Here is a 144,179-nt window from a genome sequence, read left to right as displayed (position 1 = left end):
GGAGGAATTCTATTCGGAGCTCCCACCAGATGCTTGAGCTACTATATCCAAGGTTAAACCACCCAACGGATGAAGCTGCTTCCATGATCTCACTCCCTCAGTCACTACCTGGAGCTCAGGACCAAGGATGGATTGAAGATTTAACTTGCTAATCAAGAGCTTTGCCTTTCTGCTCATCTCCTTCCACAATGATAATGCTGATGCTGCACCAATCTGTCTGTCCATCTGACACTCCATTTTATCATCATAAAATGAAGTGTGATCTTTATCTGATCAGTTAAAATACAAAAAACACTGCTGAAATCCCATCACGTGTGGTGAGAAGACGATTCTGGCTCTCTCAGGCCTATCTACCACTTTCTGTGATATCTCTTTCAATAGTTTATCTAACATTCAGGGGTTAGACGGAGTGACAAAACAATGAAACTCTTCCTTTTTCCGGAGACACTACAGTCTGGCTGGCTTCACGCTCTGTTCGATTTCAGTTTCAGCTCTGTGCCAGCACTGTGAAAGTTCTGGCACACAGAGATTTTACGTGGTCCAGCTAACACCTCCACCCTTATCCTCTCTCTCGCTCCCTCTCCTTCTCTCTCTCTCTCATTCACCATCTTCCATTCACTCCATCTCCATCTCAGTCAAATCTGTTCTGTCTCTTTTTATCTTTTCCCTTTAATCCCGCTCTTTCTCTGTTTTAGTCATCTGTCACTTTTAATTTCATTTCCCTTCATTGTTGATCACATTCTTCGCTGCACTCTGTTCTTCAAGCTTAATTTCACTGCATTTGTGTTTTTTGTCTGCATTGCCTTTAATAGCATTCATACATTTCAAACTTCTAGACCTGAGAGCTGACTAGTGTACTAGTGTACACACAGTCTGCAACTGAGCCAATCCTCTGCAGCGTGGGTGTTAGGTGTCGTGCTTTTGTGCACCTTGATAGAACTTGTTAAGATTGGGAAGCATACGTTTCAATCTGCACGTGGGCAAGAGTAATCAAACTTGCAACCTCGACTAGATGCACTCAGAAGGGACTGACCGCTATCATATGAAAGATCATGTAAGCAGGTACAAAGCACATATTCCAAAATAACACTTTACCAAATATATACTATATATAATGTATAGAGTGAGGCTGTACAGTGATGCACTTGGTGGTTAGCACTTTCGCCCAGCAGCTAGAAGATCCCTGGTTCGTGTCCCGGCCTAGGCCTGAGATCTTTCTGCATGAAGTTTGCATGTAGGAGGAAGCCTGAGTACCCAGAGAAAACCCACATATGCACAACGAGAACATGCAAACTTCAGCCCAGGACCAAAACTGCGGTTGTTCCAGCTGCAAGGCAAAAGTGCTAACCACCAAGCCATTGTGCAGGCCGTCCAAAAGCATGCTGAGTTTAATTGGTGACTCTAGATTGTCTGTAGGTATGAGTGTGTGTGTGTTTGTTTGTCTCTATATGTAGCCAGCTGGGATAGGCTCAGCAGCCCCCCTCCCCCAGCCCCCCGCAACTCTAATGAGGGCTAAGCAGTGTATAGATAATGGATGGATATATAGAATGTCAGCATATTACTTTGAGAAAACACAGCTGTCTTCTCAAGGACGAGGCTGAAAAGCAGGACTAATTGTAAAAAAGTAATGACATTTGCACTGTTAATCTTTGCATCTGTGTGTGTGTGTAGAGGGCTCTTCATAACCTCTCATTGCAGAAGCACATCTACCTCCGCAGCATGTCCAGCCAACAAACACACACACACAGACACACACACAGACAAACACACACACACGCACACACTAACCCTGTAATCTCCTGTACTGTACATCAACTTTTCTTCTCTCTCTCCTGCCCTCATCCCTCACTCCCTCCACCCTCCACCGCCACTTTCTCTCTCTCTCCCTCACTCTCTCTCTCTTAACTCCCCCGCAAACAGTACCTGCTGTTTTGGGCCAGACAGCAAGAAAATAACCGAGGCGAGGCAAAGAATAAGTTAGAGAAATAGAAAGCTCAAGCGTATACAATATGCACAGCTCATATGAGAATTCCCAGTATGTTTTCAATTTGCCGAAGAATAGTCATTATCCTCAATCTGCCGTTTTTTATCTAATCTGCTGATTTACTCATTAACTCCGAGAGAGACAGAGGTGGTATGAAGAGGATGAGAGAGAGAAAGAGTGTGGGAGAGAGAGGACATAAGGGTGAGTGTGGAGAGCTGCACATATTAACAAGAGGGCCGATGAGACTAACAGGTTTGAAAACCAAATAATGCACTAAATACAAGTAAAGATTCACACATCCATTACAATATTAAAAACAATACTGATAGTAATCTGATTTTAAAATCTGACAAAACGACTTCTGAAAGGACACTCTCCAATCAATCAAATGCAATCCATTATAAAGACTCTACAACAGACACCGCAGATGTAAAAGGTTTGGAGCATTGTTGCAGGAGGGCATCAATGAAAAAACAGAAATATGAAGGACCAGCACTTAATTCACAAATGTGTCTGCGTCTGTGGTTTTATACTACATTAACGTCTATCATCAACACTATAACACAATGATGCAAGCAATTCTTCATTCTGGGACAGGTTTTACTGTATGTGTTCATCTAAACAGCTATTGTGTGGTGTTTCTGTGGCAAACTGTGAGTGTTTAATCGATCATTGTAAGTCATTTTGGATTGAAAATGGACTGCATTTAACTTACATTTATCCAAAACATTTTACGATTTGTTTCTCATTCACCCGTTTGCACACACAATTGACAGATACGTGAATTATTGTTCACATAAGTCACAGCATTAAAAGCATTAAAACAACAAATCAACCAACTGAAACCACCATATAGGTCATTTTCCTTTGATAAAAGAGGTGCAGGAGATCATCTGAACACTAGCTATTAAAAACATGAAAACAAAACAAAACAAAACCTGTTTGAGGAAAATATCATGATTGTGGTTAAAACTGCTTGTGTAAGGTCAATTATGTTTGTGGTCATGGACACAATAATAAGTGTTTTGCTTTGATCGTAATGAAATACTTGTGCAAACAATCAGTGGGTTTGTATTTTATAAAAGGATAATGATGGTCAGTGCTGTCTAAAAACGATTAGCTACTAGCTGAATGTTTTGTACTGTTTTGTACTATGCTGTTCTTTTCCAAAAAAATCAGGAAAGATAATAATCTAGATAGAATTACAGTTCAGACCAGGGGAGTCAAACATGTGGCCCGCAGGCCAAAACCGGCCCATCAGAGGGTCCAATCCGGGCGATGGGACGACTTTGTAAAATGTAAAAATTACAGAGAAGATATTAGCTGCAAACTTGAAATTTGTAAAACTGTATAATTAAAATAATTTCTAGATCATAACAAGTTGTTTTGATCATAAAGTAAACTACTACATTGCTCATTGTTGTGTCTCATTTTTGTAATATTCTGTCTTGTTTTTGGTCTTTTTGTCAGATTTTTGTCTCATTTTTTCATGTTGTTTGTCACTTTTGTCGTTTTGTGTTTTCTTTTTGTCACATTTGTGTTTTGTCTTGTTTTTGTCATTTTGTTTTTGCTTTATTTGTTTTGTAAATCGTTTACATTGCTTTGTGTGTTTTAGGTCTCATTTGTGTCGTTTGTCCATTTTTTTGTCGCTTCGTAACTTAATCTCATCTTTTGTCTCTTTTTTGTCTTATTTTTTGTCATACGCCTTGTTTTTTGTCATTTGGTATCTCGTTTTTGAAATATTTTGTTTTTGTTGTTTTTTTGTCTTTTTGTCTCACTGTTGTCGTTTTTGGTCATAAAGTAAAGTACTATATTGTCCAGTTCTAGATACCTGTGACTGAATGTTTTGTTCCGTTGTAGTAGAAATCATACGATGAGGCAAAATGTTGTTGAAATTGAACTTATTTTCTTAAGAAATTTACATCTGACTGCCTTTATATAAGCCCGATAGTGATCCATTAGAAAATACTTGGACCAACCACGACACTGATGCGTAGGCTTGATAGATCCCATCAGGTCAACTACTAATTTTAATTTAAATTCAGGCAAAAAGAAAGACAGAGGTGGACGATGATACGTGGTCTCGGGATAAACCTGTCTAGTGAAGAACAAATAGCAGAAGTTGGCTTAATATCAAAAAGGAGTTGTACAACATCCTTTAGCGTTTACTCAACACCCTATAATATATGCACTTTTACATCTGCAGTCATGACTCTGCAAAGATGAAGAAACTATTTTTGTAGTTTTTGGTACTCCACTTTTTGTCTTTTTTAACTGCCTGAACTCCAGGAAGTTTCTATGTGTTTTTAGTCAGTATGGAGAAGTTTTTCAATAAAAACTGCTGTACCTCTATGGAGATAGCACAATCAGGGCCAAAAGTAAAAGAAAAAATACATCTTTTGTGCAGGATGACACATTTATAAAGCGTAAATCATGAAGAAAGAAAAGCTGAAGTTGAAATCCCTTGATTATTTACTTTAGAAAAGGGGGGGGGGGGGGTGTTAATGAACAAGTCCCCATAGATGTCACCAATACTGGAAAAAACATGGCAATAGACATAATGGAATATTTTACTTATTACATTTTTAATTTGCATATACCTTTCTCCTATCTGCTCTGAGGAAACACCCTGCAGTTCAGTTGAAAAGTCCCAGAATTTTGTTACATGTCTGTTGGTACAAACTGAATCAGTCATGGCTTGTTAGCTTGTTTTTTACAGAATTTCATGCAAATGGTGTATTTTTGGTGAATTTCAAAAAAAGAGATGTAGAATAAAGTGATTTTGATAAAATATCATGAGCTTAGGTTTGGTTTCCGATGTCACGGCACATCACAGATGGGTAGTTCAAGGACTGTCAGAGAGTTGAAAATCTTACAGTTCTTTCTGTATTTATTCCTTCTAGCTCTAGTGAATAGTATATTTTAAATGATTTGTTTAAAGATAAGGTGGCTGCTGGTGGTTTTTAGATCATTCATAAAGGTAAAAACAAACGGGGCAGACTACATGATTGTAGCTTGTGGTATTTACCAGTATTACAATCTCCGATAGTCAAAAGGGCAAAAACGTGAAAAGTCTAACAACTAACAAAAGCTGCAAAACACACAGCTAAGAAAATTTTACAGGTGCAATTGTAAATAAACCTTCAAACAACTTCTTCACCAAGCAGGAAACTGTGTACTTTTGCGGACATGTTTGTGTGACTTACGGAAGAAATATAACACATCACAATGACCACAAGAGCTTCTGTGTAAATGTTTGTGTGTCTTTGAGGGGAAAGCGAGACACTGTCTACATTTTCAATACCATCTTGACCAAATAACAAGCGAGAGAGAAAGCGTGTTTGTGCTGCTAGATGGAGAACATGTAACACCTAACAAAGACCACAAGAGCTTGTGTGTCCATGTTTGTGTGTCTTTGAGGGCAAGACAGTTTCTACAACAGCGCTTGGCAACAGATCGGTGGTGCCTGGCTGTCTGTTATCCGTTTTATAGGAGCACACACGCGATTAAATAAACAAAACACAAGCATATTTGGATAATAAAGACATTTAGTGATCGTGACAGTCAAGACCACACATAAACAATGAATGACTCACGCTGGATTATTAATGTATCTGTCATCTGTCTTTTTTACAAAGTTAAATTTAAGAGTGTTTCCATGGTTTGACGGGGAAACAAGAACAGGAAAGTGTTTAGGTTAATCTGCAAAAGGAAGAAAATGAAAATATCGAATTGATGATATTTATTTAAAAAAGGGGGAGGGGACACAGTTTCTTCTTTTTCATAAACTCCCAGTCACAAACTAACGAAATGAAACTAATGAGTGAGGTGGAAAAAGCGACCGGCTACTGATGCTGAAGAGAGAGAGTGAGGAGGAGGAGAAGGAGGAAGAGGAAGGTCCAGGTGACAGATGAGGGACAGATGTGAAGGGAGCGTCGCACAAAAGGATGAAGTCAAATAAAGACACAGATAAAAAGCTGGAGGGAGAGACGGAAAAAGAGGTCTGGGATAGCTGTACTCCTGTCGGCTCATGCCCCTGTTGCTAGGTTACCATCTATAGACGAATGGGTTAAAGTATCTCAAGAGCAACAGTGACATAGTTAGCTGGTCTCCATCGGAGAACACACACACACACACACACACACACACACACACACACACACACACACACACACACACACACACACACACACACACACACACACACACACACACACACACACACACACACACACACACACACAAAAATAGAGCACGTCTGAAAACTACATGCACTGCTAGTTGGGTTTAGTTTGTGCCAATGAAGATGTGCATGCAAACAAACTCTCACCACCAGGATAAACACAGCACAGACTGAAAGCCCAAACTTGGAGTGTATTGTTGTCAAGTCTGGAAACACACACGTTCAGAATTTTTTCACTGCCAGAGATGCTTGTGAGTTAAACAGACCATAAAGCCACAGAAAAAACACTATAACTCAGCATAAACAGGCCATAAAAAGGATATTATCGCAATCTTGACAACATTTCCACCGAACAAACCCTGCAGCAACATTTCGCTTCAGAGATTTTGTTTGTGATGCCTCTATTGTGTGATTAATTTTGACTAGAAACAGATCCACTACAGATGCCAGGGCAAAGGGAGAGAGCAGCACCTTCGCAAAACCATGTTAATAAAAAGCACTCTAAACTGTAACATCCCTGTAGCAGTAATCTGTGAAATCTGAACAACCAACACACTCGATGACCTTCTGTCCTAGAAATTATATCACAGCTTTCTGTTTGGAACCAAACTCGTCATACAATTGGAGCCCTTTTCAAAGAACACTTTCAAAAACCACAACAGCAGCACAGCAGCTTCTCTCCCCCAGCAGTTAGTAATCCAGGTGGGCCATCACACCTACACACCATGACTCACGTTTTAGACATTTAGCTCATCTCATCATCAGCACCAATTTGTCCTGACTGCAATGGATCGAGTTCAATTCGTAGATCACCTACGCTGCAGACGACCAGTAATGGGCGGTGCAAAGGTCCGGTGACAGTGATCATGTAGGAGACAAGTGTTGGGATACTGAATAATTAAAGGAAGACTGAGCAAGAGTGCCATTTGATTTGTGTGGTGAGAGTACAGTGGGTGGAACAGAGTTAGAGACGTGCTTATGGCTTTTGGAGCTTTTAGTTTTGCTATACTATTGGTGTGCAAAATCATATTGAATGTATGAAAAGTATCAGAAAAATAATCTTCTTGATTAGTTTCTAAGTGATTTTGCAGCATCAGTCCAAGACAACCACTGATCCATGAACTTTTCCTTAAAGACTTGACATGAAGAAGAAGCTCATCTGTTCTAAGTCAGGGCACCATAATAACGATCAACAACGACTAAAACTTTTCCTAGTGTTTACATGGCAGGTTAAATGATAGATGTGGTAGAAGACAAAAGCAAATTTGCACACGATGATGTTTGCTAAAACTACTGTACGTAGTCTACAGACAGGTTGGAGGCAAATATGATATTTACCATGTTTGCTGTTTTAGTGTAGCAAGTTAGCATGCTAAAACATGCTATTCAGCACAATATCCCCAGGAGGCTGAGGCTGTAAAGTTATGTACAAATAAATAAACTGGACCAGATGGTGAGGAAAAAGTGACCAGATTACTAAATGAGTATCATGTATGTGTGTATAAATCCAGCAGTTGATACGTCTTACTCAAAACTACAACCTCATGATGATTACTAATGTCAACAGTATTCATTCTCTGAGGACCATAAACGCCATGATGATCCATTTAATCGTTACTTTGATTTTTCAGTCTGGATCAAAGCGCTGCCACCATAATATACTGATTGACATCCCTATACCACGATCTTATCAGTAGGATGCCTAAAATCTGCAGCACAAATCTACTTCCATTAATCGCTGAGCAATTAATTGAAATGTTATCAAAAGTGCAATATGGTCAAGTGCAATATCCAAATTGCCAGAGCTCCATTGTTTTTTTAAATAAATATAAAATATGTCACAACAAACCATTTTGAATCACTTATTGCGGTGCTACAAAGATCTCCTGGTCTAAAGATCAGAGTCTCTAGATGTAAGGGAACATTCTTGTTGGCAGAAGTGACAGCAAAAATCACATCATCATTTTTATTTTATTTTTTGTCAGTAGAAAACAAATGCAAAAATCACAATTCCTACTGAAACTGCTGCTTATACTGCAAATGCAATATCAGTCATTTAGTCCTGCTTCCATGTGCATGCTTTGCTGCATGCATAATTAATTTATCAGATTTACATGTACTTGAAGCTGTTCAGAATTTACCTTCCATCATCAACCAGGCACAGAGTGACAGATATCATTCAGTTGAACATGAATCATCATTATCACTGACTAAATGACATTATCTACACGGAGGACCACACTGAGCCAAACAATTTCCGCTGAGGCTACTTTATGAGAGCATTAATTATATTCAGACTGACTTTATTTGACAAGTGCAATAAAAAGAAATTTGTCTTGGTGACACTGGAGCATTGATCCATCCGCTCATATTGAAATATTACTGAATTGGCATTTACATGATTAGCCATGTAATGCATTAGTCCTGCTACCAAGGACACAACCACCAAAGTCAAAACCTTGAATATTCTGCTCTCAGAAGCTTTAATGAAGCCTGGTCACCTGCTTGAGTGGATGGTAGAGAAGAAATCTATCAGCTGCAGGCAGCATGAACAATTTCTCCTCTGTGCTTTAGGGAAGCAACAATTGACAGAAGTAAGTAAAAGGGATGGTACTTATAGGGTCCGACACAGATTTACAATGAACTAGTATCTATCAGTGTGCTACAACTGTGAAACATGTCAACAAAACACTGGTTTAATGAACTGAGACTTTGTAATGTCATGATCTTTGGAATGCTGAACCATTGTTAGCTAAAACAGGAAACTATTCTTTCAGATTCTTGAAATCCAAGAACCTAAATGACTAAAAGGGCGATTTGTGAGTTCCCTGTAAAATAGCACATATGACTACTACTTGGTTTGTTTTATGTAAACTATGCCATGCCACGTTTGCCTTTAGTGCTTAGAAAAGACAGTGATTATTTGCACAAGCATACAGAATCCAAAAAATGGCCCTTTAGTGATAATGACAAACACCAGTAGCGATTGGCTGAGTTTGTAACGGCCAGAGATTCAACTACAACAAACAAATATTCATATTATTTGCCAGAGCTTGTAGTGAACTTAAAGAAGTCAAAAAAAACCAAAGATATTAAGTTTACTGTGTAAGAGGATAACAAAGAAGAGCATCAAATCCTCGCAATCAGAAAAAGGTTGGCATTTAGATTGAAAAATGACCAAAACGCATTTTCAGAACACTGACCTTTTTCAGCTCATCAATTATTTAATTAATCATTTCGCCTGCAGACGGAGCTCACAGAAAGGGCACCTTGACTTTCTGGATACTTTCTTTTCCAAGTTCATTAGATTTAATAAAGACCTGTGACTTAGTTGTAATAATAATTTCCTGTCAAAGTGATTATTCACATTTTGTCTAATTTGTTAATCTGTGGGGGGAAAAAAGGATGTGAATTTAAATCCTGGTAGATGCTGTCCAATCATTTTTTGTTTCTGCATGTGTGTGGAGAGTGTCAAACGAGCCTGACCCACATTGGCCGTCTGATCCGTCCCGATATGTCTCAAAGGTGTCACCACAGCAACGGGTGTACAATTGCCACAAATGTCAGCAGCAAGGACATGCCAGCCCTGAAGGAGATTGTCAATCACTCAGTAACTGAAAGTGAGTACAAACAAACACACTGAGACTCTTTGGATGTGTGAAAGTAGTTCAAAGCAAAAGGAGCTGGTCCTCAGTGACAAGTAAAATTAGACACTGTCTCTCTCACACACAGACACAGACACACACACACACTGACACACCTGTGGAGTAACAAACACACACAAAAACGCATCAGATCGCCACCACTGATGGGCAGACAAAAATTAACTCCTGTTTTAAGCTCAGCTGCTTGACTTTCTCCTCCACTTATTCTCTACAAGTCCACATACATTACACACCCACAGACCGATGCACAGTCTCTCACATTAGACACACTCTCTAGCATGTTCACACACTGACAGATACGCTCTCACACTCATGACAGCTCTTTAACACGCTTCATATTAAGCTGAGAAGAGGAAGCAGTAATGCGAGGAAACATGCTGAGTGTCACTGTGAAACGATTGGTTGAAACCAAACACCCAATAACTATGAAAATCTATGAATATTTGCATTTACATCTATACAGATGCTTTAATCTGAATCTTCCAATGAGCGCAGTAGTCAAGCTAAATTCAATATTCATTTCGACAAACCACTGACATCTCCTTCACTTGTAATAAACAGAATGAGACTTTCTACCCAAAACATATGATTCATACAATGTTGCTGTGTGCCGTGAGAATACAGCGTTTAGGATGCAAGTTTGTTGTGTCTGAACAGCAACAGGGTAATGATGGAGAAATCAATACACTACAATGCTGCAATATTTTTGGCCCTATCAATAAGCAGACCCAGGCTCACTATCAGAGCTATACACACAGTAGCACAGCACAAAAAAGACCACAGAATGGTGTTGTGTAACACAAACTCTTGAAAACGCTGCAAATAAAGTCCTTGAAAAGCTGTTTGGATGAGGTCAGCGCTTCACTGACGATAATCAGGATCCCAACTTGAAGAACTCTCTCAATGTGCTGGCTACACTACGTCTGTGAGGGTTTGCTGGGTACAATTACTGCCTTTTTTTTTTAACTTATCTAAGTTCAAAAGATATTTTTTACTAACTGGCACTTGTCCATTTTGCTATGTTAAATACAGATGGGTGACGAATTAAAGCAAAAACCAACATAAAGTGTCTTAGTAAGGTGTTTGGGCCACAAGAACAACCTCAGTGCACCTCAGCAGTGATTCTCCAAGTCTCTGGGACTTTGCTGGAAGGATGAACACCATTCTTCCACAATACGAGGTGTCATCCTGGAAGAGACCACCACCATCGGGACAGAAATGTTTCATGAATCAGAACAGCTCTGTTTTGATTTGCAGTGACCGTACCCTCTAGGGGGACAAATGGACCCACCAACAACTGCCCCCAACAACATAACAGAGCCACCAGATCCCCTCATTGCACAGGTCAAAGTTTCAGGTTTATCCTTTAGCTCCTTGTATATTTAAAGTCTTCACTGTCTCCTGACAGTAGTGTGTTTGTAAAGGTGCAGAAGTCTCTAAAACGGCGTCTCCAGTCAAACTCCCACAATGTCAACAGTTCAAGAAGCTCCGCAAAACACGTCTGTCGATTCTAAAGCGCATTTTGTGTAGAAATGGGTGATTTGTGTAGAAGTTGCAGATTTCACAGGATGATCTCACTGAGCTGTGATTAATCTGCATTATACTGGAGGGAGATGATTATAAGTGTCTTTCCAGAAGAGCAACAGCAGCAGCAGAAACAGGAGCAACGTAGGAAGTGAGGTGATGTTCATGTTTTTCAGTCAAGGTGAACTATAATAACCAAATCTATTTCATAAATTGTAATTCTCTTACAGCAGATTTGATAATTAAAGAGTATTTCTGCTTTCTGAAAACTCCACTTCACTCTGTGATCAAGTCTTTCTGTTATCTTAGTAAATACCTGTCTTCCTCTGTCACTTTTTTTAATCCTTTTTTTGATGATTTCCAATGTTCTCTCCCTTCACACCTACACACTCAGCTCTCCCTCCTCCTCCTCCATCCCTCTCTACTCCCCCATCCATCCATCTATCCATCCATCCATCCCATTTGGTGGTACTCTCAGTGGAACACTTTAGCTATTTATAAAAGCATCAAAGCCCACAGCTTCCAGCACACAGCCACTTGAGAGAAAGAGGGGGAGAGAGAAAGAGAGAGAGAGAGAGAGAGAGAGAGAGAGAGAGAGGTGGAGGAAGAAGGGGGGAGCTGGAGAAATGGTCGAAGGAGGAGAGAAAGAGAACTAATTGACACAAGGGGCGAGAGAAACAGAACAACAGAAGGGTAATGAGAGGAAATTATGGGCAGAGATAAGGAAAAGCAAGCAGGAGATAAAGTGGGAAGAACCAAAAACGTGAACAAGAAGAGGTCAGAGGGTAAGGATGACTGTGTTATAGTAGAAAGGGGGGTGGAAACAAAGAGCATAGAGGGGTGGCAAAAAAAAAAAAACAGTGTCAGGTGTATTAAACCACTTTGCTCCAGATCTCAATATCAACTCTAGGTGCAACTATTTATGTGTTTTATGTGTTCATGCATGAAAAACACATTTTGTTTTTCCTGCATGTGTTTTGCTTGTGTGTGTGCATGCATGTGTGTGTGTGTGTGTGTGTGTGTTTGTGTGTAGGAGGCAGGTTTTGGATCGCGGGCCCTCCCACCCACACAGGTTGGAGTTGCAGAAGCACCTGGGCTGCATTCGGCACCGCCAACAGACACCAGTGTTTGCAAATATTCACTAAGTCATTTGAACCCGAACCGACTCATGAAAAGGCAGAAAAACGTGTTATGTGTGTCCAGAGGAACTGTGGGCACGGTGCCCAACAGCAGCTTGATGGTTGCTGGTGAAAGCCAGATGCACCCGGTTAAACCCGAACACAAAAGACGGCATCAGTCAAAGGGAGGCTTGAATAGAGCTCTTGAATGGTGCTTTTTATAAATATATAGATTTTTTTTCCCTTTTGAAGAGTGCTAATAGCTGCAGCAAACAACACCTTCATGGGCTTGTTTTAGGTGCTATCTACACTCCGTGCCTACACAATTTCATCCTTCCTCATCTCGCTCGCCTCTTTTCTACCTCTTCTTCCCTGTCCATTACCTTCTCTGCAAGAGTGCAATTTCCAGCATACCTTTTTCACTCATTTTCAACCATCTGCCTCGCTATAATTTATTCTGCTTTATAGAATACATTTAGCTGCTGAAACAGTTAGTGTTGTGCGGTTCTCTTGATCTCATTGCAATTAATGGGAATTAATTAATGGTATCATCGGCCTAAGCACAGCATGTTAGGATACAAATCTATCCAGCACACTTAAAGATGAATACATTCAGGTGGTTGAAAAGAAATGTGAATATATTACGGAGAACTTAGTGTGCACTTTGTCTATTTCTGCCCTAATTTATTCTTTTCCCCCTCTCTTTTTGTTTCATATTACATCATGTTACATTTTAAGATCACAGAAAAAGCAACACTTTTTCCCCCCTATCACTCTCAAAGGACATGTATTGTATACTTCGGTTTTGCCTGCATTTGATATGAGCTACTTTCAACTTTCAAGGAAATCAGATGCAATCCTTCTCCCTCCCACACCCTTCCCACTCACTTTCTCCCCCTTTTGTCTCTCCATCTTTCCTCTATGAATTCCACCCCCACTTATTCTTTGTCCTTCTTTGCTTCTGCCTCCACCCCCTTTCTCATCTCTCATCTTGCATCCTTCTTTTCCATCCTTTTAATACATCGGCAGTTTTTCTCCATCTATTTCTCTCTCCCTCTTCCCCTATTTATGATGTTTCTCGCTACTTCCTGCCACTCAGTGTCCCCTCCATCCCTCTCGAGCTCTCTAAAGGGATAATTTGTCCATTAAGTCTGAGGAGACGGTGGAGGACACTCGACAGCCTGTTACAAACCGAAACCCAACTCGTTATTAACACACTCATTTCGGAACACGTGTATAAACACACACGCACAGCCAATCACGTGGAAGCATTAGAGCACACACAGTTTTGTACAAGCAGCCATTAAGGAAATAAGTGCTCACCAGCTCATTAAATGGAACATGGAGCACGTGCATGCACACAAACTCCCAACACAAAGAAGTATAAAATACGCCCAAAACTCACGCACATACACAGAGATGCTTCTTAGATTCACCACATTACATAATACAAAGTGCTACCACCCTTTGAGTCCAACTCTCTTTCTAGTGTATGGAAAATGAAACAACAGAATCTCACTGAGGCATTACAGTTTACTGTTTACAGCGACGACAACACTGAGGCGTCAGCTGCTCAAAACCAGAAATACTTTATACTGACTTGTGCAAAACCCTGCAAGGCTCACGACTGCATTTGTGGTAACAAACATCCAAACTATCATTCAAACAGCTGGGTTTCTTTAAATCTTTATGAAGAGTTTGCTGTCATTTCTGATAGCAATGTAAAACACAGAGGACACCAAGGACGATGCATTTTTTTAAAAACTCACCTAAAACAAATCTTGATTTTAGTGAATTTTAGTGTGTAACACTCAGATGTTTCTGTCTCATACGTAGTCAGCTTTTGTTAGTTTCTAGGGTTCATAAATTCACATACATAGCTGCCAATGTTAGTTGACTGACAGAAAATTTATCATATAATCACGACAGCATGATCGTAAACGGGAAACATTTGGAGTTTAATCTGTTGTAGAACAAAACAATGTTGTTGATTTAGGTTCTGGGAAACAGGGATAATTATTTCTAACTGGTTAATGAAAAAATTAATTACAAACAGAAAGACTCATCTATGGTGAAAAAATCATTGGTTGCAGCCTCAATGCATGCCGAGTGTAGCCTAGCCGGGCTAGACCCAGGTCTGAAGACGCAAGGGTCAAGGAACTCTCGACAGGGAGGGAGGTGGGCTAAAAGGTTGTCTTTCAAATCACTCTGCAGCAATTGGGTAGGTATATAACCAATCAGCGTAACGAATAGGCTGACGTAGTAACTAGAGCGCCGGAAATCAGAGGATACGGGAGTTCGGTGAATACGTCTTTCATCTCAATGAAACACTTTAGTGCCGTCCTTTGTTTGTCTTCCAAGTTGAATTTTAGCTTCAAATCTTTAAGAGCTGTGGCCAAAGCTGAGTCGAAAGATAACTGTTTATTGTGCGCAGCCATCTTCTTATGGTTGTTTCTGTCAGAATCATCGCGCCTCTGTCGTCACTTAGTTACGCCCGCCTTCTGACTCTACACTTCATGGTGATTCGTCGGCCAGTTTTAGGAGCATCCAACCTCGAGGCTTACCGAGGGTAACTAGACCGACCCTGGCAGAGAATTAAATTCGTTGCCGTGGGTTGTCTAGCGCGGCTAGGCTATGCTGAGTGTACATGAGAACTGATTTTATGTTGCAGCAGTTCAAGAGGTTTAAATATTTCACCTTCTGAACCCCGACATCCATGTTTGAAAAGCATCTCGTCGCCAAAATGAAACCATTTATCACAACCCTGAAACTGTAAAAGCAGAAAAAAAACATCACATTTGCAAACTTCCAACAGTCCTTGAGAAAAGAATCTGCTGAGAAACTAATCAAATCTAAGCCTAAAATTGTGATACTACATCAAAATGACTTTATTCTACGTGTCTCATTAAAAAAAGCAAAAACAAACAGTTTGCTTTAACCAAAATCTGTTTAAAAAAAATGTCTGTTTCTCGGTGCAGCTGCGGTGCCATTAGTGACTCAGCTGTGACCAACCTTCACATGACAAAAAGCCAGATACTTAATGACAGGAGACAAATATAGAAACAGGTAAGCAGTAAATTATCTATAGCATGTAGAGTCCCATTTTTTTTTTTTTTTCAGTACTGGTAACACTTGTGAGTGGAAAAACGTTGCACATGGTGATTCTTGTTTTTTGTTTTCAAAATTTATTAAAATAAATAATAAAGTAGTTTTTAATTTTTTAAAAATGTTTTATGGTTATACAACTTTGTGCTGCACAGAGGAGACATTTCTGAGTTCTCTCTAATTCTAATCATTACTATTCAGTCACCAATTAACCTCAGCATGTTTTTGGACTGTAGGAGGAAGTCGGAGTACCCGGAGAAAACCCACACATGCACAGGCAGAACATGCAAACTCCATGCAGAAAGATCCCAGAAGGCCAGGACACGAACCGGGGATCTTCTAGGTGCAAGCTGAAAGTGTTAACCACCATGCCCCTGTGCAACCCACTAGCCATAGTTTGAAAAACTGAAAAAAGAGCTCCAGACGTACAGAAGATTTTTGCTTCTGTAAAAACTTAACGGAAGAAAAAAGAAAACACCCAGACACTGTTTCAGATTCAGAAGGTTAAACTGCTAACTGTACAGCAGACTCTCATAACGGCAGTTTTGGAAGTTGTGTTAAAGAAAGTTCAAATATTTCCAAAATCCAACAATACAACTCAGGCAAAGGTTGAGCGACTAAAAAAACCAAAAACAAAAAAACAAAAAAAATTACATTCAAGCTTTCTTTGGCAAGAAAGAAAAGTTATGTTCATCACATGGACTGACTGTCAGTAGACCTAAACAGCATCTGATACTGTTTGAAAAAAAAAAAACTCTCCACCACATCCTTCTTGACTACGCTGCTCTCTGACACTGATCGCAAGCTGCTGTTGAGTGGGTTCTTCATTTAAAACCCTGCTTGCCTTCTCTGTGTTTCTGATAGTCTGCATGTAATTTGTAGAAAGAATTTAAAGTTTAAAGTAAAGCAAGGTAGACTGCTACAACTGTGGATACAGACAGTAAAACTCCTTAATCAGAAACTATTTAGTTTTCAGTGGAGAGCATTGCAACTCACAGCTAAATGTAACTGACTAAAATATCTTATTGGTGTTGCAGAGGCAGATCTCACTTCCTTATTTCAGGCGTGACAAGGCAGAATGAAGACAAAGGGGCTAAAACGTCAGAGTGCCACAAACTGCTGCTGAACATTTCACTGAACCTTTGTAGCTCGTCAAGGTTCGTCCTGCATTCTGTTACATCCGCGCTGCTCATCATTTAGAGGCAGTAACGATATGATCGTTATGACCTCGGTTGCATCATAAAAGCTCAGATACAAAACTTTCGGGCTTCAGATGCTAAAATAATCTTCCGCTTCTGAATCACCAACACTTGCAACCAAAAGTGAAGTGGTCAAAGGTCAGAGCTTCAAAACTGATACTACAAACATTAGGTAAGAAAGAAGTGATGGAGAAAGTAACGAGTGGGGGAAAAAATGACAGAGATCAGTCAAATATGGCAAGAGAGGAAGAATGTTATCAGGCTGTTTGCATACCATCAGTACATATTCGCCATTTAGGACAGTGATGCCACAAATTTATACACAGGCTGCCAGATTTTACAGATGATTCATCTTTGAAAGACATGTGGGTCATAAACGCTCTCTCTCTTGACTTCTGGTTGGTCTTTACTAAGAAAAATGCTTCATAATAAATACATCAAATCATTCAGTAAAGTAAAGGCAAACACCTCTAGTGTGACTGACAGAGGGACCTTGCAATGGAATTCCCTTTCTCCCTGAGCTACTGGGAAGTGATACTCTCCTCCAGACGGACAAATAGGTTGGAGATCAACACAGGACATACACACAAACAACCACAGACACACCTGATGAAAAAAAACTGTTGCTAAGTCACTCTTACACATATTCACACTCTTTTAGAAGGATCTGAAATGTTATCAGTGAAATACTGTCTGTTTTTCCCCCCATCCATCCACTAATCCTCAGATATAAGAATGGGTGCTTCCAACACAAACCCACTCCACACCGCTTCCTCTCCAGAGAGGATCCCACTATGCAACGGATGCCTCCTGTCCTTAAGGACACTATTGACCCATTATATATATACACACAAGCTAATTACCAGTCAAACTCCTGCTGTGTTGAAAAGCACCTCTTCCATCCCACAGCATATAGAGGGTTACATCCGAATGTTTCACTGTTGCTAGGAAACATGAAAATCCTTGAGCATCCAGTTGGCTGTTAATACAGTGGAAAAAAAAACACACAAAAAAACATAGACTTCAAGCAAATTGAAAAAAAAATACAAATACAAATGCCAAAAGCACCTCCACATTTTTGTCATGTTTTCTGTTTATGTCGTTTCCTGTGGCAGGAGCTGCAGAGCGGATGCTGAATCTGTCTCTACTGTACAGTGTGGAGACGATGGACAAAATACTGACATGAAGAAAAGGCTGCGTATTTTTGCATTTATTCAAAAACACACACTGTGTTGCTTAGCACAGACACACATGAGCAAAATCTAATGCTGTAGGGATAGACTGATTATCGGCCTGGCTGATTATCACAGACAATATTGGGGATTTTTTGATTGTCTGTATTTTAATTGGCCAATTATCGATCAGTTAGGTCTGATGCAGCCTCCTCTCTCTGTCAGTCATCATGCTGTGGTCTCAGAAATATCTCTCAAGCAGCAAAAACTGAACAAGCAGTTGCCACAAAACCACAAAATTAGCTCTTTTCACAGTGGCTAAGGTTATGGTAACAGCTAAGTTCGAAGGCAGCCACAGATTAACTTGAAACAGAGTCTGGAAAACAATAATTAATTCATTAGTGTTTACGATTTGGACCTTAGTGGGCGATAAAAATGATAAAACAGTGATAGATTAAGAAAACAATAAAGATCGGCAGATAGAGCTGCTGATAAATCTCAGCTGATCGCACATAAACAGAGGAGATAACTTAATCACACCTATTTCCATTTTACATATTCACTTATAGTTAGCTTATTAAAATAGAAGCCTAGTTAAGAATGACGGGTTCTCTACTATCACATGTTGATAAATCACTACAGTAAATAAAGGCGCATAAATATCGGTTATCAGCCTTTATTGAGCACCAATAATCTGTATCGGTATCGGCCCCAGTGAACCCATATCTGTCGATCCCTACTGTAGGATTATGCCATTCCCTTTATATGAGAAAGTTTTACATTTTGTTTGGGAGAGCAGTTCTTGTGAGTCTGTGACAACCACAAAATCATATGCACTACCATTTAAAAGTTTGGGGCCACTTAAAAATGTCCATATTTTTGAGAGGAAAGTAGTTTTTTCAATGACGATAACTTTAAATGAATCAGAAATACATTCTACATGCTGCTAATGTGGTAAATGACAGATTTTTAATGGAATATCTACATAGGGGTACAGAGGCCGATTTCCAGCAACCATCACTCCTATATTCTAATGCTACATTGTGTGCTGACACAATACATGTTTGCTCATTTATCAGTGTACAAATTAGACCTTTTTAACTATAGACATTTCATTTTTCCTAGTAATTAAATCACAAGTGTCAATATTAAAAGAAATGATGGCTGAATTTCATTTAGTTGCTCTAGTGTGAGGATCGTGGCTCACTGTCACTTTGACACTCAAAGAGAATAGAAACACTGCTAATGTTGTCAGTAACAAGTTTGCATTTCCCACGATGACAAGTGAGAATACGCCCATTAGTTTCATTTCATACGTCTGAAGACAGAAAAGCCTTTTTGATGATTCAGCTGGGAGTGTTTCAGAGTCTGTAGGTATAATAAATTGGATATTTATGTCCTTCCTAAGTCTTGGTCACCTTCCTGCTGTCCATAAGTGTACCTACACCTACAGGATGCTTCACTCTATGAATTAATCACAAAAGTCCTGCCTCCACTTACAGATTCCCAGCCTCACTTGCAATATATACTTTTTGCCAAATATACTTTTTATCCCACTCATTTCTGACGAAGGCTGAAACAGTTGACTAGATGTTTCTATTCATACCTTGTAAGGCAGCTGGATTCTCATGAGATTCGCAAGATCACGATCATGAGAGTCCATCTTTTCAGGCTTCGAGCTACACGCTTGTGACCGAGCCATTGTTGGTCGGATCGACCCATGAGGAACTACTGGCAGCTGCAGGCGTGTTTCAGGTTGGAGGTAGTCCGTAGTAGACAGCGATAGACAGATGATTCATCTAATCACCTGCCAAGGATTTTTTGAAAGTGCCTACCCTTTTCCAAACACTTTCTTAGGACGACTTCTCAGATGGTTCTGTGTAACAAACCATCTGGCACGTCTGGTAGACTATGTACATAGGAAAAGCTAAATCCACAGCTGTATTTACCAATCAGCTTCCTCTGTCTTTAACAAACAGACACAAAATCCTTGAGTGTTTAACAATAACCCATCCAATATATGGTATTATGTCAAAACTGCTATTGTCCATTTATTTTATTCGTCAGAAAGAATTTACTCATAGGGAAGAGAAGAAAAAAGAAGACAGGAAGTCGGGCAAAAACAACTGACATTTGATCGTTGCCCACTAGTGTGTATATGTATATGCATATGTGGTTGACCTACCTTGACACTGGAATCCCTGCTTGCCAAAACCCCTGTGGAGAGAATACACACATAGAGAACGAGTGAAAAACTGACATACATCCACAGTCGTCCATCCAAAAGAGCAAACTTTAAACTCATGCACACACACTCACTGAGGTGTGCAAGCAGGGATGTCATTCAATTACTACAGTAAAGTGCATGAGGCTAACTCCAGCTAACCCACACCTAGTCGCATCCTGGCATTCTAACATATTGTTTGGTTGTGAAGGCCTGCAGCTGCCCCGGGGCAGAATGGTCAACCACACCTACTCAGTGGTATATGGGGAATGTTGGGATGCCTGCAGGTGCACACACACACATGCATGAGCACACACTCAGCCCAGCTCATTTTCATATTGTGCCTACAAATAGATAATCTCTCCGGGTGTGGAACCTCTCAGCGCTCATATTGTTCTTTTTCATTATGCTTAGCTTATTGACCCAGATAGACAGATAGACAGATAGATAGATAGATAGATAGATAGATAGATAGATAGATAGATAGATAGATAGATAGATAGATAGATAGATAGACAGATAGATAGATAGATAGATAGATAGATAGATAGATAGATAGATAGATAGATAAGTCAAACAATTACACTGGGTGCACAATGTTCCTCTTTTTGGGGTATTTACACCGTCCCATTACAGTCTCATGAACACAATCTTTTAGGTCAAATCATTTAGCCATTCACAAATTAAAAAGCTTGTCGCAGGACTTAAATAACGGCCGTTTTGGGAATAGTGCACAGTGCAGATAATAATAAAATGGGACAAATTAGGCCAAACCAGAGCCCGAAATTCATTTAATAATGCGAGCATGTCACTGTCTAGTAAAACCCCTGTTGGGCCGCAGGGGTGACATGTCTGCACAGGTAAGAGGAAGACAACAAAGGGAGGAGGAGGAGAAGGACAAGGAGCTGGAGGAGGCGGAAAAAAGGGCTAAAGTGTCAGCATTTGAAACACTTTATGTTACCACTCAGGTTGAGCTCTGCTGGCTGCCGTTCATCGCTTCGCTTTTGGAGAACATGCTGCATTTCCTCTCAGCCTCTCAGTTTCCTCTGCCTACTTAATACCATCAAACAATGGTCTGCTGCCATTCCTTCCTCTGGTGCTGCCCACATATTTCTGAGTCTTCCCTTCTGCCCTACCTGACACATCTAGTATCAACAAGTACCAGAATAAGGAAATCGATGTGCATATTTGAGGAAACTGTGCAACCCTCTTACTTTATTTATTCCGGCTGTATGATGTAATTCTATCAAACACTGGAGTCCACTGCCATTTTGCGCCTTAATTTCCTCCATCTATCTGGACAACTTCTACTCTGTTTTTCTGCTTTGCATTTCTCATCTTTGAACTGGTGCACGCACTTCTAACTAAACTGCTCGATTATTGTATGAAACAATCTATAATCTATATTTTTCATTCATGCATTCTTTAACCCTGCAGCAGCTCTAATCCATGCAGTGACCTGTCTGAGGGGGGATACAGTGGAAACTGTCCATCCAGCTGCTCACCAGATGAAGTCGGTGCAGTGGCTGCAGAAGGTGGGCTGCTTGAAGAAGCGCGCGATGAATTTGTGGTCCTTCACCTCGTGCACGTTCTTCTGCCGGAGAGCCCCCTGGCGCGCGAAGCCTCGCATGGGCTCGCGGGGTCCGTCCTCGCCGTCGCTGTTGGCCGCCGCCGAATCTGCCATGATTCCCGGTGTGTGTGTGCAGCAGCCCGGTCCGCCAGGTGAAGCTCACCTGTTGTCGGTGTCAGGAGATGAGGGGAGGAAAAGGAGAAAGAGAAAGAAAAAAAATGCGCGTCTCTGGAGCAGCTGGAGCGTCTTTCTGTTTCCCGGGCAGAGGAGTTTAAAACGCAGTTTAGTTTCTGCTACTTTGTTTTCTGATGTTTGCTCTCTTGTCCTTCTGTTGAGTTGACGGAGCAACGCTGCTTTGCTTCACTCCGCTTCCTCGTTTTTTCTTCTGATAGCCCAACTGCAGCTGAGAGAGAGAAAAGAGGGAGGGAGAGAGAGAAGGGTGTGAGAGAGAGAGAGAGAGAGAGAGAGAGAGAGAGAGAGAGAGAGAGAGAGAGAGAGAGAGAGAGAGAAGGGTGTGAGAGAGCGCTTTCACTTCGACATGACATTTCTGATTTCGTGTTATATCAGGCAGCTCGTTGATCTCTCACACTTAATAGATAGTGCAATTTAAGGAGTTCTTCAAAGGTCATGCAAATCTAAAATTCCAATTTATAAATAAATATTTATAAATAAGAAAAACAAAAAATCATACAGCATTTTTCTAGTTCACATAATCTAAATCTAAAAATTTTTGCCAATTTCTGGTTAAATGAACTCAATGTATGAGAGAGCTTTAACTTACTTATCTATAAATAAATAAATATGAGGCCAATTTTTAAATAAATAAATACGTATTTATTTATAAATAATACACCAATGTTTATTTGAAGATAAATAAATATTAACTATACATATTTGTTTATAAACAAGCAAACAATTATTTGTCTACAAATATTTATTCATAAATCAATAAAAAATCATACAGGGTGTTATTAGGAGAATTCAAGTTTTTTGGTCTTAAGTGCTTTCAAAAGAAAAAGTGCAATTTAAGGAGTTCATCAAAGGTCATGCAAATGTAAAATGCTCATCTGAAGATGCACTCATTGCCTTCTGACTTTAGTCAAAGTCTTGATTATTTCTGGCTAAATGAACTCAATGTGGGAGAGAGCTTTAACTTCCTTTTCCTTGTCATTTACGATTTCCTACATGTTATATTAGGGCAATGGCAGCTCATTGCTCTGGGACACTTTCAATCCAAAAAAAAAGCAATTCAATAATAATACTAATAATGACAATAATATATTTTACTTGTCATGCACTTTTCATTAAGGCAAAATCTAAAAGTGCTACATTGAAGATATTAAAAAATATGTAAAAATTTAAGAGGTTAATCATATATATATAATGTAGAAATATTTATAAAACAAATATATACATTTCTTCATCTAGAACGGGGGTGACTGCCATGTGATTTCTGTCTTATTGTACAATATGGATGAAGTCCTTCACAATATAAAAGCCTATAGAAAAAAAGCAAACAACTAACTTTATAGTGTGATTGTAAATTTCCAACACTGTAAAACATCATAAAGCATTTTTCTGGTTTACATAATGTGAATCAAAATCAAATAGGATTTATTTTCAAGTTGTTCAACTTGTTGGTAAACAGTAACACATAGCTGAAAATGTGTCGCTAGTAAGACTATCTAAATCTAAAAGTTTTGCTATTTTTTGCCTAAATTAACTTTAAAAATTAGGTCTTATGACTTAAACTTCAGCCGGCTATTTTCGGCCTGAATACGGGCCCGTGAAGCTCAAACTGACAGCATGTAAAAGGAAAGTGTGTTTGTCTATAATCACTGTCTATGTGACTGGTTGATTCAGCTTAATATACTGTACTCAACATACTGAGTTTGTTTTCTCAAGTTCAGTTAATTGAACTCAGCTGGTTTTACACTTTTGCAACTCATAAGAGCATTTTCAATCCATTAATCATCCAAAATGCAGTAAATTCACATTTTTAAAGCAGCCTTAGTAATTTTACTTTTCCAAGCTGATATATAGTGTACATTATATTGATAGTGACCTAAGTTTGCCAGAAAATCAAGTGGAAAAACTGCTCAGTGATTAAGTAACACGACAGTTTTTTGGGCTACCTGAAATGTAAAATACCTGACTGACAACATGAATGTGTAGATTCTCAGTATTCCAGGTCATGGTAATCCTAAGTGCTTCAGTGGAAGGCAACTGAACTTAATTTTTGGTTTTTGAAGGCATTTCACCTCGCATCCAAGGACTGAGCAGACCGAGGTGAAATATCTTCAAACACCGAAAAAGAAGTTCAGTTGCCTTCAACTTAGGCACTCCAGAATATCTGACAGGCAAATCAACAGAATTCACCATGTCTCCTAAGGAATGGCAGGCCTTTCTTAAATCAACAAGGACATCCTGATATGTACACTGACACAGGTTTCTGTTATCACTGTTTTAATGTACAGATTTCTGAATGTCAGTGTTGCATAAGATAAACCTAAAACATTTAACTTATCCTCTAATGCTCTGCACCCCAAATTTGTCAGAGCCAGAAACTGTGGAAACAGAAAGAATCACTGGATATTCAACTTTCCACTGGTCCTTGAACTTATCATATCTGATATGCAGTTCTGTGAGTAAAATTAGTGGAATCTCTGCTTAAAATCACAGTATTTCATCAAAACCTACATGTTTAATTGAAAAATCACCAAAATAAAACAATACACAACATTCTGTGGTCCACAATGCAACCTTGAGGCCATTAGCAACACACCTGCGACCAACAGTCAGGAGAGAAAAATGAAGTGAGCTTTTGGCTGAAATTGAATCTGTGTTTAAACCGAGCAGAGATGGAATGACAAATGAGACTTAAATGAAAGTAAAACATACCAGAACAATAAAATAAATACAGCATGGCTCAAAAATGGTGAACTGAGAAGCAAATTGTTGGAAGATACATTTAGCATGGTGAAACATCACAACAATTTTTGTTTCCACAGAGGTGCATGACTTTGTTATTGCAGTGAAGATGAGCCCAGAGTGAGTAGCAATGTGACGCCAGCAACAACAACAACAACACCCAGAAATTACTTGCAGTTCAACATAGGACATTTACAATCCAGTAATCCAGTATTACCAAGCAGTGCTTCTCAGGGTAATAACATTGACCACAATGCTGTATGTAAACAATACGTGGAAATCTTCGACTACAGATAAATTCAAATTACATTATCTAGTGGTATAGGGCTGCACAGTGGCTAGGTGCTTAGCACTTTTACCTTGCAGCTAGAGTATTCCTGGTTTGCGTCCCGGCCTTCCAAGGCCAAGGAGTTTGCATGTTTTCCCAGTGCATGTGTGGATTTTCTCCATGTACTTCCTCCCACAGTCCAAAAACATTCTGAAGCTAATTGATAATTCTAAATTGTCCATAGGTGTGAATGCAAATGTGATTGTTTGTCTCTTTATGTACCCCTGTGACAGACTGGTGACCTGCCCATGTCCCCTGCCTTTGCCCTAAGTCAGTTGGGATAGGCTCCAGCCCCTCCACGATACTACAGAGGATTAAGCGGTAGATGAACGGACAGATTATCTAGTGGTATATACTGTATATCAGCTTTGACTTCAAAGAAAACTGCACTTTTGTTTTTAACATTGGCTGTCAAGCGCAAGTTGTCAATCAGATGGTGACAAATCCTTCAGATTATTACAGTATGAACATTCCCTTGTCACAGACTGGTATACAACTTTTACACAGACATCATGTTTGAAAAAACACATTTGAAATGTGTTGTGTCAGCCTGCTTCTCTATCAGTTGTTAGAAACATTCATCGTGCTCCATTTTAACATCAAGTTTTTTATGGAGCAAGTTATGTAAGCCCAGTATGTGGAGCAGCAGAGGAAAAAACTAATATCGTACATATATTATATACAGCCAACAGTAAGCACAAGGAATGATCCTCACTATTTGAAACTGAAGTGTTCGTTTCCAAAAAGAGACATCAACATTTGGGGAGGGAAAAGAAAAAAAACACACACAGCCTCTCTTCTCTTAGAATCTGAGTGCTGGCATTGAAAACGAGCACAGTTGTTGAGTTGTGACTCATTTAAGACTTTTGCTTTCAAAGGGATTTCGAAGGATCATCATCTGTGATTGTTGGATGCATTTCATGTCACAAAGTTTTCCAAGATACATTTAAGGTATTTTTGGAATGAAACCCATCAATTATGACTTCCGGAGTCATTTGAGTGCTGAATGTGGAGCTTTAAAAAGTAAGCACGAAATGCAAAGCACCTGCTCCTCTCGATATAGTAAATGTAGAGGGATGAATATATGATGCAGGAACAGGTGTGGAGCAGGATATCAACACTGACAACAGGCAAGCATGGTCAATTGCAACTTATTCTTCATTTACATAAAGCATATACACTTACCGGCCACTTTATTAGGTGCACCTGTTTAGCTGCTTGTGAACACAAATAGCAAATCAGTCAATCACATGGCTGCAACTCAATGCATTTAGGCATGTAGACGTGATCAAAACAACTTGCTGATGTTCAAACCGAGCATTAGAACGGCGAAGACAGGGGATTTAAGTGACTTTGAACGTGGCATGGTTGTTGGAGATAGATGGGCTGGTTTGACCATTTCATAAACTGCTGATCTACTGGGATTTTCACGCACAACCAGAGAAAATGTTCAGTGAGCGGCAGTTGTGTGGACCAAAATGCCTTGTTGATGTGAGAGCTCAGAGGAGAATGGGCAGACTGGTTGGAGATAGTAGAAAGGCAACAGAAAGTCAAATAACCACTGGTTACAACTTAGGAATGCAGAATACCATCTCTGAACAACACATCCAACCTTGAAGATGGACTACAGCAGCAGAAGACCACACCGGGTCACACAGATTCACCAAAGTTGGACAATAGAAGACTTGAAAAACATTGCCCGGTCTGATGAGTCTCCATTTCAGCTGCGATATTCAGATGGTCAGAATTTGGCATAAACAACATGAAAGCATAAATCCATCCTGCCTTGTATCAACGGATAAGGCTACTGGTGATGTAATGGTGTGGGGGATATTTTCTTGGCACTCTTTGGGCCCCTTAGTACCAATTGAGCATCGTTTCAGCACCACAGCCTACCTGAGTGTTGTTGTTGATCATCTCTATCTGTCAGGATTCTGTCTCTGTTACTGCCTTTTTGTTCCTTTTCCTGTTTTTTCCTCCTGTGCTGTCTGGTCTCCCTGTCTCCCTCTATCTGCTGCTCCCTGCCTACTCTGCACCTGGCCTCTGATTGTTGTCACCTGATGCAATCAAGCTCAGACTCATTTCACCTGGGGGGTATTCCACGAAGCTGGCTTAGGTCTAAGCCTGGCTTATTTCGGTCAGCTTCGCTAACTTTAGTGAGAGTTTTGTTCCACCAACAAGGCTTAGGGCTAGTCTGGCTTGGTAACCATGGTAACTCAGCCAGAGCGACAAGCCTGGTCCGGGGCAGGCTAACAGTCAAGCTTACTTTAGCCCATGTCAGAGAAGGTTCTGACGAGCTTCAGAAAGACGCCTGTGAACCGCATGTTACACATTAAATTCATCTCGATCTGTAATCAATGATGTTCTTGTTCGGTGACATACATTGAGACCTTTTTTTAAATAACGCCGGCATAACCGTGAATCAAACTATATCATATTACACTACACATTTTGTCACAGTGTGCAACTGTGGCTCAGTGGTTAGAGCGTAGTTGAGTAGATTAATTGTGGTTTTACTTTTCATTGCGCCATGGGTTCGAATCCACCAGCGGTAAATACTTGGAAATATCTGATTTTCTTTCTTCTTTCACCCTCAAAGTGCAGTCAACACGTAACAGGAATAGGCACAGATTGTCTTAAAATAAGCAGGACACAACAGCCACAGTTTTCCATAAAGAATACCTTCCTTTTACCAGCGGTCCAATCTGATCATGATGATAATCCAAAGGTGATGCCAAATGATGAGATAACTATTTTGTGTACAAGCTCATTTGTGTCTTCTCCCTTATTTAAATGTAGGCCACAGTAGCACTATCATCTCTAATAAAAATGACATCTCCTCTATAGGCCTACATGTTTTTTTTCTGTTTTTTTATTCAAAGTTTGAGTGTTTGATGAAACATCTCCACATAAAGTTGCCCCTTTTTTCCAAAGTATTCCGACTTTGGTTTTAGGTGTTACCTATGTTGCTGCTTTATTCATCTATGGTGGATATATATTTGTCAAATCAAGAACATGAATTAGGCCTACCAGAGTAAAAAGTGAAAACCACCATCACATTATACAAAACCAGGCTATGTTGTAGCCTCTTTCTCTCATATATATATATATATATATATATATATATATATATATATATATATATATATATGCATATATATGCATATATATATGTTTATACACACATAAACGATGTCTTCAGTGGGTTTTGAAATGCTTTATTTCATCAAGATTGATCTCCTCTGGGCCACAGTAGTGTGACAAACTTCAGGGTGAGGAAAAAAAAGTCATCAACCACTGCAGTTGTGGGTTATCCCTAATCAGTGTCAAAAACTTGCCCTCTGAAAATTAAATTTTCCGACGTGTACGTGTGTACCCTCAGACTAAGTGCTTCATTAAAAAGAAAATAAACACTTATGCATTTAAACGGTCGGCCATGCTTTGCCAGGCAGCGTCTCGAGCTTTATTTATTGCAACCGCGTTGCCTTTTCTTGTGATAATCTCCCTGTAGTCCTTGTACAACTCCGTGAGAAGAGAAAGTCTCCGCTCTGTTTTTAGACATAATATCATCATTTCGACGATCTACACGTCGAGGCTTTGTATCTCCCCCGGAAGCGCGCTCAGCCGCAGCTTGGATCAGCCTGGCTTGAATAAGCGTCTCTGAAAAACAGCTGAGCCTCGTTTGTGGAACTACTTGCAGCTGAGATTAAAGTTGCTGCTTATTCAAGCCACGCTTACCAGCGTAAGCCCAGCCTGTTTTAGCCAGCTTCGTGGAATACCCCCCTGGTCCTCCCCTCTGTATTTAAGCCCTGCCGTTTCTCTCAGTTGTTGCTGGCACGTTGTCCTGGATTCACTCAGTTTCAGACTCCTTTCCCTCCTTTCCTCTGGATTACACCTGCTTATTGGACTAGTAGTTGTTTTGATTAAATAAACCTTTTTACCACAATGCCCGACTGTCTATCAACTATGTCTGCACCTGGGTTCACCATACCCCACAACCATGACACTATCCCTTTATGACCACAGTGAACCACCTTCTGATGGCTACTTCCAGCAGGATAATGCACCATGCTGCAAGCCCAAATCATCTCAAACTGGTTTCTTGAACATGACAATGAGTTCACTGTACTCCAACAGCATTCACAGTCACCAGATCTCAATCCAGTAGAGCACTTATTGGGATATCGTAGAATGGTAGATTGGCATGGATGTGCAGCCAGTAAATCTGCAGCAGCTGCATGATGCCATCATGTCAGTATGGCCCAAAATCTCTGAGGAATGTTTCCTTGTTGAAAGTATGCCACAAAGAATTAAGGCAGTTCTGAAGACAAAAGAGGGTCCAGCCTTTTACAAGCAGGTGTACCTAATGAAGTGGACAGTGAGTGTAACTGGAAGCAATACATATTCATTAACAACTCATAGCATCTCCCATCAATTTTAAAGTTCCAGACTCATTTCAGAACAATGACCAGCTATACTCAAAACTGGTCCATGCAGTCCACACACATGCTCACACATAGTCAGCTGGCAGTGTATGACCTAGATGAGATTGATTTAGCTGCTGGGCATACAACAGTATTTGCAGTTCAGTCTGGTCTCGTCAATATATAACTTACTGTAGATTTACAAACCAGCTCAAATCTTCATTATTTTCCAACCTTTCTCTTTTCTCTTACCTCACTTAACCTCTGATGTGAGAAGTACCCGTATCTTTACGCAACTGTCTCGACGGCTGGCAGACTGTAAAATGATAAGGGCAGCTTAATTTGCAATGGTGACAGGCATCAAGAGACTCTGGTAGTGACAGAAGTATATAACCCATGAGTACCTGAGTTAGAATACACGTATGTATAGACTGTGACTCATCGTTTCACGTATTATATCTCCGTCAATGTCATCAAACCACAGGATCTGATGTAACTTTTCCCTGGGTGCTTTTGAAATATTGAAGAGCTTCTCTACAGACCAGCCAGCTTGAAAGATGAAAGCCGGTTTTGTAATCAGTGCAATGACAACTAAATCACTGTAAATCCATTCATCTATTACACTCATCTTTTATTGTGGGCAGTCTAAGGCACACCTGTGCACTAATCATGGTGTCTAATCAGCATCTTGATATGGCACACCTGTGAGGTGGGATGGATTATCTCAGCAAAGGAGAAGTGCTCACTATCACATATTTAGACAGATTTGTGAACAATATTTGAGAGAAATGGTGATATTGTGTATGTGGGAAAAGTTTTAGATCTTTGAGTTCATCTCATAAAAAATGGGAGCAAAAACAAAAGTGTTGCATTTGTATTTTGGTGAGTGTATCTATACATCACTTAGTCCTCATTAGGGTCGTGTGGGTGGGCAGGAGTCTATCCCAGCTGACTTAGGGTGAAGGTTCACTTGGACAGGTCACCAGTCAATCAAAGGGCTACATGTATATAGAGATAAACAAGCACAGTCACATTCACACCTACAGACAATTTAGAATAGACCCTGTGCACGTCAAAATGCTAACTTCTGGGTTCTGACCGGGAGGGCTTACAGGTCCTTCCGGAGGCTATTTCGCAGCATGGATAACATGGAATCAAAAAAGAAAAACACTGTTTTCTCGGCAAAACAAAAAATCAGATTTCGGCGTGTTCAAGGTCGATATGAGAGGTACTGTAGTGTACCATTATGTTCGACTTCTGGTGTTTATAACGGTTCTATAAGCCGTCACCGTTTTCCAAAAGACCGGCATTTGCGGGCTCAGTGGATTGCCAAAATTAGACGAAAAAAAAAGTTTCACACTGAGCTGAGGATCGGGAATATTAGTGCATAGTCACTGATCAAACAGCAAATATCTGATGAACTAGAACAACAATCCGTGAACTCTTCAATCATTTGTTATTCCATTTTGACACCTAATCAAATATAGAGGAAATCCAAGCATTTGTCATTTTGTTCAAACAAAACTACAACTATAAAATGTCTTGCTGAACTCGACTAACCCTTTAAGCTGCAGTCAATTCCAGCCATTTTCAGTACAAAAAAACGCTAACATTCTATTTGTAAATAAAAATATGACGAGAAATACAGGGAATATTGGACGCACATCGCGAGGTGCATTTCCTGGAAAACGACCTATTCGCGGAGTATATACCGATTTCAAGACATGTTTTGGACAAAATATGTTACTGGCTTGTTTAGTCTGGATGTCCAAGGTTGGATTATGGCCGTTCTTTGTGGAATATTTTCATCCATGTGTAATAATGAACCCGGAAATGTGAGTCGCGCTATGTACGTTGAAGCCGTGTATAGAGAACGGAGATATTCGTTGTTTGTCAGACAAATGTGTTTATATTACCTGCTGTGGTAATCACATCTGAAAGTAGTTTATACCGGCGGATTCATGAGAATCTAAGCTTTCCATCGTCGTATAGTGTTTGTATAATCGCGTTTGCAGTTTCAGACTTTTAGCAAATTGCTTATGCAGATCTCAAAGTGTACCGCAGATGGGACACTGAAGCGCAACTGAAGCGCAACGGGCTAAGTACCAAAGACTAAAGTGTAAAGTGGATTCTAGTAGCTAACTAAGCAAAAAATAGTAATGTATAAATACTAGAAAATAAAATGATAAGGTACATGTTTGGCAAGTCCTACAGTTAAGCTAGCGCTAGTTATGTAGGATGCGATGCCACTTACCTTCAAAGTTACTGGGATATATAAAATTTGAATCCCTTGTCCCGTTTGCTTTGAGGAGCTGACGAAAAATCATCAACGAGATGATAAACATCATCAACAGAACTTTTAGGCAAGTTGCCTAGGCATCTGGAAAAGTAAAGTGTACTGCTGGCTTCTTCCATTTTGACAGCGCTGTAAGCAGGACCGGAAGCAACTGTAGCACCCGGAGTTTTTCAACCGGAACTAGCACATGCTATCATGCACAGGGTGCATTATCAATTAACCTCAGTATGTTTATGGAGTGTGGGAGGAAGCCAGAGTACCCAGAGAAAACCAACACATGCAAACTCCATGCAGAAAGATCCCGGGAAGGCGGGGACGCAAACTGGTGGTCTTCTCGCTGCAAGGCAACAGTGCTAACCACCACCACTGTGCAGCCCTCTACTGCAAATCAATCTTTTTTTTTTCTTTTGAAAGATCTTCTGGAATTGTCATATTGCCATTTTAATGATTAACGATTTGCCAAATTGAGCCAAACTGTTGTGATTGAATTGCTATTCAAATTACCAAAATTACACCAACTCACTCTTTAAAATAAATGCTTTATCTGGTTTTCTGACAACAGTATGCAGCAATGGTAGCAACTCTGTAGCTTAATTCCATAACTGTCAAATGAATTTGCAGCAAGCTTTTGAAATTTTGCAAAGAAATTATAATACAGTAAAATGTGAATTAGGCTGCTTTGCAATGAATACACCAGGTTGCATACTGTATTCAGAAGGTGGCAACGCTGGGTATGCTCTGCATGACCGCAATAAACACAGAAGAAAAAGTTGGAAATAACACAAAATAGACAAGCCTTGAACCACCTGGTTCAATCAGGAGGTTGTGATCACAGAGGGATTTCAAAAATATAAAATGCATAACGGGTAAAACAGTGATGCAAGAGATGAATAACGGTAAAAAATGCTAATTGTGTAACTGGATTTATTTATTTTATAACTCAGTGACTCTGAATGCACCTTATTTCTAACGTGACATCAGCACATTACAGCTGTTGGACTTCAAACTCCTTGCATGAGCAATTTAGATCTAACTAAGGTTATATAGGAATTATTTAGTCTTGGTCAAATCAAAGTGACATTAAAGCTACTGATTAAATGTTCTCTGTAATAAATACCAGTCACCTAATATTTTTTTGTAATCTGTGTTCTATTTGCTGCAATACCAGTAGTGTAAAACAGGCTTGGCAGCAAATCAGGACCAATTTATGCATGTTCTGTATCACCAGTTGAATGCATATATGTTCCCATAGCAACATAGGGTATACACTTTGCGCTGAGGTAACTGGATGGCTGCATTCAGTGGTATTAGTACAGCACAGCTCAACAGGTTTGCTGGTAAAAACAGATTTCCTCAGCTGAGAATCTTTGTAACTCAGAGGCTCATCAGGAAACAAACTGCTTAAAGGGAGACGCAACTTAGAGCCGATTTAAATCGAAAAGCTAAACATAACTTCCTCCAGTTGTGCGCCATCAGTTACCATGGTGATTAAGAGAGAGCCACCTGCATGACACTGAAAACTCGAACTTTATGCTCAACATACCTCACTAAACCACTAATCTTGCTTCGTAGTACAGCCTCTTAGCATTTACTAGAGAAACATGGAGAAAACTCCACAGGAATTGTTCTCATTCGGGAAAGTCATGCCAGCTGGTGCTGTCTTAGTTTAAGGTGAAAATGAAAGAATTTACTCAATATATCTGCTTCCATCTCCCATAAAATACATTAACCTTTTTTTAATGAAAAAGAAAACATCCTAAATGAGCTTTTTTCAGTTTTTACATTTCTGTAATATTCACATAAAGTATGTTTTGGGAACACAGCTTGTGCTTTGTGCTAAATTCTAATGTCACTATGTGAAAACACTCACAGCATGGCTACAAGAATGAATCTTCTAAAACATTTTCTTCTTATTAGACCCAACCTGCTGCCACTGAACTTTAACAATCATATGTTTACATAATCTAAAATGCTAAGTGTCAGAGGTCCTCTGAGCATTCCTTACTCACCATTTTGCAGCTTCTTCTGGTAATATTACAGGGAGCAGTAAACCACAGAAGTGGCAGAGATAAAAGCCTCATAGCTGAAGTTGGCTAACACAGGTGTAATTGATTACATTCATGATGGAAAGGCTAAAAGGAAGCCTTCGTTAACTTTTTGTTATGATAATTTCTCAAACTGGTCTAATTTCTCCACTGTTTTCAGCCTTTGGGATATTTTGCTGCTTTCCTACTGTCACTTTCCATCTTTGCATTTCAGTTTTAAAAAAACTAACAGTTTGTAGCAGCAGCAGAAACTCTGCTGTAGCCTATGCAGGCCCAAGGCTGAGTGGGCTAACTCACTGGTTTCCAAAGTAAAGGTCATGAGACAATAACAGAAAGAGTGAGAAATGATTTCAGGAAATCAATAAATCAATTGTTACAGCCCCAGGTGTCCTTGGATCTTCCTTCCTTGTGGCGATCCCCTCCTGACCCAGTTTGATGTATGTATGGCTGATTCCTGTGCATTACATCCCGCCAGTCACTCTGGGTGACTGACCTGGAGCTCCAGCCTCTTTCCCCATGACTGATGGGACTGTTGTCCAGTCCCATGCTCCAGTCGAGCTGCAGCAATTACTACACCTGGGTTGGTGAGTACACACGACCTGTCAGTATGTGATTTAATGTTAGCAGCTTGCTTATGTCCTTGTGTATTCTGAATGATTTCCTGTGTTTTTCTGACAGCTCATGTACAGTTGTCTTCATGTCCCTTCATGCCACTTAGGGGACAAGTGGCTATGCTACAAGGGTCAAATGTGTTTTGGTTAGAAAAGTCCGACACCACCTGGGGGAATTTCACCCCCATGAAATCTGGTTAAAGAGAGCGGACCACCGCACTTAACAGACAAAAAGGTCACACCGTCACAAATCGAGGTGGCGAACCCGAGCGAAGACCACACTACCGAGGCAGGAATGGTTGAATGAGTGTTTATTGAGGGAAGGTGGGGAGTCGTGGAGGAGTGGAGAGCCAGGAGAGGGTCCAGGAGGGAGTGGTGATGAGGAGTGCGGGGACAGAGCGGTGGGGCCGGGAATCGGCGGTCAGCTGGGGGTCCAGGCGGAGCAGAGTGCGGCGGTCAGGAGGAGGTGAACGCTCGAGGCAGCTGGAGAACAGAAGAGTGGGAGGTCAGCAGAGGGGAGCCAGGCGCAGAGGGTCCAGGGAACGAGGCGGCAGGCAGGCAGAAGGATCCAGGGGTCCAGGAAGGGGAGCCGAGAGGGGAATCCGGAGGGGAGCACAAGGGGGAAGGCAGGACGGGAGGAGATCCGGGCAGCTGGGTCATTCTGGATGAAGACAGAACAAGAAAACGTCAGAAACATGAACTGGTTATTTAACAAGTTAAAGCGGCGAGAGGGAAACTGACTGCGTAGTCGAGTTTACGATCTGGCAGAGTCTGGGAGGATGAGCTGGTCTTTTATTGTCTGGAGGTGTAATCAGTGGATGAGCCACAGCTGCCCGGATTCTGGGGAGGGAGCAAATTACCAAGTGGAGGCAGCCATGAGGCTGCACTCCACCTGGTGCAGAGCTGGAGAGAGAGGGGAAGGAGAGAGAGGAAGGAAAGAGGGGGAGAAGGCAGGGAAAGAGGGAGAAAGATAGGAAAAGGGGATTTGGATGCCAGGTGGGACAGGGGTGAGGAGGAGGCCCTGACACACACAGGTAAGAACAACACCTGAGACAGACGTAATTCAATGTATACAAAAATAGAATTTATTAATCCTGAAAAAAAAACACACACAACCTCTAAATTAAAATCCTTTAGTGGCAATGCCAATAAGTCATTTAATAGTAAGTGGCACAATATCCCATGATCCTCCAAGGTTAAGTTAAGTTAGCTACTCAAAACAAATACAGACATTAGGTACAGAGCTGAGGGCTTACCGGGCAGAGATGACTAACTGACGGGGAAGGGGCAGGATCCTGATACTACACACAGGGGCGCCAAAAAGGGGGGAAAAAGGGGAAGGATTCTAGGGGCCCATCATTAACAGGGGCCCAGAAAGGCCCCTGATAAATTTTGTAATACTGACAGAATGAATATGGCACTATCTTAATTTATAATCACAAATAAATATTATTTACAATGCGCTGGTACACTAAGTTTATTTGTTTTGGAAACATTTCTCAAGGGCCCCCCCTCCCTTTTTATGTAAAATGGTTCAGTCCTACTGAATCAACTGAACTGCTGCCTGCTGCGGTTAGTGTTGCCAACTTAGTGACCAGTGCTACCAACTAAGCGACTTTCTCGCTAAATCTAGCGACTTTTAAAAGCTCCTAGCGACTTTTTTTTTGTCAAAAGCGACTAGCAACAAATCTAGCGACTTTTTCTGCCGTTTTGGAGACTCTGATAGGAAAACAGCTCATTCTGCAGTTACTGTTTTCAACAAGCAGCAGGTGCTGCTGTGAGCTTCTCCTCCTCCCAGAGCACAGGCTGTCAGTCCAGTAACCCGCAGCAGTCCCAATGAGAGGAGGGGGAGACCCACATCACTCCGCAGCCAGACGGCAGATGAATTGCGCATGCGCAGTCCCTACAGATCCCATCCAGACTTACGTAGCCATGTAAAGGAAAATGTTTCTTCACTGTCATGCTAAAATAAACCACAGCATTTAGCTTCTAGTGAAAAAACATATTTGGGGTGTTTTATACTCACTTTTTGGTCTCTCCTACAACGTTGATTACAATTACATGCAAACTGGGAAATATGCAAAGTAGGCGATGACGTCATTTAGCGACTTCTAGGACAGCCAATAGGGACTTTCCTTACCGAGGAGTTGGCAACAGTGTTAGCGACTTTCTCGCTAAATCTAGCGACTTTTCAGTTAGCCGCCGTTAGCATGAGGATGCTGTTAGCCATATGCTTACAGCTGCAGCAGCGTACAGGCGGATGGGAAAACGTATTTTACTAAATTGACCGAAGCTGAAAACTCGATGATAGAAACATTATACACCCATGGAAAGCTTAGATTCTCATGAATCCGCCAATATAAACCACTTTCAGATGTGATAACCACAGCGGGTAATATAAACACATTTGTCCAACAAACAACAAATAATGTAAACAGCACAACTCACCTTTGAAGGCTCAAAACTAGTCACAGATGAAAATATTCCACTAAAAACTGCCATAATCCAACCTTGGACATCCAGACAAAACAAGCCAGTAAATTATTTTGTCCAAAACATGTCTTGAAATCAGTAAACAATCCATAGTTTTTGTGAATGTGCACCTCGCGCTGCACGTCCCATATTGAGTGAATGGAAACAAAATGGCTTCAAATCCCCAGTTGTCGCCACTCTCATTATATAGGCACTCTAAGACCCACATCACTCCGCGGCCAGACGGCAGATGAATCGCGCATGCGCAAAGTCACTACAGATCCCATCCAGACTTACGGAGCCATATAAACGAAAATGTTTCTTCACTGTCATGCTAAAATAAACCACAGCATTTAGCCTCTAGTACAAAAACATATTTTGGGTGTTTTATATTCACTTTTTGGTCTCTTCCACAACGTTATTCCTCTCTCCTACAACATTGATTACAATTACATGCAAACTGGGAAATATGCAAAGTAGGCGATGACGTCATTTAGCGACTTCTAGCGACTTTTAGGACAGCCAAAAGCGACTTTCCTTACTGAGGAGTTGGCAACAGTGGCTGCGATGCTTCAGTCAGACTGAGTAGGGTGACGACAGTATACCTCAGAAGTCAGGTAGTCAGAAACGAAAAGAAAAAAAGATAAGGCAGGAGAGAGAGGCCAAGGGCCGGCAATATGTTACCCAGTTTTTCAAGAAACAAGGTGGGTTTGGTTCATGTGGTGGAAAGTTGTTGTTTCTACTCTATCTTAACTTTGTGTTTTTTAAGCTAGCTCACTTTTCTCCCCATATTAGCTCATATTTTTGAAGAAAACTGAAATTTTATATTTCACTGTTCACATTTAGCAAGCTGCCCATATTTAATCAGCACCCCCCCCCCACCCCCCCCCCCCCCCCCCCCGTGTCAAAATGATGCATGTTTGAACAGACACGTCAAGTGCTGGCAGCTGGTGTCTATGAGGCCTGTGAGCCCCCTACCCCTGAACAAGCCCCAGTACCTACAACTGAGGAAGGAGGTGAGCAACTGCAGCCGCCAGAAGAAAAGGTGAAGATTCCATGATGAGACCTCTGAAGAAGAGAGGTCTCAGGAGAGTGCAGAAACTGTGTTTCGGAACACTGTGTTTTTTATTGCTATGGACAGTATCATAAGTGACTTGGAAACTAGGTTCAGACCACAGCAAATAATGTAAATTAATTTTCTGCTGTTCTGAAAGTTGGGCAGATTAGTGAGGACAAAATCTTTTATTTTATTATTGTGCTTGTTGTATGATTCTATAGATGGTGATGAGAAATCATAAAAGGCTTTTTGTATTTTATTTATTTATTTTATTTTTTATTTTATCTGTTTCTTCACAGTTGATAATTACAATTTATTTAATGGAAGAGGTTATTTTATGTTTAAGTTTTGTATTATTCAGGTGTGTAATTTAATTTGGGGGAAATTTTATGCTGAAGAATGAGAATCAATCTTGCAGTAAATAAATGAAACATTGTATTCAGAGTATTCAGAGTGTTCAATGCTTCCCCTACCAAGTAACTGTCAAACTGTCCTTTTCACAAATATGGGAAATAATAGTCAAAAATATCATTAAAATGCACAGTTTTATGTAAACAGCACAAAATATTTTCGCCAGCCTTATGTCCGGCGCTACAGGGGCCCAGTAAAATTTCTTTTCATGGGGCCCAAACTCCCTGGTGGCTCCCCTGACTACACACCACATGTGGAAAAAAATCAAACAAACCAATGACAAACACAAAGTGCACTACTGTACAGGAAGTGAAGGGACCACCACCACCAGGGATCAGTCAACCCCTCGTCACACTGGCCCAACAGCTCCTGTCCAGAGAAGATGCAAACAGTTAGTCACAGCAGAGGAGCCAAAAATACATAAATACATCTAAAACTGTTCCGACACCACACTATGCTGGACCCAGGAGGTCGTCACTAGGGCTAATTGTGTCTCTTACCCTATCAATTCAGTAAAGGAAAAACAAAATCCACAAAATCAAAAACAGATAATTGAATAACTAAACCCAAGATTACAAGAAATAAGTGAAAACAATAAATGGTCCCAAGATCTGTAAACAATAAAACCGAATAACAACAACACAAAAAAGAATTATTAACTAAATATTAAGTTGGTTAAAGGGGAACAGTCTGCCTGGTGCAGCTTCCAATCCTAAACTCCAAATGTCCCAGGCAGCAGGCACGCACAAAAGGATTGGGTTTTAAAAAACAGTATCAATAAAAACAATTGCATGTGAGCAGAGAGCTTGCTGAGGTGAACCCACAGACAGAACAGTAGCGCAGCGGCCTGCTTCAGAGGTGGAGCCACCTGTCAGTGACGGCGCAGCTTCCAGGGCTCCAGACTGCGACTAAATCGTCAGTGTGAGTAAATTTTTCATCTACTCATGCATGTGTGACCAGTAAATTTGCCAATTCGTTTTTTAAAAATTACAATTGAGTATTTGTTTGTTTGTTTTCAAACTCTCCCAGATATAACTTATGACAGTAATCAAGGTGCAATAGGATGATTGCTCCCAGCCCAGCTGCGTTCAATGACAGGGGAGCAATTGAAAACTACACCACCTGATCCAATACGCTTAACAGCATAAGTGGAGACGGACTGTCCTCTTGGTCAGCAGTAACAACTAGCTAATTATTTAGCTTATACTCCTGAGAAAAAGCAAAAACATTAGCATGAACATGCAACCCTGTTACTGTAATTACAGTAGGGTTAGCAAACAACAAATAAAACATGGAATAAAAATAGTACCATTGATGTGTAACTGAGCCAATCAGACCTTTGATAGTTTATTATCTATTGTTGATGAATATGTAGCAGACAGTTGGAGGAGAGAAGGTTTTTGTTGTTTGTTTTTTTAAAATATTGAAGCCCAAATGTCCTCCAATTCTGGAATGACCCATACAGTGTCAAACCTACCAAACTGTACACAGATCCATTGTGGCCTTCTGCTTTTGTTGCTTTCACTCAGCAAAGTTTTACAATATTATAGTAAGTTGTTGCACCACAGCCTCCATGTTTTTTACATCTGATTCCCCATGATATCACATGAGGTGGTGCTCTGCTCCCTGATTACTCAGTCTGGCAGCTTCACAATACATTGTAATGCCATTAATTTCATATCCTATAGTTTGTGTTTTTAGGAGATTGGAGAGAAGATTATCTGTGAAGTTTCTCTTTATGCATGTGATGCAACCCAATATCACAATCAGGCAGGATTTTTAAACTCCTGTCGTGTGAGCCTGACTTTTGGTATGCCAAGGCGTTTTTGCATTTGATTCCAGTTTCATATGGAGTTTAGTCATTTTCTTTTTTGTCTTTTGCAGCTCATTTAGCAAGTTGGAACACTCTCGTCCCTCTTTTGATGATATTTCTTTCATTCATTTTTGCATCACACACAGGACCTGTTTTTTGTTCCTTCTTTCCTTCTTGCTTTTGTGTTTGTTAATTTCCGTGTCGGTTCCCTTTACTCTCGCAGAGGTAGAACATAACATGAATTAATGAATACAGATTGTGACTAGTCTGACTCATCGGATGTAGACGGCGGATATAAGCCTTCAATTGGCAGCACATTTCACACGACTTTCTACCCCCTTCTGCTACCTACATCTTAGCATTTTCAAAATATCCTTCAATACAGGCAACCCTGTCTGCATAAAATTCAATTCTCAATTATATTTTGAAGTGACATCACTTTGTTTTGAATTAAACTGAATTTGTCACTTATGATGTGATAGGAAAGGCAGCCAGTTTCAAAGAGCCACAAAATCAATGTTAGGAGGTGGAAGTGGAGGCTGGAGGCATTAACCAGAGATTGGACACCCACAATACAAAGATTTGCATCCCATTCTGTGCAAAGACCACCAGCCCCAGATTTAAGCTTTGTTTTCTGTCATTGTTTACTTTTTGTTATCATTTGCTTTCTGGTTATATTTAGGCACCAAAACTATGTAGTTAGGTTCAGGGAAATTTTGGGAGACACTTTCAAACATTAGACGCTTGCTGGAGGTTAGTCACCAACAATTCTCGGTTAAGGTTGAGAAGATATTATTGTTTGGGTTAAAATACGACCCTTTACCATCATTGGTTGACTGAAAAGGAGCAACAGTAAAGCGGTGAAATTAAGTGACAAAGATACGTTGATTTGAAATGTTTTTTTGATAGCTTACAAACAAACGTATTCGAAATGAAAATATGTTCATTACAAAAAGTAAATGCGTTGTAACTTACTGAATTAGCCGTTTATGTGCAAATGTTCCACTAAAGCAGTACCCTGTAACTACTTTGCAGGGACATCATTGCTGCATCCTGGGCTTAGCTCCACGTAATACAACTGGGACTGGTGTAGACCCTAAGACCCGAGCTTTAGTTAGGCTTGCATTTTAGATTTTTTCTAGATATTTGGGAGTAACCAATTAATACAATAGCCAGAGAATATCTAAAATCATATTGTTATAAATATTATATTTTATTCTATTTATATAGTTATAATAATAATAATAATATATTATTATTATTATTATTATTATTATGAACAATGTGGTCTTTATAAAAAAGATGTCCACATACACTACCATTCAAAAGTTTGGGGGTCACTTAGAAATGTCAAATTTTTTTCAATGAAGATAACAATAATCATAAATACAGTCTAGACATTGTTAATGTGGTAAATGACTATTCTAGCTGGAAACGGCTGATTTTTAATTTAATATCTACTTAGGGGTACAGAGGAACATTTCCAGCAACCATCACTCCTGTGTTCTAATGCTACATTGTGTTAGCTAATGGTGTTGAAAGGCTCATTGATGATTAGAAAATACTTGTGCATTTAAGTTAGCATGCGAATAAAAGTGTGAGTTTTTATGGAAAACATGAAGTTGCCTGGCTGACCCCGAACTTTTGAATGGTAGTGTATGTGGACGCCAGGTCTTAGAAGGTTGAACAAATAGAAACAAGCCAGAGTGTTTTCTCAGACTCTTCTGCAGAACACAATGGTCTGGCTGTAATCAAGTATTGTAACTAAATGTGGATATAACTTTGCACATGGCAGCAACAGTTTGAATTTGTATGCTTCGATCACCTCCAGAGAGAAAGAGGTTTGTTAGTCTCTGGCACCATTGTATATTTTGGGGGTCAGGGGTTGAATCAACAAACCAAAATGTCTGTGCAACAACTTTAGACCTGTTTTCTGGAGGGAGAGCAGCTGATGAGTAAATTGGTGGATTTTCATTTCATAAAAACTTGAATCTGATCATGAAAAATGAATGCAGAGCAATGTAGGTGTGTCTTTCTACCTCATGTGATCTACAACCGGATGCTTTTACATGCTCTGTTTTTTTAAAAAAAGGCCCTTGTCTTTCTCTAATGCATCTAGCATCTCTAAAGATTTTCTTCATTTCTTTATTTCTGCATCTGTATTTTCTGTCAGTGCAGCCGTCTTCTACCTCTCTCTTCTGTCTGTGAGCATCTTTCCTCTCCAATTCCATGGTCCTTTTTTCACATCTTCTTCCACAAAGGGAGGGAGTTGTTATATAAACCTGTTGTTTCCTTCATCATGTACTGACTACAGCTCAGAACACACTCTGACGCACCGTTTCCCCAAATGCATACACTCACATGTTGCTTACGCTGCATCACTGTATTGAGTTTTTGATGGCTTGTCGGGCGTCAATTCTTTGAATTTTCTTTTCTTTGTGTACTGCAAACAATATCGCGCTTTCATCTCTGTATTATCTGTTATTATCACATCCACACACACACACACACACACACACACACTGATACACACGGTCAGCCATTAGCACAAGTGCAACACTTTACAACCCTTACATGCACATAAATACATTTTGTCTACTTACTCCCACACGATTTGTGGCCTGCTGTATTAGCCTCCCTGCACACACACACACACACACACACACACACACACACACACACACACACACACACACACTGTGTTTTCCTATCATTGTGGGGACATACCATTGACTCCCATTCATATCTCACCCCTAACCCTTACCCTAACCCTAACCCAGACCAAAACAATGCCTAACACTAAAGAAACGTTTTTGTACTTTTACTTTTTTCAGTAACAACAACATGGCCAAGAAAACACTGTTTCCCCCCGTGGGGACCTTATTTTTGATCCCCACCGTGACACGAGTCCCCACCGAGATAGCGTGGAGTCAGGTCAAAGTCCCCACCAAGTCCCTACCAGTATAGATAAACATGTACACACACACACACAAACACACACACACACACACACACACACACACACACACACACACACACACACACACACACACACACACACACACACACACACACAAACACAGGTATGTTGAGCCAAAGTTAAGCTATGTGTCAAACCTACACTTACAGGCACAATTACCTCACTTATATAGCTTTTATATGTATTTGTCGACTTATCAAGCTCTTCTTTTCCTTTCCATCTCACTCTTTCGCTCCAGCTCTAATCTCTTCTCTTTTTTAGCACCCCTCACACTCTTTCTCATTTTAAGGTTTGTTAAATAAAGCTCGAACATCATTGATCTGGAACCACAGCGAGCTCATTCTTCTGCTTTTTCACTGCATTTGCATATGTGCACTTCTCTCTCTGGCTGTCTTTGGCTGCGTGTTTGTGATGGATTGAATGTGTTCATTGTGTGTAGCCGTGCTTATGTTTGCAGTTGTCGACGTGTTTGCATGTGTGTGTGTGTGGCTGTTTGACACCTCCACCAGCACAGGCAGCTCAGGGGTGGATGGTGTGCATTCCAGTAAACAGTGATCTGAGCAAATATGTAGAAGTTTGCCTATAACAGTGTGTACTTACTGTAAGATAATGGTTATATAAGAAACTCGCAGAAATGATCATATTTATGCAAATGTACGTTTTGGAGACGGAATTATAAACTTGAGGTGAACCACATATTGTGCAATGAATATTTTCAGTCTGCTGATTTGAATTTAGAAATCGAACCTCTTATTTGAATACCGCATGCCACACTGCCCCAGGTCATGGCAAGGGAAGGGTTCATATTCTCAGAAAATATCTTGATAAATCTGATTGTTATGCTATGTCTGTGCCATCAACACATTTGGCTCTACAGACTTGAAATAAAATCCATCTCATTATTATCTGTGGTTCTGTACAAGTATACCAATTTAGATTAATTGGCATGGGTGACAGCTGCTTTACTAATGAGGCCAAGGACACTGCCAGAAATCTTGTTTACTGCCTCTGAGCAGCACAAACAGGTCAGTTGTGGATCTGTGCACGAGACTAAAATCTCTGTGTTTTTGTCAAACAACATACAGCATGAGGGCAGGTCTGTCACACATTAATACACAGGCCTGCACGCTCCAAACCCCAAACAGAGTTCCAGGGAAAAAGCTCAACAGTAAACACAGGACTTGTATTTTTCCAGTTTAGCTGCTTCAACCTGCAGAGTGTCACATTTCTCCTAATTACAGTCTAACACAATTATTCTTTGACAGAACGTGCTAAAGTTGGATTGCTTCATTAAAATTTGCCAAAAAACTTTTCAGATGATTTCACAGTTTTGGAGTTTGTCAGAAAACAACTGCTAGGAATTATAGTTAGGTTTTCTTCTTGTTGAACCCATTATAAGACCTTTTCTTACACTTTTTCTATCTTTGTGAGGGTAAACCCCATTTGCCAGAGCATGTTGTTAGAAATCACGCTACTTGGCATTTTAATGGTGCTCACAGGACAAATGCACTGTCAAATTTGCCAGCAGAAAACCTTCACATTGTCTCAGTGACTTTGTTGGTCTTTTAGGAACTTTGGGAATTACTGTTATACATTGCAATGTCTTAATACTGATGGCATTACAAGATAAAAAAGGAAGTATTGCAACTTTCTGCAATGAAGCCAACATCTGTCAATCCATATTCTTCTGCTTATCCGGGGGGTTGTCGTGGAGTCAGCAGACGTAGCAGGCTGTTCCAGAGGCTGTTCCCAGCAATGCTTTCCAGCTCTTCCTGGGGGATCCCAAGGCATTTCCTGACCAGACAAGATACATAATCCCTCCAGCATGTTTTGGGTCTACCCCGGGTTCTCCTCCGAGGCGGACGTGTTCAGAAAACCTCAAAAGGAAGTTAGAAGCAGCGGTTCTATTCCGAGATCCCTCCGGATGCCAAGTTTCTCAGCCTATGTCCAAGGCTGAGCCCAGCTACTCTACAGAGGTAGCTCAATCAGCGTCTTGTACCCACAATCTCATTCTTTCAGTCACTGCCCAGAGCTCATGACCATAGGTGAGGGTTAGAACGGAGATGAACTGGTAAATCGAGACTATGACGGTTCAGTACAACGCCGGCATTACTGCTGCCACCGCACCAATCCGCCTGTCCGTCTCTCTCCATTTTTCCATCACTTGTGAACAAGATCCCAAGATACTTGAACTCCTTCGCTCTTTCAGAAGTGCTAAAAACTGCTGCTCGAATGGTCACTAGAAGCTGGCCCCAAAACAGTCAATTACCATTGACCCTTATGTTAAAATGCTCAACTTTACAGCAGAAATACACACTTCTACTATGTGGTACTAAAAATAATTTTTGTTTCTTTGGCTAATTTCTTCTTTCATTACATCTATATAGGAAGTGAAATGTTATCTAACTCACTCATTTCAGTTGCATTAAGGCTCAAAGTTGTGCATAATAAGTCACAGGTGGGTGATTTCATGTTAAAGTCAATGGCCAACAGACATTTACATTTCAGCTCCACTTGTGCTCCACAAAAAAAATGCAAAACCAGAAATGTATAAACACGTGAGAAAGATGCACATGCAGGCATTTAAATCCTCTTCTCTCTGTAAAGAACCATAACAGAACAGAATATGTAATGCAGCTGTGGATTTGACAAGTGCTACATGTAAAATAAAATCCACTGTTTGTTGCTGTGTGTGCACCTCACGGTCTCAGCACACCTGAGTTGGCAAGCGTGTTAAAGCCAGAAGCACGCAAGACGGTGTTTTGCCAGAGGACATCTCGCATTTATTGTTGTATTTTCTGCTGCACGTTTTCCCTTTTTCTCCCACATTGAACAGCCAATTCCCCTCACGCTGCAGCTTCTTGTTTCTGCTCACTCCCACTGCTGGCCTGGGGAGGGTGTAAACAACATTTCTGTTCGGATGCACAGGTTTCATGCTGCTTTCTTTTCACCTTTTGGAGAGGCGCTTAACTGGAAGAAAATATCAAGTTGCACCAAACTGCCCTCAGCAACATTCAGTCTACCTGTTGGAGGCTTCAAAACGGGGAATTCTTCTATTTATTTAAGGGAATGACCTGACCTTATCACAAAAGGTGATACGAAGGAGTTTATACAGATCTCTCAGATATGCTAATTGTAACTGTTGATCTGAGAAATCCCACAGGTTTCACATTATGAGTTTGAAAGACAGATATGACACACAGCTAGTAACACATTAGCTGATTATTTTTGCATGTTCTTTGGAAGTGGATATGGTAGTAACCAAATTTTTCTAGATCCCTGAATCCTAGAACATCAAATGAGTGATGAGGACTGACGAAAAAAAAATGTTACACTGCTTACAGTATTGCTATTTATATCAAAAGACTGAATCTCATGGGAGACACAGAGGATGAGAAAGAGGTATAGATGGAGGAAAGTAGAGAGAGGGAGAAAATAGTGAGATACTTTCTATCTCTAGCCTGATGGTGATCTCCATCTCTCATCTAGCAAAACACTCCCACACAGCACCTTATTATGACCCTGCTTCACTCTGCCCGTCTCTCATTTACTGTATGTCTCTCCAGTTTCTTTTTCCTCTCTTCAAGGCAGAAAAAATACCCCAAAATTACAAAATGGTGCACTCTAGTGGTTATATCCAGTACGGAGTAATCTTGCGTCCACTAAATATTCTGCTTTCCAACTTTTTTGCAACCACCAGAGACCATTTGTTTCCTCTTGCCATGGTTTCACACTCCAGTGTTCAACTACTAGTTCTGCCGTACTTTATCTTTTGCCATGCCTTGTGCACGTTATTCTAGAATCTACATTTCACCATGTATTTATCCACATAATAATTGCCAAGAAAACACATAGGTAAAAATAAAAGTCTTTTGATGCGGTTGCCAGTAGAGGGGGACAAAGCTACATATTTGTTATCATGTGGATCTGTGAACAGTGCTCACTGACCTTAAGCAAAAGACTAATACCATCCATCCATTCTCTATACATCGCTTGATCCTCATTCGGGCTGCATGGGACTGGAGCCTATCCCAGCTGACTTGGGGTGAAGGCAGGGGATAGCCTGGACAGGTCGCCAGTCCATCGCAGGGCTACATATACAGACAAACAATCACACTCACATTCACACCTGTGGGCAATTTAGAATCAGCAATTAACCTCAGAATATTTTTGGACTGTGGGAGAAAGCTGGAGTACCCAGAGAAAACCCACGCATGCACAGGGAGAACATGCAAACTCCATGCAGAAAGATCCCAGGAAAGCCGAGACACAATCTTCTCACTGCAAGGTGAAAGTGCTAACCAAGATGTCACCGTGCAGCCAAAGATTAATACCACACTGCAAAAATACTAAGTTACAAGAAGAAGTTCTGCATTTAAAATTTTATTTAAGTAAAAGTATGCAAGTCTATTGAGTAAAATGCACTTTAAGTACTAAAGTGAATGTTTTCAGAGAAGGAAAATGTCACAAGAGATTAGATTGTCATTCATGCATTCATGTAAATGCAGGATTTTAATGTTGAAATGAAGCTCATTCTGAACTATTTTGTATAAGACTTCAAAGAATGATTATTATTTTAATTATACACTAATCTGCTGATTATTTTCTCCATAAATCAATTGGTTGTAAAATTTCTGAAAACTGAGAAATGCTGTACCTAAAGCTCAAAGTCACAGCTTCACTATATTTTCACTATGCCCACCAGTGCAAACAGCAAAACCGGATACAAATAAAAAAAAACAAAACATTGAAATTGTGAAAATAGTTCAAATTAAAACAGCAAATCTTCACATTTCTTAAGCTGGATCCAGCAAATTTATTTAAATGAGAAATCTGCTAAATGATTAATTGCCAGTTATTTTCACCCACTCTAAATAATATACGAATCGCATCAGCTGCACTTTCTAGATAGATAAAGGCTTTATCGTCATTGTGCAAAATACAACAAAACTTGTATGGAAACTCTTGGCAACCAGCAGCAGTGCAATACAAAATATAAATAAAAAATAAAATAATTTACATGCTGCCTAGTTTAATGAATAACAAAACCTTGGCACAAAAACAAGGAGCTGATTGAGGACTTTGGGAGAAACCAGCAGAGGAATTACTCTCCACTGAGGATTAACAGATCACATGTGGAGAGAGTGTACAGCTTCAAGTACCTGGGAGTGAATATGTGAGGATGTCATGGTCAAAACACTAGAGATGTCATATTCGCAAATGAGTCAGTCATTTGAACTGCTTTTTTAAGTGAACGATGAGAACCGGTTCACAGTTGTGAGCTGTCTGTATATGCAAATTGCCCATGCTTTCTTCACGTGTCACCTGTGTGTCCCATGAATCTGAGTTGTCCACGCTGCCTTCACGTGGACGCAGCTATAAGTTCTATAAGTTCAAATAACTTAAAGCAGGAGGAGTGTGAGTGCTGCCTGAGTCTGACTGGACACTGGAGCAGAGACCCATTAACTGTTTTATCAGGGAAGAGGAGATACTAGAAACGGGAAAAAAAACCACCCATAAAATCAAAAGTAAGAGTCAATGGTAACGTAGCAGCATTTGGATGCACTTTCCTGGGAATGGCGCGCAAGGTAGGTTTACCTCGGTTTAATACTGAAGATTAAGACTTGTTACAGCTTAATTCCATATGTAATTTTTTATAGTTTTGATGTCGTCAGTATTAATCTACGATGTATAAAATAATTTAAAAAAATTTGAATGAGAAGGTGTGTCCAAACTTTTGACTGGAAGTGTATATATAAAAACAACTTTAAAAAAACAATGTAAACCACCCAAGAATATTTTAACATTACAGAAAAACAATAAAAATGATAAATTAGAATAAAATTTATATACATTTGATAAAAATATCAATAAAACTCAATAGAGTATTGGTGGGATGTGTAGGTTTGAACAATATGGATCAGAAGATCCATATCATATCTTATAATTGCTACCAGTGATTGTTTCCTTAATAAAAATGAGTTACCCCTGGTTGACTTATGACATGCGAGCCAGTCTTTTGAGCAGCTCTTTTAAAAGAAATGGCTTCTCAAGGTCCGGCGGCTCCCTTCAAGGATGATAAATCACATCTCTGCAAAACTCATAAACAGTTGGATGAAGGAGAATTGGCAGGGTCTTATCATTTAGACAGCTAAGGAAATTTTGAGTCTCTGAAGTTCCTCAGGACGTCCTCCGATGGAGTGGTGGAGAACGCTTTGACTGGGAACAGCACTGATTGGACGGGGGAGATCCTGCAGAGGGCGCTGAGATCAGCAGAACACACCATGGGTACAACACTTCCTGGCCTGGAGGAGTGTGGTCTGGGCAAGCAGAATTATGGAAGACCAACACCACTCCAGCAATGGACTATTTGAGTGGCTACACTCTGGTCAGCACCTGTGGAACATCAAGGTGAACACAGAGAGACTCAGGAAGAGCTTCTTTCCCCATGCAGCCAGGGCTATGAACTTTGACCTCAGCTCAAATCTAAAATATAGCACCTCATCTGTTCTGCAGTACAGTGGACTAATGTAAATATGTAAATAACATGTAGGCACACACCCATGCACCCGCACTCTGATGATTAATAAGCGTAACATATGCACACACACACACACACACACACACGCGCACACGCACACGCACACGCACACACACACACACACACACACACACACACACACACACACACACACACACTATGTTTTTCTATCGCCCCACTTTTCAGTTTTTTATTTGTTAAAAAAGTATAAAATATCCAATAAATTTCATTCCACTTCACCATTGTGTCCCAATTGTTGTTGATTCTTGACAAAAAATTTAAATTTTATATCTTTATGTTTGAAGCCTGAAATGTGGCGAAAGGTTGAAAAGTTCAAGGGGGCCGAATACTTTCGCAAGGCACTGTAGCTCTGAAGAAAAAGACTCAAACAAAGCACAACTACCTCTAAGTAGTAAATGTATTTATTTACAATCCACCACTGCTGGCAGCAAAACTATGAGCAGAGTTGACTTAAGCAGACTTGAGGTTGAAGTGCCATATTGTTCTAATGTAAATAATATCTTGAACACAAAAATATGGTCTTATGGAAATGATGAAGTGGCAGATCTTTGTGTGCTAAGGTCACGGCCACAGTTGTATGCAATATAACAGTGATTAATGGCTACTAAGAATAAGTTCACTGTGATCAGGATTTCCTTTAAGGAGTGCCATTTCTCTCCTGACAGTGTGTGTCTTTTGCTTTTTATTGGAGGGTTTGGCTATATGTTAAGTTGCATTAAGTCTATAGTAAATACTGCAGTCATTAGTTCAAATCACTTCTTATTATTCATCAATGCTGGACTAATGCCGCTGGCAGAAGCTGCAGGCAACACTCCCATTATGCACGTGTACTTTAAGGGAACTCCCAAACTCTTGTTAATCATGTTCCTTGGGATTTGCTTTTACTCTCTTTTTCTAAAGTTGTTTGTCTGCTTCCATAATGAGGTTGTAGAGCAGGTACATTAACTAACAAGTCACAAAAAGAGACCACTAAGAATGCTAACGATTTTTACAGTCACATTATCAAAGAAAGGATTATCGCATGATCAACTGAACATGAAGTTATTATAACATAAAGAAATAATGTTGTATCATATTGTATTGACACTCAATTGCCCAGGGAAAAAGTGTAATAAGCGGGAAGACAGAGAAAAATATCTGAGCAAATAAAGCCGAGGTCCTCAGTATTGCTGGATGTTGATCGTATTATGAACACTGAATGAAGGAAAGGACAAATGAGGAGCTCTGATAACAGATATTGCAGTTTGGTTTTTCAGTCAATCTATATAAACTATTTCCATGTAAATACTGCTCCTTCATTTGCTTGTCATTCACTGGTCTGTTTCAGTGGCAACCTGCACTGTGTAGAACTGCTCACAACATCCATTCACTAAACTAGGAGTAAACTATGAGTTTATAGAGTTTATGTTTGGATTAAACTCATGAAACTAATATGGGCTGTCTCTGACAGAACAGCTGCATTTGGAGGATGATTTTCTTGCAGCTTGCACACCTTTGCACTGCCAAACATATTGTCACAATGTCTGGGCAGTAAGTTTGTTAACTAGCCTTAGCTAGTTAACAAACAATACCAGTCAAAGGTTTGAACACACCTAAAATATGTAGTAAAATAAGCGAAATAAGTCAAAACATGTTTTGTATTTCGGATTCTTCCAAATAGCCACACTTTGCTTTGATTGCTGCTTTGCACACTCTTGGCATTGTCTGGATGAGCTTCATGAGGTAGAACCTGAAATGGTTTTCCAACAGTCTAGAAGGAGTTCCAGAGATGCTGAACAGTTGTTGGTCCTTTGGCCTTCACTCTGTAGTCCATCTCATCCCAAACCATCTCTATTGGATTTAGATCAGGTGAATGTGGAGGCCAGGTCTTTTGACCTAAGCAGCACTCTATCACTCTCCTTCTTGGTCAGATGGTCCTTCCACAGCCTGGAGGTGTGTTTGGGGTCATTGTCCTGTTGAAAAACAAATGATGGTCCAACTAAACGCAAACTGGATGGGATGGTATGTTCCTGCAGGATGCTGTGGTAGCCATGCTGGTTAAGTGTACCTTCAGTTTTGAATAAATCAATAAAACAGTGTCACCAGCAAAGCACCCTGACACCATCACATCTCCCGTGCTTCATGGTGGGAACCATGCATGTAGAGACCATGCATTCACTTTTATTGACCTGCACAAAGACATGCAGGTGGAACCAAAGATCTTAAATTTGGACTCATCAGAGCAAAGCACAGATTCCCACTGGTCTAGTGTCCATTCCTTGTGTTTCTTGGCCCATAGAAATCTTTTCTGCTTGTTGCTTTTCCTTAGTAGTGGTTTTTCAGCAGTCATTTGACCATGAAGGCCTGATTCGCGCAGTCTCAGTACTGCAGAGGGTGTTGAGATCAGCAGAGCATACCGTCAGTACTCGACCAGCCAAACGACTGACAGTGTAGTTTAGAAAAAACACTGGAAACAGGATAACAAAGCTCTAATCCTTGAACAGGAACTCCTAAAGTCTCCATTGGCTGCCTGTCAACATTATGACACAAGACTTCAGGAAGTAAAAAATTACTTCTTGTAAAATACCATCATGTTGTTTTTACTGTCGGGTTTTTGTAAACAGACGTGATATCAGTGGTAATTAAGAGCCAGATTCACACCGTGTTTTTGTCTGATAGGATCAGACAATATTAGATGGGGGAATTCTAGCATTATAAGTCAATCAATCAAAAAATTCTTGCAGTGACTGACAGTAAACATGAGATACACATACCAGTCGTTGCATGTCGTTGGTCATTAGCTGGGAGCCAACTTCTTCTAACAAGAATGTAAACACACACTGGCGATATGTTACATCTTGTGTTTGGAAAGACAAAAGAAAAACGGCTAAGGACCCATGTACACATAAAAATGATAGTAAGGGTTGTCTATTTTTTCACTTTGCCATATTGTGAAAGGAAGATGACTGTGATCCTCTTGGAAACAACTGCAATGACAAAGTTAAAAAACTTGGACAAGCTAATCTTGGCAGGGATAAAATGATTCGTTGTCATTTCTGATAGCTATGTTAGGACCCACATTAGATTATTTTGTGTGAACCCAGTTTAAAAGGTGCTGATAGGCTGATTTTCTTATCCTCTGATGCAGCCTGGATGGCTGCATAAAGACACGAGTGGAAGCAGTCTTAAGATTTTCCATTCAAGGACACAAATAAGTGCAATTCCCAAAAAATGTTGAACTTTTCTTCAAATGTAGAATGCTAGTTTTGTCCTTAGCTGCACACAATATCATCAAAATTCTTGCTTCCAACTTTTATTTTTGTTTTTCCTTCATGATAAATGACTTAACATGGCTTCCACCTTTGAACTACAGCATCAGGCCTCTGTCACAGCAGTTTTTTTGACACCTATTTTGTTCAAAATATCAACACTGGCTCCATTCTATTTAACTGAAAACTTACAACAGTGTGACGACAACATGCACAAGACTTTGCACGAAGCAGCGAAATGGAATTCATGCTTGATTCATCTTACATGTGATTTTCAGCTGTGATTTGTGCGTGACAGTGCCTCAAACTCACGGCAGCATTGTCTAGTGGAAAAGGCTGACTAAATAAGGCTTTTTGTTATCAGTGTTTTTGTTTTTATTGTTGCCCCTCCCCACCATCATGTCTATGCACTGAGTAATCCTAGAGACTCTTTGGCATTAACCAGATAAGACACTCCATCCTACGTGAGCACACCGTTAATGAGCCGTAGCTGTTCTGTCACCACACTCCCTTTGTGTTTTCAAAAGACCAGTTAGTGAATTAATGACTGCAAAAATCAATACTAGAACACAAGCGAAACTACCAAACAGCATTCTTTAGAGATGTGTAAGTGTACTTCGTGTACTTACTGTAAATGGTTTTCCGACATCTTCTCATGAAATGCTAAATTATTGCAGAGAAGTGCCATTTCCCTCTTTTTTTGGTTTTGGATACCCAAATAAACAGTATACTTATGAGCAAACATGGGCAGACGATATCTGACCAATAACGAGCATTGTTTTAGGAACAGTTACTGCTTATTCCCTTTTTAGTTAAATGACCAGCGACATGACGTTGATGTCACTTTCATTTCATCATTTAATTTCTTTGAAAGTGAAAGGTATAATTCCAGGAGCAGCAGATGTACTTTTCTGTGTAGACAGAGTTTCCAGAACATGAGATCATGTAGGCCAACATGGTCAAATGTTAACTGGCTGTAAGTTTGATTGTTAAAATAGATCCACCCCTTAGTTTAATGATGATGCTTGAAGAAATAAGTCACTAAAGTAAAAAAAAAAAATCCTGTGATTCAGGTGTGAAGATCAAAGTAGAGACTTTCATACTGACACAACCTCTTGGGTTATTCGGTGAACATTACCGAGTGTGAGATGCTGCCAGTTTCGACAGAAGGTCACATGACTTCAGCAATGTGGAAAAGGGACGACCACAGAGTTGTGGTGCGTTGGCGTGTCTCTGAGTGTTTAGTTTGTGGGCGTATTTGTGTTTGTATTTGTGTGTGCGTGGGTGTGTGTATGCATCAAAGGGCATGACTGAGACTGTTTAGTGGAAATATTAGAATTACAATCAGTGCTGTGTATGATAAGCATGCAACTGTGTGTGTGTATGTATTCCAGTAAACAGTTTGTTTTTATGGTACCGAGAAGAGGCGGAGACAAGAGTTTGATGGTGCCATTGTCACTCATAAAGCTGTATTATTATATCACATCAATAGAAAGCAAAAGCAACTTTGGTGATAGTGATAATACAATCAGGGCAGGAGTCCATGGATATAACTGGTGAAACTGATTAGATAACTGCAACAGAGGAGATTTACTGGAAACAGGAATCCAGGTTTTGAGTCTTATTTTAATTTCAATTACATTTTTGTTTTTAATAGAACATATGAAATTTGGTCTTTCATATTGTTGCCATGCCGCTAACTCTATCCAGGTTTCTGGTTATTATCAATGTAGAGTTGTATCTTAATTCTGCAACATCTCAGCCATTTGTCTCTCTACCTAATTGGGAACCTGGATAAGATGATTATTCCAGCTCCCATGCTTGATGTAGCATATCTGGGTTTCTCACAAACCTGGATAAAGGCTTGTCCGGGAATTTGAAACCAGGATATGTGCTTACTTGCACAATACATAACCAGGATCCTGAAAATACCACATCATGACAAGTATACTACTGTTTATGTGAACACACACTGTTGTACTCATAGTGCAGTGACAGCAGGTCTTTCTGTTAATGATGATGTGTTCAGGAGTCAGGATCCAATGCAACACACTGTTGATTTAAGGAAGTAGTAGTAGTCACAATACAAGCAGACGAGGCAGGATACAATAAGATATACTTTAATGATTACTCACTGGGGAAATTTACATGTTACGACAGCTGGATACAGATGGGGCATGGACGAAGCCAAACAAGAATTACAAAAGTACAATAAGGCTAGAATGAAATGATAACAAAGGTATAATGCAGACAATGTACAAGGAATAATGAATTTTCATATGGACCATTGGTGTTATAGGTTACTGATAAAATAGAATGAGGGAAATAGAAATTACATTGGCAACACACACCTATAGTAGAGGAAACGGTAGCTGTGGTGTAGTACTAGTGCTGCACTAATACTCCAAATAGAATTCCAGGAGTTTAAAACACAGGAAAATGCAGCTGAATCCATTTGAGGCATACGTCTGTACCTATATACAGCATAAAATGTCATCTCATTTAAACTCGACTGCCACTGCTCCTACTACTCGTGGAAGTCCTGTTCTCGAAGCTCATCAAGCAGCTTGTGGAACTCAGACTGGATCCCCTCCACTGTGTTAACATGCCCATCCTTCAACTTAAATTGTAGTTTGGGGGAAGAACAGGAAGCCAAATCTATGGGGTCAGATGGGCTGAGAGCAATGATTGTGCTGCTATTGCCATGACACTAGTGTGTAATCATCACTCTGTGAGCATTGTCAAGATAGAGTATCCAACTACATCGCAAACTCAGTTTCTAGCTGTTTCCAACGAATGTTCTCCATCAGACACCTCAGGATGATACAGCAAAGTTGGTGGAGTTGGAGAATAACCTTGGTTGCTGCCTGACTGTAGATCTACCTCTAGTCACCAAAGATGATCCCCAACATTGAAAATAAATGCTTACCAGTATTTTAAAAACAGCAGTCAAAAATGCATTTGCCTTCGCTGAGATGTTTCTTAAGAGCGGCAGCTTCAAGAAAACATTTTCAAGGAAGTTAAAATTCAGCCTTGTTAACTTTGCCCAGACATGTTAAAACCAGTCTGAACTGTTGATGTTACATAGTGACAATGCATTTTAAAACAAATCTGCTCAGTATTTCCCTTTGACTCGTGTTTGTTTATTAGTGTGTGAATCCACACCGGTTTGCAAGTTCATGAGGCATAATCAATAAAGCTGCAGCAACAAATGAATATGGCAATATCACAGTCCTGAAAGTTTCCTTTAATAAGGCATGAAGAAGCTTGTCCCTGGTGTTCTGTGCATGTGTTTAGAAAAAGGCTAGAAAAAATGATTTAAAAAAAGAGTTTTGTTTTCCTAACAAATTACAAGCCATCAAAATACAACTCGACAGCTAAAAGTTAGTGAAACACATTTTTTTTATAAAAACGTATTTCCAATAGTCCTTGAAGTAAGCATGTAGAAAAAAAGGCCAATCATTCTTCAGTCTTCTTCAGCGTCACCTATTGCTATGTCAGAATAGTCTGACAGTAAAGGCGAGTACTTTCAGTTTCATATTCCTAGAAACAGCCCATTGACTACTGCAGAGAGAGGACACGTGTAGACTCTATGCATATACATATATATATATATATATATATATATACATATACACATATATAGTGTGTGTATGTATATATAAATGTATACATATATATGTAATTATATAATTTTATATATATATATATATATATATATATACATATATACACACACACACAGAAAACGTGTGTGTGTGTGTGTGTGTGTGTGTGTGTGTGTGTGTACACACTTCGCAACACTTTGTGTGTACATGCAGTGCAGCTGTTTTGATATGCATGTATGACAATCTGTCTTTAAATTGTCGACTGCTTGCATGCCTGATTACAAGTCAGGCTGTGGACGTTAACGACATGCTCTCAACCCTCCTCTTTCATTACTACAGCCTCTTCTTTTCTTTAGCCTGTTTTCCCAGAAACTAGGAGTACGACAGGAAGCTACAAATCACCAGGATTACTTATCTCAACAGAATGAAGAAGTTTACGCGATGAATTGATGAGATGTTTAATTTTCAGTTTCATTATGATGCCTCAATCCTATTTAACATGTCAGCCTTGTTACAGCAGCTGCATGAAAACCTCAAAGCTTTGTATTTCATTAAATAGTTGGATATTCTATCAAATACATTTTCAGATTTTGAGGTTCTGATATTTTAGCAACAAAGAGCACTCCCTGTTTTTTTAATGCTCATGTGGCAGCTAATGCCTCAAACCATCTGGATCTGACTTTATCTTAACAAACATCTGGAGCCTGTAGATGAACAACAAAGTGTTCAGTGGCAGTGTTGTGCACAAGACCATTCACTGACAGACAACTATGGAGGTTTTTGCACATTATCCTCTACCAAACTTGTGTTGTGATTGATATATTCCAGTGACATTTGAACCCTGTTTATAGAAGCAGAACAGGAGGCTAAATTCTAAACAAACTCAGCCGCACTGACACTTATCAGAGGTGAGGCAAGACAAAAACATAATTTACGTCTTCTCCAGATGTTTCCTGGACCTCCTGTAGGATATACATTGTGCATAGGATCTATAGTATTATAAATCAGATGTCAAGTCCATGATTCATTGTTTGCCAAAGAACAACCAGACATGACTAACTCACAGCAGAATGTGGGTGCGATAACAACATTTTGTCTTTCACATGACAGATAACTTAAGGACACTGAAATAACAAATATGACAAAAATGAGGCAATGCATTGTAGTTTTGCAATGTCTGAAAGCTTCCTTCCACATTGAGGGAACACCAGATCCACAAAACATGGTCATGAAAAAAAAATAACTGTATGCTTTACATACCCTTTGCGGATCTGCATGATAGTTTATTGTCACAATAGTTAAGCAGTAGAGTGTGATTGTTTGTCTATATATGTGGCCCTGAGACAGACTGGCGACCTGTCCAGGGTGTCCCCTGCCTTCGCCCGAGTCAGCTGGGATAGACTCCAGCACCCCCCTCGACCCTAGTGAGGATAAAGCGGTATATAGAGAATGGATGGATGGATGGATAGTTAAGCAGTGGAGAAGAATTAGCAGAAAATTAACAGAGAGTTTATCCTCATGAGTTGTCATTGCTTGAATAGTAGATTAATAGTCTAGTGGGGAACTTGAACAACAAGTGTGGAGTGTTCAGAGACTGGGAGCTTTTGGCATCTGACAAGCTGAGTTAATTAGTAGATGTATAATTTAAGCCGCTCTTTTTAGGTCGTATTTCATCTTCTCACCAGAACAAGTAGCAACAGGATGCCACTAATGCAGGCCTTGGTGTGCATGTGTTTGTGTTTTCTTAATAAAATGACGCTTTTCCCATGAACTCTCAGTTATCAGGACAGCACTGGTCAGATCCAGGGAAATTCAGAAACATTGAGGCACATCAATGACATTATAATCCAAAGGTTACACTTTCTGTCATTTATCCAAAGTACAAAGACCTCTGACCAGTTCAGAGTGAAACCAAGAGTCAAAGCAGATTTCTTATCTCTAGTGTGTTACAGACAGTACGACTGCAACGGACAAAATGTGATCGGTCTTGAGTTGTACTTTATGATCACACATCTCATCATTTAGAACACGCAGTCATGCATAGACATGCTGTATATGCAAACAAATGTGCTGATCTTTGCATGTCACTTCTTGTTTCTTCTTATTCTGTGTTTTAGTTGATGGTACAAAGTACATTTACTTGAGTATTACGCTTTAATGCACTTTTGAGGTGCTTGTATTTCACTTTTTTTTTATCCTGCTATATTTTAGAGGCAAACATTGCACTTTTTACTCCACTACATTTATTGAACAACCTCACCAACCCAGATACAGACTCTGGTTGTCACCTACATAACCTCACGGCAAACAGAAAGAAACTCAGGAAGAAGTTCTTCATTCATGCTGTCAGGACTGTGAACGCTGACCTCAGAACTAAGCACTCACACATATGCTCTTATACATAAAAATACATGACTGTAACTCTTGGGTAGTTTCATTTATTTTTATTCCTCATTATGACTATTTTTTTCTCCAGTTTTCAGGAATGTTTTATCACATCTACTTGTTGTTTCTTTGTAGAATCGTCACTTTGAACTTTAAAATCTTGAATCACTTGTGGGAAATAAAAAACTCTAAATAAATCTCCGACGCTCAAAAAAAATTCCAACATTGCCCCAAAGCAAAGCAAACATTTGAGAAATATCTAGAAGAATAAGTAAATGTTTGTGTATCAGAATTAGTTTTTGCTTCTTCCTTCTTCCATGAATTTTCCCACCACTTCCCTGATTTATTTTGAACTGAATGGAGGATGACTACTGTCTGCTTGTGTGGGACTAAAATACCAAAGTGTATTCATCCAGTGTAAAGTTACTGAAACTAGATCCACTTCAGTCAACTGTGGAAATAAATCTGTCGCGACAACAACAAAGGCATCAAGCTGCACGCACACTGATCAGTAGCTCATAATGTTAAATAGAAATACATATCAGCCACAGATATTTTTTCTTATAGGTTTATGAGTGCTTGTTACACTTTATTTCTATTTTTAGGTCTGCCTTCCTTATTTTACTGAAGTTAATTATTGGTTACTCCACCAAGAATGCAGAGGAATTATGTAATGATGGCATCTGTCTGTCTGTCTGTCTGTCTGTCTGTCTGTCTTTCAGCAACATTATTCAAAAAACAGACCAACAGATTTAGATGAAATTTTCAGGGAAGGTCAGAAATGACACAAGGACCAAATGATGACATTTTGGCAGTGATGTGGCTTGTAGTCTGGATCCACTGTATCCATTGCTCGATAGCAGCACGACGTCACTGTAACTGTGACAACAAGTGAACACTATGTCAGCTGCCTGCTGATGATCACATGATTGCAATCCTATTAAAAATCCACCACTGCGGGCTTATCGGGACTTATCCATCAGGAATGATACTTGGAACAGTTGATTAAATTGTGGGGATGTTTCAAAGTCCCTTCAATTCCCGCCGCCCGCTACATATTTAGGTCACACTATTCGGTATCCATACATAATGTACACATGCTAACACACGTCCGTGCTCAGCATAACGTCATTTTGTTTGTGGGTACATCTATATTACATGGTCACATTCTATGTTGCCGTGATTTCTATCATCAATAACTTATAAACAAATGGACATTTCTACAAAAAAAATGCTGCATTTCTGACGATGCTATATGGTAGCATGGAGTACTGCACTCTCTGATTGCTTTTCTAGTTTTAAATGCAGGAACTTTGCTTGGAGACATTTACAATGAGGTATTGAACTTTTACAGAAATAAAGACCTAAAAAAATCTGCCAATACTTTAGGAGATAAAAGATCAAATTTCCCATTTAATGGTGCTAAGTGAGACTCAGCTTTAATTGTTCCCTGACTCTCACATGAGAGTTCAGCTTTAAAAATCCCAGAAAGGCCCAGTGAGGGTATTTTCCCCTGTGAGATGCAGATGCCAGTTGACTGAATTAAAACAATCACAGTAAAATAATGTTTAGTTTGGCCTCTCAACAGGCTTGCAGTTTTCCACTTTGTTCCACTTGTCACTATGTACTTCTCTTTGCCAGTCGCATGGACTGTTTAGATTCAGAAATCTCCAAAAGGACCAAAAGTTGAACTTTGCCAGCAGCTGAAAGCACTTTTCTGAAATGGTGCTGGCACCACATTATCAAGTAGTCATAAAAACCTTAATCATCGGCTGTGTATTTCCAGAGGATCTTTCTTCAGAATTTCAATATAACGAAGAGGAAGCTCCCATCAAACTTTAACCAGCACAGCTGTCAGGCTGGTTTTCTTAGAGTCACTTTGGTTTATCAAGAAAACCTGTTGTTTCACTTGCTGTGACAGTATTCCTGTAAATCTGTTCTGTTTTTTTTTTTTTTTAAATTGCTGAATCACCTATGCATTTTAAGAGAATGGCCATGCCTGGAACTCCGGTGTCATGGTTTTTAAGGGCTCAAGTGGATTAATAGTCAGAGACTCTCATGACGTGGTTGGCTTGAACATGAGTCCTTGAGCAGAACAATGAATCTATTCTAGAACAATTTCTTTATATTTATGCCACTGAGGTTTTTTTTTTTTTAAACATGCATGTGGAACAAAGTAGAATTGTTCTGAGTACATAGAAAACAAAAACTTTTCAGTTGTTGAAAAAAGATGAATGAGCAGGGTAATCAAACGGAAGATCAATATACCTGAAGTTATCCATAAAACTTCTGTCTTATTATGAATACAAGTTTGTTATTATGCAGTACAGATGAATATGTTCTCGAAACAGTGGTGACTGAATTGGTGTAGTAACTCAACATCAATATCTAGAGGGCACAGAAATTTTACTTTTTCTTCCTTATCTTTTCACATCTGCCAGCTTTTTAAAATCTACTGTTGGGATTCAAACCGAAGATTTCCTGTTTACTACAAAGGCACTTTAGCCAACTAAGTCATAGTGCTTATATGTGTGCTGATTCAGTTTGAAGTCATCAGACACACACTGGTACTTTTTTTGTTTCATTGTTGAGAGTGTGCCTGCTATATCTTTTTGGGGGGTTTTCACTGTCTGTAGTAATAAGCACAAACTCAGACTGTCAATATGTCTAGCGAGATTGTGGGTCAACAACTACACACCATAGTACAGCTTTGTGAGTGCTGAGTGGTGGGGAAAGGCCAGACAATCCCTTGTGATGGATGACATGGTCGGTTTGGTGGATCTGTGCTGTTACCGTTAGGGCGAGGCCGCCTCTGCAGACTGTCAGTCTGGAGATTAGGTGTAGCTGTCTTAAACGAATCCAGATGAGTGCAATTTGTTGTCTTGATTGTAGCCCATTTTGTTGTCGAGCACTTGTTGTTATGGAATTGTTACTTTGTTTCTGTTGCGGTTGAATTTATGTAACGTTTGCTACCGATGGTAGTAAGTGAAACTAATTTCTAAGGAGCCTGGAAAAGTACTCAGTGGAGTTAAAAAAAAAAAAAAAAGGCTAAAGCCAAAATAATGAAATTCACAGATTTAGCAGAATAATGGTTTCAAAGTTGACACTTAATATGCATTTTTTTGGCCTCTTGACATAAACTTGGATTTAACATTTAACATTCTGGAATGTTTCCCAGGAACATCTGGGATTTTTGAAACACAATTTTTACTTTCACATTTAGCTTGACTTCACATAATCTAGACTGCACAGCAGATCTGCAGAATTTATCTGCATCTGTCAAATGTCCCAGTGAGTTTCTAGGGAAAAAAAACAACAACTCCTTACTATAAACAGCAAGGATTCAATGAAATGCAGCTTCTCATTTCTCTGCAACTGCACTTCCACTTTCATCCCAAACCATTTTTGTTATGAGAGATGAATACAGGAACTACTGGATCATAATTACTTGTCTTGGAATTTCAGCCAGGTGCTGCCCAAGGCCTGTCAGTTCTTGTCTGCTCTCAAAACAACAATTCTGTACATTAAAATTTAGAGAGAGAAAAAAAGCACAGGTCAAGGTTACAACACCCTGAGTGTGAGTTCTATATTAAGGTTTAGATCTGCTCACCAAAGGAGCTGGAAAAAACAAAATGGATAATTATTAACTTTTTATGGCAGTTTTCAGTGTCCAACAAAGTGCATAATACAGAAGATTTACCTTACAGTAACACAAATCTTTTTCCTCATTGTTTGCACAGTAATATCCAGACTTGATAATTTTCCTGAATTACTCAATTTCCTTGTGGAGAATACATTACGCACCATCTTCAACAAACTTCCCTGCTTTTGTTTATATTACATCATCATCGTTTTTAAAAAATCACATTAATGTGCTGCGAGTTCACTGTCTTTAGTTTCTTTTTTCTGCTGAATTTACTTGAAGCTACCTTTCCTTCTTGTAAACGTTCAAAGGTGAAGCAAAATGAAACTGTGAGGCTCAGATGAACACCCAACAATAAAGATTTTATGTCCCTTTTAGGATTATGTGCTTTATGGCTTACCACACCAGGGCACACAAGGACACACTGGTAGAACACAAAGGTTTCACAGCAGGTTTTATTGTCTCTGTGTGTACTTTGTAATGTTGACAATGCCAGCAGGAGCCATTCATCTCTTATCAAACAAACAGAATATCAGTGATCCTTATGACTGAAAGGTGAATTCAAATGGTATGTTTCAGATTTACTGTTCCTTTCTCTCACCGTTCCCTCTTTCCACTCATCTTCCCTCATGTCTTCCTTTTTACCAGAACACACTGGAAGAGTTGATCAGTGTGAGTCACTTGGTTTGTTTGCCATTAGCAGCAGCAGGCGGAGTATGAACACTAGATTAGTTTACAGCACACACACAGAACAAACAGCGAGGAGAGCTTCACGTGAGGTTTGCTGAATTTGACCGTGCACTGGATAGGAATCACTTTAAAGAATTTCCCTTGGGAATAATAAATAAAGTATTATCTTGCTTTATCTTATCTCACTTATCTCGCTGAGATAACATACATAAAAGTGAAGCTACAGCAAAGCTGAAAGTGTTAACGAGAACAAGTGAAAAATAACAATAATACAAGCTGAAGTACATTTTCAGCTCATGCTCATATTGAAAGTACAATCTGCTATGTGGCAATGACAGGTACTGTGAGATGAGTTCGCCTTCCTGGAACCTTTGCTATGGCTTTGCAATGACTAGATTAGGAAATATGGAGCATGTAAAAAGTTTTTACTCCCTTTGAAAGTTTTCCCCTGTTATTACTTTTTAGTATTGAATCATGGTCAATTGAATTTGGCGTTTTTGGAAAGAAATTTCAAAATAAGAGCCTTTAATGTTGAAGCAGCATGTTTTTGGATTGTGTGATGAAGCTGGATCACCTGGAGAAAACCCACACATGCACAGGGAGAACATTCAAACTCCATGCACAAAGATCCCGGGAAGACGGGGATGCAAATCTGGGATCTTCTAACTGCAAGGCAAAAGTGCTAACCACCAATCCAATGTGCAGCCCTGAAGTGAAGACTGATTTTTACTAAGTAATGTCACTTAAATAAAACTTTGAAAAGTAAATAAGTGATTGCATGAACATCAAATTCAGCGCAGGTGTAGCCGATCGATGGTAGAAGTCCCACAGTCAGTAACATGGAGATCATCTGAGAGAGACAGACATTGAATATGTCTGAGTGATTGGAGTACAAAGACACCTGAGGTCCACCTGAGTCATTATTCCTGGGCAGAAACCTAAAACAATTCTTTGTAAAGGTTATTGGAAAGCATAATTGTGGTGAGTAAGTCTTGAAGGACAGGTAAATCTACAATTGAGAAATGGAAGAAATAAGGTTCATGAGTACATCCGCTAAAAGAAGGAAGTTTTTAACCTTCCTGTTATGTTTGTTTATCAGGAACAGCAGTAATGGTCCTGGGTCAGTTTGGATTAAATTATCCAGAAGTGTCAGAAAACAAAAAAGCATCTCATTGTTTTGTCTGTGTAGGTTCTCATTCATCCAGGTCATGGTTATCCAAAGTTGTTTAAATTAATCCACTGGACTTTAAGTAAGTTCCTTGAAGATGCTTCACTTCTCATCCAAAAGGCTTCTTCAGTTCTGGTGGTGGTTGGTGTTGCCTCAGCTTTTAAACCTCTGTGAGGTGTGTCCAGGCTATTATTCCAACGACCAATACCATGACTCGTCTGACTACTCAACGATGATATCGGTGGGGGTCGTTGAAATGCACAGATGTCACTGAGCCCTCGTGTTCTATTCAATTCAATTCAATTCAATTTTATTTATATAGCGTCAATTACAGTCAAATCGTCTCAAGACGCTTTACAGAACCCATATGCCTGACCCCCAGAGCAAGCCCAAAGGCGACAGTGGCAAGGAAAAACACCCTTTTAACAGGGAAGAAACCTCGAGCAGAACCCGGCTCTAAATAGGGGGGACCCATCTGCCTGCTGGCCGGGCGGGTTGAGAAGGACAGAAGAGGGCAAGGGGGAGGGATGGGAGAAGAGGGAGGGGTGAGAAAGCAAGGAAAACACAACACACATTTGGATACATGCATGACAGGATATGTGACACAGACAAAGTATAAGCTAACATTGAAAACTGACTCATAGTTTACTCTTATGATGTACGGCTCTGACATTAAACATACTCCTTATATAGCTAGCAGTAAAATTCAAACAGTATGTAAGTTAGCATAACAGTATATTGAAGGCGATGCAGAGTTGACTCGTGGAAAAAGGGAATTGGAAGCAGAGGGCTGGTGGAAGGTCAGTAGCAGCATCCCACAGTGGACATGGTGGAGACTGGACCAGCTGGTGGAACATCGACCGCAGATCTGAAGCATCCAGCTCTGGGACCAGGGACACTCGGAGAAATAGCACAGGGGGAAACAGAGTGAATGTACTGCAATAACGGTATACATATTAAATGTAAAGGTAGATAGAGAAGGGCTCAGTGCGTCAAGAGAAGTCCCCCAGCAGCCTAGGCCTATAGCAGCATGACTAGGGGCAGAACGAAGGGACGTCCAAGAGGGGGTCAGCTGTACAATGAAGACACAAGCCGAACCTCTGTGGGTCACCCAGTCAGCCCCAACTATAAGATTTGTCAAAAAGGAACGCTTTAAGCCTGGTCTTAAAAATAGAGAGGGTGTCTGCCTCCCGAACCCAAACTGGGAGCAGGTTCCACAGGAGAGGCGCCTGATAACTGAAGGCTCTGCCTCCCATTCTACTTTTAGAAATTCTAGGAACAACAAGTAAGCCTGCAGTTTGAGAGCGAAGAGTTCTACTAGGATAATAAGGTACTATCAGATCTTTAAGATATGATGGAGATTGGTTATTAAGAGCTTTATATGTCAGAAGAAGGATTTTAAATTCTATTCTGGATTTAACAGGAAGCCAGTGAAGAGAAGCAAGTATAGGGGAAATATGATCTCTTTTGCTAACTCCTGTCAGTACTCTCGCAGCAGCGTTTTGGATCAACTGTAGATGTTTGAGAGAGCTATTTGGACAACCCGATAATAAGGAATTGCAAGGGAATTGAATTCTAATGGTGGTCATTAGCATGAGTCTGGTGAGTAGTTCTTTTGTTTATGTTTGAAAGGACCTGATTGTAAATCGGCGAAAGATGATGTCGCAGACCACCCCCCTGTTCAGAGATATCTTCCCTACTTTGACATGAATGGCTTCTTTCACTCCTCTCTCAAACCATCTGTCCTCCCTGTCCAAAATCTGAACATCTCATTGTTTATATCTCATTGTTAACTCCATTACTAACCATTTCTATTTTTAGTGCAGTGGTGTTCTCTATCTCACAGATCATGGTTCAATGGGCATACCCACGTGGACAAAATTGTTGGTACCCCTCAGTTAAAGAAGGAAAAACCCACAATTCTCACTGAAATCACTTGAAACTCACAAAAGTAACAATAAATAAAAATTTATTGAAAATTAAATAATCAAAAACAGCCATTACTTTTGAATTGTTGATTAACATAATTATTTAAAAAAAAAAAAACTAATGAAACAGGCCTGGACAAAAATGATGGTACCTCTATAAAAGATTGAAAACTATTTGACCAGAGTGACATGATTAACTCAGGTGTGTCATTTAATTGACATCACAGGTGTTTCCAAACTCATAATCAGTCAGTCTGCCTATTTAAAGGGACACAAGTAGTCACCCTGCTGTTTGGTGAAAAGGTGTGTACCACACTGAACATGGACAACAGAAAGCGAAGGAGAGAATTGTCCCAGGACATCCGAAAAAAAAAATTATAGACAAACATCTTAAAGGTAAAGGCTATAAGACCATCTCTAAACAGCTTGAAGTTCCTGTGACAACAGTGGCTCATATTATTCAGAAGTTCAAGACCCACGGGACAGTAGCCAACCTCCCTGGACGTGGCCGCAAGAGGAAAATTGATGACAAATTGAAGAGACGGATCGTTGGAATTGTATCCAAAGAGCCCAGAGCAACCTCCAAAGAAATTAAAGGTGAACTCCAAGGCCAAGGTACATCAGTGTCAGATCGCACCATCCGTCGTTGTTTGAGCCAAAGTGGACTTCATGGGAGACGACCAAGGAGGACACCACTGCTGAAAAAAACTCATAAAAAAGCCAGACTGGAATTTGCAAAAATGCATGTTGACAAGCCACAAAGCTTCTGGGAGAATGTCCTTTGGACAGATGAGACCAAACTGGAGCTTTTTGGTAAGGCACATCAACTCTATGTTCATAGACTCAAAAACCAAGTATACGAAGAAAAGAACACTGTCCCTACGGTGAAACATGGAGGAGGCTCAGTAATGTTTTGGGGCTGCTTTGCTGCATCTGGCACAGGGTGTCTTGAAAGTGTGCAAGGTACGATGAAATCTGAAGACTATCAAGGCATTCTGGAGAGAAATGTGCCGCCTAGTGTCAGAAAGCTTGGTCTCAGTCGCAGGTCATGGGTCTTCCAACAGGACAACGATCCAAAACACACAGCCAAAAACACCCAAGAATGGCTGAGAGAAAAGCGTTGGACTATTCTAAAGTGGCCTTCTATGAGCCCAGATCTGAATCCCATTGAACATATGTGGAAGGAGCTGAAACATGCCATTTGGAGAAGACACCCATCAAACCTGAGACAACTGGAGCTGTTTGCTCATGAGGAGTGGGCCAAAATACCTGTTGACAGCTGCAGAACGCTCATTGACAAATACAGAAATCGTTTAATTGCAGTGATTGCCTCAAAAGGTTGTGCAACAAAATATTAAGTTATGGGTACCATCATTTTTGTCCAGCCCTGTTTCATTAGTTTGTTTTTTTAAATAATTATGTTAATCAACAATTCAAAAGTGATGGCTGATTTTGATTATTTAATTTTCAATAAATTTTTATTTATTGTTACTTTTGTGAGTTTCAAGTGATTTCAGTGAGAATTGTGGGTTTTTCCTTCTTTAACTGAGGGGTACCAACAATTTTGTCCACGTGTGTAATTCATTCAGTTTCATAAAAATGTATATTCAGATTTTTTATACAGTATGTAAATTGGAATGACATACATATAAAATGCAATCATTTTACAGAACATTTCAAATTTATTTTACATTTTGAATTTTTTCTTCTTATGGACTGATGTTGATAAATTAACTCATTTTGTTTAGGGTCAAATTGACCTGTTGACTTAAAATCAAGACAAATGAGTCATGAGGATTTCACTCCAGACACATTGTGACATGGTATATAGCCCTGCCTGTCTCTGCATCCCCCAGATTGGCTACTGATTCCTCCTTTGATTTACCGACCCCAGTCAGGATGAGGACCCTCAATGCATTTTATCTGGCACCTTCAACTTCTCCCCCAAAACACACCTTCCTTCTAGATGGTCCATTTCAAGTCATTTTCTGTACTGAGTTGAGCATGGCCACCTCAAAAGCTGACTTGATGTCTTGTCACACCAGTCACTGCCATCCTCGTGGGCACTGGCACTGTCTTTACAATGTTTTCTGCAGACACCTTTGCCTGACGTATTTCTGGGGGAGAAAACCATAGCATTTTACTATTTTTTGATGTGACTGTCTTGCTTGGAGGAATACGAATTGTAGTTTCCCCATCTGGTTCATCATCAGAACCATCAGACTCAGAGTTGACCTCAAGATAGCAGTGGCGGTCCGTGATCAAAATTACCGAGGAAGCCAGTGTGAACAACAAATTAGATTCGGTGTTTTAACTGTTATTTTCATGTGAACAAATCAGCCTACTGTTACAGTACCTTTATTCTACCGACTTCTCATTCATTTCAGTGAAAAAAAAGAGGTTAAGTGCTCCAGGGGTTGTTCAGGGAGCCGGTAGACCGGTCAAATAGGAGACATGGCCAGCAGAAAAGCCGGTTAAGCTTGGCACTTCCCGTTAGCCACTCGTTTCTGGCATAGTTAGCTTCACAAAAAGAGCGAGCTTTTCCATTAGCTCTACACTTAGTTAGATTGAGCTTTGGAGTTGGCCTACCGTCCCTTTTGACTTGTAGTTGAACTTCAAAAGGAAGTTTTGTGAAGTCATTTTTTACAAGAAACTCAAGGTCCCTGTCACCACCTATTCTCTGGCTAGCTTGACGGCTATACTTGCTGTGTGGGCTTGCTGGCGCCGGATGGGACAGCTGCATTAGTGTGGGTATTGTTCATCACAGTTTGTGATTGGTTGGAAGCCAGATTTGATCTGGCCTCCCTTATGTTTTTTTTAATGATGCATCGACCATTAAGCGATGAGCCTTGCTTCAATCTGATTGGCTAATACGGGCTGTTTTTTTCTCTAAGGGAGGCAAGGCGAAGCTGGCCTCTGAACAGACAGACAGCGCAGAGGGCATCAGAGACGTAGTGTAATGCACAAAAAGAGCTTGACAAGAGGGGCGCTGTTTTGCTCCTCACAAAGCAGAAATGCCTGATGTAGTGTTTTGACAACAAGGAATGACAAAAATATAAAACATAAAATACATAGTGGTGAAGATTATTTATATTTTTTCTTTCTTGCATATTTTTTGGGGAAGCCAGGCTTCCCTTGGCCTCCGTGAAAAACCGCCACTGCAAGATAGTCCCCGACGCAGCGGTTATGGGTTTGAGTCCAGCTTATGGCAATTTACTGCATGTCATTCCCCATTCTTCTACCTATGCTTCAGTCAAATGGAAAAAAAATCCTCTCTGATGATACCAACATTGAACTTTTTAGCAATCAGGCTAAACACTATGTTTAATGAACACAATGCACATCATTCCTAACTGTGATGTATGGCCGTGGCATCATTGTGATGTGGGGATGCTTCTAAGCAGCAGGCCCTGGAAGGCTTGTAGAGGTAGAGGGTAAAATGAATGCTGTAGAACAACCTGATGCAGTCTGCAGGAGTTCTGTGCCTTTTTCAAGCAAACATACAGCCAAAGTTGCACAGAAATGGTTTAAAGACAACAAGGTAAATGTTCTCGAATGCCTGAGTCGGAGCCCAGACCTCAATCAAATGATGAGTTCATAGCTGGACCTGAAAAGGGCTGTGCACTCACAATCCTGTTCCAGCATGACAGAGCTAGAGCAGTTTAACAAAGAAGAACTGGGTGAATGTTGTAAAACAAAACAAAAGCAATAGCAGCAAAACTGCATGGAAAAATCACATGCAAATATAGTTATGCAAGATAGGAGGCTGAAAGTGGACAAATATTTAATGCTGATAGCACAATCGGGAAAAATAGCCATCGTATCACAGTCTCAGACAGTATTAAACATAGCAGAGAAAGAACAGTTGTACAACATGAATGTTAAATAACAATGCACAGCAACACAACTGAAAATGTGGAAATGATTACTGCAGTCAAAGAACAAGAAAAAGACAAAGATAATTCTAAACCTTTGAGGTATGTTGCACACAAAGAAGTGCAGATTTTTCTTTGTAGATGGGTGGAATGAGGCTGGAAGCAACAATGAGCCACAGGAATACAAAAGTTTCATTTTTCCTGACACAAAGCCACAGAGACGACACACCCACAAAGATGCACGGAGTCTGTTAATGATCTCCTGTCTGCTGTTCAAACCAATGACACCTGAAACTATGTGAAAAAACTACCTGACCTTTTGATTGCTGTAAACTGTTGGTATGCAGGACAAGTCGATGCACTGAAAGTTCAATAGTTACTAATATCTCTCCAGATCTCAAGTGAAAATCTCCGGAGTGCATGTGCTGCGACTTGTTTAGGTTCATCTGCTGATGTCCTTGGATGTGCATGCGAAAAGACAGACTCCAACAAAACTACTATTCTACTGCATATGGCTCTTGCACAACTCGAGGGAGTAAAATAGGTTTTCCCTACGCTGCATTTTTCATCCAGCTGCTATCTGTCATTGAAGCCTGCAAACTCTCCTGCAGGAGTAAAGAGAAAAACAACACGCTTTAGCAATTAGATTTAAATCCAACACAACTTTCAGGAAATGAAATTGATCCCAGAATTTACTTGGAAATAAACCATGCAATGAATGCCTCTTCTGTCTGCATTCCTACATGCAAATGCATTCACAACAGTCTACAAGGATCTGTGATTAGACCCACAGACACTCTGACAAGTCAGCTGTGTCTCAATCTCTTGCTTCTTTCACTGTTTCGCTGAAATGAAACTTATGGAACATGCACGCACACAAACAAACATTGCGTGCACATTAAGCTACATGCAAGTCACATGTTTGCATGGGTACACTGTTTCAAAACAGTGTTGCAAAAAGAAAGAGAAGTCTGTGATTTACATCTGCAGCACATACGGGAAATTTAAGACAGACACACAAGCAGAGCCTGCTGAGGCTTGCATCCATCGCTACAATCAGAGTGTGTTTCTGATTATGCTTGATTCTTTAGCCAATTATTATCTTAACTACACAGAGGAGAGCCAAAAGAGCAGCCAAGCAGCGCTCCTCCACTCCCTGCACTCTGTCTTTCTGTTTCTTTATTTGGGTCAGTCTGCAGGGATCCTACTGCATGCTCTATTTTTGCATTGCAATCATTACGCTTATGAACCCAGTAACAATAAAAATAGATTTGATCCTGCTTCTTAGCATCATCAGTTATCATCCACAAAACACACAACTTATAAGCAAAGTATTTATTTACCCAGGGAAGCGTTAGAAACTTTGCAGCGACACTGTTTCACGCTGACAACCGAAAAAACAAAGCAGATGCTGTTGGTGATGCCTTGAATTGTGGAAATTGAAATATGTATGCATGTTACTCGTGCTTTTTGCTGTTTTCTGCTGTGGAGCAAACACAGATGAGTGATACACGATGCAGCTAAAGCCCGTGAGTTTAATTTAAGCCTACAGAGTGGATTTAATTAGAGCCATTAGATATGCATAATGGAACTACTATGCTAGTTTGAGTTCTAGTTGACGAAGAGTAGTGCTGTTAAACTGAAACTTACCATGACATAAAGACAACATGACCTCACACAGCTTTTTTATAGTAAGAATCTCCACTGCTGCCTGTCTTTGTCTTTATATACAATCCCTGCTGACCCCGAGTCTTTCCTTAACTTTCGGTTTAGGCTCTTCTGCAGCCTGACTCTATTACCATTTTGGGTTTGAAACATGAGACTCTGCAGCCACAGTTGCCAGCAGCAGTCTTTCATTCTCTATCTTGTAAAACTGGGACTACAGTAGGAAGAAAGAAAAAACACACACTTCTCCAATTGTGTAAGCCAGAATGATGCCACAAATATGAGTTTGTTTTAGGGCAAGACGATGTTTTCATGTGTGGAGGCAAAAAGCTGAATCAAAAACTGCAGAAGGGGAGCTTTTATGCAGAACTTTGTGCTTCTTTATGCCACTTTGTCATAACATAAGCTTGTAAAGTTTGAATGTGCAAACATATACTGTACAGATGAGCTCATGGTACACTTTGCGATGTCATTTTACAGTCTATTGTACAGCCGCATGGCGGATCAGTGAATCAAATCACTGATGATGTCATGCACAAACATCTGCCAAAATGCGGTACAGCTGCATTGCAAGCAGCTGCATATACCCAACATCCAAATACTGCAGCGAGAAGAAGTCTGGAAAGAGTCCTACTCAGTCCTTGATTCGATTAAATTCAGTCAGATTCCTCAGAAGTGGGTTTCGCTTCACAAGCCAACTCAGTTTCACATCACATGGAAAGAAAGTACCACGCATGCCCTTTGAATAAAGTTAAAGTGGAATTTAGTTAGAAAAAAACAATCCAACATTTCTTATTTTGTTTGTCTCCTGTCATTTGGATGATATAATTAGAAATCATCAAAATAGCCCAGACTTCATGACTGCAGACTGATAGGACTCACTGTGAAACAGTTGGCAGTTGGTGGAAACTAAGTGGCCTCAGAGTCTGACTGGGTAATGTTGTTGCTGATAAGTCGTGCAAAACAGCAACCACAGCTATGAACGACACTATGACATGCAATCTGAATGCCATTAATGCTACATATTGTCAAATTGATATTATTAATATTTTTACAAAGTAGGGATCACGATTTTTAAAAAAGCCTCAGTGTGGCTTCAAAGAAATCGAGTTCTGAAAGTTCTAAGTTCCAAAATAGCGAAATGACTGTTAGTATGTCTCAATATGAGTATTTCTTAGATGAAGAGATGAATCACCCTTAAATGTGAAAGCCGTGTCATGCCTTTTCTGCAGAAGCGCCTATTATTGACAACAAGGAAGAAGTGCAGCAGGAGAACTGGTGTGATTCGCAACTGATTTTCTCACTACTGCTTTTTGGAAAATACACATTTATATTTAACCAATAAGAACCCATGGTGACACCAGTGTAACAAGCACTTTGAGTGCCCCCGTCTCTTCCTTGTAAAGCTTTATGTCTGACCTTAACTCATTAAGTCCTGTAAGGAAAAATGGGTCTGGGTTCTTAAGGGATAATTTAATAATAACAACTGAAAGATCCTCTACAGGACTTGATTAGAAATGCGTGTTTTGCCACCACAGAGTTTTGACATGATGAAAAAGAAGATCATTATCCTAACAATTATCATTATGTAGGGGGGGACACACACACTCTAATCAGAAGTTTCATCTTTGCAAAATCTAATGTTAAAATTTCATATCTGATGTAAACTGCTAAGTGCAGGGTTACATCAAGTACATCGTGTTTTTGCATTCATGTGTCATAATATATTCAATAAATCTACTGAACAGTCTCCACCATACGAAAGAAGTTCGGGAAGTTAAACCAAGCAGAGCATTCAATAAATGCTATCATTACTCGAATCCTGTCACCTGTCTTTCTGTAAACGCAGTCATGTGGGTTTGCGGTTTTCTTTAACTGCGCTCAGTTTCACTTTCATTTCATGGAAACGGCTCGCTCCACCTTCTGAAACGACTGTGCATATAAATGAAGCCAGAGAGGTGTTTATCTCCTCACACACTGACGATCTGACAGCTGGAAGTCACAGCCAGCGGGTTTAGAAGAACCAGGTTACCCCCGGGCTTTCTCATGCTCCTCTACCCCGGCAGACTGCGTCGCTCCTCGGATTAGCTGCTGCAGGAGAGCCACTGGTAGTCTTCGCTGCGTTTTGCACAGTGGGATTTACAAACAAACGCCGCCGTTGTTAGAACAAAACGGTGAGATTCTTTTCAAACCTGACTCCTACTTTACTGCTGGACTGTTCTTCAATCGTGGATGTTTATTTTATCATTATTATTTCTGATGCTAAGCTGTAATCCGAGCTCACGTTTCGCAGAGCTTTAGCACACTGTAAAAAAAGTCTGCTTTGTAATGATATTCTGTCTGTTTTGTTAAATAACAGATGATAACTAGTAAACCAACAGTAATTGTTTACATGTTGACTCAAAAAAGGACAAAACTGTTGTCATCTCCACAATAAAACAAAAATTAATTAGTGCTTTTACAATGCTCGACCATAAAACTACATTTTAAAAGAAATGCATTTAAATCAGCTAACAGTATCATTACAAATATTTGCAAGTATTTTCAAGTGGTTTGAAATAAACTTAAATGATGATGATGAAAACTTAAATGATGATGATCATAATGATGATGATAATAACAATAATAATAATAATAATTTATAATAACATAAATTTAACCTCATCTCCACATCATTAACATTTTTTTTAACAATATATGAACCTAAAATTACAATTTCACTGTTGATTTGGTAAAAAGTATTAGTATTTCACATGTAATTGTCAATATTTTACATTTTTAACATTTTCTGGCATCTTTGTTGCTAGATTTTCACCTTTTTTTCTTACATATTTATTTTTCTTAAAGATTTTTTTTTTTTTAAATTTCTCGTTTTTTTTTACAGTGTAGCCGGTTTAAAAAGCAAATAGGTTTTCATTCTTTCACTGCTTTGGCCACTGTCCAGGTGTGAAATGGTTCACTTTTATCAGGCTGTGCACTCTAAACAGTCTTGTGATGTTAAACATATTTTAAAATTAGAACTATAACTACAATTTTAATTTTATCCATCTAAATGCCTTGAACACGTGATTAGGATTGTCTGGGGCTTATGATTTTAAAAAAATAAAATAAAAAAATGGCAGGAGAGTCATCTCTTGTTAATCATTACCCTTTCCTGGAATTCGGTGTGACTTTGATCAGGTTGTAGCTCAGGTTTTGTATCAGTCATAGCAAACCAGAAAGAAGAAAAAAGATGAATCACACACAGGGCAGGCCTGCTGCTTTGTGTAACTTCTATTATTTAATTGATTCATTCATTCATTTACGTAGATAGTTTAGTATTTCAAAGTATTTTCAATTTCCATCAATAATCTGTTTTGGATTTTCAAAATGTTTGATTTCAACCTGATGTTTGAGTCCTGAAGGAGGAGCTTTTGAAAGGAAAATGCCGCTAAAACCACTGTAAACTTTTGGATGTGTGTGCGGCTAGACAGTGTACAGTAATCTGTCTGTGGCTGACATCACCTAAACCGCAGATTCCAGTCATATCAGACAACTTAGTGGAAACTGTAATACATTTCTAAACTATACTCAGAATCCACACAGACACACAGTCAGGGAAGTTTCTTTTTGGAGCAACAGGTCTTACATGGTCCGAGACTTTTAAGGTTGTAAATAGTTACACTTGCTGCCACAGTTTTTGTTCTGGAATATGCTTGTTTAAGTGGTTGTAAAAGCAGCACTGGTTTCAATATAATAACCCATTCTTCTTCTTCTGTGTCTCTCAGGATGTCAGTGTGGTGGTCAGAGATGGGAGAGGGTTTGGGGCCTCTCTCCCCTGTAGGATGGTAGCCGACAGCACAGTGGAAGGCCATGACAAGACGCACTCTTCAAGCTCATCATCCTCGTCCTCGTCCTCATCCTCATCATCATCCTTCTCCTCATCCTCATCCTTGTCTTCATCATCCTCTCTGTCCTCCTCGTCATCGCTTCGTCCAGAGTCGGAGCAGCTTCGGGGTCAAGCCGGTCCGAGCCCGAACCCGAACCCGAGAACGGTCCCGTCCGTGTATCTGACTCACTTCCGGACTTTCTCCAGCAAGGAGGACTGTAAGATCATCACCGACACAGCGACGAAGCTCGAGCGCTGCGGCTTCTACTGGGGTCCTCTGGGAGTGGAGGACGCCCACCGCATGCTGAAGGACGCTCCTCTGGGAAGCTTCCTCATCCGCGACAGCCGACAGAAGGACGTCTTCTTCACGCTGTCCTACCACGCCAAGAGCGGGCCGGTCAGCGTGCGCATCGAGTACAAGCGGCAAAAGTTCTCACTGGCGGGCAACGAGCGCTCCTTCCCGACGCTCTTTGCCCTCTTGGAGCATTACAGCAACTCTCCCAAGAAGAGCCTGAGCGTCCCGTACAGGAAATGGGAGCCGACGCTGCAGGAGATGTGCAGGAGGCGCATCATGGAGCTGTGTGGAGGAGCGGACCAGGTTTCAGAGCTGCCACTCACACACGTGGTCCGAGGTTTCCTGATGGAATTCCCTTACAAACTGTGACCATCTTGCCTTATAAAATCCTGACAGTATTGATTTTAATGACAGGAAGGCAGCTTTTACCAAGTAACTGTGAACTGGAGGGGTTGGTAAAGCCTGTCCATCATGTTTGGGAGTCTGCGTCACCGTGGTTACAGATAAAATCAACCTTTGAGCTGAAACAGTTTCTGATGAGACATTGTCACCACAGTTATACACCAGCAGTCTCCAGCTGGACAGGGTTGTTGGATGATATAACAACATACATTACCTCAAGAGACTCAACCCCCACTTGCACATGGACAAAAGAAATCTTGAGGAAATATAAGAAGTTGGCTGCATTAAGAGTGAACTACAGACACAATAGAGCTTTTACAGAAATAAAAGAACTGACCGGGTCAACTGAGACGGTTCCTCTGGAAACTGTTGGGCCCGTAGGATGGACTTTTAGATACATGGAATCGTGGTGGAGAGTACGGCTCAAACCACCACAGACCAGGGAGATTTATTTTTGTAGCAAAACTGAAATACTCTAATATTGTGGAATGTTTACATCAAACATGAATGTCTGTCCGCACTGAAGGCTCTAACATGTCATGAGCTGTGAAGTCTGATATCTAATTGTACTGTATTTAGAGGTATCTCACCTCTAGTTCAACTGTCTCTGCCAGGCAGACAATATGTGATATCTGATTCAGTTTGTCATGACTGACAAACTGTATTTTTTATTTTTTGACTATTCTATTTTAATAAAAATGTGTTTAAACTTACTTTCTTGCCTCTTGATATTTATTTGATTGGTTCTTGAGTGTGGTATTTCTGTTCCTCGTGCTTTATGAGCTGTAGGAGTGTTTTTTATGCAGTGGGTGGAGCGACTGGGAAGGACAAAAACACACCCTCATACTTTGTCTGCGCCCCGTCACAATAGGACAGACAGACTGACAGGAAGCGTGGAAGGCAGTGTACAGTATCGTCGCCACAGTGATTCATCTCTGTAGGGCAAAGTGACAAGTGGGTGAGGTTACTTTGGTAGTAAATGGATTGCTACTCACAGACTTACCAGAAACAGGGGCCAATGCAGATTAAAATTTCCTCAAGAGGAAGTGGGAAATTTTTTGGGTTAGTGGTTAGACATGCTACATCAAGGTCAGAGTTGGAGATCTAGTTCACAAGTTCTTACTGATGAACTTATTTTACATCGCGCATAGATAAAATGTATGTAAATAAGTGGAATGGATTTAAAAATCGGTATCTAGTGCAGAGAATATTCAATCAATAACATTAAAACTTAAGTTATCTTTAGGTATCCTTTAATATGGCATTTTGTCTGAACTAAATAAACTTAGTGCCATCAGCTCTCATGTGCAGCTGTACTGAGAGTAAACTGAAATAAATACATTAAACAAATAATAATTTTGTACCAGCAATCCTCTCTTTTCTCACTTACATTAGTATTTTGCCATGATCTATTTTTATATTCTTTATCACTCCCATTTCTAACAAACTGTTATGTGTTACTACGTCGGTCCATTTTGTGTTTAAAAAAGAGCAACACGATCCTTTTCTGTGAGCGTGCAAGAAAACTGTGGTTATCAATGGAAGCTTGTAATCACTCTCGTGATAGTTCTTATCTCTGACTGGGGTTTTAGGTTTTGTTGAGCTGGCTTACACTAAGAAAGCCCGGCTTTCTAAAACTCGCATTCTCGTTCAGCCCTCAGGAGAGTAAACCTAATCTGAATGATTTGTTGTGCACAGTCATTCATTGTTACTGTCACAATGGACCAGAGCCCAGCTGAAAACTCCTCCTCAGCCTATTCATGTCTTTATTAGAAACAAAAGTCTGACTACTATGAAACACAGTAAGGAGAGAGAATTATTTTGCATTTTTTTCACAGAATCTCAGCATTCATCGGTACTAAAGGTTATGGCAGACACTCAAGAATTTTCCATCACGTTTGAACTTTGGCTGAAGGATTCACAAAGCAGTGCCACTTCTTACAAAAGACAGAAGGTTCTCGAGTATATGGTGTAACCTTTCAGACTAAACTGAACACTGACTCTGTGTAGGATGTGTAAGTTGTTTGGTTTAGCTTGTTTAAAGCAGAGAATCCAGGTTTAGTCCTGTAGGTGCCAAACAACAATGACGAGGCTTCCCAGCCTCTTTACAAGAATAGCACCAGCGTGACTGTTATTTTTGCTGTTCTTGTTACTCCAGTCATTCGGCCTTGTGCCAGGTTAACCGTCACTCTCTGGTCTTCCTGCTTTTTAGTGCACACAGTGTGTGTGAACACGCTTTGTTAATGCAATATTATACAAACAGGAAGAAAATGAAGTGTCCTGTAATAATGCCACCAAACATACTTTACTTTTGACATTTGTGGTTATAACCATCTTGGATGAAGACAAAGAAAAATTTCTTTGCAACCTGTCAAAATCCAGTTTTTCTTTTCATGTTGTAGGAGGTGTGCCATGAAGCTATAATGTACTGATGATGGTTAAGCAGCAAAGACAACAATGTACATGATCCCACCCCAAAACAACATCAAATTCCATCCTTTGCTAATTGTTTTGAGGCCTCTGCTATGAATCAGATTCAACACACCCAGGATATCTTTTCATTATCTATCTTCATCAAACCAAACAAACACAGTTCGGCAAAGCAGTCACATGAGCATGTTCACATCCAAGGGGCTTAGCTGGAAACAGATGATCAACTGATCAAGGTTAGAGCTGCTTTTTTCTGACAAAAATCTAAAATTCTTCAACCAACATGAGCAGTTGTGCGAATGCATAATAATTAATGGATATATCATGATGCAGGTTTCTTATTCAAGTTTCTAGGTCCAATTCAGTATGTACACTACCAGTCAGAAGTCTGGACACACCTTCTCATTTAATGGTTTTTCTTCATTTTCATGACTATTTACATTGTAGATTCTCACTAAAGGCATCAAAACTATGAATGAACACATATGGAATTATGCAGTAAACAAAAAAGTGTGTAATAAGTCAAAACATGTTCTATATTTTATTTTGTTGTTGGACGCAGCATTCCCACACTCACCATCTTGGTCAAATAGTCCTTATACAGCCTGGAAGTGTGTTTGGGGTCATTGTTCTGTTGAAAAAATAAATGATGGTTCAACTAAATGCGGATGGGATGGAATGTCGCTGCAGGATGCTGTGGTAGCCATGCTGGTTCAGTGTTCCTTCAATTTTGAAGAAATCCCTGACAGTGTCACCAGCAAAGCACCCCCACCATCACACCTCCTCCTCCATGCTTCATGGTGGGAACCATGCATATAGAGACCATCCGTTCACTTTTTCTGACCTGTACAAAGACACGGCGGGTGAAACCAAAGATTTCAAATTTGGACTCATCAGACCAAAGCACAGATTTCCACTGGTCTAATGTCCATTCCTGGTGTTTCTTGGCCCAAATAAATCTCTTCTGCTTGTTGATTTTCCTTAGTAGTGGTTTCTCAGCAGCTATTTGACCAGAAAGGCCTGATTGGTTAGTCTGCTCTGAACAGTTGAGGTAGAGATGCGTCTGCTACTTAAACTCTGTGTGGCATTTATCTGGGCTCTGATCTGAGGTGCTGCTAATTTGCCATTTCTGAGGCTGGTGACTCGGATGAACTTCTCCTCATAAGCAGAGGGGACTCTTGGTCTTCCTTTCCTGGGGTGGTCCTCATGTGAGTTAGTTTTGATGGAGCAATTGATGGTTTTTGTGACTGCACTTGCACACATTCAATGCTTTTGCAATTTTCCGGACTGACTGACCTTCAGTTCTTAAAGTAATGATGGACTGTCATTTTTCTTTACTTAGCTGATTGGTTCTTGCTATAATATGGATTTTAACAGTTGTCAAACAGGGCTGTCAACTGTATCAGCCTGACTTCTGCACAACACAACTGATGGTTTCAACTCCATTAAGAAGGCAAGAAATTCCACTAATTAACCTTGCAAAGGCACACCTGTAAAATTAAAACCATTTCAGGTTCTACCTCATAAAGCTCATCCAGAGAAGGCCAAGAGTGTGCAAAGCAGTAATCAAAGCAAAGTGTGGCTATTTTGAAGAATCTAAAATATAGAACATGTTTTGACTTATTACACACTTTTTTTTGTTGACTTCATAATTCCATATGTGTTCATTCATAGTTTTAATGCCTTCAGTGAGAATCTACAATGTAAATAGTCATGAAAGTAAAGAAAAAACATGAAATGAGAAGGTGTGTCCAAACTTTTGACTGGTAGTGTACATCATGCGTCAGGAGATTGTATAATGAAATTACAGATGAAGTCCCTTGACACTGTTCACAAAAAGACTAATTATGTCAAGAATAAAAAAAATCAAGTAACAAAAATAAAACATCGCGGTGAAAAGTGGAGGGTGAATCAAGTAATCTCACATTAGGTCTCATTCCACAGACACAAAAGACGACTTTAGCTTTATTCTTTTAGATGCAGTCTTGATGGGTGCCCAGATAGCTCAGCTGCCTGAGCGGGCAAGTCATAAACAGATCCCTGATAGTCCCGGATGCTGCAGTCATGGGTTTGAATCCAGCCCACTGCCATTTACTGCATGTCGTCCCCCCACTGACCTACCTATGTTCCCTGTCTCTCCATCCATCCATCCTCTATACACCGCTTTATCCTCACTAGGGTTGTGGGGGGTGCTGGAGCCTATTTCAGCTGACTCGGGCGAAGGCAGGGGACACCCTGGACAGATCGCCAGTCTGTCTCAGGGCTCCGTCTCTCCATTGTCCTATATAATATAAGGTAAAAAAAAAATAACTTAAAAAAATGCAGCCATGGTAGTTTCAGGAGCAAGAAAAGAGCAAGTACAGTAAAAAAGAAACTAAAGTTAAACCGATAAGTAGATTTACTTATCTTATAAGGGCAGTACATAGAAAATAAGGCATCAGTGTTTCAGTCCGATTTTGAGCTTCCAGGAATGTTGGTGCCATTTTTCAAGAGAACTGATTATTTGGCGTTACCTGGAACACAACTCGTTCCAGGGCAGGTGTTCGACATATGTTAACAAGGTGTTTTCTTGCTAAGATGTGAACCACAACTGAAGTCATGAAAATCCAGAGTTTTAATTGTAAGTTACCCAAATCCTGGCAGACAAAGCATACTGAGCGGCTGAGGATGTGCATCATGATCATCTCCCTTACTTTCTTTAGTCTCTGCTGCTTTATACTTTGGTTTTTGTATGAATTGAGTAAAATAGATGCTTTATTTAGTGAGCTTTAAGGGGCAGGCAATTCCTTGATGCAGACATTTATATTGATAAAACAAGACAGTACTAAAAAGTACAGCATGTGTGACAAAATCCGAATGTGTGGGAACTGTAATCAAGATGGAGACAGACAAGAAAGCATCATCAATTTGGTGTAATTTTGCAGTTTCGTGACATTTGTGAGATGCATGTGTCAATTTTCACATGATGCAGAGCACATTTCATTTTTCTAATCTGACGCTGTAACCTGAAGCCGCCTCCGATTCCTTCCTCATATATAACCAAAACCTCCAACGCTGAAAACCAAACCTTACCATCAGGCTTTGTGATCTTCTGGGGATTTTTTTGAAACTCTCTTGGGTCTAGACAATGAAGACACACACACACAAACAAACACACAACGATGAGTCATACTGAGTATAATACTCACAGTTTGATTCAGGTAAAGCCTGACAAGTTTGAGGATATAATTATCTCAGCATGAGGAAGAAGCCGAGCAGGGGTGGAACATACAGAGTCACACAGTGGAACATGAGTCAGTGATATACACTGTGACTTAATTCATCTCAACATTATCAGTCTTCGACATTAAGAGAAGATATTTAAACACAAAGTGTGTCTATGCGGGTGTTCTTGTGGGTCTGAGGGAGGCTGATGAGTGAATCATACGTAGCAGTTTCATTCATACCCTCTCGGTTTTCAGGACATTCCCGAGTATTTTGAGAAGCGAAAGGTGAAGTGAGGTGTTCTGCGACTGCGTACTTATCAGCTGATTTCTGTGGAATCCTCCACTTGGACTTTTCTGTCCTTTATTGACAGACGCAGACACCCTTCTACAGAAATAAATTGAAAACTGACACCTGAATACAAAAAAAGGTTGCTCACAATGAGGCTGACGACAAAGTCAGAAACCGAAATAGGCATGTGCTTTTCGACATTCAATGTTTTCAGCGTCTTGACCTTGGTTTGATTTTATTCAGTGGCTCCAGATGTAAGAGATGCTAACGGCATTATAAGAACAGACCACTTCTGTAAAATTAGCTCAGAGTTTATCTTGGACAAGAAGACCAAAACTAAGATCTCACAGATAAAGAAACAGTTCCCTGAATACTGTTTAGTCATTTATTTCCTTTGTTTCTTTTTAAATCCTGTGTGTGAGCTATCTCAGATAGCTCAGCATGATGACGACAGGTTTCTGGAAACCACGCAGAAACAGCGGATAAGAAAAGTGAGTTTTGGCACCGACTTGCCAAAAGGAGGGTCAGTGTGGATGCAGTAGCGACTGAATCACGTCTTCATGTCTTCCCAACTTCCACTGTGAGATGATCAGTACATCAGTTCATTTCTCAGAAGACTAAGGCAGCATCTAGAGAAATACAATCACTGTATTTGCTTCCTGAGAAGAGTTAAACTGTTTCCTTTGCTTAGGAAGAATCAAGATTGTGAGGGCAATGCTCAAGAAGTACATATCTGAGTGGAAGTTACAATCAGAGGTGATCATATTCTCTAAATTCTAAGAAAGGGTGCTTCACTGCTTCCTCAAGTCGGATTCTCTGAGCACCGTGGTCATCTTTTCCCAAGCACTCCTTATTTCTGCTTCACAGCTTTCCTTGACCTCTTGACTTTTTCCCACTGAAAGAACAGAGGAATGTTTAGAGGAAGACACAGGATGTGATTTACAAAAAGCCTGACTTTGTCCGTTAACCAGTACATGGAAGATTAGTAATTGACCTCAGAGTAAAAAACTGGTGCATTTAAAATCACTTAAAGATACATCTTTGACATATGAACCTTTGACTGGAAAACATGTCTATTTTAACACATAAATGTATTCCCATAAATGAATAAGTAAAAAAATGAATTATTTCAATTTGTTTTTCTATACAGCCTACAGTTAGTTCGTGACTGTAACCATTAAGACTCAAAAGAAAAGCTTTGTGAAAACTGATTCTATGTTAGGGTGACAATATTTGCCTACCAGCACCTCTAAAGTTCACTAATTGACGTGTAAAATCGTGTTTGGTTAACCTGTGCAAAAAAGCTGGGGCTCATGGTGACGTTCCTGGAGCCTGTGCTGGGTGCCTGGAGATGACAAAACCTACACCTATGATCCAGTTATTTCTCCTTGTCTTTGTGTTAAGCTAAGCCAATTTGCTGGCAGCTGGTATAAACTTTGGTACTGAGATCTCTGAATATGCTTTAATTGTGCATCCATTCATCCATCCATTTTCTTCTGCTGGTCTGGGGTCTTGTTAGGGTCATTCCAACGATAACTCTTCCCAGTAATGCTTTCTGCATGCACCTGAAGAATCCCAAAGTGTTCCCAGGTCAGCTGAGATAGACAAATCCTAGAAATGATCTTCACCCTGTTGGGTGTAAAAAACCTCCGATAAGGATCCAGGAGGCATCTGAACCACCTCAGCTGAATCTTGTCAAACTGAAGCAGCAGGGACTCTACTCTCTCTGGATGTCTTCCTTCCTGCTCATCTCTAGTGCTGAACCAGCCACCGTACTGAGGGAACCAACTTTGGCAACTTGTATCCGACACCTTATTCTTTCAGTCATTATTTGGAGGTCATGTCAATAGGACATACACTCACTGGCCACTTTATTAGGTACTTCTTTACAGGAATAGCTACTCAGCCAATCACATGGCTGCAACTCAATGCATGTAAGCATGTAGACGTGGTCAAGACATTAAAAGCTAGCATCAGAATGGGGATGAAAGGGGATTTAAGTGACTCTGAATGTGGCATGGTTTTTGGTGCCAGACCGGCTGGTCTGAGTATTTCATAAACTGCTGATCTACTGGGATTTTCATGCACCATCTCTAGGGTTTACAGAGAATGGTGTGAAAAAGAGAAAATGTTCAGTGAGGGGCAGTTGTGTGGATGAAAATGTTGATGTGAGAGGTCAGAATGGGCAGATTGATTGGAGATGATAGGCAACAATAACTCAAATAACCACTCATTACAACCAAGGAATGCAGAATACCATCTCTGAACAACACACCCAACCTTCAAGAAGATGGGCTACAGCAGCAGAAGACCACACCAGGTCACACAGGCTCACCAAAACTGGACAATAGAAGTTTGGACAAACATTCCCTGGTCGGATGAGTCTCGATTTCAGCTGTGATATTCAGATGATCAGAATTTGGCAAAAACAACAAGAAAGCACGGATCCATCCTGCTTTGTATGAACGGCTCAGGTTGCTGGTGGTGTAATGGTGTGGGAAATGTTTTCTTGGCACTCTTTGAGCCCCTTAGTACCAACTGAGAAGGTTTAAACACCTCAGCCTACCTGAATATTGTTGCAAACCATCTCCCTCCCTTCATGACCACAGTGTACCCATCATCTGTTGGTTACTTCCAGCAGGATAATGCACCATGTCACAAAGCTCAGATCTTCTCAAACTGGTTTCTTGAACATGGCAATGAGTTCACTGTACTCCAATGGCCTCCACAGTCACCAGAACTCAATCCAATAACCTGACCTACAGGAGAACGGGAGATTGGCATCATAAACATGCAGTTGATAAATCTGCCGCAACTGTGTGATGCCATCATGTCAGTATTGACCAAAACCTCTGACGAACATTTCCAGCACATTGTTGAATGTATGGCACGACGAACTGAGGAAGTTCTGAAGACAAAGGAGGTCCAACCTTTTACTAGCAAGGTGTTCCTAATAAAGTGGTCAGTGAGCGCAGATCGACTGAAATTGAAAATTCAGCTCCCTCTTCACTTTTTGTGTTCCGTCTTCACAACCAACTTTAACAAGACTGTGAGATAGTAAATCGTTCACTCCTAACCCAGAAGGAGCAATCCACTGGTTTCAGGCCTGGGGCTTGGAGATGCTGACTCACATCCTGGACAGTATACACTCACAATCCATGTGAATGGAAGTTCAGGGTCTGAGGAAACCAGCAGAAACACTCTGAGGATCCCACAGACTGGATGCCCTTTTCACCCCATCTCTGGAAAAAGGGCTGTCATAATTGTGCTGAATATTATACAGATTTCTAAAGTACAGGAAAGTCCCAGACATGCCAAAATGTGAAATTTATTCTGTTCTTGAAAGTAATCTCAATTGCAATATCAAGTATTGGTGACAAAACAAGCAATTATACAGATGTCAGTTGTTAATGTCTGATCAGCCAGCTCATGTGGAACATCATCTAGTTTTAAGAAACTCATCGCAGATTATAAAACTCAACACCAACGCTGGCAAACACATTTGCAAGAAGAAATCTTCAAATCTGTCTGACATCTGAACTTCGATAATGCCGTGACTGTGGTTTAGTACATAGAAAACACACACACAGTATCGCTGCAGTACCAGGAACCAATTCACGTTTACGCACACACCAGTTGACTTCCCTGAAGAGAGGAACCGCGATAAGTGACACGTATAGACCGCAAGCAGGCTGGGGGCTCCTACAACCGCTGCAGGAGCAAAACACAGAGGCAGAAATGTTAAAGGCAACGTCATAATCCTCAAACAGGATCTTTAACACATACATGCATGCGAGTCAGATAAAGGTTTTTTTTTTTTTTTGCTGGTTTCAAACACACGTTAACGTGGTTGTAGAATTGTGGAGAAGAAAGTAGCTCAGTTTCCCTTCACAGAAATAGCAGACACATCTTGATGATGTGGCTTGTTTCATCACCGATCGATTTTATAGCCACCTAAAACTTCAAGACAATACAGTTTAAAAGAGATTCTAAAGAAATTACAGAAATTAGATCAAACTAAACCAACATCGGCCTTGCTAATCCACATTCATGGCTGTGAAACACATGTCAGACCTTAGTGGAAACCTTCACACTTACTTTTGCAGTCTACAAGGGTGTTAGAGTTCCTAGGATTGTCAGTTCTTTTAATACACTTGGTGGTTTTTCTGTGCAAACTGAGGAGAATTTCCTCCACTGTTACTATCAGACAGTGATTCTCTGAAGAAAGGAAAAAAAGCCAACATTTGCAACAGACACACGGAGCACAGTCCCTTCACACCGTACCTGCAAAGACAATAAGAAGGTCCATGCTGTGAGGCCACTGTTGTTAAGTAGAATAATTTATTGCAGTTCTTTATTTATTTATTCCTCTGTTTCAGTTCATTAACAATAATTACAGGTTTAAAAGCTCAAAGCATTTACAGAGCATACAAACATATTACATACACACACACTACAATCAGAGACTAAATAATGGAAGCTTGTCGTGGCACGTTTTCACGGAGATCGCCGGCGTTTGCAGGGAACTCTAGAAAATGTGCCGAGCCTCTTCAGCATGTCAGTGATCATCACTATCATTCTGTTGCTATTTACAGTAGCAAGATGGAAATATTAAGAGACGGATTCAAAAGAAAAAGGAGTATTGCTCTGAGTTTCTCATTTATAAACTTGTTGAGGACTATACAGAGTTAAAAATAAGAATGATTGAGCATTAAGACTTCAGCTGTGTGATGATTGGCACAGAAAGAAGAAGAAAGAAGTGTAAGCAGGAAAGCAAAGGCAGGAGATAAGCAGGAAAGAAAGACTTTAAAAGGAAGCCGAGATAGCAAAATGGGAAACCGGGTGTGTTTTGTTCCAAAAACATACAAATCACGACATGAACTAAGGATAAAATAAGCCACTCCCATTCAAATGGATCAAACACTGCTGTTAGGAGAGATAAGTCATCCATTACATTCATCTCTCCCCTCATTGTTAGCTCTTAAGTTTATTGCAGTAGTAAAGCTTCATTCATCTGATTAAAGGAGGAGGAGAAGGAGAGGTTTGCCCCTCGACACTGACCTCGGAGCAGCAGCTGGTTTTGGAAAAACTGAAAGAAATCTAAATGTTTCCATCTTTTTTTTGAGTTATTTGAGTAGTTCCAGGTTGTAAACACAGCCGGGGGATGACAAAACAATCAAAGCACTACAGCATTAATTAACCTTCGAATTTGTTTTCTTGGGAAACCTTTATTTTTAAAAGTTTTTTTCGGCATCTAGTTGATCATATTATAGAAAATATGCTTAGTGGGGTGTTACATTTAACCGAGCCATTATGTCAGCGTCTCAGGGGCACCCAGCAGATACATTCAACCCAAGTGTTGCTCTGGTGATGCGTAGACCTGAAGATGTAATTTCAAATGGTTTCTTATAAATCTTAACATCTAACATTATGAACATACTGCAGAATTCTTTGAATTTAACTCACACAGAATTCATTTTTACCGATTTCTTCTAAATATATCAAACGATACTTAGATTCTTAGTTAGCAACCTGTGTAGCTACAGACTGAAAGAACAAATGAATGAATCACTGCATCAATCGACCACTACTATCCATTATGTGTAAGTACTACGTCACACATTCAGCAGCATTCGTTCCATTAATAGCTTTCACATCCTTTCTTTTGTTAGTCATGCTGCCGATGGTTGATTCGTTCTGTGAATGAGAACAAATTGCTGCTATCTAATCAATGCAGGCCGTAAACTCTGCACTCAGAAGGAAAAAGTGCTGGCAGATGAATAAAGAAGAAAAGCCACCTGACTGAAGTCAAAGTTGTTGTAGTTTCTGTTGCATATTTTAAAAAAATGCTTTGTCACAAACCACTCAAGCACCTCGTTGCTTCAGCTTCCCTCAACCGGCAAAAAGCCGTCATGTTCTATCCCAAGATCAGAATGTTTGCTAGAAGCTTTAAAAAAAAAAAAAAAAAGATGAGGCGGGAGCTATGACGTCGTGTTACCATCAAACTAATGTTTACAGTTTGAGACCTTCTCCCTCAATACCAATCCAGTGGATTCTTTTATGAACTTTCCGATAAGTAAACGGGAAACAATTAGATGATTACTTCATATGTGGAACAATAAGAGAACTAAAGCAAGTGAAGAAAGAAACACACACACACACCTGCCCAACAGAAGCTGAAAGTGGCAGAAACTGATCTGACATGCAGTGGCTGACAAGGCAAGTGCAACTGACTGTGTGTGCTGTATGTAGACCATGAGTGTTGTTTAGCATAGTAGTGATCACCACTGCTTAACAGTAGTAGTAGTTCTGCTGTGTGAACATAAGACACAAAAATAGTTCTTTGAAAAGTATTTGAACAGCTCACAGCAGTGGCGTGTTGGTGTGTGTGTGTTTGAGCTGATACACAATCGATTAGAACGAGTAAAAAACGTTGCTGGTTGCGTGCCTCGACACACACGGGCTTAAAAACGCGACCCGACACACTTGAATGCACAGAAAGCCAAATGTGCTTTGAGCTCGGCTTGAGTTCGACCAGTGCCTGTTTCCTCCTCTCTTCTCTCAGAGTCTTTCTTCATGTGCAAACACAAATGCTGAGATGCCTCCGAAAGCCTCTTAGACTACTCACATAACACACTACGTGGAAATATTCTGCAGCCAGGCTGGATAGTTTATCTATCACACTTTACTGTCCTCTGTGTGTGAGGGAGACAAGTGCATGAATCTGAATGTGTGCGTGTTTCTTAATCCAGCTCCGGTGAGTCTGGTGTTTCATTCTCTAGCTCTGCTTCTTCTGACTTCTCTACAGACTCTGCAGCTGTCGTGTCGTCTGTTTCTTGTGGCACGTTTCCATCGGCCTCTTGAGGCACGACTTCGTCTTCTGCTCCCTCTGGAGCCTCATCAGTAGGTGTGATCAACTCGGTCGTCTCGGTGGTTTCTTCTTTTACGGTTGCGTCCGTTTCCGTCTCATCCATGGGCGAGCCGTCCTCGTCTCTCAGCTCCTCTTCTTCTACTCTGCCATCTTCTTCCTCCTGCTCCTCTGCGATGGAGGCGTCCGGTCTCTGGAGGGAGCTGCTCGAAAGGATGTGTCCGGTGCAGGGGTGCAGGTGAGGTGAGTCGGCTGGAGGCAGCAGGGTCAGCGACTCCACACTCAGGGCGTCAGCGTTGCTGTCGGTGAGGAGGGAGATGGTGGGCTGGGAGGCTGGGGTGAGGCTCGGGGCCAGGGCCGGAGCTGGGACTGGAGTTGAGGGAGCAGAAGACACTAATGGTACTTCTCCAGCACCTCCTTCACCTTCTCCGCCCGAAGACGAGGGTGGGGTGTGCTCCAGAAACGTACTATCATCTGGGGAAAGGTAGAGGAGAGAGTGAGGCAGCTGGACCCTGAAGTTATATGCTTTTTTTTTTTTTTTCTGTTTTCTGCAACAAAGATTAGGAAAAATAATTTTCTATGTCTCAGAGAGAAGCTCTGAAGAGGTGGACAGTCAAACTTCTAATTAAATATAAAGTGACAGATCATCATATGCAACTAAAGTGGGAATGAAATGAAACAAATAAGTAAAATCTCCAAACCAAGCAGAACATTTAAAGGAGAATTCTGGTTTATTTCATCCTGATGTATTTCCTATTAAAGTGGCTAATGTGGCTCTAAGTGTCAGGCTATTTATTTTAATTTGCTCTCAGCCAGTAAATACTGTTCACAAGCAGTCTTGTTTCACTTTTCATTCCCCTGAATCTCACCAGCAGAAGTGAAGAATGCAAAACTAACATTATCCACAGAACCACAATATCCACATTAATGGGAAATATCTCAGGTTGAAATAAACTGGAATTCTCTCCTAACTTCAGAAGATCTTTTACCCAGAACACAACTTTCAATACTGAATGATACACAGCCAATGGGAACCCAGAACCTGTGAAGATTTGTGTCAAACAAGAGAACTTAATGTGGTTTCAACAGAGACGTGCCGCCAATACATGTGAGGAAACAGGAATATGGACAGCAAAGTATCACAGCACGTGTGTTCACAGAGTGCCTCTATTTGTTTTCATTTTTTAGAGTGTACAGAGGTAGGAAGCTGATCCCTTCTGATAAGCTTGAGCCTGTTTTATAAGTCTGTCAATAGAGCACAAAGGACACAGAAAGACAAAGGTACAGGGTGGAAACAGCACACGGGAATGTGATAAAAGAATAAACAGATCTAATACAGTGACAGTGTAACTATGGACTAATCTGTAAACTACTAACGCAAGCCTTCTTACACTGTAAGAGTATGAGGGCACAGTTTTTGAAAAGAAAAAGAAAAGAAGCTATTTTATAGATTGAGGGAAAGACAAAATGTGAACTAACGTAAAATCCTCCAGACCTTTCTTACTAGTGGGGCACAAGATTTTGGGTTTATTTACAAAAAAAATTCTCTTGAACGTGAAAATGCAGAATACAGATTTCTGTAAAGAGCTTTTTTGAAGCCATTCAAGTGGATGTATGTTTTCAACTGGAGCATCTGAGCATATATGGAACATACTCATGAGCTTTCTTAGCAAAGTTGTAACAAACTGCACAAAATTCAATCACATAACTATATAATTAAATAAATGAAATGGTAAAATTCCAAAAAACATAGGCCACTCTCATCACTCCCAGTGCTCAGCTATTCTGTTCAGCTTCACTTTCTCTTTCGGCTCTGTTGACCTTTGACCAATTGCACTCATTTTTTCTTGCCGAAAACTCCAGCGCCAACCTCTCCCCAGCATGTTTGTCTTGGTAACTTTTCTTTTTTCTTCTATTTTATAGTTGCTCTCTAAGTATGAAGTGAGCCACTGTAGTCTTTGTTGCATGGCGTCATACTTGAGACGGCATCTTTCATACAGAACACCTGGAAAGTGGTCCAACTTGGAAAGTATTTTAGGATATACAGGAATTAGCAGCTAATTACAAAGTAAATTCTGTTGTTCCTGCTTAGAAAGCTCACTTTCATGAAAATGAATTTCGTTTCATTTTAAGGAAAGCTCTCACACTGCTTGGTGCACCACCCTCAAGTATCTGCAGCAGGAATCTACTGAAGCCCAGTGTAGCCCTGTAACGAGTTCAGCAGGTCGTCTGAGGAGAACAGTGTGTTTATTTACATTCTCATATGGACGACGTATATACGTAGGGCACTGTGACAGAGAGGTTCACACTCTGTGTGCGTCATAGTAGTACAACGCTGTGAACTGCTGTGGTTTTCGTGGTTTGTGTATTTACAGTGTACATATATGTACCACAGATATACGAAATGCGAAAAGGAGGTGTGTGTTCTTTATAGTGCGGATATATTTTGTGAGAGCTCACTGACAGTTTGCCGAATGTTACTCCGTTATAAATTATTTTCACCTTGTCAGCAGGATTTACTCTCCTAAAATGTATGATTAACAGAAAAGCTCCAGTTCTCTATAGTATTAGTACAGGATGTGCTTCTTTACATGTGTGTACATTTGTACAGTAACTATGACATACTGTTCACGTGTGTGCGTGCACGTGTTCTACCTGTAGGGCTCTGCGCTGATATGGTGCTTGCGGTGACAGAGTCACACCTTCCTGTGCTCCCACTCCCACTGGAGGGAGGCGAGGGGGAGGAGAGGGGTGAGGGACTGTGCTGTGGCACGCAGTGAGCCACCGCAAAGCCTGAGGACGGTGCAACAAAGACACACACACACACACACACACACACACACACACACACACACACACACACACACACACACACACACACACACACACACACACACACACACACACACACACACACACACACACACACACACACACACACACACACACACACACACACACACACACACACACACACACAGGATGTGTTACAGCTGGAGCATACTGTTAAACATGACGGTTCCTAACAAAGTTTTGGGGTTCTCTTTCTGTTTTATGAAGGAGTAAAGATGATCCATGCAGCTAACGCACATCAAAAATGAGCTTTTCTTGTCTTTTTATTTCTATAACTTCAAAATGGAAACAAATTAAACAATGTAACAGCTGAGATGGTGCTTAGCAAGCGCCCTGTTGTGGATGTTCCTGCTTGCCCATAGAAGGCTTCCTATGCCAACTAAAGAAGAGCTCGATTTTAGCGTCATCTGCACAGCACGTAGCGTTCACTGTGATCAGATTTAATTTAAGCAAGAAAGGTTTTCCTATGTGTTTTGGAGGTGACTTTGGCTTGTCCAGATACTACCTTGCATATGTAATTTTTGTGATAACATTACACCGAAGGTCTTTTCTCTAAACTGTGCATCACTCCTTTTCTACCAAATCATGTCTTGACTTCTAAAGTTTCCTCAAGCTGTCATTTCCTAGTAACATTTTGAATGATGGAAACTGCACTTAAATATGCACTTGGATAACTTTTATTATAGACTTGACTCTGTAGCTTCATTGTCAGATTCAGCCGGTTGCTTTGATGACTCCGTGGTTGGCGAGTGTCACTACTAAGTTTGAAAAGTGAAAGACTCTGCTGATCTCTGTAGGAGTCACTGGCTGACATTCTTGACTTGCTTTACAGCTACTAATGAGTTACTTGAGGCTGAACAAGTTTGAAGGATATGAGTATATTTCAATATATTTCAGTGTCTGTCTGCTGCAAGGGGTGTATTTATGTCAGACAGAAGAAAAAAAGTTTCATTAGCCCAAAGATAATCAAACAGTCGCAAACAACTGTACACACAAACCAATAGATTTTGAGCATGGCAGTGCTTTAAATTTACTCAGAAACTTATGGAGGCACAGTACCATAAATCAAGGTAAAGAACATGTTAGGAAAAGAGAGCACAGCAGACAAGAACTACAAAAAATGATATTGTGCATGAATTCAGAAAACTAAAACAAAGGAAGAGAGGTTTTCAGCAGTATTCTGAGGAGTTGTGTTTCTACATAAAACTAAGCTGTCTGCTTGTGGAAACAAGGCAGATCTCCTGTTCCACTAAAGATCAAATCACTCGACCATTTCCACTGCTCAGATGGTATCAGCAGCTGGCTTCAAGGTCAGTACAACTCAGTACAAAATACTTCCCTAAGATTAAAAAAAAATGCCTGAATACAATCACTTGATGTTCTTCATTATGTAAAGATGCAGTGTGTGGAAAGCAGGGCGTTGAGTTTACTACCACTGTATCGTTGTGTCTGTACGAGCATACATTATTTCTGCAGTAGTGTGCAGGCGGCAGCAGTATGTATGTCTGTATATTACCTGGTACTTTATCAACGGAGGCAAACACTGATCTGTTTGCCGTCGGGTCATTGGGCGCCCGTCGTGACTGCTCGTAGAATCTGAAGGGCAGCCCGCTAGGTGAAGCGTTTGCCGTCTGACCAAAACCCAACACTTCTGTAGCACTGGGCTGCACAGGCAGGTCCAACAGAGCTGAATACAGAGGAAGTGGAATAAGAGGAGGATGTAGCATCAGTCTGCTTCATGGTACAGTAAAGGACTGAATTCTGGGAGACTTCGTTTCTCACTGATTAGCTTAAGTAAGAAATGTTTCTGGTTGTGTGACTTGATGTGAAACTGTTCTGTGACCTCAGTGGATATTCTGGCAGGGTTCACATCCCCCCAGCCATTACGGCATTGGAAAGGTTTCAAATTTGTGTTATTAGCTTTATGTGTAATTTTAAAGAATAAGACCATCAGGAGGGAAAGTACAGCTGAGCCATGGGTAAATCCACTACTTTTTGTGTAAACGCAGACACAGCTACTTCGACTAGTACACGATGAATACATAAATAGTTTTGATTAAGGCCTTTTAAAAGTACCTAAAAAAAAACAAACATAAAATGGTAAAGATTATCAAGATTAAATCTAACTTTCAGATCCTCAACAGTCATTTTGGTGAAACAATCTGAACAGTGGTTTCGGGCCACCATTTCTGTGAATTGTTATGGTTGATAGACATACAAGAAAAAAAAAAACAGAAATAAGAGCCAAAGAGGAGGAAGTCACTTTTTAAATTTAAAAGAAAGACGGCATGCAATTCAAGGAAATGACTGCTACTCTGATGTTCTTAATGAAGATTAGTTTTCACTTCTGTTGGAAAATAGTTTCACTTGTACTAAACTTAGTTCATGTAAATGCACTTTGATTTAGCTTTTTTATTGTGACTTTTCTGAATCAAAGTTGACTAAAACTGACTTTTATCCTTTTGTTGAGGATGTTGAAGCCGACAAGTAAAATTTGTTTCATGTGACTGATGATTTTACTTTTCATTGTTATACTTTCAACATACTGTACTTCTGCTTTCAGGTGCTTTGAGTTTCATTTTATACTTTCAGTCGAACATTTTGTGTGTTTTCTTGTAAACCAGTACTGAACGCTTTGAAAGTAGCTTCTGACACACTTTGAGCCTCTGAGTGAAAAAAGCCACTCTGCGGTTTTATGTAGAAACGAAAGGGTCATTGCCAGATGGGGCTTGAAAAGCTTTTTGCTTACTCACCTGCAATCCTCTGCATCTTCATGCGTCGCGCCTGGATGCGACCTTTGGCCAGCCTCTGCTTGGCGATGATGCAGCGGATGTGGTCAGCGAAGATGAAGTTGGCCTGCAGGATGGGCAGAGGCTTGGCGTGGGGGTTGGAGCTGGGTTTATGGATAACGATGTTCAACGCTCTGCTGTCGTCCTCGACACCAGACACCTGCATGTCCTGGTGGAAGACGGAGACAGGAAAGAGAACAAAGAGTTTAAAATGGGAAAGGAAAAGAACAGAAGAAATAAAATGGATAGAATTTGGGGGTAAAGTGGAATGAAAGATACTAAAGGGGCTCAAGTAAGATTAGAAACAGATATGGAACATAAAATTTACATTCATAAAGCAGCAACAGGAAGAAAATGTCTTTATGCAGACTCAGACAGACAGGAAACGGTGTAATAAACCTTTCAGAACATCAAGATGACAATAACATACATATACATTATCTGCATTTTCAGAAAAGCTTAGACTAAAAAACTTAAATGCAACATCACAACTTTTTCTAGGCTCATGCTGACTTTGAAAAATACATAGTAAACAGTACAAAGGATGACTAAGCATTCTTCAAAAGTTTGGATGGGCTTAGAAATGTCCTTATTTTTTTTTAAAAAAAACAAACCCAGTTCTTTCAATGAAGATAACATTAAATTAATCAGAAACACAGTCTAGACATTGTTAATGTGGTAAATGACTGTTCCAGCTGCTGATTTTTAATGGAATATCTCCATAGGGGTACAGAGGAACATTTCCAGCAACCATCACTCCTGTGTTCTAATGCTACATTGTGTTAGCTAATGGTGTTTAGAGGATAATTGATGATTAGAAAACCCTTGTGCAGTTATGTTAGCGCATGAATAAAAGTGTGAATGAGGTCAACTTTAGGTCAACTTTAATTCATTTAAAGAAACAGCAACTAATATGGAGCAATTTTAATGAATGTAGAGCAACTTTAAATCATTTTAGAGCAACCTTAACTAATATAGAGTAACTTCAACTAATACAGAGGAATCTTAACTATTATAGAGCAACTTTAATCTAGAGTAACTTTAATTCATGTACACTAATGTTCAAAAGTTTGGGGTCACTTAGAAATGTCCTTATTTCTGAAAGAAAAGCAGTTTTTTTTCAATGAAGATAACATTAAATTAATCAGAAATACAGTCTAGACATTGTTAATGTGGTAAATGACTATTCTAGCTGGGAATGGCTGAATTTTAATGGAATATCTCCACAGAAGTACAGAGGAACATTTCCAGCAACCTGTGTTCTAATGCTACATTGTGTTAGCTAACCATCTTGACAGGCTAATTGATGATTAGAAAACCCTAGTGCAATTATGTTAGCATAATTAAATTGTCAGGGTGACCCCAAACTTTTCAATGGCAGTGTTTTGTCTGTGTCTCTACGGGTGTTTGGAAAGTCTCACGTCTCCAGTGAAAATGACATGACATACTCAGGAAACAATAAATTAACATCTGATGGGCAAAGGGAGGACAGTTTGCTGGTAGTGTAAAGTGGGAGTGGGGAAACGTAATATGACAGAGAAGTTGGACAGGATTAAAAAAGCAGAAGACAGCAGTGGTGTAAGATGCAAACAAATGATCAGCTGAGTGAGTCATGGCAGAGATGGCATACGTTTGTAAGAGAAACCGAGAATTAAGCAAATATACAAGGAGAGAACAAAAGTAAGAAAAAAAAAGGCAACACCAAACATTTCATTGTTTTTTTTAACACAAAGACACACATGGGTAAGAAAGAACCGCGTTTCTCTTACTTGCAGGAGGCCAGCAAATTTGACTACGCCCCATCCAAGACGTTTGGTTTCTGGTTCGACCAGACTCATTTGGTACACGTCTACAGCCAGGAATCTCTGGGCTTGGCCGCCATCTTTACTGACTACCATACAGGCTATCAGATCACTGTTATCTGAAAAAAAAGACAAACATAATACAGTATTGCTATGACATTTTTAGACATTTCAATGTACATTTCAAATACTACAAAGATAACAGGCAGCTTAATCAGTAATGAAAGCTATTTGTTAGTGTAGTTACAACTCCACAATTTCATTTAGCAGACGCTTTTATCCAAAGCGACGTACATCTGAGAGCAGATACAACACAAGCAATGATCTCGTCGGGAGAAAACAACCTGGATAAGAGCCATAAAGCAAGTTCAATTATGATAACAGGACCGATGTGTCTACAGGCAGTGCAGGAGGTAATAGGATTTTTTTTTTTTGCAGTCTGGGTTGAGCTGGGTTTGTAGTATTTTCTAAAAGACCAAAAGAGACTCTACAGATCAAACAGTTTGGTAACTCATTCCATCACCGGGGAATCACAGGGGAGAAGAGTCTAGCTATCGACCGGCCCTGTTGTGGTGGTTGTATAAGGAACCTTTTGTTGGCTGAGGGTAGAGAGCGGCAGAGAGTGTAGACCTGAATGAGAGAGTTCAGGTGGAGGGAGCTGTTTTCATTGTAGTTTTGAATGCAAGTGTCAGAATTTTGAATTTTATGCGGGCATCAGCTGGAAGCCAGTAAAGCGATCTGAACAGCTAGTAGGTTTAGAGCGTCTGGAATTGTTTGCATTATAAAAATAATGTGGCAGAATAGAGTCATTTGTATATTAATTAAGGTTACAATGAAGACATTCGCTAAGGCTGAAATTATGATGGGATTTTTTTTTTTTTTTTTTTAAGTGTCTCACTAAAAGAAGAAAATGCCACATTTCAGCTAACACTGGCTACAATGACTTAACATGTAACTGTTACACAACTACACAAATTACACAACGGCAGACAAAGTTAATGATGAAAATTTCACTGGACCACACTTGAATACTAATCATCGTTCGATCATCCTCTTCCCATCATTGTGAAGCAGAATTCACCAAGCACTGGATTTTTCACCCACTAATAGGGAACGTGAGCTGGGTTTGGACCGGCCAGAGACAGGTTAGTTTTACCCTACTGATGTGCTGTTGCAATAGTAACAAGAAAAGCCCTCAGAGAGCGCAGTACTTTGGCAAGGCTGCTCAGTCGTATCATTTCCTACGGCTGAAATCTTGAAAAAAAGTCGTGTCAGAAATCGGCAACATAGAATTTGACCATTTAATATAGATGCACGCACAAACAAAATGACCTTGCGCTGAGCACAAGCGTGTGTTATGCATGTGTACGTTATGTATGGATATCGAATCGCGTGACCTGAATATGTAGCGGGGAGCGGGAATTGATGGGACTCGGAACACCCCCACAATTTAGTCAGTTGTTCTTGTATCATTTCCAATGGATAAGTCCCGATAAGTCTGCAACGGTTGATTTTAAGTAAGATCGCAATCATACGATCGTCAGCAGGCAGCGGACATAGCATTCACTTGCAGTCATTGTTACAGTGATGCTGTGTCGCTATCTCACAATGATAAAGACATCTTTAACAAATCCGTGGATCAGGATTATTAGCCACATCACTGCCACAAAATCTAATGACTTGGTCCTTGTGTCATTTCTGCCCTTCCCTGAAAATGTCCTTCAAGTCTGTTAGTCCGTTAGTCAGACAGAGACAGACAGACAGATGCCAGTCTTCAAGTAACTCCATGGAGGCTCCACCTTGGCACCTTGGCAGAGTAATAAATAGTTGTTGCAATAGGCCCCATAAAATGAGGACACTGCCTTTAACACTTTACTTCTGTTTTGTGGAACATGAAATCTGACTAGAGTGTGTCATCTTCTTTAGAAAAATCCTGGTGCAAATTATAAATGGCAAATATGTCATTGAAAAAAGTTGCTTCCTGAAAGCAGTAAAATGCTATGTCTGAAATCATGAAGGCATTAGTTCTAAAATGTTCTTCATTGATTTCAGTCATGTGTTACCACTGAGGTGCATGTGACTTTATTTTAGGAGTAGATGTTAACTTCGTGTCCACACTGATGTATAACACACACTTTGGCAGACAGTCAGTCAGACTGCTACTAGCACTTAAAAGGCCAGACAAGGTGCTTTGCTCCCACATGTCTAGGAGGAGCGTGAACAAATGATAAGCCCACATCTCAGCTTCTTCACTTCAGTTTACCACAAAGCCTACAGCAAAAGTTAACACGAAATGTGGAACCGATGACAGCCTTATTTGACATCACTAGTTTTGGTTTAAGTATCACCCACTCTGCTTTAAAATGTAATGTACAACACTATAGACTAATGTACAACCCCGACGGATTTCTCACACCCGTCCCTTCCTCTTTATAATATTCACATTTTTGGTTCCTTGATTTTTGTTCTAAAGTATTTCGACCCACCCGCTTTAAAAATGTTGTATGACTAAAGCAATACAAATGAAACTGGGGTTTCATTACTTCATGAAGCCCCTACAACTGCTCACAATGTCGTTGTTGCACTATTTTTACACACTATTTTTGGTGTTTTCCTAAAGGGTAGACAGCCGTTGATGCAGCTTCACACATGTGGTCTATTAAAAGATCAATGGGGGTTGCCAGTCACTCAAATGTACCTACTGAAAGTAAAAGCAGCAAAAAAAAAAAAAAAAAAAAGTACCGACAGCTGATGAGGTAGTCCCTGATTTTTTATGGTATCAAAGGGACATCAACAGCCAAATGGTCAGAAAAATTAGGGGAAGTTATATCGACTGAATATCCAGATGAGACGGGGGGAAAAAAACCCTCCCACCCCCAACATCTACTCAACTCTACAGAACGTGGTCAGAGTGCCTGGTCAAAAAGTATTTGAAAATGTGGGACACTCAATACACAAACAGGTGACTCTATCCAGTAGCTTTTTCAGGATTATTGAAACTGTGATGGTTTCAACCACTCAATCTGTTTTGACGGTACTTGTAAGCAGACATCTTGCAAGGAAACAGACTTCTATGAAAGACTTTCAGTATTCGTGAGGTGCAGTATATTTCTATATATTACTAAGGTGAATTTTTAGATCCCGGCTTCCTCTCAGAAGAAGGATTCTGCCTAGACATGTGCTTATTTTATTTTGTTTTTCTGACTTGGTTGACAAACTAAATAAAAGTAGACGCTCTCTGGTCTTCCAACAGCAAAGCTGTTGAGTACAAAAAGCACCAGACAGCAGTGTAGTGTATGAATTACCACCTTGCCTGAATGTGTTCAACGCTCCCTGTTCTTCGAGAATTGTGTTGAGCTATGAAGTGTCCCCAGGCTGCAAAAACACGACTGAGGTTGACAATGAAGCGACTGTAACCGCTGGCGTGGAAAAAACAAAAACAAAAAAAAACACGTGGCTCCAGTTTTATGGTTTAAAGTCATGCCACTGATTGCTTGAGCACTTTACCCACAAGTGATAACTACTCACACTTGGGTGTGTTAATCCAGAGTATGCAACATAGAAAATATGTGCTGCTGGACTATACAAAATGAACATTTAAACGATGTCAGCAAAATCCTGTACAATGCACCTGTTACTAGAGGATGTGGTGAAAGGGAGGCAGTGGCAGCCTGATGGTCAGAAAAAAAAAGGTGTTTGTGGGTGGAAGATTGCAAATACAAATCCCCCAACACATGAGGAAAAACCCTCCCTTCCCCCTGCAATTACTCTGTAAAAGTGTGTTCTTAGTCAACCCTATCGGTTTAAAGTAAAACCAACAAAGGAAAGTCTTTTTAACCACACTTGGGGAGAATTAAATGTAGGTAAGATGATCATAATTACTAAACAGACTGGTGATCTCATGATCTTTTAAAGTGACACAAAACTACTGGAAGTTGAGTCACACATGATGCGATAGCTTTTAAAGGCTATCTTTAAGTAAATCTGACACACACTCTTTTTGACTGGCATTTGGAATGATAATAGTCACAGTTTTGACCACTGAAATAAACTTGAAACTAAAGTTTCAGGGAGATGTTTGCTTTCAGTAGGCATGTTTCGATCTATTTATTGAGCCGTTTTTTTTTTTTTTAGGATACACACTCCTCTCCAAAAGAGGTAATTTCAAATTAAGAACGTAACAGCAACTCAACTCTAACATCTCCTGAAAGCACTACAGTAACTCGGTGTGCATTGCTGAGTCACTAGTTTGTTCCATTTACCAGGCCACAGGGTTACATCATTCAGCAAACAGGTTTCCAAAAAGTGCAGAATCTGCAGCTGACTCAATACAGATAACATAACGTTTAAAGGCCACAACTACCTAAATTTGCCAGGATGGTACACCCACCAATACCAAGTAAACAACCCAGTGGAATCTACCACAAACTCGTTTCTTAGTGTACAATTCTAAGAAGTAGACTTAATGGTATACTGTGGCCATTTTTAAAACCTGATTCCACAAAGATGATTAGGTGCAGCACACAACAAACCTTCTGCAATATCAATAAAATGTTATCTTACAATAATTATATTATTTCTGAGTCAAAAAAATTGGGCATTTGATATTATATAATGAAAACAAATGCTAGATAATATTGAAAGTACAGGTCCCAAAGTATAGCCTCAATACGGCAGAAGTGAATGCATCCACTATTAGCTGGTTTCCACTGCTTTATTTCTTAAGATTTTCAATGTCTGCTTTAATTTTTCATGACAGATTGGACCCTCCTGGGCAGTGTTATCACCAGATTTGCACAAATCTGTGGAGATGCTCTGCCATTCTTCACAGATGATTCTTAGTGGTGGGGTTTTGTTTCCCTATCTTTCACTTACACTGGATTTACATCACGGCAGTCGTAGCTTTCACTTTTTTCATCTTTTAAAACTCTTGAGTGTTGCAGAGTGTATTCATTATTATGAGACTAGGACTTGAAAATATTTGGGCATTCATACTTTACACTGTTATTCATAAATACAGTCCCATATCAGCACACTCCTACCGCCGTGATTCACTCTCTGGATCATGCATTTATTGTGGTCGTCTTCTTCAGCTCTGTGCCAAACATGCTCGTCCACTTTTGTGAAATTTACTTTGGTTTCATCTGATGAAAGACTATTCATCAAGCTTCTTGTCATGTTCTCTGGAAAAGCATAATCTTGTTGTTTTGTGCTTTTTGTTCAGCAATGTTAGGGGTACATAATTAATCATTCGGCAAAGGTTGATTTCGGGTCACTGAAACTTCAGTTTCCACAGAAAGTCTTTGTGCCATGTCAGATGGATTTTTCTTCTTTTCAGTGCATGATTGTGCAAATGCTGAATTGAGCCTGGTGTCATTTTTGCGAGGGTGGCCACTGCGTCTACTGTAACCGGTAGTATGTTTTTTTATATCTCATAACCACTGCTACCACTCTGTTGCAGCTTATATTTAGTAGACTACTGAAGCTCTTGTACCCTCTCCTAATGTTTTAAAGTCTCTCAGTCTGGTTTCTTTTCTTGCTCAGTCAAGTCCTTATTATGTGGCACAACGTTGCAGCAGACCCAGCCTAGGCAAGACTTAAGAAAGATGGTGTTCACAGGTTCTTTATTAAACTTGTCCATGAATTTGCCTTAAGTGGAAATTACATCTTTACTCTCTTTTGTCGCATGAAAATGTGAAGTAGGGCAAAAGAAAAAACACATCTGAGTTACACTCAAAACATGTCAAATACTTATACATATACGCACTCATCCAGAGTTGAAAGGGGCTGGATGTACAATGGTCAGGTCATCAAAGTCACATACATAACAGTGTTTCCCCTGGGTTGAAATGGCTGTGAGGTGGTGGGGTCACTTTCAGCTGAAAGTTGTTGACCGGGGGGTGGGGGGTGGAATTATATGTACTATAAATGCTTCAGATCTGCGATCGATGTTCCACCAGCTGGTCCAGTCTCCACCGTGTCCACTGTGGGATGCTGCTGCTGACCTTCCTCCAGCCCTTTGCTTCCAGCTCCCCTTTTCCACCAGTCACCTCTGCATCGCCTTCACTATACTGTTATGCTAACTTACATACTGTTTGAATTTTACTGCTAGCTATATATGGAGTGTTTAATGTCAGAGCTGTACATCATAAGAGTAAACTATGAGTCAGTTTTCAATGTTAGCTTATACTTTGTCTGTGTCACATATCCTGTCATGCATGTATCCAAATGTGTGTTGTGTTTTCCTTGCTTTCCCACCCCTCCCGGTCCTCCCAACCCTCCCCCTTGCCCTCCTCTGTCCCTCTCAACCCGACCGGCCAGCAGGCAGATGGGTCCCCCCTATATAGAGCCGGGTTCTGCTCGAGGTTTCTTCCCTGTTAAAAGGGTGTTTTTCTTTGCCACTGTCGCCTTTGGGCTTGCTCTGGGGGTCAGGCATATGGGTTCTGTAAAGCGTCTTGAGACAATTTGACTGTAATTGACGCTACATAAATAAAATTGAATTGAATCGGGCCGTCTCCGCCGCAGCCGCGCACCCCCCCGCGGACGGTCTCGTCGGTCCGGCGGGTTTTGCACTGCACATTTTTTTTTTTTTTTTTTGCCGTGGACCAGTGAGGCGGCAATGTTGGCAGTATTTTAATGAGGTGGTGGCCTATACCGACGAGACGGGCCGCCTCGCTGGTTCTATGGGAGGGGAAACACTGCATAAGCAGCCATTTGCAGTTACAATTGCACCTACAGGCAGTTTAGAGTCATTCATTCATCTAACTTGCATGTCTTTGGACTTATGATTTAAAAAAAAGTGCTACCTAAACTAACTACATAACGGAGATCTATACAATGAAAAATGTTGCTCTCCACTGTCAGTATTATTAAAGATATGCTGAAATAGGTGAAAAGTAGAGTCACTCCAAAAAGAATAGAAACCTACAAAGTTCAGATTCTATAGAAAAGAATCTTAGTCATCAGCACGGCTGAGTCACACAACAACAAAGAGGAACTGAAGTAATGTTGTTATGACAGCAATGTATGTCTGTTTTTTGTCTGTTCCATGTAAATGGTGTCTAAAAATTTGCTAGTACTATTTTGTGCGAACTGGACAACAACCACTTCCTGGTGACCAATCAAAGAGAAGCCAGGGTATTTAAGATATTTATGCTGCTGCTCTTCGCTATTTGGCCTAAAATAATTAGATTGTTTTTTGTTTTTTAGAGTGTTTTCATAGTTGAAAACCAGGGTATCAGCACTGGAATGCACTAAATTGTGTTTCAGATAAACTGGAAACTACGTGCAAAAGATGCTGTTTATTAATGATAAAAGGCCTTTGCCCTGGCAGAGAAACAGAGTTGTTATTTGACCTTTTCCTGACACTGACGAGGATTTCAGAATTTTTCCACTTCCAGGAGCAAGAAGAGATGCTAGAAAACAGCTGCTGATGGGTCGGACAACAGCAAATCTGTTTCTGTTCTTTTTAGAGTGAAACTACTTTTCATGTATTCTGCACATCTTTAAATGCATTGGCAATTGTTGTGGTTGTCTTGGTTACCTCCTTTCTCTCCCAGATGTCTCTCAAAGCAACAGTTTTGACCTTAAATATATGTTCCACACTATGTTTAGTTCTCTGGCATACAGTAAAGCTAAACGTTACATCAGACCTCTGCTCCACAGATAATGTTTGCTAATGGGATAGGTTCAAGTACTACTGGATTTGTTATGACACAGAGACAAAAAATGAAGCCAGACTTATCCTACCTTTGAGAAACACTAATTACCTCTTAAACACACACACTTCAAAATCTGTACTTATTTCCAGCAACCGCTCGTACAAAGCAAACTTGCAGGGGATGAATATTGTGATAATATGAAACTCAACGTTTTCATTGTTTGATAACTAGTTAAGGTATTCAACAAGCTAATTTATCTTACTTTTACTTAACTGGCTTGCCACAGCCACACAACACTAAGAGCTATTGTTCTGAATCCTGTGAGCATCATTATTGGTTCCCGTAAATATGACACGAGATTATGTTTCAGCAGAGAGCAAACAACAGATTAATTGTAAACTCCACTGCCTCCAAGATCCAGCCTTTTGTATTCCGCCCCCCTCCTCGACTCTGTCTGGGAGTTCAGAACACAGCGGCAAGAATTCACATGACTCGAAAGCATGCCACAGTGTGGGCAAATCTCTCAAAAGTGGGTGTTGTAAACTCAGCTCCTGCCAGAACTGTCTGCAATATATGTGCTAACACACGTGCAACAGTTTCAAATGAGGATTTTCCCTTTCAAAGCCACAGTTTCAGAACTTTTGTCCCCAACATATGTGCAGCCATTTACAAAGGCTGAAACCAGGACAATGAGTTAATGCACTGGGAATGACAGTGACGTGTATTTGAAACTGAGAATTTGTTGGGCAAACGCTATAAAAACAATGCTTCAGTTGTGAAGTAGAAACTGAAATAAATCCTGTAATATGATTACTTTATACTTCTGTTGGGCATATCAAAACATTATGCAAACCTTCACAACTTGGTCTCAATCTTGCAAAACCCTTTTTATCAGATTAAAGCTTTTAAACACCTTTTTTGAAATCACTTTTAAAAACATTCATCCCATATTGTTGCACCATAGCTGTAGCAAACTGAGTAATGGTGAGCTGTGAGGTAGTGACAGTAAGACATTTACATGAGAACTGTCAAAAACTGCAGCACAACACATGAAGGAACCACAAACACAGGCATGCACATTAGTATGAATGTGCAGAGTTTGTATGCAGAGTGTGTGACAGTGTCATTACTCTTATTCACATCGCTTCGCAATTGAACTTGTGATACCCTCCATAGCAGAGCTAACCACGTGGAAGTTTCCATAACACACACCTGTACACAGTAAGAGCAGGTTGTTCAGAGTATCTCAGTGTGTGGGAAGCAGTCTGCACAGAGGCTTGTGAGTGTCCCTGTGCTCATCTCTGCGCTGTTGTGGTTGTCAATGTTTGCATGTGAATGTATCAGTGTATCGCTAACACAGCACTCTAAAACCTGAGCCCCAGATCTACTACTGTTTTTTCACAGAAAAGAGTGAGAAAGAAAGCAGGTGAGAGAATCACTCGTGTTTGTCAGATATCTATGCTATAATTGCTGACAGATCAAGGTTTTAGGAGTGGTTGTTATTGTTCTCTCCTGGTCTTGCAGTTCGGGAGGCAAGTATGTAATTTTCTTTCAGTGACCTTCCTAGGTTTAACTTTAACAGCAATAATCAGACTTATTGTTGTCTTTTAGGTTGCGTTTACCCACCTTGACATTTAAATTTGTGTCTCAAATGACAAATCGATATGCATATCAGCTGTAGCATGTGGTGTACTGTATGACTGTGTGTCTTACTGAGGTCTAAGACGTCATCTGTCTTGATAAGGTCTTCAGGTCTGGTCAGTGGGAGCTGAGTCTCCGGTTCTCCTTGAAGCTGAAGCGATAAGGACCTCAACATGAAGAACACCCGTATTGCCTGGGTGTAGAGAAACGAGGTCCCACACAAACACACACAGAGAAATAATCTGTTGAAACAAATGTTCTGTTTGAAGCTGGCAGCTACAGCAAACAAGAGACAAGAACAATGCCGTGGCTGTGCTCCAACTTGGCATCAGCTATTCTGTAACAGGCTAGTGCAATCTATCTTTTGGTACCATGCTTTGTTTAATAGTCACTTTGGGCAGAGTACAAAACCAAAGTATGCAACATGAAGTACACCAGCTATGACTGTTAGAGTGTAATTACATAGATGGTGCATAGAAGTGCCACCTATTATTAAAGCAAAACTAATCTTGACGAGTCGATTTCAGGTGCAACAAAGCCTTAAATGAAACTTAACTATGTGAACTGATTTATTTGAAATCTAATAACCTGTCAGGCTGCTATATGGAATCTTGACTCCTCTTGTGTGTGAGAGGACACACTTGTAGCAAGCTTAACATTTTTAGCAGAAAACCAACATAGATGCAGTGGGGGACACCTGCTATGAGTTTTAAAATTAACTTACGAGTGCAACTTAGTGAGCTATTATTAGACGTAAGTCCACAGAGTCGATCCCCATCAGCCATGAAGGGAAACTCATATTTCAACAACAAGATCAGATTTCCTTGGAATCTAATAATTTATCAGACTTACACTATCATCTGAAAGTTTGGGGTAACCCAGACAATTTCATGAAAACTCACACTTTTTTTATGTGCGAACATAATCGCACAAGGGTTTTCTAATCATCAATGAGCCTTTCAACACCATTAGCTAACACAATGTAGCATTAGAACACAGGAGTGATGGTTGCTGGAAATGTTCCTCTGTACCCCTATGGAGATATTCCATTAAAAATCATCCGTCTCCAGCTAGAATAGTCATTTACCACATTAACAATGTCTAGACTGTATTTCTGATTAATTTAATGTGATCTTCATTTTAAAAAAAGCTTTTCCTTCAAAAATAAGGACATTTCTAAGTGACCTCAAACTCTTGAACAATAGCATATGTGTCTCTAAGAATGTGGACTGAGCTTGAGTCTGTGTTTGGACGCACCCTGCGTGTCTTCTCCACATCTCCACAGGGCAGTCGCTTCACAAAGTCGATGCCAGTCAGAGGGGTGCCAGTGGGTGGCAGCAGTATCGAGGCATCCATCATCAGATATTCCACATTCAGTGGTTTACTCTGGAACACGCACATGTGGATGAGTACGGAGAGTCCACATACATGAACATCCACACAGTAGTAGCAGTCTGTTTGTAAGCTCAGGTCGATAACGTTTTATTAGAAAGGTGAAATAATAGCATATCAAATGAAGGTGAACCGACCGTCATGCTCCTGTATTCATCTTCAAACATGTCAAGAAAGATCTCCTCCCCCTGTCGTGACAACAAAATTGGAAGTCAGTCAAAGCAAAACAGAAAGTGCATGTGTGGAAAAAACAGGAATTGTTTTGTATTTTTTTGTGATTCACATCTTTGTTTCAATGGATACCAACAACAGAGACACAGAGAGGAAATATGGAAAGAAGAAAATTGTGCAATAAAACTTCCTTTCTCAACTGAAATGGATACTGAACAAGCTACCATTGTATCCTAAAAAGACTATTACTTGTCCAGGTTTATTCTTCGTTTCATTCATATGTTCAGTCTTTTGTTCGGTAAATATGCCAAACATTCTGTGGTTCCAGTTTCTCAAATGAGAGGATTTGTTGTTGGGTTTGTTTTTTTTTTTTTTAAATGAAACTGAATGTCTTTGGACTGTTGAATAAACAAAAGACTGAAAACACTTTCTCTGATTGTAGGAAAGACGGGATTTTAGCATTTTTTTTGCACTGTTTAGACACTTGAACATGTTAATACATTTATTGAGAAAATATCCTGCAGATTTTCCTATATTTAACGTAGTTGCAGTGCTAGTCACATTTCATGTTAATAAGTCATTCTTAGCTGAATCATGGATCTGTGGAAAAACAGTGTTTGTCAGTATACACACAGTATTGCTCTGTGCAGACAATGCTGTGCATGCTCTTTCTGTTTGTGGTCATTTTTCATGGCAGCTTTCCAGTGTGACCACATTTTTTCAGAAACCAGAGACTTTTAAAAGAATCACTGTTTCTTCTCTGGAAAAATGAAAGTACTGCAACCCCCTGTACTCATCAAGAGGAATGTGTGGAAGTCCATCTTATCTGCTGTGTGTTCTATCACCATAACACAACATTAGCTGGAGAGGGATTCTTCAAAGACATTTCATCTACAAAATTAAGTCATGACCCAAAACAGGAAATGTTGAACAGAAAAAACAAGTTTCTTGGAAACGCACACAATTGAAGTGTACGGGACAGTGATTGTTTACACTCAGGTTATCGTGTTCATCTAACCTCCTTCTTACGTCCAAGCTAAAATATTCCACTTGGGTTGTAGTTTTAAGACATGAGATATTTTTCCAGATGAGGTAATAAAAAAACGTCTTCGATCCACACTGGACAAGCATAAAAGAATCAGCTCCTATGACTGATTCCAACACTGATATCCAGAAACCATCAAAGTGAAACAGAAAGAGCCAACTGCACCGACAGCTTTTATGTTTATATGATACGTATTTATATAGCTCATGGCAAAACTTTCAGTTCTGTTTGTTGCACCTTCACAGAAATGGCCTCAGTTCTAGTCAGTGGACACAATCACACACACTACAATAAAGTCTCATCTCCAGGAGGTTTTACTTTCACTTACAGGGCGAAAAACAAACCTAATGGGTAGGTGTTGATTCAGTTCTTGATCTGACACGGTTTTCAACAAAGACTGGAACTGAACACTTGTTTGTCTGTGTGTTTATCTTCTTTACTATTAGATTCACCTTTTATTAGTACTATTTGGCAATCCCACTGGCTAACTGCCCATCTGTCTTGGCAGCAAGAAGCGCAACAGATAAAGTTTCCACTCTCTGAGAGTTGAAAGCTCATTGTGCTATAGCAGCCACTAGAGGAGGAATGAAAAATATATACCATCATTTGTTAGACAATGTCTGTCTGTCTAAATGTCAGTTGTCCTTTAACCTTTCCTTCCTGACACGTTCTGTGCTTCTATTATATAGCATGCGCTGTGTGTTGGTATGTGGGAGATAAAGAGAGAGGCACCTTTTTCTGTAGGTTAAAGGAGATGATGTGCATTTATTGTGCAGATAAATGCATGAACACGTTAGAATGTGTTCATGCATCATTGCTGGGTGTGTTACTGTTTATACTCACCTTGTAGAATCTTCGCAGTAAATGCAGACTTTCTTCTCTGGCACCCTGCAAACATAGCAGTTTGATCCATTATTCAGGTGACACACCCACACAAACAAGTAAGGAACATGTATGAAGCATACTGTCGATAATAATGTTGGATACAGGGTCAGATAAAACAGGGAAAATATTAATAATAATATTTAGTATTTCAAAACTCTTTCTACCCAACTAGAAGCTATCATACAAGATGGATACATATATGAAAAAGTTTCTTTTGACTGGCAGCGAAAGCTTAACTCAGTAATTAAAGACATCTTACATGACTTTGGTTCAAAGTACAAAAACTGAAAACTTTGCACGGCACTGAGTGGATCTTCAGGAAACTCCAGGTTGCTAACAGATAGTGCTATCAATCTGCTCATCTAATTCTCAGAAAGGAAATAAGCGTATTTCCTATAATGTGGCACGAGTTTAAATATTACCATATTTCCTTGCAGAGGAACATAGTGTGCTGGAATACAGTGTACCTAATAATGCAGACTTTCAGAAAGGACACTCTCTGCAGCTCACTTCACTTGAACCTGCTCTCTTGTACTGTTCTATTTCCCAACTGGTATTCCTCAGAAAGACTGGCGTGTGCCAACAACATTTGCATGACCTAGTGTTTCCAAGAAATTCATTCTTTATAGCACACTAACGCACTAATGTTGGTACTCCTGTGGTGCTTTACATAATGCTTTCTGAGTAAATGATAAACATGCTTCCTGGATTTATCCTGTTAGAGAGCTAGGCAAATGATAGTGATTTGCAGACGATGTTCTTCCTGCACTGACTTTAGAACAAAAGGGCTTCTAGATAATTATTACTTATGGTCACTTTTAAACAATGTGAAGCAGTGTGTGATTAAAAGTGAACAAATGAACCCTGAACAAGCTGTCCTGTTTCACACGAGCATCAGTAATCAGCACAATAGCCACCTGTTTTCCCACAGCAGGAAGAGAAACAGCAGAGTCAGAAAAACACTTAAAACTAACAGAATTTAGTTTCTTATTGTCAGTTCTCTGAGATTTTGAGCAGACAGTTTACAATAGAAGCTATCCTTTTCTAATGTCAATTACATGTAAAATGGTTCAAAATTGTATCACCAATAAATGTGTTGAATATTTGCTCTCTGGCTGTTTAAGTTAGCTATACTAATAATACAGGCCCCGTAGCAGGTGCTCAATGCAACAAAAAGCCAGTACTGAGTCAAATATTTTATTTTCTTCATGACTTCGTATGTCTGCCTTTATTTTTGATGAGCGACTCCTTTCTCCTCAGCATGGAGGATGCCGCATTTCTGAATAAATCCTCTGCCACTCTTCAGGGACTCGTTTTTCTAGCTGTTCTGTGCTCTAAGGTTTGTGTTGCTCTATTGTCCTCTTTGAAACACTAATGGATTCAAGTCACGCAACATACCTGGTAGTATTGTAGCATATTGTTCTGTAGAAACTGCTGAGGGATTTTGGTGCTTTGGATCGCTGTCATGCTGGAATAGTTATCTTCTTTTTTGCTCCCACATTTAAGCTTCACTTTTAGGACTCTGTGATAACTGTTGTACTCCTGACCAGTTTTGGTCAAAAATGCTAAACCTCGTCTGAGTAGAATAAATTTATCTCTGACCAAAGAATGTGCTCCCAGGATTGGCGTAATTCGCTGTAATTCAGACTGACACACAAAACATTTTCGTTACCCACTGTGCCATGTCTGAAGCACCTGCCCATCTGCTTTTCAGAGATCGATTGTGGGCACGTGTCCAATCACAAACAATGAACTGTCAATGGTGGGAAATTCTTCAAACAGAAATCCCCACTGACCACTGATGACAAACTGATGGCAGGAGTAGGCAAAAACCGGTTTGGAAAAGACCAAAAGAAGGTTTTGATTCACTTTTAGACAATACTTTTTGTCAAAAACTGGATCCAGAAAATTCACATAAGCTGTTGGACAATGACTTCCTGTAACTTGGTGCAAATGTAAAGAAACTAAGTGTCAGGAGAATTTCCCTGGAAAAAGGAAATAGAGTCTTCCACAGCAAATGACACAAGTAGCAGAACAAAGAGGATGAGAGGAAGCGGAGTCTGAGCGACTGAATAAGGAAAAGAGTAAATGTATAGGTCTGGCAGGAGTGCTGAGGAAATTAACATCGAAGTGCTTCTGCATTTGTAACATAAAATTATCCTGAGTAATAACAGCAATTAGCTCTTACAGAGAACCTCTGTGGCTACACATTCTGTGGAAGTGATAAATTCGTATGGAAATGGTTTGTTTCACTTGTATGAGACGCGCAATATCAAACTTCTCAGCTGCCTGCTCTGATGCTTCATTCCCTGAAATTTATCGTGTGTGTTTGTGAGATTTCTTAGCCCACTTGCATATGATTTGTTGACTAAATGTTTACGTGTAAAAGTAGCATGGAGACAATCGTGTGTGCTGTACCTCCAGGCAGGCCAGATGGACATCTTTGATTATACAGTCATTTCCAGACAGCACAGACTGCTTCAATAGAAGGCAGCTCAACTCAAGGGTGGCAAGACGCACTTTACCATCTATACATGCAACAGAAAATATGAATAAGTCATGAGGACTGGCTAAACATGGCAAGGTTTACATAAAACAATGAAATACTATCGATTCTGCAAATAAATTAGCAAAATGTGCTGATGAAACCTTGAGCGTGAAATGTACACGTGCTTTTTAAAGCTAAAAATAACAAAATCGTCTACTATATTTATGTTCCCTTTTGCAGAACTTCAGGTAACACATGTTGTGCTTATGTGCATCAATACTTGTACGTTCACTTTGGCAATTTGCAAATGACACAAACATGAAAAGAAGAAAAGGTGCTTCTTCGGGAAAGAAAAATTCAAACTCTATGTTTCCTATTCATCACACAGCCGGTCACGGAAACTGAGGACCTAGACTGATCATTAACTACATCACACATGACAGGAAATACAAATCTGTGTGTGTGCAAGTGTTACCTGGCTGTGCTGCCTGGTTCATGATTCTGATTAGTCTTTCTACGAGCACCAGGCTGTAAGAGCTCCTCTCCTGGTCTGGAACTGGCAACTGCAGACGCTCCAGAAGATCACGATTTATACCTACAGACAAACAGAACCATTAAAAAAACAGAACTAAACGCCTATTCGCTGCTGTAAACATAAAAACAATAACATATAGGACTGTTTAAAAGTAAGCTTGGGTCATAAAGTGAACTGTCGGGTCTTAAGTCCTGGTGTTCCCAGCTTGGCTAAAACACTCTTCAAAGTAACAGTTAAGACATGGTCCAGAAGAACTAAAAAACGATCAGATAAAAGTGCACATCTGCTGGACAGAAAGGCACAGTAGTGGTCATGTTGCATAGTTCACTGGATATACTGTACGTTTAACAAAAATCACTAAAACCTTAATAAAAAAAGCCAACGTGTGAATAAGCTAGAGATGTTTGCTGCCTGTAGCAAACACTGAGCTAGTAAATGGACAGAAAGGCCAACCTTTGCTGTGTGAGACTGCATAAAGGAGGCAGAGGACAAACAGTGCGTGGTAGTCATCGTTGGGGCATTCCAGAGCACTGTACACCATGTCTAAGAACGGCCTGCAGGGGAGAGAGCACAAATCAGTTCACATACACTTCTGTCTTCTATTCATTCTTTCCACTCGTGGACCAACTTTAAGCCTCAGCATGTACCTGCTCCTCTGAGTGTGGGTGCGGGTGGCTGCGGCGGTTTTCTCCTCATCGGTGATGTTCTGCTCAGTGAGCTCTGACACCTTACACTTCTCCATCACAACCATCTCTATCTCTGTGCAGACACACACAGATGTATAGTTTGTACTGACTTACATAAAAGGTCCATAATTGTGGACACCCTCTCCCCCGTGTACTGTACAAATGAGTCACATCACACATCTTCAAAACACACCATTGCCATGAAGAAAATGGGCTATTGTCACCAGTGACTATGAATGTACAGGCTGAAATGTTTCCTTCTCACCCTTCATTGCTCAGTGATGAAATGGATTGAGACAGCAAGGTAACATATTAAATGTCTCTACTACTGAACAGAGAACAAGTCATATTTAAAATGGAGCATTAAAACGTAGAGAAAAAACAGTTATACACAGAATGGCAGCTAAGTTACCATTTATGGTTTAAAAAGTTTCTCCTTTTATCGTTTCTTTAATCAATCTGTTAAATAGAGTAGGTGTCATTTTTCCACCCCAAAGGGTACATGCCTCATTTTGAAACCATCTCTTCCTGTGCAGCCCACAACACTATTTTTGTTGAATTCCATGCTGTCACCAACATTTCTTTACATTGGGGTCCGGAGAGGCATTAAAGAAAGTGTAGCACTGCAAAGACTCAACTCTGTCAGAGTGAAGAAGGAATCATTTCAGATGAATGAAATGGTCACGGATACTAACAAACACACACGTGCACACACAGAGCAGGAGTGAGAGACAGGGGGAGAGGTGAGGAGCACAGGATGGATGGTGTGTCACCGTGAAAATGGACAGTTGGCTGCCATGGAGATTGTATTGAACAGTGGTAGCCATGGTAACCATGGGGAAATTAAAAGGTGCCACACAAGGGATGCAGCAGAAAGAGGGAGGCCTCATACAAAAATTAGCCTAAGAGAATTTTTTTACTTGACAGATTTTCTTTCTGTTTTTGCTTATTTTTCCCCACTGCATTTTCTTTTAGACTTCTTTTTAGCTTGTTTTTAAGCACTGGTGTTTTTCAGGAATCCTGCATGAGTTAAACTGTCTTACTGACGAGGAGGCTGCGTTGTATAATCTGCAAAAGCATGAAGAAGACAGTCATGTAAATATGTAATTAATCAAATGCAAAGCAACAAAGCAAAGCACATTAACAATTAAAGTGTTGATGTTAACAAAAAAACTGATCTGGAATTATGTTCTTAGATGCTCTTTTTTTTTTAAATGAGCTCTCTCTCTTTTCTGTCCAGAGACAAAGGCTGCTGCTGTGGCGGCTGCTGGGGAAATCAGGGTGCATGGGAAACCACGTCTGATTGATGGGAGTAAAGAAACACTCACAATCACAGTCCTGTACTTCTGTGTCCACGAGACACAAACTCACCTTCCGCTGTCTCACCACTCGCTCTGCTTCCCTTAGAACTCCCACCTCCTCCTCCTCCTCCTATTCCCTCTGTACCTTTTCCCTTCTCCCTCTCCCGGCCTCCTTCCCTCTCTCCTCCTCTGCTGCTGTCATCGTCCCAGCCTTCCTCTAATCCTCCTCCAACACCACCTCCGCCTCCAGCTCTTTCGTCATCCTCCTCCTCGCCCAGGTTCTTGTAGTTTGGCCTCTTCTGTGTTCTCTTGCGGCCACGGTGGCGGGACAGCTCCAGCGAGCGCTCCAGAGACTCTGGCGGCTTGATGAACCGACGTACACCTCCAGCGCTGGCCTGTTGGATTAAAGAACAACAGAGTGGACAGAGAGGTGAGGATGAGAGAAGAGTGGGAATATATGACATGTCTGAGGTGAAAAATCAGTTATGCTATCAACTCAGTATTATGTCAGAATTCTTTTTGAGGATCATAAAACAATGTGCATGTTTATTGTGCATTTCAAATCATTTCCTTAAGTCGAAATACACCAGTTGCCAGTCTGTGAGTTTGGTAATTCAGTGGTAATATAGGAGTCACAAAGCACAATAACTGGAAGTATGTACTAAATACTGGGAGGTATGTCCAATCATTGTTGAAGGAGTTCATTCAGTTTTCAGAAAAAAACAAAACAAAACGGCTGTCCGGTTTCCAGAAAACAATATGTCCCCGTAATGTTAAATGTGCAGTCAAAAAAAAAGAAAAAAAAAAGGCACCCATATGCACTGAAAGACATGCATACAGCAAAGTAATAATTGCTACTCATGCAAAACAAAGAGCTTTACAGTAAATGCTTCTATCATTATCATGTTGATCTAAGTCCGTTAAACACAAACCACTTCCTCTTGATAAACTTTTTCAGAGCAGAAGAGAAAATGACCAACTGAGACACACTGACAGTTGAGGCCTATTTCTGTGAGGCCATATTGGAGCTATAGAAAAAAACACTTTTAGAATGTAGCTGCAAAACTTACACCAAAAGGCACACACACGACCCCACAGGAAGCAGCTGGTCAACGATAAGATGCTGAGAAGTGATGTCAACACAGACTGACGGTAAACGGAGTAATCATGACAATGTCACTACAGCTGCAAATTCTAATAATAAAACTGCTTATTTACGGCCTCAGATGAACATATTCAAAGGATTGTGACAGCAATTTAATTGGAGAAAAGGACAACTTAAAACACACAAGTGTTAATACACACTTTGTGTGTGCAACAAGGAGTTGCAGTTAGCAAAACATGACAAAATAAAACTGTGTGAACCAAAAGCAAACTGAACTAGTTGTCTATCATGACACTGAGATGCTGTATATTGCCCATCCAAAAAACAAACAAAAAAAAAAACAAGTCGCACACTAATATTTCATTGGACCGCCTTTTGCTCTGAGAACCACACACATTTGCCGTGGCATTGTTTCGATAAGCTTCTGCAATGTCATAGCATTTATTTCTGTCCAGAGTTGCATTCATTTTCTACCAAGATCTTATATTGATGACAGGAGAGTCGGAACGCTGCGCAAAATCTTCTCCAGCACATCCCAAAGATTCTCAGTGGGACTGTGGTCTGGAATCTGTGGAGAACAATCCATGTATGAAAATGACATCTCATGCTCCCTGAACCACTCATTGCTAATGTGAGCCCATGAATCCTGGCATTGTCATCTTGGAACATGTCCATGAACATCAGCGAAGAAAAACCATTGATGTAAAGATATTCAGTATCTTCAGGTAGTCAGCTGACCTCATTCTTTGGGAACATAACATTGCTGAACCCCAGATCATAACCCTAACCCCCACAGGCTGGCAGGCACTAGCCATGACAAGTGCATCACTTCGATTGCCTCTCTTCTTATCCTGATGCACCCATCACTTTGGAACAGGGTAAATCTGGACTCATCAGACCACATGACCTTCCATTGCTCCAGAGTCCAATCTTTATGCTACCAAGCAAATTGAAGGTTTTTCTTCCGATTAACCTCGCTGATCTGTGGTTGTCTTAGAGCTACATGTGTTTAGTCCCAGTCCCTTGAGTTCCCTTTGCATTGTGTGTGGAAATGCTCTTACTTTCACTATTAAACATAGCCGTAAGTTCTACTGTTGATTTCCTACGATCATCTAAGAGCTTGTTCCAACCACATTTATTCCTTGAAGATGATGGTTCACCATTATCCCTCAGGTTGTAATGATGCGTTGGACGGTTCTTAACCCGATTTTAGTAGTTTCAGACATTTCCTTCGTTGTTTTCTTTGCTTGTTGCAGGCCAATAATTTGACCCTTTCTGAAACAGATTAAGATCTTTTCCATGACCACAGGATTTGTCCTCCAACATAAAATGAGAAACTGCTCACTGCATTAGCTAATGTTAAATAGGTGTTGCCTGCCAAAACCTACTCATCTCTGCAGTAATTATCCAACGGAAGGCTCTCACCTATTTGCTTAGTTAAAAGTGCATATGGTATTTGGACTTTTGATTGTGAAGCAGTAGTGGCCTCAGTCAGAAGATTCAACATGGTGTGATTTGGTCTTCGTGTCAGTGCAGAGCATTGGTAAACTACAGTTTGAATCAGTTCCCTTTAGCCCATGTCCTAAGACAGTCTTTGCTACTGACTGCAAGTCGTTGAGCAATATATATTCAACTATTTCAAAACTTCACTGTTCTCCAGTTTAAATTTCACATACAGTACTTTTGGACATATTGAAGTGAGGCAAGAGCCTGGTCGAATCGGGGTCAGTCAAACAACTATAGAACTAACACTGTAATTCAACAGTATCGAATTCAAGGTGACCGAAACTTTCAATGGCTGTGTATTGCCTTATTGCTCAATGCATGCTATGTATTTTAGACATGCATGCTGCAGTTTGACGGACACCAGAACAGCCTATTTATTTAAAAGCCACACATATTTCAGCATGTCTGACTTAGCGTCTCGCTTTTAGTGCCATTACATGTGGTAAGGCTCTGGTTTGTGTTAAATTATTGCTTTTAGCTCTTCAGAGAGAAGGGTTGAGCACACTATATCAGACTGGTGAGCAGAGGTTTGTTTGTGATACTGGGGAGACTGCTCTGGCAGAGGCATCGAGAGGTGAGCCGTCATCTGCACCAGTTTTATGCATTCAAGCTAACCTAAAAAGTGCACTGCTGAACTCCACCACAAACTCTGAAACTTCAGTATGTATAGGTCCTATAGAAATCCTTGGTGTTTGTAAATTGATATATACATGCATACTTTCTTTGCTGTTTTTATTTGTTTTTTTGATCGATTTGAGAGGAAACCCTACAAAGAATCCAAATAAATCAGAGCTCCAAAAATTAGTCAGTCTATTGATTGATCAATACCTAATTAATCAACAAGTGTTTGTTGAAATGATTTATCTTAGGTATTTTGAAAAGTGCAGACAATCTGATGGAGGCAAGTTCTCAAATGATTTGCTGGTTTTCTTCTTCTTACATTACAGTAAATTGAATATTTGACTTTTGTAGCATTGGTTGAACAAAACAAGCCGTTTAAATTGGGAGGGGATGGACATTTTTCATTTATCAACTGATTCATCTAAAAAAATATTTGTCCGATTATTAGATAATGTTGATTATGTTAGCTGCAGTTCAAAAATGAATAATTAAAATCTGTGATGAGGTAACTAAATATTGTAGTGAGTACAGTGGTACTACATAATAGGAGGCCATAGACATGTAACCAAGTCCTGTCTCTGTGGGTTCATTTCTGGAAAAAGCTCAACTTTGTTACATAAGACTGAAAGCCAGAGGCCTTCACTATCTCACAGTAAAACTAGCCCTAATTCACTTAACGTCATGTGCACAAACCACGAAGCACATAAGCACATGACCAAGTAGGAACACAGAAGCACACATGTACATGAGACTGAAGCCATAGGCCCAGCCTCCATATTCAAATGCGTATTCAGAACAGCCTCTGTTGCAGTTTCTCAGCATCTTAGCAACTTCCTGGAAGCAGCTTCATTCCTCATGATACACAGCTGTGAGAAAGTTTTTTAAATCGTCTTATTTTTCCCTCTTGTTTTATTCCTTCCTCCTCAATGTCCTCTTGAACAATTCTTTGATTTTTCTTTGCCATCTTCTGAGACCAAAGTCGTTCTTTAAATAAGCACTAAATGAAGTCCTCCGTTTTGTCTCAGTTTTCACAAAAGCCTCTGATTCCCCCAACACTTAATGGGCGTTTTATTGCCCCTGTCACATTTTTGCTTACTGTGGCTCGTATTTCATGGCAATATCAAGTAACATGAAGTGCTGCACCTTTACAGAAACAGCACAACCAATTGCTGAAAATAGATAACACCGAAACGCCTCTGTCAGCGTGACATATATATATATATATATATATATATATATATATATATATATACACACATTTATGAGAACAAAAAAACTCTTTAAAAAAAATAATGATCAGGTTTCCAATATTTTACTAATTACATTTTTACTTCACGGTTGCACAGAGGAGAACAGATGTTTCTATTTTTATTCTACTGTGTCTGCTTGGTGCAAAAGAGTTATTGGCGATTTTGATGAAATTACACAATTTTAGGCTGAGATTTAGCTAGGCTTGCCGTCAGACTGGCACATCACAGATAATTAGGACAGGGACTGTTGGGAACCTGACAATTCTTCTTTCTCTCACAAATGTTGTCACACTGGCAATTTTTAAAGAGCCCTTTAAGCATTACTTAATTGTGCTGTGAGTAACTAGATAATACAGGGAGGTGGTTTTCAAGTACGTGTTATAGACGAAGTCAGTCCTATTTTAAAATCGTTACTTTGAAATACAATAAAGTTAAAAACTATAGCTTCTACTTAACTTGTTTTAATCCTGCAAACAGCCAAAACACTAGTATCTGCATTTCTGTGCTACTGGTATGCCTGAGCAGGATTGTACTGTAACTGCTGCTGAAAACAAAGTGTGCATGCCGTCAGACATAAACCACAAACTAGTATCAGTGTGTGTGTGTGTGTATGCATGTCGCACCTGTTAGCTGACTATATTCTGGTAAACCGCTCACAGTCTGAGCCGATGCTGAGAAATTAATGGAGGTCAGAGCGCATGTGTGACAGATTTACATACACATATACACACCAGGTCTTTGCACATACACACTCAGCAACGCTTTGAAAATAGGGCACCTTTTGCAGCTCCAAGATAAAGTGACAGTTTTAGACTAAAACCGCTGCTTTGGGGGGAAAAAAAATACATACGGATGCACACTTGCAAATATTGGCATCATGTATCTAACTGGTGCACTTGCAAGTTAACACATCTTCAAAAGCGAGAGAGAAAGAGAGAGAGAGAGAGAGGAAAAAACACTTCTTCCAGGAAAGAGATCTGGGTTAGGTGAGCCACCTTTGTCAGTGTTCCATCATGTGACCTAATTTCCTGCCACATCACAGACAAACAAGAAGGGGCATCTGACCACCTGCGCAGGAACACAGCCCATGCTTCATGCATGTGCTTTTCATTCACAGTAAATTAAACAACAATACAGCACATCTGATGTGGTGGATATAAATCCAATATGCATGTAAAAAAAAAAAAAGAGAGAATGCTTTCTGCACATCTATATTGCTTTTCTATCTATGTGCCACTTTTGGGATTTGTCATGAGCTGTTCCTCATCGAATGGTTGTCGTAACACCAGCGCATGTAAACAAAGGTACGAGCACATTCAAGCAACGAACAAGAACACTATGTGCGCATATATCACTGCTGATTAAATACAAGTGACAAAATTTGAATGACTAAATAGTCCACTATTGCTATCCAGAATAAAAACCTTAAGACTCCTCTAAAACAATGTTAAATGCTGTTCTTTTAAGAAAAACAAGACATCAGACCATGTGTTGTGAGCCTCTCTGTGGCAGAACAGTAGAGAGCAAACTGTAAAAACTGTCCCTTAAAACAGGCAGAATATGCTGTTCGTACCAACTATAGCTGATTTAACTTGATGGAAAATCTTAAATTAGGACAATCTCAATCGTTTCTTGATTCTGTTCTCTATACACACTCTCCTCCCAAGTCCACAAAGTGCAAAGACAGTTAAAAAATCTACTAATTGACTTGCTGGTAGTCCTAGTTTGGGTCTGGGTGTCTCCTGCTGTGGTAGACCAAAAGCGTTCAAACATCATGCCTCAAGTCACATTCACTGAAAAGGTAGGCTGCTTCTTACAACAACCACAGATGTAGTGCTCGCACACACACACTGACAGTCACACACAGCACAGAGAATAACCACAAGGGTTCTCAGAAACGCTCACTACATCAGCACACCCACCTGGCTTTATAAACGGATGGTCAAAAAAATTAAGACGGGGGGAGGAGCGAAGGAGGGGGAAGAGAAAAAGAATCAAGGGAGGAGAAGAAAAAGGATAGAAGAGGGGAACCGGGTGGGGAAAATAAGGGGGATACAAGGGGGAGACTGAACAAAGGTAAAAACCAAAGAGGGAAATTACATGAAGGTTACAGACAGAAATAAAACAGGACAAAGCGTTTCAATCCAAGGCCTAGAGACGAGAAGAGAGAGAGCGCCGGAAATAAGGAAGAGAGTGTTCGAAAAAATGGAAAGAAGAAAAAACTATGTTAGGTAATTTGCATACTGCTGCCTTGATGTGGGTGAATCATGGAGAAAACCATGACCCCGCGATCTCATAACCACCTACACGCACTCCTGGAACTCCACTGTTTGTGTGTGTGTCCATGCGGTTGCTTGCGTGGGTGTGCTTGTGTGCATTTCTTGTTTGTGCGCTGTGCTCTTTGTGTGTGTGTTTTATTTTTTAGTGTCAGCCTACCCTCACAATGTACAGTCTGAATATATGAACCTACATTTGGTGGGGGTTTTTTTTCAGTTCTTGTTTCTGTTATCAAATATTAATGTGTACCTAATCTGCATGTTGCTCTATACTGTGTGTTCATTTGCCCTTTATAACGGTGCTAAGGATGATTATGTGAATGCATGTGTTGTATGCGTGCATTACCGTGTTTTTGTGCGTGCTGTGTATGTCTGTCTGCGGGGTGAAGACAGACAAGTCCCCATTGAGGATAACATCTGCGAGGGCATTAACCAGTGGCTGATAGTGGATAATCAGAAACACCTGGGAGAAAAAAAAACATAATAGACAAAAGTAAGACATTGAAAATGAAATGGAGTTTCTGTGACGCGGCCTCTTCTCTAAAATGTGGTTTGTACATAAATGGAACATAAAAGATGCATGTAGCCTCTGGGTCTGAAAAGTGAAACCAATGTAGAAGTTACTTAAACCTGCATTCTTTCTAACATCCAGCAGGGGGAAAATAATCAGGTTGCAAAAAGATGACAGAATGAAGAGAAATTTGAGAAAATTAAACATTTTCCCAAAAAGCATGGTGTGCTTTATGACGTGAACACCTTGTGACTGGCAATTTGTTGAGCATTGTTGACCTCACATTTAGCTGTCACACTGGCTTTGAAAAAAAAAAAACAGGATGATCATGGCAAAATTGCAAATAAACTAATTTTAAAATACAATACCCAAATTTCACTGTGAATGCACCAGGAGTGAATACACCTGTAATTACTGCACACAAAGATGATGTTTGTATATGTTTGAATTTATGAAGGACTACATTTGTCATTTTTATACTGGTAATGACAGATGGTGGCATCCAGTGTGTGTTTCTGCTTACTTGAGACAGCAGGTAGAGGGACACCTGAGGGTTGATCTTTCGCTCTTCAGACTAAGAAGAAAAAAAAGACCAGTTACGATCACACTAATAGAAAATAAAATAAATGATAAAGCAAAATGCACGAGTAGACAATGACCCAAAACGGTGGAAAGTCTGATAGTCATTTAGGAGATTTCGCATATTTAAACGTTATAACCACAATCTGCATTCGCCATTAGTTGTCACCTTCACCCACCTTCACCCACCTCCACATTTATTATTCATGGCAATTATGACTTCGCTCGTAAAACAATCTTTCATCCACCTCCTCGCTGGCTTTTTAATACAAGTGTCAAATTCATGGCATTCATGCCTGAGAGTTGTTTGTAGTTTCCAAATATATTAGTGTACAAATGCAACACTACTACTGCTTGTGAAAATTTGAAAAAAAAACTCTGTGGTCAGACTTCCACTTCAGCATGTGAATGTAAAATATTCTAGATTGCAATGCTGTCAAATTTTCTAATATTAAGTAACTTAAGTGAAAAGGTGCGTTTCATTATGAAGCATCAGCCCTGTTGAGGAAGTCTGAAGCCAATGAATTAATTTTGAAAGTTAGCTTTAAAGGCATTAGAGGAGATTTACACACGCGGACAAAATTGTTGGTACCCCTCAGTTAAAGAAGGAAAAACCCACAATTCTCACTGAAATCACTTGAAACTCACAAAAGTAACAATAAATAAAAATTTATTGAAAATTAAATAATCAAAAACAGCCATTACTTTTGAATTGTTGATTAACATAATTATTTAAAAAAACAAACTAATGAAACAGGCCTGGACAAAAATGATGGTACCTCTATAAAAGATTGAAAACTATTTGACCAGAGTGACATGATTAACTCAGGTGTGTCATTTAATTGACATCACAGGTGTTTCCAAACTCATAATCAGTCAGTCTGCCTATTTAAAGGGAGACAAGTAGTCACCCTGCTGTTTGGTGGAAAGGTGTGTACCACACTGAACATGGACAACAGAAAGCGAAGGAGAGAATTGTCCCAGGACATCCGAAAAAAAATTATAGACAAACATCTTAAAGGTAAAGGCTATAAGACCATCTCTAAACAGCTTGAAGTTCCTGTGACAACAGTGGCTCATATTATTCAGAAGTTCAAGACCCACGGGACAGTAGCCAACCTCCCTGGACGTGGCCGCAAGAGGAAAATTGATGACAAATTGAAGAGACGGATCGTTGGAATTGTATCCAAAGAGCCCAGAGCAACCTCCAAAGAAATTAAAGGTGAACTCCAAGGCCAAGGTACATCAGTGTCAGATCGCACCATTCGTCGTCGTTTGAGCCAAAGTGGACTTCATGGGAGACGACCAAGGAGGACACCACTGCTGAAAAAAACTCATAAAAAAGCCAGACTGGAATTTGCAAAAATGCATGTTGACAAGCCACAAAGCTTCTGGGAGAATGTCCTTTGGACAGATGAGACCAAACTGGAGCTTTTTGGTAAGGCACATCAACTCTATGTTCATAGACTCAAAAACCAAGCATACGAAGAAAAGAACACTGTCCCTACGGTGAAACATGGAGGAGGCTCAGTAATGTTTTGGGGCTGCTTTGCTGCATCTGGCACAGGGTGTCTTGAAAGTGTGCAAGGTACGATGAAATCTGAAGACTATCAAGGCATTCTGGAGAGAAATGTGCTGCCTAGTGTCAGAAAGCTTGGTCTCAGTCGCAGGTCATGGGTCTTCCAACAGGACAACGATCCAAAACACACAGCCAAAAACACCCAAGAATGGCTGAGAGAAAAGCGTTGGACTATTCTAAAGTGGCCTTCTATGAGCCCAGATCTGAATCCCATTGAACATATGTGGAAGGAGCTGAAACATGCCATTTGGAGAAGACACCCATCAAACCTGAGACAACTGGAGCTGTTTGCTCATGAGGAGTGGGCCAAAATACCTGTTGACAGCTGCAGAACGCTCATTGACAAATACAGAAATCGTTTAATTGCAGTGATTGCCTCAAAAGGTTGTGCAACAAAATATTAAGTTATGGGTACCATCATTTTTGTCCAGCCCCATTTCATTAGTTTGTTTTTTAAAATAATTATGTTAATCAACAATTCAAAAGTGATGGCTGATTTTGATTATTTAATTTTCAATAAATTTTTATTTATTGTTACTTTTGTGAGTTTCAAGTGATTTCAGTGAGAATTGTGGGTTTTTCCTTCTTTAACTGAGGGGTACCAACAATTTTGTCCACGTGTGTAATTTCCTACGACTTTGAACGTAGCATGCGCACATACAACCTCTCCCTCACCCCCCTCTAACCTCCCCCCTCTTAACATTTACGAAGAAACGCCCCCCTCCAGAAACTTGCGTAGCACTCGTGAAGTTGTCTTTTACGGCTGGGTCCCCCTGGATCTTTATCTGCCATTATGTAAAAAAAGATGAGCAAAACAAGTCGCCAGCTAACTACGAAGCTATACCAAAGCAACACATACAGAAAACACGTAAGTCCAAGGCGTACGTAATCTACGTAACTAGGCCTGAGCCGGAAGATTTTTGATTGACGCGTTGATTGGCTGATGTTTTTCAGGTCCTGCCATGTCCACAGTTATTTTTTTATTTTTTATTCTTTTAGAAACCATATATCCAAGTCCACTAAAGGTCAGTATATTCATTTTATGTGAATCAGACAAATTAAACAAAAAAAAAAACATCCTCCATAATGCCTTTAAATAGAGCTATTGTTAATATAAGTTGAAAGCACATAGCATATGCTGGTTACTAACTGATTAATTAATTGGACTGCTGTTTAATTAGAAGAAGCAATTTAAACTTCACACCTTGGAAGTGACTAAACAATTCTTTGTGGCATAATTTCTCACAAGACATGACAGACAAAAAGACCAAAACTGTACATTTATGCACACGCAAAGATTCGCTGATATGTTAAGCTTAGAGAAGAAAATATAGGCATGTATAACTGTGAAATAAATGGAAGAAATCAACTTGTACACAGCACAAGGTTTCCACTTTGACCTTGTGAACAGCAGCGGAGCCTAATTCAGGTAGAAATGCACTGAGGGTAACATACCGTCTCAGGACTAACCAAAGAGTAGACATAGAGGGGCAGGAAGAGACGGTTGAGGAGGTGGTCGGTTAAAACGTCATTAAGGAATTCACAGTTGATAATGAGGATATCGTTCAGGTAGTGTAGATGGTCGAGGTGCTCCGCTACCAGGTCACTTAGCTTTCCTCTGTTCTTATGCCTGGAAAACAACAGTAACGTTCAGAGAGACAGACGACGACATGTTGCTCCTGGTTTAGGACACTGGTGTATTGTGAAAAACTGTTTTCTAACTCTGAATCTACATAAAATAAATACACAGGCTTAGATTTAGACATGAAGAAAAACATATGACAGACAAAACAAGTAAAATTAGATAAAAATGCAGTGTGTGCAATGCATTTTTATACGAACATACTACTAAACAAATGAGCACCAGAATTAAGATTTCAAACCAGAGACAAGTCTGACCCCTAGAGGCAATAGTGAGAAAGACAATGAGAAAGTCAGATTGCACTTACTCTTCATCTGTCTGCACACACTTGTCCAGTTCGATGACATGGCTGCCGATAAACCAGACCAAGTTACTGAAATACGGCACCGCTGTTTTATCCCGAATGTAGTGCAGCATGTGCTGGTTGTCCACTGGAGAGAGCAGGGGTCAGGAAGAGGAGTCGTTACCAGAGCTGCCCACAGGCGTCACATCCACAAACACCCACACACTTTCTCATACGCGCACACAGTTTGATTCCGCAGAATTATCAGAATGTGACAGTTAAATATGAATATAAAAACAACAAAAAAACAACAAAAAAACTAAATTAGAGAGAAATTAACAAAATTATCCAGTCAAATCAACATTAAGGACACAAACTGACCAACTCGATCACCCTTTGATGTAACAGAGAGGGAATACGACTAGAGTGGGGTTAAGAGGAAAGCTACACACAGCGGTGTGATTGGGGTTTCTTGTACTCTCATTATTCACCCGACTGTTTAATCCAGTCATACCCACTGATGTTTTCTAAACTTTGCATTTATAGTAATGAAATTTACAATAAGAACCTTTATGTAAAGTTGGAAAAATGTTACAGACATCATTCATATGGAAATGCTAGAGGGAAAGTCCAAAAATGTTACATCTTATGATGTATTTACAGCTATTGAGGAGAAGAGCGCCTTTTATGCCTCCAGAGGGAGCTGAATAACTGCTTTAAGTCATGTCATTTCAGAGGCTCTGACTAAATCTGAAGACTTCAAGTTTGAGAATGAGCAAAACTAACCTTGGGGTAGACCTCAGACCTCTGGAGCCTGTCCCTCATCTTGGCTTTAAGAAAAGCAGCTCAAGGCTAAATCAGCTACAACTAATGTGACATAGCACACCCCAAACACACTGAACTGTGCTCAAACTACACTGTGGGCAAGATAAGTACAAAGCTAATAGGAATAAAAGAGAAATTATTTCGAGTACTGCTGACTTGGTTTCATTTTTTTAAAACTATCTATTCTGCATCTGCCAGTGCTGTACGAGTATGTTGCCAAAGCGGTGCAATGCAGTTCTAATACTGGGCAAAAGTCCACGGCACATGGCTCAAAGGTAAGCACTAGGTGAGAATATTTTACGTCTTGAAACTGAAATTGCAAGAACAGCACTTGCATTACATTTCAAGTTCAAACATGCTTCTGTACGCGTTGTAATTTGTTTGGAATGCAAACCGACTGCAGTTTAAAACAGAGGGCGCTTCTGGGAAAAATTGTGGAAACATCTAATAAAATATTTAGGAAAGCTCCACTTTAAATGTCACTTGTGTTGTAGTAACATCCTCATGTAGAAGTCGAAATGCAAATAAAAACAGATTGCATTTTTGTAATTCACAGAGGGCAAACTGAGACAAGGAACGCATGGGCAGCCAAATCAAATGAATGAATGACATGATGTAGGAGGGAGACACCGAATAAATAACCACAATGACCAAAACTGTCAAACCCATCACTAAAATGAGAACCATTATGAGGGGCTTAGCTGGAATTAAGCCTGTGGAATTAATAACCCAAGAAAACAAAAAATAGAATGGCATGCAGGTTATTCTGCATGTATGCAGGTAGGTGATACAGAATGATTCACAAGAATACGGTTTGCAAGAATAGTCATACCCATACATTTATAACAAATACACCATTAGGAACAAGCAGGGCTGGGTAACATCATGTGATTAATTTTTTAAAATCACTTCAAATTTGTAGCATCAATATCAAATCCAAAAGCTCCCACTGAAAGCAAATGCACTTGTTTTAGAATTAGTGGCATCAGTGTGGATCAATAAACATGCTCATAGGATACCCAGCCCCAAGATAAAGACTGAATGAATGGAACCAACTTACATGAAACTGGAGTTAGGCAGATGGGGCGCGCAGAGGGAGGAGGGAGAGGAGGAGGAGAGAGACAAGGAGAGGAGGTGGAGGAGGAGTGGTTGTTGAAGAGGAGGAGGAGGAGGGAGAAGGGGAAACAGACACAGGGTTAATGTGAGTAAAGGGGCTGCTGTGGAAGGGTGGAGGTTGGGAAGGACCCCGCAGGTATATTAACAAATAAACTGCCAACAACAACAGCACATCTAGAAAAGGAGTTTCAAAAATATGAAGACACATTAAACTTACACTACTGTTCAAAAGTTCAGAGTCACTCAGAAATGTTCTTATTTTTGGGGAACAAAAGCATTTTTTTTCAATGAAGATAAGATTAAATGAATCAGAAATACAGTCTAGACATTGTTAATGTGGTAAATGACTATTCTAGCTGGAAACGGATGATTTTTAATGGAATATCTACATAGAGGTACAGAGGAACATTTCCAGCAACCATCACTCCTGTGTTCTAATGCTACATTGTGTTGGCTAATGGTGCTAATTGATGATTAGAAAACAATTGTGCAATTATGTTAGCACATGAATAAAAGTGTGAGTTTTCACAGAATGCATAAAATTGTCTGGGTGACCCCAAACTTTTGAACAGTAGTGTAATTCCGGATTCCATTGTTTTCTACTGAAAAAGGAAACTTGATGCAATGGCATAATTTGACTATTTAGGCTTAGTGCTGAATGAAATCCTTTTCTAGGCTGTCAATTGTTGCAGTGCATGTCCCAAGGAATCAGTAGGAAGCATCAAACAGGGACATTTTCAATATTACAGTACCATAAGAGAATTGCAGTCGTCTTTATTGCAACATACTGAGCCATTTTCAGTGTGATGATAAACTAAATTAAATTAGCAGAAGGAATTATTTGGCAATTATTATTCTGCACCACAGGCTACAGAATAAAGTTGTTCAGCTGCTGCATTAAATTAATGCTTCCCTCTTTGACAGATTCCTCACTATAGCAGAGGCCACGGCCAGATCAGAAATGACACATTCCCCACACTACTAGGTTATAAATGCCTTAAGCTGCGTTATGGTAAAAATCTGTTGCGCTAACTGCAGGTGTTGCTGTTGAGCTACAGAATCAGGATGTCATGAACGACGCAAAGTTGTACGGTAACAAGTGTTCCATGCAGGACAAGACCAACGGACACAGAAACAGACGGGAGGCCATAGTTGGTGAGTTGCAGAGACTTAGTTTTTAGTTACTGTTATAACATGTATGGTGAAGATAAACGTGGAGAAAAGCCAAACCCACAAAAAGCTTCCCCTGGAAGCAGCCAGCTCCGATCCCAGAGGAGCCCAGAGAGACGGCAGGAAGAGAACGGCAACAAGCAGGGCAGAAAGAACACAGCTACTGGAAAGTCTTGATGTTCTGGACTCTCAGCATCATGGTTGCTACACTGTAGACACTGCTTTTGAAAGACCTGCAGCACTAACATCCTGCTGTCAAATGACTGACTGAATTTCACCAACAACTGTGCATGCTGGTTAATGCTGATTTGCAGAAAAGTTAGTTTCTTTGGCGTTAGTAAGCATGTGAGATGAGTGAATCAGTGATGCTGAACCTTGTGGTAGCTCTACCATTATACATTAATTGAACTGTTAGCTGTCCCTGTTAGCTGCTCTCTCAGATCCTTAAAGCTGCTGTCCGGAGTTTGAATCGCAGCGTCTCCCAAAACACTGTTGGTCCCACCCTCCCTCCCTCTGATTTCGCCCCTTTATTTGTGCACGCGCGCAGTACATGAGAGAAGTGCCCGGAGTGCTGCAGCATCTCGCCTGTTTTGCTGTTTTCCCCTCTTCTACATTTAGTACATTTAGTAAATAATAAAGGAATTACGTTAGAATGCTGTATTGAGTCTAACTTGTCCTAATACCAAAATAACATGAATCTGCTAGGACGAACGAGTAAAGTTTCAATATGTGATTACACTCGTGTATCCCTCTCGATGACGTTGTTTATCAAACTTAGTGCATTTACGCGTGTATATGTGTTACATTGTTTATTTATTTCTATCTAGAGTTCAGAATTGCATGACTTCTCTGATGAAGAGTATGTTCCAGACGCTCCAACATCTTCCTCCAGAGGTCGGGGATCTAAACGAAGCCGTCAGGCGGGCTATGGAGGCCGTGGTCGGGGAGCGACGCAAGCACCCCGAGCCAAAAAACGTCCTGCAGTCTCTTGGCCTGACAAGCCGTGGGATTGGTAACTTTTCTGGAAGTTGCTGATCCCTGATGCTCTCTCCTCCACAAGCAAAACAAATGTGCGCGCGGTTGCGTAGTGCGTAGCTCGCCCACCTCTGCATGGGCTTGCTTGCTGTGCGCGTAACCGTTGATTGACAGCATGACAAAGCTGAAGCTCGAACTTGATTGGTCGGCAGCGACCGGCGCTTTTTGGAATAACATGGGGGTCTATGAGAGGAAGGCGGAGCTCAGGAATAAATTTTCATATCGCGTTATACTAACTTTATATTATAGTATCGAACTAGACTAACACATTTAAGCTTTGTTAAAAAATGATACATAAATTGAAAACAAACGGAAACTCCGGACAGCAGCTTTAAGTTCAAAATAAACAACTCCATAAAGTTTGCTAACTGCTGATTTGCATGTTTTTGGACATTGACAGCCTTAAAACATGACACTTTTGTAATTTATATGTCAAAATTTATAGACTGTAAATCTCTCAAGTATGAAAGCATGAAAGCGACTTAACAGGAAGAAAAATGATAATCATGAAAAATAATTGCCAGTGAGTAAATGAGGGTAAACACTAGCAGCATGTACAGTGTTTAAATCCATTTATCTCCCTATACAAGTGCGACTACTTCAACATCATGACCAAATGTTGAAATGAAAAATAACTAATGTTGCTGAGACAACAATAAATACACAGAATAAAGAAATTATAGCTAGAGCTATTAATTATTTGACATACAGAACAAATCTCAACTTATGCTGCATGTAAAGCTTGTGTGTATGACAAAAAAACACAAAAAGAAAACACAAACAGCTGCTGGGTGACACCAGATCTTCACTGGTCCCATCTAGATCTGGATGTATGTAGATTCTGAATGAACTGTAAAGATTCGTACATGTGTTGTGTCATTCTGTCCTTTCAGCTCAACTTTAGAGGTTAAAAGTGAAGAAAAACGGATATATGAACTGGATTTCTTATCTGAAGAGCCACTCTTTGGCAAGAAAAAGAGCCAGACGAGGAAACATTAAAAACCAGAAATTCCCCAGACTGTATATTTGTGTGTATTTGTTACAGCGTTACCTGTTAGTCATGCTCATGCACCAGAAGCAGCAGCAAGAAGAGGGGAGGCGCACAAAGAAAGGCGGTAGGCAGTCCCAGCATCCCTTAAGTGTGTGTGTTTATGCGCACGTGTACGTATGGTTAGCATGTGCGCATGCGTGTTCCTGGCACTCACCTTTGTAGACGTTGAGTGTGATGGTGCGGACTGCGATGCGGACCATGCTTTCAGGGTGGTTGAAAAACTTAATGGCCTCGGTGTACAGGGCAAAGTCATTAGTGTGCTGTGTGTGGGAGACAAGAGAGGGGGCGCCGGTGAGCAAGGCAAGGCATTGCACCGCCACGCTCAGGCTGCCGGTGACCACAGAGAGAGAAATGAAGCAGCTAGTGGAGAAAGAAATGCTGAGAAGTACGATATTATGATAGGAAACTGCTAAGAAAGAAACACTCCTGATCTACTGAGAAAATGCTCAATAAATGTAAATATGCAAATTTGTGAAATTTTTTGTACAGGAAAAAAAAACACAAAAGTTATTTTAAGGTGTAAAAGAACCACAGTTAGTGAACTCTTTATAGCCTGAAACTAAAGAAAGATTTCCTTATGGTCTGTCAGTAACTAGCCCATGAGTAACCTTGTGGACCTCAAATCCTACTAAATTCATGATAAACAGTAGAAGCTGCAGTGTTGCTTGTTTAGCCAATAACTTTTTCAGTTCATACGACAAGACAAACTACTGTAGTACTGCACTCCTTCCAGTGGATGAACAGCAGAACCACAAGGACTGTGCCTTCCAACAATGTCTAGGACTTTACAGTTTTCAGCATGTACTATATCAGCAACTCTGCCTACGACAAACCAACAACTCAGGATCTCACAGCCGTCTCTCTCTGTGCCAGTGCCTGATCCTCCACTCAATTATTCCTCACTCACTGCGACCTCCAGCCAAACACAGTGGAGAGTCCCATTTTGAACAGTCACCCAGAAGTCACAGCAAATGAAGAAAGCTGACCCTGACACCAAACCCAGACTTTGCGCTCCAGTTTAAAAAAAAAAAGTGACTTGTGTAGATCTGACAGGAACAGAGGACCGAAAATAGAGCACTGATCCAATGGCGCCATCTAGAGGAGAATATGGCTTAAAACATATAGACTGTGAATTAATTATACCAAATAAAGTGATTGATGAATTATAAATATGTGAACAATGAGGGATGAAGTTCTGTTGCATTTTAAATGCAATAGGCCTTCAGCAAGTTACTCATAACACAACATGCATTCCAGAAATCCAGGTTTTACTTCTGGTGTCAAACAATGAATAATGCAAAGTGAGATGAAATTGAAATAAATATGTAAGAAATCAATTAAATACACAGACAAATACTGTCAGATCTACACAATGAGTCTGGTTTTGGCTTCAGGGGTAAAGCTACCATCGACAGTACACCAATAACTTTCCCCAGCACACACAGGCCAATGAAAAGACTATAGATACTGCTGAAACAATGATGAGGACCATCACAAATTATTCAGGTGGTTTCCTTGGTAGTTAACATGCACTGCCACACACACACACAAATGAATATTTTAAAATAAGGCAAAATAACAGCTCTGAATCTCTGTTTCAGCCAAATAAAATCTTGTTGTGAACAAAGTGGCCACTTTTCAGCATTACTGAAATTATTGAAAAAAAACATCATTTGTTTGCACCATCTGCTAAAAGAAACTTGTTGTGGACAAGATCTGCTTAATCACACCATCTGCACAGGAAGCTGATGTTTTGACACAGGAAGCGTGCTGCAAACTAGTAAACAGAGGCACCTCAAAATGCATGAGACAGAAAGATGTTCTACATTTTTATAACTAATATAATAAGGTTGCACAATATCAGCAACACACCAATATTAATAGTTTGGATTCTGTTCCATAAGTCACACCTTCCTTCCCTCCTCCTACAGAATACACAGTAAGAGACTTTGCCGCTGAATTAAAGATCGTCCACTAATCTTATCCTCCCTCTTTCCTTGCTCTCACACTCCATCCCTCTGTGGCCTCACCTCATTGTAGAAGAAGTGCACAGTGTGGTTGTTCAGTTTCAGTGACAAGGTCTTGAGGAAGGATATATAGTAAGCCATGATCTCCTCATCTGAGAAGTCAAACTTGTGGACAATAATGGAGTTGACGTGGTTGTTCGACAACAGATAATCTGTGAGGAGAAGAGAGAAGGTTAACTTCATGATCAACTTGTTCAAATAGCACACATATTAACGGATATTACAAAGACGCTTTTTGTAATATGCTGACATTCTGGTAATTTATGATGAAAAGGCTAAGTGTTCTATAGCGCACTGAGTGGCTAACTTCATTGCACTACTTTCATTTTTGCTTAATCAGATGAGCAGCGAGGTTGGACTAGCAGTAAGAGTTGCATACAGTGAACAAGGAAAGGCTATTTAATTCATTTGACAAAATACCACTGCAATTAGAGCTTTTAAACATCTCTGCAATTCATCTAAATGCAAACTTTGCTTTATTTATAGAAAATATCAACTCATTGTAAACCTTGGAGTAAATCATCTGTTGAGGTTTTAGTTGCCTAGCAACAAGAAAAAAATCTGCAGGCTGCTATGCATTGTATGTTTCAACAAAGAGTGGCAGTGTAGCATGGCTTGCACTCTTTAGCTCACAAAACAGGATAAAAATAGTGACACATCGACTCGTACACTTCATTGCAATCCAGTACAACACTACTGGAATAACAGCTACTGCTTTCATCTTTCACAATTTTTTAAACCTTTTATTTATTGGTTGAGGACTAATGTAATCTAATACAATCACAAACAAATAAATAAACCCTCATTTCCAGGTCTAAATGTCATTGTATTGTAACACATTTGCAAAATTTTGCCATCTTTAATTACAACAACTCCACACAGCACAGCCTCAAAATGTACCATCTGCCACCAATCAAACCACTACAGCAGCAATCTGATAAAACACAGAACAGAATTACAGTTGTATCTACTTAAGTGAAGTGCACGGCATCTAATGGTGCAGTTCGATAATGTTTTAGCAAATTCAATACCAGTGTCAAATCCACTTTTGAATTACTCCAAATAAAGAGGGATCTCAATCAGAACAACGTTGATGAGATTAAAACAAGTTTGACTGGAACATTCTACCAGCTTAGATCAGGTGATTAGCTGCATCACTACTCCAGTGAACAACAACAGAGTCATTCCACGAAACCGGTGCCTTTTCAACTTTGAAAATGTAAAATTTAAACTATATTTAATTTTTATTTTTTAAGTAGCCAGGAATCACAGAAGGTCTAAAATGACAGGAAACTATATTGTGCCATCTCAGGCTGTGTTATTTAATATTTGTTAATTATGTCAAATCCTGTTACTGTGGAAAGGTAACAGGGTTGACCATCTTAAACTAATTTGCTTGTAGCTAGCTAAAATAAATGCTAGTTAAAGTGCAAGCTATGTACTTTGAAAGATAATTACTTGTAGATATTGATTATATTTTGAAAAATAGAAAATTGATTATGTTTATATGTTAAAAACTGGTAACAGGATTGACGTTGTATGCTTGTCCCCCCAGGTTAAACCTTGAAAAAACTTCAAAATACCAAATCAGAGTTGAGACAAACTTACTTGTCAATGAGCTGTTAGCATCCTGGTTCCGAGATGATGCAACCTCCTTTAAATCCTGTCAAATCTGGAATGTACCATTATTTTTATAGGGTTTTTTAGTTAGGGTAACAGGGTTGACACGAAATCAGGGGACGCCGATAAATTGGTAATTTATAATGGTTAATATATATTATTATTACCAAAAACACTGTTTTACAATAAGATCATACTTTAAACTACATGTAAATGTAAAAATTTTAACATTTTGCCTACATTTTACAAATGAAAAGTCCTGTACACATACAACAATAACAGTGAGGGACAGGCCAAAAACCTCACCCTCTTCAGCATGAAAGTAATTTAAATTAATTAAAATAACATTTCACTGACTTTAATTTGATGTTATATTAAGGAGAGAAGACAGGGTAATGTTATATTTTTAAATGAAATATTAATTTGTTGTTATCATAATTGTATGACTGATTATTTCTTGGGGATGCAAAAGGCACCGATTTCATGGAATGACCCAACAATACACTGGTATTTCAATCACAAATAGTCTGTGGCTAAAAGCAGGCATCAGATACAGGAAAAACATTATCCAGGGAACAGCCAAACTAATAATTAATGCTAACTAGCTACAGGTGATCTCATCTGCTGCTGGTGACTGTTTTTATTGCTCATTGTTAATAGAAGAAAAACAGATTAAAAGTGACAAAATGTTTGACAGAAAAATAGTCAGACCTTGCATCAGATCCAAAACAGAACCAGTTTTTGGAATCCATCCCTTTAACTTCAAACAGGTATTATTATTATTTTCAGTCAGTGAATGCAAATGCAAATACTTACACAGGGAAGTCTCATGGCTGATATTTTCAAACAGTATGTTAAGTGTCTGGAGGAGCTGCACACACACGTAGCGTCCGGACTTCTGACGTAGGATGTTCAAGAAGAACGCAAACATGTTCTTCTCCAGAAAGAAGCTGAACACATACAGGAGTGCAGAAATAAAGTAGTCAATTTATGATGACTTAATTCTAAAATATAATAATCAACGGAAGAATATTTGTCTATTGAAGCCTCCTGATAGACAGGAGCTAAGATGCACATCATATACCCACAATGTCGTAGATATGATTCCAGCTGTTGCATTCATTATTCACCAACCCAAACTGTCCCTTCTTCACTCTTTTTGCACAATCTAATAAAAGGCAATAAGCCAAAAAACTAAACTCTGAAAAAAGGAGAAAGTGTGTTTGACTACGATGATGATTTCTGTGCAGCAGTTTGCTGATGTTTTCTGCTCATTTTACTCCAAAAAAAGCTTAATCATTTGCTGCTCACTGAACCAGATCTTAGACTTGCTATCTCAAGCTATTCTATAAAACACTACTGTACTTTGCGCCATAGAAAGTGAATTGTTTTTGTATAAAGATCATTTTTATAATGCCCCAATATGTCTGAATCTCACTTGAAATATTGTGGAAAAACTGCAAACTTGACCAATCATGTCCAACTTATTATAAGAGCTTCCTTACTGCGCCAACTATTTTTGCAAACTCCTCAGTTGCTTCTCTGCTCTTCTTGCTCATGCAAGAACTAGAAGCCACTGAAAACTAAACAAAACACTCTGGTTTCAGGACCTTGAGTCCCTGCAAATGACTACAATCTCTCTGTGGTTTGAGCTGAAAACTGTTGAAGAATTAGATTAGAATTAGATTCATTTCCGGTTTTTAACTGCAACTACATAGAGAGATGGAAGAAGCTAAAAAAAGGGGGACAGGGTCTTACATGACCTGTAAGCATAAGCTGGAGCAGGATTACTACTGTATTTCAGTTATTAAGTTGGACAAAAGCTTTCAAATTGTTCCAAGCACTCCAGATCAGCTGATGAAATGTGACTCTTAAAAATCCACAAGGAACAATTTTCTGTGACTGACAACGAGGCGCTCTTTGAAAATTCACAGTTCATTAGGTTACAAGAGTGCATCTGTTCAAATGCGCCACTGCAAGATAATAAAAGAGCATGCTAGCAAATCACTATATGAAGAGAGATTAAGTGATAAGAATGTGTTACATTGACACCGATGCTGGAGTCACATCTGCGTAATTAGAGCTATGCGTGATAGATCATACATAAAAGCAATGAATGGGACTTACTCAAACACAGAGCTGTCATTCTGGTCCCCCCAGATGAGAATCTCTGTGATGGAGCGGATGGTCTCCACAAGGAGGTTTCGGTTATGGTCTGTCACTGTGGTGTTTTTGGTCAGAACATGGTACATATACCTGATACAGAGACATAAATGGAAAATGTGGAAGGAAGCGGTAAAAGCACAGTTCTGCTTACATTTTTAATATACGCACACATACATGTTGCAACGTCAGAGTACAAAAGCAGGTGTGGAAGCTGTTCCACACAACTAAATAATAAAGTATTATTTTAAGTAATACACTGGCCGATTTTGCTGGGGGGAAAAAAACGCATGATGTGGCTATAAAACTCATTTGGTTATAAAAGGTTACTGCTACAGTCCTACAGATGACTTGTAATTTGTAGGGAGGCAATATTGTGTCCAAACAGTTGTGTATTAAGCAACAAATTAAACCTCAGTGTACACCAGACCAAAGGTTTAATTTACTCTGACTGATTGCTCTAATTTGCATAGGCATGTGCATACTGAACATGACTGATATCTACCCTTATTGTTCATTTCATGCACCTGTTGGGATGGGACGACTTCAAGTTTTATTACTCTGATTAGTTCACGGACTCTTGTAAGCCCAGTAATTTCCAGCCTCGGTCTAATCAGCCAGAAACACTAAAAGCACCTGTGCAGAGCCTTTAATTTCTGATGCACGGGGTTTTAGCTAATATGGACATCTAGACAATAGTCGATGTTAGCTACTGACTGCATTGCCCAAACTATTACAACAATGTCAAATCAGTTGTAGGATACAGCAAGTACAAGCTAGCTCATAAATTATCTACTTTGCCAAACATAATAGAAACGCCACAGCAAACACGTAACTTTTAGCTGACTGGACATCTGTACGACTACTAAGCTGCTATTATTTTAGGTGTCTATAAGTGGACTAATGGTAACGCTTGCAATCGTGTGATTATTGAGGCTAACGTTAGCCTATCAAATGCTAACTACTCACTTCAAATGGTCCAAGGAGTGGATGTTTTTCGTTTTTCCCTGCCCTCCAACCCAGCTCCGTGACCGGCCAAACATATTTGCAGTTTTCGGGGGGCTGCTGTTTTTGCCAGGCGCGTTATTTTGCTAATGTTAACCGTCCGTATCTGTCCATTACACCCACTTTCCCGTGCAGTATAGCTACTTAGCAAACAGAGGGTGATAGGCGGCGATGGCAGCACCGAGGGGTCATTGCGTAACAGCTTCACTAGCTGGGCTCTCTGGAAGTTGTAGTTTTTCTGCTTCGACAGCGACTTCGCATAATTAAGAAAATACTACAACGCCAACTTCCTGTGTTATCAGTGACGGTTTAAACACGTGACGAGGTACCACTATGTTGATTGACACGATAGCAGCCAGTCAGAGCTGAATCTGCCGGTCGGTGAGCCAATCACGTACTGAGGCTTCAAATGTTACTTTGTTGGTCGGGACTGTTTTGATGCAGTTGGCAAAAATGTGAGAGGGGACGTTTGGTTGTAAGAACATCGTCAGAAGCGTGGATTTTTACCATTGTCGTGTGTTTCCCGGTACGAATGTGAATATATGAAAACTATAATACTTTTCCTGTAGAAATGTTCGTGTTTGTTTCGACTAGCGTAGCATGCTACTGTTTTTAGCCCTAGCCAGCTGGCATGGCGTGAATTCCGCAAAGCCAAGGAACCAATGTCAAGAATGCGTCGAGCTCGCTAACGTGACATTTTAAATACTGTCCGTCGGTTATTAATAGCTATGCTGTTTCGTCTACCTGTTTTCTTTCGTTTTCTTCAGGACCGTACAGATAAAGTACGACTTAAAAGGTTTCCTCTGAATCACTGTTGCAGGTCAGGACGAGCCGAAATGGGCGCCCTGGTCCCATCACCCCACACAGGGTTCTAGCGGTGACAACAGCTGCTCCATCCTGGCACCACACAAGAACCCGAACCGTGGCTATTTTTCTTTTCTATGACACACCCAATTTATGCCCAGCTAGATTCGGTGGAATCGCTCTTGGACGAACTCCCATATATGTTTTATCTGGGCCTGTTCTTTGTGAACGTCCTGATCCTCTACTATGCCTTTCTGATGGAGTACATCGTCCTGAATGTGGGGATAGTGTTCCTACCTGAGGACATGGACCAGGCGCTGGTGGACCTTGGGGTGCTGTCCGACCCGGCCTCTGTCCCCTACGACACGGACACGGAGCTGGATGTGTTTGAGGGATATCTGGAGTGACAAGGTGGTGCTGAAGGATGAAAAGAACGTTCAGGAAGGTGATGATGAGGATGCAGAGGTCTGGTGGGAACTGTCCCTGGTCAGCGATGATGAGAAGAAATGTCTCAAAGTGGATGTTGGTGCAGCCTTTTCCTCACAGAGACATATCAGTCAAAAAGTAAGTGGAGAACTCTATAAAGTCAGTCTTTATGAAGGGGTTTGTTTGTGTAAAATGCTCAGGCCTTACTTTGGGGTAATAGAACTTTGAAATCGATATTTTAAGGGAGATTCTTAAGATTTTAAACAAAAAGTTGTACACAAAGTCACATTTATTGTGCAGTGTTTTGAAGTAATCTATCAGAAATGTTCATTCATAATTGTGTCCATGCTTTAGGTTGTCTCGGCTTAAAGGAAGGTAGCCTGAGAGAGAGATTCAACACCACCATCCACATGATCAATGACTGTCCCATGAATGAAGCACTTGCACTGGATCAGCTGTCAGCGTGTTGCCAGTCAAACAGCAGTTGACTCTGAGTGGACACCAGGAGGTTTAAACCGGCATCTGTGAGACATGCTTTGGACACTGCAGCATTGAGAGATGAAAAGGAAGCACAATGTGCTGCAGGAGGAGAGGAGAGAGACAGCTGTTCCCTTTGGAAGAAGAGTTAATGCTATCAGAGATGTGGAGCCTGTTTCATGTCATTCACACACAGCAGCCTGGCATTTACACTGAATAATTATCTTCGCTATGCAGGACCTGGTAGTTAATTCTACAAGCAAATGAGTTGAATTTTGCCGCTTGAGTCACAGTGTGATGTCCTACACAGTGAGACATCTCAGAAAAACTGGCAAAGTGCAGGAAAACAGTGTCCATTGTCAACCTGTTGTATACTTAATCACTCACAGAGCAACTTGTTTTAACAGTTTGTCTTTTAGTTCTGAATACAGAATCTGTTTTGCATTCTTGAGGCTTAATTTAATCATCAATAGTGTTTCTCTGCATCAGGGATGTACCCTCTCAGGAGCACAGTTAGGAACTCTGGGCAACCTGACAAGACATAACACTGACACTGGATGTAGGCTGTGAAGAAACATTAAAGTATCCAGGAACAGATATTTCTTTGATACAGTATGTCTCTGTTTAATCTATGTCTGCATTAACAATTAGAAAATGAAAATTTAGCTTTCCACAAAAGTTAACAAGAGTAGATTAAATATGATGACGCATCAAATGTCATGAAAGAGAACCTCAAAAAAGTGTTTTACATTTTGCCGCATCATTCTGTTGCACACTTTTGTTTTTATGACTTGGAGAGACATAGACCAGACTCAATGCATGATATAAACTGTGTTTTTAAATGATTTGGTTTAGTTGTCAGAGTTCTGTTTTATTGTGCTTCCTGCTGTTTATATTGTTACAGATTTAAAATCCTTTTCATTAAATGTACATTCTTGACAGCAATAATAAACTGGATTCAAGCAGTGGGACAGTTTGATAGCTATACCAATGAGATCGTTCACAGAATTGGGTAAATATTTCATCCGTGTACTTGCATTCATGGATGGGTGGAAGGGTACAGTCTGCAAAGGGATAGTAAAGATTTATGAGACATTTGTATACTTTGAAAATGCTGTATATCTGTGGAGAGCACTTAGAGCCCAGCTAATTAACTAAATATTGATTTTTGAGGCAATACAGAAGAACCAGTATTTTCTTATACAGAAACTGTCTGATTAAATCCGCACATCTTGCATGATGATCATTACACTGTGGTGGTTGTCAACTAAATACCTGAAGCCATAGATACAGATAACATTTCAAAATCTTTGTACATGCATGTTTCACCCTCTAAACAAGCTTTAGTGCAGAATTTCATCGTTGTTACTGAACAAACAGTACAATCTGCTAGACGGCTTCTCACCAAGATGGCTCTGCTTTACTGCACTGACTGTTCAGATGTCATTTCGAGCAACACTTTGCCTCATCAGCTCAAATGGTTTGCTTAATATAGCCAGATAATTATCCACAGCCACACCGAGTATTGAAGGCAAATGAAAAAGTCGTGTTGGATTGAGTACATAACGGCCATGCAAGTTTCTTTTTTTTTTTTTACATCTATATTCTTGAGTGAATATAGATGTAAAAAAAAAAAAGAAACTTGCATCTTATAACACTGTTCAACCAATGTGAAGCATTGACAGCTGAGACCAAATTCTGTCTTGTTTTTCGGATTAAGGCTGCCACTGAGCAATATTTTGTTTAGAGTTGTTTGTATAAATCAGTTTATCTGGATTTTCATATTTTGGAATTGTAGAACCCACAGGATGCTAAAACTCAGGATGCTAATATTTATTAAATATTGTAAAATATGTTTGTATGGACATTGATCACAAAGTAATTCAATCAATACCAGCTAAGGGCTTTGTGTAGATAAACACTAAATAGTTAATCAGTATTTGTTCATGCTGGAAATATGTTTTTTTAACTACAGGTCAATACCATTTTAACAAGTTGAGCAATTCAAGTACAAAAATCGCTCCTCACAACGAGAAATCGGTGGCAAGTAAAGCTATTTCATGGGGAAGCTCCAAGTTTTATGCGAAACTGGTTGTAAGTCAGTGGTGTTAGTGGTTGGTTGATACCACACTGTGCTGGTCAGCGTCTGATCAGTTCTGCTCACGAAATCGTCAACACACAACCTAAACGCATTGTCATCCCGCCACATCTGCCTCTTTGCCGACACGCACACGCTGTAATAAGCTATGGATCGCCACAGAGTTTTATTTTCCAATGTGTATTTAATAAACTTTGAGTGAATGCCAGCTTTTAGTCTGTAATTTTTAACTGTCACTTTAGAAGTGTGCTCATGGATTTCCTAAATTGTTTATGTCTGAATGTTGTGCTCTTTTGGTGTCATGTGACATTTCATCCACAAGAGAGAGTTGGTGCACCAGAGAACATCGGCGGTTTTATTGGAATGCTTCGATGCCACAAGTGTTTGGTAAAAGAAACCCCGGACAGAATTGAGCGTTCACATTTGTCCGAATCTGCAATGCTGGGAATGTCTGTGGCTAACAGCTTACACTACCGAGTATGTTCCGATGTGACACACTAAAAGAATCTGCTAATCCAAGACCGAGGAGTCCTGAAGCTGGACATAGAAGTGTTTAATGCACAGTGAAGTACAGAATGTTCCATTTCTGTTTGCTGAGATTAAACCCTGGTCCCACTGCACACTAACCTTCATCATTCCAACATATTTAATATTTAACAGGATTACTGGTCTCTGAGGACCCCAGGAATACAGTATTCTAGGAAGCAAGCATACTGCAAAATCTTTACTGATTTCTTTAAAAAACAAAAGAACAGTTACATAATTAGTATTGTTTCAATGAAGATAACATTAAATTGATCATAAATATAGACATTGCTAATGTGGCAAATGATTATTCTAGCTGGAAATGGCTGATTTTTAATGGAATATCTACATACAGAGGAACATTTCCAGCAACCATCACTCCTGTGTTCTAATGCTACATTGCTAATGGTGTTGAAAGACTAACTGATAGAAAACTCTTGTGCAGTTACGTTAGTGTATGAATAAAAATGTGAGTTTTCATGGAAAACATGAAATTGTCTGGATGACCTCAAACTTTAGTAGAGTAGATCAATTTTTTAACTCATTTTGAGCAACTTTAATGAATATAGAGCAACTTACACTAATTTTAGATCAATATAATGAGTAGAGAGCAAATTTAACTAATACAGAAGAACTTCAACTAATGTAGAGCAACTTTCATGTCAATTTTAGCTAATATAGGGCAACTTTAATGAATACAGAGAAACTTTAATTCATGTACATTACCATTCAAAAGTTCAGGATCACTTAAAAAGGTCCTTACTTTTGAAAGGAAAGCAGTTTTTTTCAATGAAGACAACATTAGAGCAATCATAAATATAGTCCAGACATTGTTAATGTGGTAAATGACTGTTCTAGCTAGAGGCTGATTTTTAATGAAATATCTACATTGGGGTACAGAGGCCAGCAACCATCACTCCTGTGTTCTAATGCTGCATTGTGTTAAATATAATGGCACTGAAAGGCTTATGGGTGATTAAAAAACCCTTGTGCAGTTATGTTAGCATATGACTGAAAGTGTGAGACTTCATAGAAAACATGAATTGTCTGAGTGATCTCAAACTTTTGAATGGTAGTGCACATTTCTTCAGTACAAATTTCAGCTTGAACACAACAAACATTAGAAATTAAAAGCCTATTTCCCATCCACTGATTATGCTTTAACTTCTTTAAAGTGCTTTTTTCAGCAATGCCAAATCTGCTAATGTTGATCCATTTGAAATTGTTTCATAAATGAACACTGATGTAATTAAAAGCTATCTTACAGAAATGTATTCTGGATTTAATGCTGCCAAACACATCTTTGAGTTTTGAGAAATAGAGCAAACCTCAAATCTTCTTACCTCATCCCTTTCCAACCTCAAAGAGGTTCATGCTTTGCCTCATGCTCACAACATATCCTGAACATGCTCTGATGGCATGTCAGTGAAAAGCACAATGCACTGTTTAAGCCCTATCCTGTAAAATAGAATATACAGATTTCATTTGATTGCTGTAAAACACTTTATTGTGAAAGTATTCATAGCATAGTTAACTTTGAACACTGTCATATTTTGGGAAGAACAATATTTCAGGTCATTGACAGAGCACCCCTCACAGATGTGTGTGATACTGCAAATTATAGCCTATTCAAAAAGGAAATCAGTAAATAGTTCTGTTTATTAAACTGCGTAGGCCAAAGGATGTACTTTCGACTGGGGTCCCCTAGAATCACTAAAATTTTGTTTTTGGACAGAAAAAAAAGGGAAAATAAAGTTAAACAGTTCTCTCTTTTTTTTGTTACATTGGTAATTACTCTGCCAAGTAGTTATGTGATGATCGTCGTTGGTTTGTCTGTCTGCCCGTTAGCAACATTACTCAAAAATGGAGACCGACAACAAATTTTCAGGGAAGGGTAGAAATTACACAAGGACCAACTGATTACATTTTGCCAGGGATGCAGCTTATAGTCTGGATCCACGGATTTGGTAAAGATTTCTGTATCGTTGCGACAT

At 40.0% G+C, this 144,179-nt stretch overlaps 4 protein-coding genes across 7 annotated transcripts in view; 2 read left to right on the top strand and 2 right to left on the bottom strand.

The window, feature by feature from the left end:
• prkcbb (protein kinase C, beta b) overlaps positions 1-22,152 on the bottom strand; it is a 163,562-nt gene extending 141,410 nt beyond the window's left edge. For both annotated transcript variants that reach the window (XM_051941083.1, XM_051941082.1), the window contains exons 1-2: positions 21,680-22,152; positions 20,136-20,167 (exon numbers count right to left, since the gene is read on the bottom strand). In XM_051941083.1, the coding sequence (XP_051797043.1) occupies positions 20,136-20,167; positions 21,680-21,858 (211 nt within the window). In that variant the 5' untranslated portion in view covers positions 21,859-22,152. The remainder of the gene's footprint in view (positions 1-20,135; positions 20,168-21,679) is intronic.
• Positions 22,153-72,990: 50,838 nt separating this feature from the next.
• socs1a (suppressor of cytokine signaling 1a) lies at positions 72,991-77,162 on the top strand. Its single transcript, XM_022214371.2, has 2 exons — positions 72,991-74,058; positions 75,652-77,162. Exon 2 carries the CDS (start codon positions 75,709-75,711, stop codon positions 76,414-76,416), a length of 708 nt encoding a protein of 235 aa, XP_022070063.1. The 5' UTR covers positions 72,991-74,058; positions 75,652-75,708; the 3' UTR covers positions 76,417-77,162.
• A 9,534-nt stretch (positions 77,163-86,696) lies between these two features.
• On the bottom strand, positions 86,697-138,051 carry clec16a (C-type lectin domain containing 16A). Of its 3 annotated transcripts, none has more exons than XM_022214373.2 (23): positions 137,820-138,051; positions 136,815-136,943; positions 135,504-135,637; positions 133,071-133,219; positions 131,195-131,300; positions 125,868-125,991; positions 125,374-125,548; positions 122,284-122,334; positions 121,596-121,712; positions 114,562-114,886; positions 113,152-113,263; positions 112,958-113,058; positions 112,445-112,564; positions 111,900-112,009; positions 109,440-109,484; positions 107,518-107,568; positions 107,246-107,374; positions 106,061-106,181; positions 96,654-96,805; positions 94,849-95,053; positions 93,612-93,782; positions 91,898-92,035; positions 86,697-89,716 (listed from the first exon to the last, which is right to left on the bottom strand). In XM_022214373.2, the coding sequence occupies exons 1-23, from the start codon at positions 137,891-137,893 to the stop codon at positions 89,118-89,120; spliced, it is 3,438 nt and encodes a 1,145-aa protein (XP_022070065.1). In that variant the 5' UTR covers positions 137,894-138,051; the 3' UTR covers positions 86,697-89,117. The 3 variants fall into 3 exon arrangements, with proteins under 3 accessions (XP_022070065.1, XP_051797041.1, XP_051797040.1); XM_051941081.1 differs by having other exon boundaries at positions 114,637-114,886; XM_051941080.1 differs by having other exon boundaries at positions 125,389-125,548.
• Positions 138,052-138,240: 189 nt separating this feature from the next.
• Positions 138,241-141,868, top strand: dexi (Dexi homolog (mouse)). The gene is made up of 3 exons (XM_022214369.2): positions 138,241-138,381; positions 138,676-139,223; positions 139,440-141,868. The coding sequence occupies exon 2, from the start codon at positions 138,797-138,799 to the stop codon at positions 139,064-139,066; it is 270 nt and encodes an 89-aa protein (XP_022070061.1). The 5' UTR covers positions 138,241-138,381; positions 138,676-138,796; the 3' UTR covers positions 139,067-139,223; positions 139,440-141,868.
• The last annotated feature ends 2,311 nt before the right edge of the window (positions 141,869-144,179 follow it).

This window comes from Acanthochromis polyacanthus, chromosome 21 (genome assembly GCF_021347895.1).
Source record: "Acanthochromis polyacanthus isolate Apoly-LR-REF ecotype Palm Island chromosome 21, KAUST_Apoly_ChrSc, whole genome shotgun sequence".
NCBI lineage: Eukaryota > Metazoa > Chordata > Actinopteri > Pomacentridae > Acanthochromis > Acanthochromis polyacanthus.
Note: the sequence above shows the minus strand (reverse complement) of the source record. Positions and strands in the feature narration are given on the sequence as shown.

What these genes read in the sequence shown, in the direction of transcription:
- dexi (XM_022214369.2), top strand. Translation starts at nt 138,797, where the DNA reads ATGACACACCCAATTTATGCCCAGCTAGATTCGGTGGAATCGCTCTTG.
- clec16a (XM_022214373.2), bottom strand. Translation starts at nt 137,893, where the DNA reads ATGTTTGGCCGGTCACGGAGCTGGGTTGGAGGGCAGGGAAAAACGAAA. An exon ending in ACCCACACTCAGAGGAGCAG is followed by an intron (nt 113,059 to 113,151) that starts GTACATGCTGAG and finishes TCTCCCCTGCAG; the next exon opens with GCCGTTCTTAGACATGGTGT. An exon ending in TACTGCGAAGATTCTACAAG is followed by an intron (nt 107,569 to 109,439) that starts GTGAGTATAAAC and finishes TTGTCACGACAG; the next exon opens with GGGGAGGAGATCTTTCTTGA.
- socs1a (XM_022214371.2), top strand. Translation starts at nt 75,709, where the DNA reads ATGGTAGCCGACAGCACAGTGGAAGGCCATGACAAGACGCACTCTTCA.